Source organism: Oncorhynchus masou, chromosome 3 (genome assembly GCF_036934945.1).
Source record: "Oncorhynchus masou masou isolate Uvic2021 chromosome 3, UVic_Omas_1.1, whole genome shotgun sequence".
Classification (NCBI taxonomy): Eukaryota; Metazoa; Chordata; class Actinopteri; order Salmoniformes; family Salmonidae; genus Oncorhynchus; species Oncorhynchus masou.
The window spans coordinates 504,497-613,799 of NC_088214.1; the positions used below are offsets into that span (position 1 = coordinate 504,497).

Sequence of the window (109,303 nt, forward strand, 5' to 3'; positions counted from 1 at the left end):
TTCGATACTGTGAACCATCAGATCCTCCTCTCCACCCTCTCCGAGTTGGGCATCTCCGGTGCGGCCCACGCTTGGATTGTGTCCTACCTGACAGGTCGCTCCTACCAGGTGGCGTGGCGAGAATCTGTCTCCTCGCCACGCGCTCTCACCACTGGTGTCCCCCAGGGCTCTGTTCTAGGCCCTCTCCTATTCTCGCTATACACCAAGTCACTTGGCTCTGTCATAACCTCACATGGTCTCTCCTATCATTGCTATGCAGACGACACACAATTAATCTTCTCCTTTCCCCCTTCTGATGACCAGGTGGCGAATCGCATCTCTGCATGTCTGGCAGACATATCAGTGTGGATGACGGATCACCACCTCAAGCTGAACCTCGGCAAGACGGAGCTGCTCTTCCTCCCGGGGAAGGACTGCCCGTTCCATGATCTCGCCATCACGGTTGACAACTCCATTGTGTCCTCCTCCCAGAGCGCTAAGAACCTTGGCGTGATCCTGGACAACACCCTGTCGTTCTCAACCAACATCATGGCGGTGGCCCGTTCCTGTAGGTTCATGCTCTACAACATCCGCAGAGTACGACCCTGCCTCACACAGGAAGCGGCGCAGGTCCTAATCCAGGCACTTGTCATCTCCCGTCTGGATTACTGCAACTCGCTGTTGGCTGGGCTCCCTGCCTGTGCCATTAAACCCCTACAACTCATCCAGAACGCCGCAGCCCGTCTGGTGTTCAACCTTCCCAAGTTCTCTCACGTCACCCCGCTCCTCCGCTCTCTCCACTGGCTTCCAGTTGAAGCTCGCATCCGCTACAAGACCATGGTGCTTGCCTACGGAGCTGTGAGGGGAACGGCACCGCAGTACCTCCAGGCTCTGATCAGGCCCTACACCCAAACAAGGGCACTGCGTTCATCCACCTCTGGCCTGCTCACCTCCCTACCACTGAGGAAGTACAGTTCCCGCTCAGCCCAGTCAAAACTGTTCGCTGCTCTGGCCCCCCAATGGTGGAACAAACTCCCTCACGACGCCAGGACAGCGGAGTCAATCACCACCTTCCGGAGACACCTGAAACCCCACCTCTTCAAGGAATACCTAGGATAAGATAAGTAATCCTTCTCACCACCCCCTTAATGATTTAGATGCACTATTGTAAAGTGGCTGTTCCACTGGATGTCAGAAGGTGAATTCACCAATTTGTAAGTCGCTCTGGATAAGAGCGTCTGCTAAATGACTTAAATGTAAATGTAAAATTAGGAGAAAGAACAGTAGTAGGGAGAACAGGATGGCATACTGACATACTGGGCCATACCCACCACCCTCTGTAGCGCCTCGGGTACCTTACAGTTGACGTGCCAATACAGCCAGTCAAGATGCTCTCAGTGGTGCAGCTGTAGAACCTTTAGAGAATCTGAGGGCCCATGTCAAGTCTCCTGAGGGAAAGAGGCGCTGACGTGCTCTCTTCATAAATGTGTGTGGACCTTGTTATTTCCTTAGTGATCTGGACAATGAGGACCTTGAAGCTCTCGACCCGCACCACTACAGCCATGTTCCATGTGAATGGGGTGTTTGCCCCTCTTGTAGTGCATGATTAGCTCCTTTGTCTTGCTGACAAAGGGAGAGGTTGTTGTCCTAGCACCACACTGCCATGTCTCTGAGCTCTTCCGGCCAGCTGCTTTTCCTCTCCCAGTCTGTAGTCCCCACCTGCTTCAAGGAGACCAACATCATCCCAGTGCCCAAGAAAAACAAGGTGACAAGCCTGTTTTTTTCTCATCTATCCAGCTTTGCACGTCATCATTTACTTTTTAGAATCATCGCAGCCCAAAGGGTTGTAGAGAGCTGCAGCACCCCATGATTAATTAAAATTTAAATACTGTACTTTTGCCAAAGTTATAGATTTACTGTTCAGAATAGCCTACTACACCGTGAGAAGGACCATCATTTAGCCACAGAGGATCAATAGTTTTTTTTAATAGCCTAGCTGTGGATTGTGTGGGGCGGCAGGGTAGCCTAGTGGTTAGAGCGTTGGACTAGTAACCGGAAGATTGCAAGTTCAAACCCCCGATCTGACAAGGTACAAATCTGTTGTTCTGCCCCTGGACAGGCAGTTAACCCACTGTTCCCAGGCCGTCATTGAAAATAAGAATTTGTTCTTAACTGACTTGCCTGGTTAAATAAAGGTAAAATAAAAAAAAGTGTGTTACCCCAAGGCATAGCCTACAGTTGGGAATGGCAAATCTGTCCTTTCACAATATTTCAGATATAGTCAGGGGAAAACACAGGCTGTTAGGACAGGGCTCCTGCCGAAAAGACTGTAGGCACTTTTAGATCAACTTCTAAATATTGTTTTACAAAGTGAAACAGGAGAGGTACTGTACAGGCTTTTGTCAAGATGCATCAGCCATCACCTGCCAGTGAGCTGCAATCACTGGGTGAGTCAGTGAAACTTGAAAGCATTTTTAGGACTATCATTTCCTTGTCATATTGTAGCCTACAATGTGTCTGTCTCCACACTCCGAGGCCAGGCTATTGATGGATTAAACACAAGGTGGTTTTTATTGAGCTCAGATCCTCCGTTTCTCAGTGAAAGTAGCCTGTGATTTTCATCATTTGTGTGATTTACAAAAATATTATGTCGAAGTCTCCAGTCATGTAAAATGATGCCTTATTAAATTGCATTAAATGCATTAATAAAAGGTCAACTTTTCCCCGGGATCCGAGGCAACAAAAAAATCTGCCCCATCTGTGCAACTTCTGTAAGTGCCTCTACTTTACTGATCTATGCCACTACTCCAATGATATGCTTTATTATAAAGGTCATATTTTACCTCATGATCCCTGTTTTCATTGATGGTTTATAACTGGGTTGGTCACCCCCGACCCTTAGCCCCAACCAGGCCAGACCCCCCCAGCCCCAACCAGGCCAGACCCCCCTGCCCCCTTAGCCCCAACCAGGCCAGGCCCCACCGCCCCCTTAGCCTCAACCAGGCCAGGCCCCCCAGCCCCCTTAGCCCCAACCAGGCCAGGCCCCCCTCCCCGCTCCCTTAGCCCCAACCAGGCCAGGCCACCCCCGCCCCCTTAGCCCCAACCAGGCCAGGCCCCCCGTCCCCTTAGCCCCAACCAGGCCAGACCCCCTGCCCCCTTTGCCTCAACCAGGCCAGGCCCCCCCGTCCCGTTAGCCCCAACCAGGCCAGGCCCCCCCGCCCCCTTAGCCCCAACCAGGCCAGGCCAGAGTAATAACAGACTAATTGAAATCTGCCCTGGAATTGAAGGTCTTCATGTGCAGCGCCAGTTGTCACCACACGAGGGCGACCTTTGCTCAAACTTCATTGGCCACCGTCATTACCAATAGCATCACTTTGTGTAGGTACCGCAGCTTCCGGGTGTGTTCAGCGGTGGTTTATATATATATATTGATGCATTGTGTTTTATGACAGGTTAAAAGGCTTCTGGGAGTTATATATTGTCAAAATGAATCGAATATTTGGTCGGGGAAAACCCAAAGCACCTCCTCCTAATCTATCGGACTGCATAGGAAATGTAAGTTTTGTCTAAAACATTAGCTAGCTATGATGACAACCAGTCAGCTACAATGAGCCAGCTAACGTTACCTAGCGATAGGTTGTTCATCTGTCAAAATCAGAACAACAGAACTCACCAAAATCTCATCATATTACGGTTCAACAGTAGAGCCATTTCCCTGGATGTGATCATTTCACTTCAGCAAGTTACGGTTATAGGGTCATTTTCATCTTGGGTCAAACAGCTAATAAACTGTCTTCTTTCCCAACGTGGGAATCCTGTTATTTGGTGTCTTGCTGCTTCAGGCTATTACAGTAATGTCAGTTACTGCTGTTGTCTGTCCAGGTCTCATGTCTCTCCTAGCTGTAGGCCTGTCTGGGAACTGTCCAAGGGGCTGCATTCTCCTTCAGTTTAGCCCAAACATGTCATTTAAAGGAAGGACTGTGGTATCTGTGCCTTTTTAGATAGTATTTATTGATACATCTGTGATTAACTGAGAGCTGTGTGATGTAGGTGGATGCCAGGGCGGAGTCTATGGATCAGAAGATCTCCCGTCTGGACTCTGAACTGATTAAGTATAAAGACCAAATGAAGAAGATGAGAGAAGGACCCTCTAAGGTTAGAGGGGAAATAGAGGGAAGGGATGTTTTGGGAGATTTAGTAGATGGCTCAGGTTAGAGGGGAAATAGAGGGAAGGGATGTGTTGGGAGATTTAGTAGATGGCTCAGGTTAGAGGGGAAATAGAGGGAAGGGATGTGTTGGGAGATTTAGTAGATTAAGAAATCCATTTGAATTCAATCACTTTTTGACAGCATCCCTTTTGATTTAAACACAACGTTCCGCCCATGGAAGAAGAGGTCAGGAAGTGACGTTTGGGACCTGAATGCCAAAACATTCAGGAGATAAAGGTCCTCAAAGTCGACCCGTTTTGCATACCCCACCATACCACGAGACATCACTGGAAAAAATACATGGATGATTTGTAATAAATATTATGACATTTAACATAAATTATCTAAAAACGTGTAAGCTCAGATTTTTTTCAGATTCACGTTGTAGCTTAGGCACTATTTCACATCATCTGAGGTTGTGTTGTGCCCTCCATCGGTTGAGACACAACATGCTCTTGAATACAGAATGGGTGTCATTTCAATCATAGAAACATAACTCATAGAATGGACCTATCCCTTCAGACCACTAAATCAAATGTATTTATATAGCCCTTCTTACATGGAGATTATAACACAACATGGCCAAGATGTTCAAATGTTCATAAATGACCAGCAGGGTCAAATAATAATAATCACAATAGTTGTCGAGGGTGCAACAAGTCAGCACCTCAGGAGTAAATGTCAGTTGGCTTTTCATAGCCGATCATTGAGAGTATCTCTACCGCTCCTGCTGTTGCTAAAGAGTTGAAAACAGCAGGTCTGGGACAGGTAGCACGTCCGGTGAACTGGCCAGGGTTCCATAGCCGCAGGCAGAACAGTTGAAATTGGAGCAGCAGCACGGCCAGGTGGACTGGGGACAGCAAGGAGTCATCATGCCAGTTAGTCCTGAGGCATGGTCCTAGGGCTCAGGTCCTCAAAGAGAGAGAGAGAAAGAAAGAGAATTAGAGAGAGCATACTTAAATTCACACAGGACACCGGATAAGACAGGAGAAATACTCCAGATATAACAGACTGCCCCTAACCCCCTGACACAAACTACTGCAACATAAATACTGGAGGCTGAGACAGGAGGGGTCAGGAGACACTGTGGCCCCATCCGAGGACACACCCAGACAGGGCCAAACAGGAAGGATATAACCCCACCCACTTTGCCACAGCACAGCACTGCATTTAGATGCTACACCATTGACTTTTTATTGGCATTTTTACTTCTACTACAAAAAAATGTCTGCCGTCGCATGTCAACTTAAATGGCCTATTTGGTCTATTTTATTAGCTACACTTACAGTGGTGCAAAAAGTATTTAGTCAGCCACCAATTGAGCAAGTTCTCCAACTTAAAAAGATGAGAGAGGCCTGTAATTTTCATCATAGGTACACTTCAACTATGACAGACAAAATTAGAAAAAAATCCAGAAAATCACATTGTAGGATTGTTAATGAATTTATTTGCAAATTATGGTGGAAAATAAAATTGATCAATAACAATAGTTTATCTCAATACTTTGTTATATACCCTTTGTTGGCAATGACAGAGGTCAAATGCTTTCTGTAAGTCTTCACAAGGTTTTCACACACTGTTGCTGGTATTTTGGCCCATTCCTCCATGCAGATCTCTAGAGCAGTGATGTTTTGGGGCTGTTGCTGGGCAACACGGACTTTCAACTCCCTCCAAAGATTTTCTATGGGGTTGAGATCTAGAGACTGGCTAGGCCACTCCAGGACTGTGAAATGCTTCTTATGAAGCCACTCCTTTGTTGCCCGGGCGGTGTGTTTGGGATCATTGTCATGCTGAAAGACCCAGCCACGTTTCATCTTCAATGCCCTTGCTGATGGAAGGAGATTTTCACTCAAAAACTCACGATACATGGCCCCATTCATTCTTTCCTTTACACTGATCAGTCATCCTGTTCCCTTTGCAGAAAAACAGCCCCAAAGCATGATGTTTCCACCCCTATGCTTCACAGTAGGTATGGTGTTCTTTGGATGCAACTCAGCATTCTTTGTCCTCCAAACACGACGAGTTGAGTTTTTACCAAAAAGTTATATTTTGGTGTCATATGGTCAGATGAAATTCTCCCAATCTTCTTCTGGATCATCCGAATGCTCTCTAGCAAACTTCAGACGGGCCTGGACATGTACTGGCTTAAGCAGGGGGACACGTCTGGCACTGCAGGATTTGAGTCCCTGGCGGCGTAGTGTGTTTCTGATGGTAGGTTTTGTTACTTTGGTCCCAGCTCTCTGCAGGTCTTTCACTAGGTCCCCCCGTGTGGTTCTGGGATTTTTGCTCACCGTTCTTGTGATCATTTTGACCCCACGGGGTGAGATCTTGCGTGGAGCCCCAGATCGAGGGAGATTATCAGTGGTCTTGTATGTCTTCCATTTCCTAATAATTGCTCCCACAGTTGATTTCTTCAAACCAAGCTGCTTACCTATTGCAGATTCAGTCTTCCCAGCCTGGTGCAGGTCTACAATTTTGTTTCTGATTTCCTTTGACAGCTCTTTGGTCTTGGCCATAGTGGAGTTTGGAGTGTGACTGTTTGAGGTTGTGGACAGGTGTCTTTTATACTGATAACAAGTTCAAACAGGAGCCATTAATACAGGTAACGAGTGGAGGACAGAGGAGCCTCTTAAAGAAGAAGTTACAGGTCTGTGAGTGTCAGAAATCAATCTTGTTTGTAGGTGACCAAATACTTATTTTCCACCATCATTTTCAAATAAATTCATTAAAAATCCTACAATGTGATTTTCTGGATTTTTTTTCTTCTCATTTTGTCCACCATAGTTGAAGTGTACCTATGATAACAATTACAGGCCTCTGTCATCTTTTTAAGTGGGAGAACTTGCACAATTGGTGGCTGACTAAATACTTTTTTGCCCCACTGTATCTTAACGCAACATGCAACAATTTCAAACATTTTGCTGAGTTACAGTTCATATTATGAAATCAGTCAAGTGAAAAAAATTAACTAGGCCCTAGTCTGTTAATTTCACGACTAGGAATACAGATATGCATCTGTTGGTCACAGATAGGGCTGACCTCATTTAGTTGACTCGTTGATTGTTTGGTCAATAGGATGTTGGTCGACCCAATACTTTTTTTTAGTCAAGCGAATATATATAAAAAAAATAATAATTAAAAAGTTGTTTGCCCAACTTGTGAGAGTTTTAGGGGGGTTTATTTCATTTCATTTAAGAGTTGTCAATTTATTAATTGTCTTTTGTTTGGAGCGCTCCTGTCAATCTTAAGGACCTGATTACGCTTAGAATAGGCCTGTAGGCTACCTGGCCTGCTCACAAATGTAGGGCATAGAAATGTGCCTATTTGAGGATCCGATAGTATTTCTGATTGGCTTAACACACAACCACTAATGAGCTGTGGAACTTCTCAAAGTAAAGTCTTCTTCACCTTTGAATAACAGACTGGAAGCTTCAAAAGGAGGATGGTGCTTGGAATCATTGCTCTTCCTCTGTCAATCATGCTTACCTGCAAGGAAACACGTGCCGTCATCGTTGCTTTGCACAAAAAGGGCTTCACAGGCAAGGAGATTGCACCTAAATCAACCATTTTTCGGATCATCAAGAACTTCAAGGAGAGCAGTTCAATTGTTGTGAAGAAGGCTTCAGGGCGCCCAAGAGTCCTGTGTCATGCCAACAGTAAAGCATCCCGAGACCATTCATGTGTGGGGTTGCTTCTCAGCCAAGGGAGTGGGCTCACTCACAATTTCGCCTAAGAACACAGCCATGAATAAAGAATGGTACCAACACATCCTCCGAGAGCATCTTCTCCCAACCATCACTCTTGCCATAGGGCAAAAGTGATAAATAAGTGGCTCGTGGAACAAAACATCGATATTTTGGGTCCATGGCGAGGAAACTCCCCAGACCTTAATCCCATTGAGAACTTGTGGTCAATCCTCAAGAGGCGGGTGGACAAACAAAAACCCACAAATTCTGACAAACTCCAAGCATTGATTATGCAAGAATGGGCTGCCATCAGTCAGGTGGCCCAGAAGTTAATTGACAGCATGCCAGGGCGAATTGCAATGTCTTGAAAAAGAGGGGTCAACACTGCAAATATTGACTCTTTGCATCAACTTCATGTAATTGTCAATAAAAGCCTTTGACACTTATGAAATTCTTGTAATTATACTTCAGTATTCCATAGTAACATCGGACACAAATATCTAAAGACACTGAATCAGCAAACTTTGTGGAAGTTCATTTTTGTGTCATTCTCAAAACTTTTGGCCACAACTGCAGCCTATATTTTACATATTGCCAACAGTAGTTACTTTTAGATTTGTATTATTTTCATTTAGATATGATTTTGATTAACCACATGACATTATGAATTAAATAAAACTATTCCATGAAAATGTGCACATGAAAATCAAAACTGGCTTGCAGATCAGTGGAAATGGTAACTGATAACTTGGCACTTCAAATGGAGAAGGTTGTAGACCGCTGGTGTAGCCTGTTATTGGCAACGTCAGGAACATCATGGCAGAATCTGCCAAGGCCAGCAACAGCAGCTATATTGATCTCTGGCTCCCTCTTGAGTCATTTGTCTTCATTTTTTATTAAAGCATCAGACAAGCTCAGTAGCCTACATATAGTTGATTTCATGTGTCTATATATGGAATAATACACGTTTTAAAATGTAGACTAATAGATTGGTCAAAACAACAAAACTCTCAGTCGACCAAAAAAAAAGGTATGGGCGTAGATCGGAAAACCAGTCAGTATCTGGTGAGACCACCATTTGCCTCATGCAGCGTGGCACATCTCCTTCGTTGTCAAAACGTTTTTTAATTCAAACGGTTTCACCCTAGAGCAGCGTTTCCCAAACTCGGTCCCCAGGACCCCAAGGGGTGCACGTTTTTATTTTTTCCCCAACACTACACAGCTGATTCAGATGATCAACTAATCATCATCATTAAAATCTAAACGTGCACCCCTTGGGGTCCTGAAGACCGAGTTTGGGAAACGCTGCCTTTGACTGACCGCTTACACTAACCTCTGATGCCTGCAAGTCTATGTGTCAGTATGTCTGCCTGTCAGTCTGTCTGTCTTGCCTGCCTGCCTGTCTGTCTTGCCTGCCTGCCTGCCTGTCAGTCTGTCTGTCTTTCTTGCCTGCCTGCCTGCCTGTCAGTCTGTCCTGCCTGTCTGTCTGCCTTTCTGTCTGTCAGTCTGCCTGTCTGTCTGTCTTGCCTGTCTGTCATGCCTGTCTGTCTGCCTTTCTGTCTGTCAGTCTGCCTGCCTGTCTGTCTTGCTGGTCTGTCTTGCCTGTCAGTCTGCCTGTCTTTCGTGCTTGTCTGTTTGCCGGTCTGTCTTGCCGGTCTGTCGTGCCGGTCTGTCTGCCGGTCTGTCTTGCCTGTCTGTCTGTCAGTCTGTCTGCCTGTCTGTCTGTCGTGCCTGTCTGTCTGCCTGTCTGTCTGCCTGTCTGTCTGTCAGTCTGTCTGCCTGTCTGTCTGTCGTGCCTGTCTGTCGTGCCGGTCTGTCTGCCGGTCTGTCTTGCCTGTCTGTCAGTCTGCCTGTCTGTCGTGCCTGTCTGTCTGTCTGCTGCCTGTCTGTCAGTCTGTCCTCGGTCAGTCTGCCTGTCTGTCTGCCGGTCTGTCTGTCTGTCTGCCTGTCTGTCTGCTGGTCTGTCTGTCTGTCAGTCTGCCTGTCTGTCTGTTGCCTATCTGTCTGTCAATCTGTCTGTCTGTCTTGCCAGTCTGTCATGCCTGTCTGTCTGCCTGTCTGTCTGTCGTCTGTCTGTCGTGCCGGTCTGTCTGCCGGTCTGTCTGCTGTCTGGTCTGTCTGCCTGTCTGTCTGTCATCTGTCAGTCTGCCTTTCTGTCTGTCAGTCTGCCTGTCTGTCAGTCTGCCTGTCTGTCGTGCCTGTCTGTCTGCCGGTCTGTCGTGCCTGTCTGTCATGCCTGTCTGTCTTGCCTGTCTGTCGTGCCTGTCTGTCTGCCGGTCTGTCAGTCTGCCTGTCTGTCTGCCGGTCTGCCTGTCTGTCTGCCGGTCTGTCGGTCAGTCTGCCTGTCTGTCTGCCGGTCTGTCTGTCTGTCAGTCTGCCTGTCTGTCTGCCGGTCTGTCTGTCTGTCAGTCTGCCTGTCTGTCTGTCGTGCCTATCTGTCTGTCAATCTGTCTGTTTGTCGGTGTTCTTGGGAGGGGAAAGCTGTGGACTAATAAAGTCTTCTTGTCTTCTCCTTATCTCCTCTTCCTCTCCAGAACATGGTGAAGCAGAAAGCTATGAGGGTTCTGAAGCAGAAGAGACAGTAAGATGTTGTTAATTTCAGTACTACTGTATAAACAAGATACCACTGTTGTTTAGAAACTAACACTCAGAAAATGAGTCATTGTCGATTCAGCTTGGAATAAATGACCATTTTGTATTCCAGGTATGAATAATTATATTTTATATTGAAGATATGTGATATATTGTATTCTACACTGAGTGAACAAAACATTAGCCACAGACTGACCAGGTGAATCCAGGTGAAAGATATGATCCCTAATTGATTGATGTCACTTGTTAAATCCACTTCAGTCAGTGTAGATCAGGGGTCCCAATTTCAAGTTGTTGAATATGCAATTTAAAAGAGAGGCCATCATCAATTAAAATTTCAAGATATTTATATGAGGTTACAACCTCAGTCTCCTTGCCCTGACAGGTAGTAATAGATGAAAGGTTCAGAGGTCTATTTCTTGCATTAAGAAAACACCATTAGTTTAGTTTTTCAGTATTGAGGATAAGCTTCAATTGACACAAGGTATGTTGAACAGTATAAAAAGCAGTTTGCAAGTTCTGGAAAGCGACGAGACACAACAGTAAATAACAGTATCATCAGCATAAAAATTAAGTTGCGCATTTTGGACATTTTTGTCTAAATCATTTATAAAAAAGTGAATAAGAAGGAAGTTAGAAGGAAGAGAAGGAAGTTAAGCCACCTAAATAATGCAAAAATTCAAAATTCTAATTTTTAATTTCATTCGTGAGGAGAGAGAATGCAGGAGACAGTCAACTAATAAAGCAGAGGACCATTCTGTGGTGCTGAGACGCAAAGCTGCAACCGCAGCAGTCAATAGGTGAACAGCGCCTGGTGCTGAAAATATAGCTCACTTGTTATGCAAGTGTTGCCCAGCAACAGATGGAGAAAAACTACACCAGTTGAGTATTTCATTTCAACACTAATATTCATCTTAATTTGACTTTACAAACAACAAGAGGGCTTAATTGGAGTCTAATTCTACCCAGCCGAGGCCTTTATAAAATATTTGACCTGCCAGAGGTAGGCTATAAGGTGTAACAGTATCTTTCACTAGCCCTGCCAGAGGTAGGCTATAAGGTGTAACAGTATCTTTCACTAGCCCTGCCAGAGGTAGGCTATAAGGTGTAACAGTATCTTTCACTAGCCCAGCCAGAGGTAGGTTATAAGGCATATCTTTCACTAGCCCAGCCAGAGGTAGGCTATAAGGTGTAACAGTATCTTTCACTAGCCCAGCCAGAGGTAGGCTATAAGGTGTAACAGTATCTTTCACTAGCCCAGCCAGAGGTAGGCTATAAGGCATATCTTTCACTAGCCCAGCCAGAGGTAGGCTATAAGGCATATCTTTCACTAGCCCAGCCAGAGGTAGTTTATAAGGTGTAACAGTATCTTTCACTAGCCTAGCCAGAGGTAGGCTATAAGGCTGTCACGTAGAGTAGGCCAGAAGGCTAAACTGGATAACCTAACCTCTATCAAAATAAAAAAGATCATACCAGATGGACAGAAATATGGGAGAGATTGAGGGTAGAGGAAGGACATCAGTAATAGATGGGAGAGGTTGAGGGTAGAGGAAGGACATCAGTAATAGATGGGAGAGGTTGAGGGTAGAGGAAGGACATCAGTAATAGATGGGAGAGGTTGAGGGTAGAGGAAGGACATCAGTAATAGATGGGAGAGGTTGAGGGTAGAGGAAGGACATCAGTAATAGATGGGAGAGGTTGAGGGTAGAGGAAGGACATCAATAATAGATGGTTGAGGGTAGAGGAAGGACATCAATAATAGATGGTTGAGGGTAGAGGAAGGACATCAGTAATAGATGGTTGAGGGTAGAGGAAGTACATCAGTAATAGATGGTTGAGGGTAGAGGAAGGACATCAGTAATAGATGGTTGAGGGTAGAGGAAGGACATCAGTAATAGATGAGAGAGGTTGAGGGTAGAGGAAGGACATCAGTAATAGATGGTTGAGGGTAGAGGAAGGACATCAGTAATAGATGGTTGAGGGTAGAGGAATGACATCAGTAATAGATGGTTGAGGGTAGAGGAAGGACATCAGTAATAGATGGTTGAGGGTAGAGGAAGGACATCAGTAATAGATGGTTGAGGGTAGAGGAAGGACATCAGTAATAGATGGGAGAGGTTGAGGGTAGAGGAAGGACATCAGTAATAGATGGGAGAGAAGGACATTTGAGGGTAGAGGAAGGACATCAGTAATAGATGGTTGAGGGTAGAGGAAGGACATCAGTAATAGATGGTTGAGGGTAGAGGAATGACATCAGTAATAGATGGTTGAGGGTAGAGGAAGGACATCAGTAATAGATGGTTGAGGGTAGAGGAATGACATCAGTAATAGATGGTTGAGGGTAGAGGAAGGACATCAGTAATAGATGGTTGAGGGTAGAGGAAGGACATCAGTAATAGATGGTTGAGGGTAGAGGAAGGACATCAGTAATAGATGGGAGAGGTTGAGGGTAGAGGAAGGACATCAGTAATAGATGGGAGAGGTTGAGGGTAGAGGAAGGACACCAGTAATAGATGGTTGAGGGTAGAGGAAGGATGGTTGAGGGTAGAGGAAGGACATCTGTAATAGATGGTTGAGGGTAGAGGAAGGACATCAGTAATAGATGGTTGAGGGTAGAGGAAGGACATCAGTAATAGATGGTTGAGGGTAGAGGAAGGACATCAGTAATAGATGGTTGAGGGTAGAGGAAGGACATCAGTAATAGATGGTTGAGGGTAGAGGAAGGACATCAGTAATAGATGGTTGAGGGTAGAGGAAGGACATCAGTAATAGATGGTTGAGGGTAGAGGAAGGACATCAGTAATAGATGGTTGAGGTAGAGGAAGGACATCAGTAATAGATGGTTGAGGGTAGAGGAAGGACATCAGTAATAGATGGTTGAGGGTAGAGGAAGGACATCAGTAATAGATGGGAGAGGTTGAGGGTAGAGGAAGGACATCAGTAATAGATGGTTGAGGGTAGAGGAAGGACATCAGTAATAGATGGTTGAGGGTAGAGGAAGGACATCAGTAATAGATGGTTGAGATGGTAGAGGAAGGACATCAGTAATAGATGGTTGAGGGTAGAGGAAGGACATCAGTAATAGATGTTTGAGGGTAGAGGAAGGACATCAGTAATAGATGGTTGAGGGTAGAGGAAGGACATCAGTAATAGATGGTTGAGGGTAGAGGAAGGACATCAGTAATAGATGGTTGAGGGTAGAGGAAGGACATCAGTAATAGATGGTTGAGGGTAGAGGAAGGACATCAGTAATAGATGAGAGAGGTAGAGGAAGGACATCAGTAATAGATGGGAGAGGTTGAGGGTAGAGGAAGGACATCAGTAATAGATGGTTGAGGGTAGAGGAAGGACATCAGTAATAGATGGTTGAGGGTAGAGGAAGGACATCAGTAATAGATGGTTGAGGGTAGAGGAAGGGCATCAGTAATAGATGGTTGAGGGTAGAGGAAGGACATCAGTAATAGATGGTTGAGGGTAGAGGAAGGACATCAGTAATAGATGAGAGAGGTAGAGGAAGGACATCAGTAATAGATGGTTCAGGGTAGAGGAAGGACATCAGTAATAGATGAGAGAGGTAGAGGAAGGACATCAGTAATAGATGGGAGAGGTTGAGGGTAGAGGAAGGACATCAGTAATAGATGGTTGAGGGTAGAGGAAGGACATCAGTAATAGAAGGTTGAGGTTAGAGGAAGGACATCAGTAATAGATGGTTGAGGTTAGAGGAAGGACATCAGTAATAGATGGTTGAGGGTAGAGGAAGGACATCAGTAATAGATGGTTGAGGATAGAGGAAGGACATCAGTAATAGATTGTTGAGGGTAGAGGAAGGACATCAGTAATAGATGGTTGAGGGTAGAGGAGGGACATCAGTAATAGATGGTTGAGGGTAGAGGAAGGACCTCATTAATAGATGGTTGAGGGTAGAGGAAGGACATCAGTAATAAATGGTTGAGGGTAGAGGAAGGACATCAGTAATAGATGGTTGAGGGTAGAGGAAGGACATCAGCAATAGATGGGAGAGGTTGAGGGTAGAGGAAGGACATCAGTAATAGATGGTTGAGGGTAGAGGAAGGACATCAGTAATAGAAGGTTGAGGTTAGAGGAAGGACATCAGTAATAGATGGTTGAGGGTAGAGGAAGGACATCAGTAATAGATGGTTGAGGGTAGAGGAAGGACATCAGTAATAGATGGTTGAGGGTAGAGGAAGGACATCAGTAATAGATGGTTGAGGGTAGAGGAAGGACATCAGTAATAGATGGTTGAGGGTAGAGGAAGGACAGGAGTTAATAACAAACAAAATACATGTATTGTAAAATAGACTGTGTCCATGAAATGCATAAAGTATGTATAAGTTGAAAATACAGAGCGTTGTTGTCCACTAGTTTACCCCAGTTGGGTGAGGGGTGGAGGGTTGGAGGGTTATAAAGGAAATGTATAAAAAATACATATGTGTATTCAAAAAATATATGGTATAAATAATGATGTATTGTATTCTGGGTATGAATAATGGGCATGTTATATTCCAGGTATGAATAATGACCATGTTATATTCTAGGTATGAATAATGACCATGTTATATTCCAGGTATGAATAACGACCATGTTATGTTCTAGGTATGAATAATGATGTATTGTATTGCAGATATGAATAACGACCATGTTATATTCCAGGTATGAATAATGATGTATTGTATTGCAGATATGAATAACGACCATGTTATATTCCAGGTATGAATAATGACCATGTTATATTCCAGGTATGAATAATGGACATGTTATATTCTAGGTATGAATAATGATGTATTGTATTCCAGGTATGAATAATGATGTATTGTATTCCAGGTATGAATAATGATGTATTGTATTCCAGGTATGAATAATGATGTATTGTATTGCAGATATGAATAACGACCATGTTATATTCCAGGTATGAATAATGACCATGTTATAATCCAGGTATGAATAATGGACATGTTATATTCTAGGTATGAATAATGATGTATTGTATTCCAGGTATGAATAATGATGTATTGTATTCCAGGTATGAATAACGACCATGTTATATTCCAGATATGAATAATGACCATGTTATATTCCAGGTATGAATAATGACCATGTTATATTCCAGGTATGAATAATGATGTATTGTATTCCAGGTATGAATAATGACCATGTTATATTCTAGGTAAGAATAATGATGTATTGTATTCCAGGTATGAATAATGACCATGTTATATTCTAGATATGAATAACGACCATGTTATATTCCAGGTATGAATAACGACCGTGTTATATTCCAGGTATGAATAACGACCATGTTATATTCTAGGTAAGAATAATGATGTATTGTATTCCAGGTATGAATAATGACCATGTTATATTCTAGGTATGAATAATGATGTATTGTATTCCAGGTATGAATAACGACCATGTTATATTCCAGGTATGAATAACGACCATGTTATATTCCAGGTATGAATAACGACCATGTTATATTCTAGGTAAGAATAATGATGTATTGTATTCCAGGTATGAATAACGACCATTTTATATTCTAGGTATGAATAACGACCATGTTATATTCCAGGTATGAATAATGACCATGTTATATTCCAGGTATGAATAATGATGTATTGTATTCCAGATATGAATAACGACCATTTTATATTCTAGGTATGAATAACGACCATGTTATATTCTAGGTATGAATAACGACCATGTTATATTCCAGGTATGAATAACGACCATGTTATATTCCAGATATGAATAATGATGTATTGTATTCCAGATATGAATAATGACCATGTTTTATTCCAGGTATGAATAATGACCATGTTATATTCCAGGTATGAATAATGATGTATTGTATTCCAGATATGAATAACGACCATGTTATATTCTAGGTATGAATAAAGACCATGTTATATTCCAGATATGAATAATGATGTATTGTCTTCCAGGTATAAATAAGGACCATGTTATATTCTAGGTATGAATAACGACCATGTTATATTCCAGGTATGAATAACGACCATGTTATATTCCAGGTATGAATAATGACCATGTTATATTCCAGGTATGAATAATGATGTATTGTATTCCAGATATGAATAATGACCATTTTATATTCTAGGTATGAATAATGATGTATTGTATTCCAGATATGAATAATGACCATGTTTTATTCCAGGTATGAATAATGACCATGTTATATTCCGGCTATGAATAATGATGTATTGTATTCCAGATATGAATAATGACCATGTTTTATTCCAGGTATGAATAATGACCATGTTATATTCCAGGTATGAATAATGACCATATTATATTCCAGATATGAATAATGATGTTATATTCTAGGTATAAATAATGACCATGTTATATTCCAGGTATGAATAACGACCATGTTATATTCCAGATATGAATAATGATGTATTGTATTCCAGGTATAAATAATGACCATGTTATATTCTAGGTATGAATAACAACCATGTTATATTGCAGGTATGAATAATGACCATGTTATATTCCAGGTATGAATAATGACCATGTTATATTCTAGGTATGAATAATGATGTATTGTATTCCAGATATGAATAACGACCATTATATTCTAGGTATGAATAACGACCATGTTATATTCCAGGTATGAATAACGACCATGTTATATTCCAGATATGAATAACGACCATGTTATATTCCAGGTATGAATAATGACCATGTTATATTCTAGGTATGAATAACGACCATGTTATATTCCAGGTATGAATAACGACCATGTTATATTCCAGGTATGAATAACGACCATGTTATATTCCAGGTATGAATAACGACCATGTTATATTCCAGGTATGAATAATGACCATGTTATATTCCAGGTATGAATAACGACCATGTTATATTCCAGGTATGAATAATGACCATGTTATATTCCAGGTATGAATAATGACCATGTTATATTCCAGTTATGAATAATGACCATGTTATATTCTAGGTATGAATAATGATGTATTGTATTCCAGGTATGAATAATGATGTATTGTATTCCAGGTATGAATAATGATGTATTGTATTCCAGGTATGAATAATGATGTATTGTATTCCAAGTATGAATAACGACCACGTTATATTCCAGGTATGAATAACGACCGTGTTATATTCCAGGTATGAATAACGACCACGTTATATTCCAGGTATGAATAACGACCGTGTTATATTCCAGGTATGAATAACGACCATTATATTTTAGGTATGAGGGCCAGAGAGACCAGCTGGCTCAGCAGTCCTTCAACATGGAGCAGGCCAACTATACTATACAGTCCCTCAAGGATACCAAAACTACAGTAAGAACTGTCATTAACTACACTGTATCTGCAGTATAGCCCAGCTACACCATCCATTCACTAAAGGACACCAAATGACACTAAAACTACAGTAAGACACTAAAACTACATTAAGACACTAAAACTACACTAAGAACTGTCACAAACTACACTGGTAACTATGACCAAACTACACTGTAACTACACCACACTATAACTACACCATAACCAAACTACACTATAACCACACCATAACTACACTACGCTGTAACTACACTACAATATAACCACACCATAACTACACTGCACTGTAACTACACTACACTATAACCACACCATAACTACACTGCCCTGTAACTACACTACACTATAACCACACTGCACTGTAACTACACTACAATATAACCACACCATAACTACATGACCCTGTAACTATCCTGAAACTACACTACCCTGTAACTACACTGTTACTCCGTTGTAACTACACTGTAACAACACCATGCAAAGCGCATACAGTGGGTGATGTCATCAGCGCTCTGCCTTCAAGTCTCCCCGGAAAGCGTGTGTTTTGCGAGCGAGAGGCACCTTTCAATATAACGTTGGAGGAAATACTTTCTGAGCATGTGAGGAACGTGCTTGCTGGCCTCGTAAATGTTAACCAGCTAACTAAGAAAATATTTTTTGGCTACAGTTACGCTAACCCATTTGCAATCCTTTTAGCTGTGCTTGCTAGCTTGCCGGCTAGCTACAGAGGTTAGCTGGCTAGTTAGCTACAGTAGTTGGCTACTGCCATGAAGTTGTTGTTGTGTTATCATATTTAGCCTGTTCCATCGTTTGCAGAATGCATACATTAGAATATAGCGCGGGAGAAGGGAATATAACTGCACTGTAACTACACTACACTATAACTACCTGCTGTTAGACAGTGGACACGGTGGACACATTTAAATGTAGATGCATGACAGGTTTGGAATCCCATGATTAGAACTCTATGATCAGAATACAACAACTGCTTTAACTGTCATGTCTAGACACAGCCTCAGACTACAATAAGGATTACACAATCTGTCTCTGTTCAGTTCTCTTCTGTCCCACGGACATAAAGGATCAGTCCTTGACGACTTGTCCTTTAGACATAAAGGATCAGTCCTTGACGACTTGTCCTTTAGACATAAAGGATCAGTCCTTGACGACTTGTCCTTTAGACATAAAGGATCAGTCCTTGACTACTTGTCCTTTAGACATAAAGGATCAGTCCTTGACGACTTGTCCTTTAGACATAAAGGATCAGTCCTTGACGACTTGTCCTTTAGACATAAAGGATCAGTCCTTGACGACTTGTCCTTTGTATTGTTGGTTCCCAGGTGGAGGCTATGAAGATTGGAGCTAAAGAGATGAAGAGAGCTTACAAGGATGTGAAGACTGATCAGATAGAAGTAACTAATTTAATGTGTTTATATCAGTTCTCTCACATTATACGCTGTGGAGCTTCTTCATCGTGTGTGATGTGGTGTAGGACCTACAGGATCAGCTGGAGTCCTTTGATAAAGGATGTCCTTGACTAGGTTCCTTTGTATTGTTGGTTCTCAGGTGGAGGCTACGGAACTCCTGACATAGATGAGGATGACCTGGAAGCAGGTAGGGGTGTGGATCTAACAGCAGGTAATGTGGTTTATATCAGTTCTCTCACAGGTAGAGGTGTGGAGCTTCTAACAGCAGGTGTGGGGTGTGGATCTAACAGCAGCTGGAGGTGATGGAGGATCTAACAGCAGGTAGGGGTGTGGATCTAACAGCAGGTAGGGGTGTGGATCTAACAGCAGGTAGAGGTGTGGATCTAACAGCAGGTAGGGGTGTGGATCTAACAGCAGGTAGGGATGTGGATCTAACAGCAGGTAGGGTGTGGATCTAACAGCAGGTAGGGTGTGGATCTAACAGCAGGTAGGGATGTGGATCTAACAGCAGGTAGGGGTGTGGATCTAACAGCAGGTAGGGATATGGATCTAACAGCAGGTAGGGATGTGGATCTAACAGCAGGTAGGGGTGTGGATCTAACAGCAGGTAGGGATGTGGATGACCTGGAAGCATGTAGGGGTGTGGATCTAACAGCAGGTAGGGGTGTGGATCTAACAGCAGGTAGGGGTGTGGATCTAACAGCAGGTAGGGATGTGGATGACCTGGATCTAACAGCAGGTAGGGATGTGGATCTAACAGCAGGTAGGGGTGTGGATCTAACAGCAGGTAGGGATGTGGATCTAACAGCAGGTAGGGGTGTGGATCTAACAGCAGGTAGGGATGTGGATCTAACAGCAGGTAGGGGTGTGGATCTAACAGCAGGTAGGGATGTGGATCTAACAGCAGGTAGGGATGTGGATCTAACAGCAGGTAGGGGTGTGGATCTAACAGCAGGTAGGGGTGTGGATCTAACAGCAGGTAGGGATGTGGATCTAACAGCAGGTAGGGGTGTGGATCTAACAGCAGGTAGGGGTGTGGATCTAACAGCAGGTAGGGATGTGGATCTAACAGCAGGTAGGGGTGTGGATCTAACAGCAGGTAGGGATGTGGATCTAACAGCAGGTAGGGGTGTGGATCTAACAGCAGGTAGGGATGTGGATCTAACAGCAGGTAGGGATGTGGATCTAACAGCAGGTAGGGATGTGGATCTAACAGCAGGTAGGGGTGTGGATCTAACAGCAGGTAGGGATGTGGATCTAACAGCAGGTAGGGGTGTGGATCTAACAGCAGGTAGGGATGTGGATCTAACAGCAGGTAGGGATGTGGATCTAACAGCAGGTAGGGGTGTGGATCTAACAGCAGGTAGGGGTGTGGATCTAACAGCAGGTAGGGATGTGGATCTAACAGCAGGTAGGGGTGTGGATCTAACAGCAGGTAGGGATGTGGATCTAACAGCAGGTAGGGATGTGGATCTAACAGCAGGTAGGGGTGTGGATCTAACAGCAGGTAGGGATGTGGATCTAACAGCAGGTAGGGGTGTGGATCTAACAGCAGGTAGGGGTGTGGATCTAACAGCAGGTAGGGATGTGGATCTAACAGCAGGTAGGGATGTGGATCTAACAGCAGGTAGGGGTGTGGATCTAACAGCAGGTAGGGATGTGGATCTAACAGCAGGTAGGGATGTGGATCTAACAGCAGGTAGGGGTGTGGATCTAACAGCAGGTAGGGGTGTGGATCTAACAGCAGGTAGGGGTGTGGATCTAACAGCAGGTAGGGGTGTGGATCTAACAGCAGGTAGGGATGTGGATCTAACAGCAGGTAGGGGTGTGGATCTAACAGCAGGTAGGGATGTGGATGACCTGGAAGCATGTAGGGGTGTGGATCTAACAGCAGGTAGGGGTGTGGATCTAACAGCAGGTAGGGATGTGGATCTAACAGCAGGTAGGGATGTGGATCTAACAGCAGGTAGGGGTGTGGATCTAACAGCAGGTAGGGGTGTGGATCTAACAGCAGGTAGTGGTGTGGATCTAACAGCAGGTAGGGATGTGGATCTAACAGCAGGTAGGGGTGTGGATCTAACAGCAGGTAGGGATGTGGATATAACAGCAGGTAGGGGTGTGGATATAACAGCAGGTAGGGGTGTGGATCTAACAGCAGGTAGGGATGTGGATCTAACAGCAGGTAGGGATGTGGATGACCTGGAAGCATGTAGGGGTGTGGATCTAACAGCAGGTAGGGGTGTGGATCTAACAGCAGGTAGGGGTGTGGATCTAACAGCAGGTAGGGATGTGGATCTAACAGCACGTAGGGGTGTGGATCTAACAGCAGGTAGGGATGTGGATCTAACAGCAGGTAGGGGTGTGGATCTAACAGCAGGTAGGGATGTGGATCTAACAGCAGGTATGTGGGGATGTGGATCTAACAGCAGGTAGGGATGTGGATCTAACAGCAGGTAGGGGTGTGGATCTAACAGCAGGTAGGGGTGTGGATCTAACAGCAGGTAGGGGTGTGGATCTAACAGCAGGTAGGGATGTGGATCTAACAGCAGGTAGGGATGTGGATCTAACAGCAGGTAGGGATGTGGATCTAACAGCAGGTAGGGATGTGGATCTAACAGCAGGTAGGGATGTGGATCTAACAGCAGGATGATGTGGATCTAACAGCAGGTAGGGATGTGGATCTAACAGCAGGTTGGGGTGTGTTGTCAGAGCAGGATGCCCTAGGGATGTGGATCTAACAGCAGGTAGGGATGTGGATCTAACAGCAGGTAGGGTGTGTGGATCTAACAGCAGGTGAGTGTGGATCTGCTGGATGATGGATCTAACAGCAGGTAGGGATGTGGATCATAACAGAGGGTAGGGGTGTAGATCTAACAGCAGGTAGGGATGTGGATCTAACAGCAGGTAGGGGTGTAGATCTAACAGCAGGTAGGGATGTGGATCTAACAGCAGGTAGGGGTGTGGGTCTAACAGCAGGTAGGGATGTGGATCTACAGCTGGTTGATGTTGTATGTTGTCAGAGCTGGATGCCCTAGAGGATGATGATGTTGTGTGTTGTCAGAGCTGGATGCCCTAGAGGATGATGTTGTTGTGTGTTGTCAGAGCTGGATGCCCTAGGGGATGAGTTGTTGCTGGATGATGACAGCTCCTACCTGGATGAGGCTTCCTCTGCCCCCTCCATCCCAGAGGGCATACCCAACGACAGTAAAACCAACAAGGTAAGACACAGCCCTGGCCTGCACAGAGCCCTGACCTCAAACCATTGAACACCTTTGTAATGAAATGGAACACCAACTGCAAGCCAGGCCTAATCGCCCAACATCAGTGTCCGACCTCACTAATGCTCTTGTGGCTGAATAGAAGCAAGTCCCCGCAGCAATGTTCCTACATCTAGTGGAAAGCCTTCCCAGAAGAGTGGAGGCTGTTATAGCAGCAATGTTCCAACATCTAGTGGAAAGCCTTCCCAGAAGAGTGGAGGCTGTTATAGCAGCAATGTTCCAACATCTAGTGGAAAGCCTTCCCCAGGAGAGTGGAGGCTGTTATAGCAGCAATGTTCCAACATCTAGTGGAAAGCCTTCCCAGAAGAGTGGAGGCTGTTATAGCAGCAAACTGGGACCAACTCCATATTAATGACCATGATTTTGGAATGAGATGTTCAATCAGCAGGTGTCCACATACCTTTGGTCATGTAGTGAACTTATTCAGTGCATTTCGAAAGTATTCAGACCCCTTGACTTTTTCCACATTTTGTTACGTTACAGCCTTGTTCTAAAATGGAATCAATAAAAAAAAAATCTAATCAATCTACACACATTATTCCGCAATGACAAAGCAAAAATAGGTTTTTAGACATTTTAGCAAATGTATTAAAAATAACACCATTTACTCAGTACTTTTTTGAAGCACCTTTGGCAGTGACTACAGCCTCAAGTAGTCTTAGGTATGATGCTACAAGCTTGGCACACCTATATTTGAGGAGTTTCTCCCATTCTTCTCTGCAGATCCTTTCGAGCTCTGTCAGGTTTGATGGGGAGCGTCGCTGCACAGATATTCTCAGGTCTCTCCAGAGATGTTTGATCTGGTTACCCATCGCTCCAGTCTGAGGTCCTGGGCGCTCTGGAGCAGGTTTTCATCAACGATCTCTCTGTACTTTGCTCCCTTCACCTATCCCTCGTTCCTAACTAGTCTCCCAGTCCCTGCCGCTGAAAAACATCCCCACAGTATGATGCTGCCACCACCATGCTTCACTGTAGGGATGGTGCCAGGTTTCCTCCAGACGTGACACTTGGCATTCAGGCCAAAGAGTTCAATCTTGGTTTCATCAGACCAGAGAAACTTGTTTCTCATGGTCTGAGAGTCCTTTAGGTGCCTTTTGGCAAACTTTTTACTGAGGAGTGGCTTCCGTCTGGCCACTCTACCATAAAGGCCTGATTGAGGGGAACTCTGGAGCTCTGTCAGAATGACCATCGGGTTCTTGGTCACCTCCCTGTCCAAGGCCCTTCTCCCCACGATTGCTTAGTTTGGCCGGGCGACCAGCTCTAGGAAGTCTTGTTGATTCTACACTTTTTCCATTTAAGAATGATGGAGGCCACTGTGTTCTTGGGGACCTTCAATGCTGCAGACATGTGTTGGTACCCTTCCCCAGATCTGTGCCTCGACACAATCCTGTCTCGGAGCTCTACGTACAATTCCTTCCACCTCATGGTTTGGTTTTTGCTCTGACATGCACTGTCAACTGTGGGTCCTTATATAGACAAGTGTGTGCCTTTCCAAATCATGTCCAATCAATTGAATTTTCCACAGGTGGACTCCAATCAAGTTGTAGAAACATCTCAAGGATCATCAATGGAAACAGGATGCACCTGAGCTCAATTTCAAGTCTCATAGCAAAGAGTCTGAATACTTATGTAAATAAGTCATTTCTGTTGTTAAAAACCTGCATTCGCTTTGTCTTTACGAGTTATTGTGTGTAGATTGAGGAACATTTTTTATTTAATCAATTTTAAAATAAGGCTGTAACATAACAAAATGTGGAAAAGGTGAAGGGGTCTGAATACTTTCCGAATGCGCTGTACTTCAGTTTTAACTTTAATTTTCAACTTTTAACTGGTTACCCCAGCTACCTTCATACTAGTCAGCTACCTTCATACTAGTCATCTACCTTCATACTAGTCAGCTACCTTCATACTAGTCAGCTACCTCCATACTAGTCAGCTACCTTCATACGAGTCAGCTACCTTCATACTAGTCATCTACCTTCATACTAGTCAGCTACCTTCATACTAGTCAGCTACCTTCATACTAGTCAGCTACCTCCATACTAGTCAGCTACCTTCATACTAGTCAGCTACCTTCATACTAGTCAGCTACCTCCATACTAGTCAGCTACCTTCATACTAGTCAGCTACCTTCATACTAGTCAGCTACCTCCATACTAGTCAGCTACCTTCATACTAGTCAGCTACCTTCATACTAGTCAGCTACCTCCATTCTAGTCAGCTACCTTCATACTAGTCAGCTACCTTCATACTAGTCAGCTACCTGCATACTAGTCAGCTACATCCATACTAGTCAGCTACCTTCATACTAGTCAGCTACCTTCATACTAGTCAGCTACCTTCATACTAGTCAGCTACCTCCATACTAGTCAGCTACCTTCATACTAGTCAGCTACCTTCATACTAGTCAGCTACCTTCATACTAGTCAGCTACCTCCATACTAGTCAGCTACCTACATACTAGTCAGCTACCTTCATACTAGTCAGCTACCTACATACTAGTCAGCTACCTACATACTAGTCAGCTACCTCCATACTAGTCAGCTACCTCCATACTAGTCAGCCACCTCCATACTAGTCAGCCACCTTCATACTAGTCAGCTACTTTCATACTAGTCAGCTACCTTCATACTAGTCAGCTACCTTCATACTAGTCAGCTACCTTCATACTAGTCAGCTACCTCCATACTAGTCAGCTACCTCCATACTAGTCAGCTACCTCCATACTAGTCAGCTACCTACATACTAGTCAGCTACCTCCATACTAGTCAGCTACCTTCATACTAGTCAGCTACCTTCATACTAGTCAGCTACCTTCATACTAGTCAGCTACCTCCATACTAGTCAGCTACCTTCATACTAGTCAGCTACCTCCATACTAGTCAGCTACCTCCATACTAGTCAGCAACCTTCATACTAGTCAGCTACCTTCATACTAGTCAGCTACCTTCATACTAGTCAGCTACCTCCATACTAGTCAGCTACCTTCATACTAGTCAGCTACCTCCATACTAGTCAGCTACCTCCATACTAGTCAGCTACCTCCATACTAGTCAGCTACCTCCATACTAGTCAGCTACCTTCATACTAGTCAGCTACCTCCATACTAGTCAGCTACCTCCATACTAGTCAGCTACCTTCATACTAGTCAGCTACCTTCATACTAGTCAGCTACCTTCATACTAGTCAGCTACCTTCATACTAGTCAGCTACCTTCATACTAGACTTGTGGGGCTTGTGGGTGTCCTAGAGCAAAACAGCCAATATGTTCGGGCGAGTCCCACCTTTCCATAGAGGTGCTACTAGTATGTAGCCCAAATCGTTCGTACGCTGCAGACGAATTTGTGAGAAGAGTAGTTTTTGGAACGTCTCATGGTCTGACAAACACCTCTCTAGCTCTGTCTCCTTTCACCACAGATGCTGAATGCCGACATCGGTTGATGCGGTGGGTTGAGACGGAGCCCAGGCTAAAAAAAACATATCTCTAGCTTGAACTGACTGATATGTCATTGTTATTTTGTATTAAGCTAATTATTTCAGCAGGGGTGCGGACATTGACTCGAGGGTTTTTTTAACACGTATTTTCTTGTTTTTTCAGGATGGCGTTCTGGTGGATGAGTTTGGTCTGCCACAGATCCCTGCTACATAAAACTACAGATCCCTGCTACATAAAACTACAGATCCCTGCTACATAAAACTACAGATCCCTGCTACATAAAACTACAGATCCCTGCTACACTTTTATATGTAGAGTAACATTTCTACATTACAATGATCTGACCTGAGAACAGGTTACATAACTTACTACCACTGTATTACTAAGGTATTGATGCTGTTTTGGAGATGAGTTTATATTGTTACCGATAGGGTTTACATTTATCTAAAGCCATCCCTTTAAACTTGGTGTACCTTTAATTAGAATGTTCTCAACAGACTCAGTGGAATATACGGAGAGAAGGTTCAGAGTATTAGGGATCAATGACATGAAGCCATGGAAATACATACATTTCTTTCTTTTTCCAATCGGTAGATTTTAAAATGCTCTGATCTTGTATATTATTCAGGGTTAGGAAAGTAAAATCAGGTTTGGAGTGCCTTTACGCACTAAATATATTGGTGAATCAAAACTACAGTGGTTTGATTCATCCTAAAAGTTGTCATATTCCGTTGTTCAATCCATGAAGTTTTGGTAGGGGAGAAAAGTGTACAGTAGGGGTTGGCCAGTAGTCCTTTCAAACTATCCTAATCATAATCTCTAATTGTGGAACTGTGATGACAGTCGTCTTGAACCGTGCACCAGGCTCCAGGTATCAATGTGTGGTCCGCGTTCCATAATGATTCACATCATAGGCGAAATGACCACGGGGTAGGGGACATGTCCCCCCAACATTCAGAACAGGTCAATTCGTGTCACCCCCCCCCAACCCCCAATCATTTCTTTAAATAAAAAATAAATGATTCCAGGCAATGTTTTTAAAAATGTTTTTTTTAAATCGCCCTTGATTCAAATAGGCTACAGGTCTCAAATTATTGCACAACTTGTAAACCATTAGCTTAATATGGTCCACTATTGCTAGCGTCCCTCAGGAACAACCACACCAACATGACAGAGGGAGAAAGGTCCACTAACAATGGAATGGAATGATGCAACATGTCAGGAAACTAACACTAAAGAGACAGTTATACATGTACACTACCGTTCAAAAGTTTGGGGTTGTTTTTTAAAGAAAAGCACACTTTTGGTCCATTAAAATAACATAAAATCGATCAGAAATACAGTGTAGACATTGTTAATGTTGTAAATGACAATTGTAGCTGGAAACGGCAGATTTTTTAATGGAATATCTACAGTGTATATAGTCTAGACCAGGACTATTCAACTATACTGAACAAAAATGCATATTTCAGTTGACTAGTTTTTGGTGGAGAAGTCTCTCCTTCCTATCAGTAGAGAATGGGCCCCTATAATAAACTGCACCACCTCTGTGGGGACTTAAACTCATCAAATCTCGTTGCAAAGTTAGCTTTCAGTTTATCTAAAACTCCAATATCAAGGGATCTGTACTGATGACTGAATGTGGACTGAATGTGGTGCAGTGTAGGGAAATGGAGTGTTGAATAGCCCTGGACTACACTTCCTTCTGAACTTCTAACATAAGTGAGGTGGGTGTGGCTTCGTGACTGCTCACCAACACGGTTGCTACGCCACCAAAACATGTGGGTGTCTGCTATCGGCGTTAACGCTTCATCTGATTGAATCTAGGCCTGTATTTTTAATGCTTGATCTGATTGAATCTAGGCCTGTATTTTTAACGCTTGATTTGATTGAATCTAGGCCTGTATTTTTAAAACTTCATCTGATTGAATCTAGGCCCGTGTTTTTAACGCTTGATTTGATTGAATCTAGGCCTGTGTTTTCAACAACTCCATTGTTTCCATTGTCAAGCCAACCATTTGGCGTGCCAGGGAGTTAGCATGATAGCACAGACTGGCACTCAGGCTACCCACCCCCTCCTCAGTAAGTATTGTCCTGTTCAGTATTAATTAGCCTGTACTAATTTAACAGTGATGACTGAAACCATTGGTCCAGATATTAGGAACATTCCTTCCTGTCTGTAAGATGTGTGTTGGTTTTTGGAAACCAATGTAATAAAGGAACGGAGTTCCGGTTTTCTAAATGTTGATCAACATGATATTGTGCTGCTTTATCTTCTCCTTTTAAACAGGTTGATATCTTCTTCTTGGTGGATGGTTTAGCTGTGTGGCTGGCTGGTGTGTTTATCTGTTGTTTACTGGAGTCTGAGCTCTAGCTGAAGTTCAATCTGTTGAAGTTCAGCTTTACAGTGTGAATGAAATGTTTCAGAGGAAGACTGCATTCACGGTAAACGCTGCACGTGTCCGAGCAATAAGAAATGACCTTTAATCTGACCCCGACAACTGTTCTGTATGAAACAACAAACTCAGTCAAAAAAAAAATTCTCCAAAAATGGTTTATTGGTGTGGATCCTCGTCCTCCTCTTGTTCTGGTAAACTTACAGTAGGTTATCTATAGTATATGGACTGGACTCTGGGTTAACTAACCAGTTCTACATGATGGACTGGACTATGTGGGTTAACTAACCAGTTCTATATGATGGACTGGACTCTGTGGGTTAACTAACCAGTTATATATGATGGACTAGACTCTCTGGGTTAACTAACCAGTTCTACATGATGGACTGAACTATGTGGGTTAACTAACCAGTTCTATATGATGGACTGGACTCTGTGGGTTAACTAACCAGTTCTATATGATGGACTGGACTCTGTGGGTTAACTAACCAGTTCTACATGATGGACTGGACTCTGTGGGTTAACTAACCAGTTCTATATGATGGACTGGACTCTGTGGGTTAACTAACCAGTTCTATATGATGGACTGGACTCTGTGGGTTAACTAACCAGTTCTATATGATGGACTGGACTCTGTGGGTTAACTAACCAGTTCTATATGATGGACTGGACTCTGTGGGTTAACTAACCAGTTCTATATGATGGACTGGACTCTGTGGGTTAACTAACCAGTTCTATATGATGGACTGGACTCTGTGGGTTAACTAACCAGTTCTACATGATGGACTGGACTCTGTGGGTTAACTAACCAGTTCTATATGATGGACTGGACTCTATGGGTTAACTAACCAGTTATATATGATGGACTGGACTCTGTGGGTTAACTAACCAGTTCTACATGATGGACTGGACTCTGTGGGTTAACTAACCAGTTCTATATGATGGACTGGACTCTGTGGGTTAACTCACCAGTTCTACATGATGGACTGGATAGCTCAATAAAGTATCCTCAGATAGTCAACACAGTACTGTGTCCCACACCACCGACACATGAATGTCTATAATATAAATATATAATAATAATATTATATTAATCAACACAGTACTGTGTCCCAGACATACGAACGCATGATTGTCTATAATATAAATATATAATAATCATACTCTATAAACAGTTGAAGTCGGAAGTTTACATACACTTTAGCCAAATACATTTCAACTCCATTTCACAATTCCTGACATTTAATCCTAGTACAAATTCCCTGTCTTAGGTCAGTTAGGATCATCACTTTATTTTAAGAATGTGAAATGTCAGAATAATAGTAGAGAGAATGATTACCTTGACTTTGTTGTCCTTAAGCCATTTTGCCACAACTTTGGAAGTATGCTTGGTATCATTGTCCATTTGGAAGACCCATTTGCTACCAAGCTTTAACTTCCTGACTGATGTCTTGAGATGTTGCTTCAATATATCCACATAATTTTCCTCCCTCATGATGCCATCTATTTTGTGAAGTGCACCAGTCCCTTCTGCAGCAAAGCACCCCCATAACATGATGCTGCCACCCCCGTGCTTCACGGTTGGGATGGTGTTCTTCGGCTTGCAAGCCTCTCCCTTTTTCCTCCAAACATAACGATGGTCATTAATAGTTATATTTTTGTTTCCTCAGACCAGAGGACATTTCTCCAAAAAGTACGATCTTTGTCCCCATGTGCAGTTGCAAACCGTAGTCTGTCTTTTTTATGGCGGTTTTGGAGCAGTGGCTTCTTCCTTGCTGAGCGGCCTTTCAGGGTTATGTCGATATTGGACTCGTTTTACTGTGGATATTGATACTTTTGTACCTGTTTCCTCCAGCATCTTCACAAGGTCCTTTGCTGTTGTTCTGGGATTGATTTGCACCTTTCGCACCAACGTACGTTCATCTCTAGGAGACAGAACGCGTCTCCTTCCTGAGCGGTATGACGGCTGCGTGGTCCCATGGTGTTTATACTTGCGTACTATTATTTGTACAGATGAACGTGGTACCTTCAGGTGTTTGGAAATTGCTCTCAAGGATGAACCAGACTTGTGGAGGTCTACAATTTCTTTCTGAGGTCTTGGCTGATTTCTTTTGATTTTCCCATGATGTCAAGCAAAGAGACACTGCGTTTGAAGGTAAGCCTTGAAATACATCCACAGGTACACATCATATTGACTCAAATTATGTCAATTAGCCTATCAGAAGCTTCTAAAGACATATCATTTTCTGGAATTTTCCAAGCTGTTTAAAGGCACAGTCAACTTAGTGTATGTAAACTTCTGACCCACTGGAAATGTGATACAGTGAATTATAAGTTAAATAATCTGTAAACAATTGTTGGAAAAATTACTTGTGTCTTGGACAAAGTAGATGTCCTAACAGCCTTGCCAAAACTAGTTTGTTATCAATAAATTTGTGGAGTGGTTGAAAAACGAGTTGTAATTTATTTTATTTAAGCAGGTAGGCTAGTTGAGAACAAGTTCTCATTTACAACTGAGACTTGGCCAAGATAAAGCAAAGCAGTGTGACACAGACAACAACACAGAGTTACACATGGAGTAAACAATAAACAAGCCAATAACACAAACAAGTCAATGACACAGTAGAGAAAAGAAAGTCTATATACAACTTTGGTACTGGTGTGTGCAAAAGGCATGAGGAGGTAAGGCAATAAATAGGCCATAGGAGCGAATAATTACAATTTAGCAGATTAACACTGGAGTGATAAATGAGCAGATGATGATGTGCAAGTAGAGATACTGGTGTGCAAAAGAGCAGAAAAGTAAATGAAATAAAAACAGTATGGGGATGAGGTAGGTAGATTTGGATGGGCTATATACCGATGGACTGTGTACAGCTGCAGTGATCGGTTAGCTGCTCAGATAGCAGATGTTTAAAGTTGGTGAGGGAAATAAAAGTCTCCAACTTCAGCGATTCTTGCAATTCGTTCCAGTCACTGGCAGTGGGAAGGAAAGGTGGCCAACTGAGGTGTTGGCTTTGAGGATGATCAGTGAGATATACCTGCTGGAAAGTGTGCTACGGGTGTGTGTTGTTATCGTGACCAATGAACTGAGATAAGGCGGAGCTTTACCTAGCATAGACTTATAGATGACCTGAAGCCAGTGGGTCTGGCGACGAATATGTCGTGAGGGCCAGCCGACTAGAGCATACAGGTCGCAGTGGTGGGTGGTATAAGGTGATTTGGTAACAAAACGGATGGCACTGTGATAGACTGCATTTGCTGAGTAGAGTGTTGGAAGCTATTTTGTTGATGACATCACCAAAGTTGGGGATTGGTGATCTAATTGATAAATGTGTCCTGTTTCAGGACACTAGGCGTATGGCGTATGTCACAACTTCACAGGAGAGCCATTTGAACGTTTTGTTTTTATCAAAATGTGTTTTCTGACTTCTGGAACATGTGAACTTTCATCCTTAATAACACACTTGGATGCCATCTGTAAATATGTATAAAATTGTTAAATTACAAGCCTTGTTGGTTAAGCCAAAGAAAAAGGGAGAAACATTCTCACTAGCCATGATTGGCAGAGATAATGAGTGGGCTGGACATGCCGAGAGAGGAGTTCGGATTGGTCTGCCATATAGAGGTCTTCTGTCTATTTGAGCTCTTCAGTCTGTGTTGGTAATCCTGTAGAACGCAGCTTTTTTAAGTATTGTGTAGTGGAGCTGCATACGTGTTGCTCTCCCCTTTCTGGAGGACTCTGTTTTGAAATCAGTGGAATTAGAGTATGATAGCTAAAGAGATGGAGAAAACACCTGTCTCCGGATTACATCTTCAAACTAAGTATAACGACATTGGGCAAGACCTAGATGCAGATGCAGGAGGCGGATGGTTAGAGTCTCTGATGTTTATTAAAATACAAGGGGCAGGCAATAGACAGGTCGAGGACAGGCAGAAGTTCATTAACCAGGTCATAGTCTGGGCGGCAGGCACGCTTGAGGTCAGGGCAGGCAGAACAGGTCGGAACCGGGAGGGATAGAAAACAAGAGACTAGGAAAACAGGACCACAGAAAAACAAGCTTAACAAGACAAGACGAACTGGCAACAAACAAACAGAGAACACAGGTATAAATACCCAGGGGATAATGAGTAAGATGGGCGACACATGGAGGGGGTTTCGAATTGCACTCTCTTGACATTCTCTCAACCAGCTTCATGTGGTAGTCACCTGGAATGCATTTCAATTAACAGGTGTGCCTTGTTAAGAGTTCATTTGTGGAATGTATTTCCTTCTTAATGCGTTCGAGCAGATCAGTGACAAGGTAGGGTTGGTATACAGAAGACAGCCCTATTTGGTGAAATACCAAGTCGATGTTATGGCAAGAACATCTCAAATAAGCAAAGTGAAACGACAGTCCATCATTACTTTAAGACATGAAGGTCAGTCAATCTGGAAAATTTCAAGAACTTTGAAAGTTTCTTCAAGTGCAGTTGCAAAATCCATCAAGTGCTATGATGAAACTGGCTCTCATGAGGACCGCCACAGGAAAGGAAGATCCCGAGGTACCTCTGCTGCAGAGAATAAGAGTTACCAACCTCAGACATTTCAGCCCAAATAAATGCTTCAGAGTTCAAGTAACAGACACATCTAAATATCAACTGTTCAAAGGGGACTGCGTGAATCAGGCCTTCATGGTCGAATTGCTGCAAAGAAACCACTACTAAAGGACACCAATAAGAAGAAGAGACTTGCTTGAGACAAGAAACACGAGCAAAGGACGTTAGACCAGTGGAAATCTGTCCTTTGGTCTGTTGAGTTCAAATTTTAGATTTTTGGTTCCAACCCCCATGTCTTTGTGAGACGCAGAGTAGGTCAACAGATACTTTCCACATGCGTGGTTCCCACAGTGAAGCATGGAGGAGGAGGTGTGATGGTGTGGGGGTGCTTTGCTGGTGACACTGTCAGTGATTTCTTTAGAATTCTTTGCACACTTAACCATGACTACCACAGCATTCTGCAGTGATATGCCATCCCATCTGGCTTGCACTTAGTGGGACTGTCATTTATTTTTCAACAGGACAATGACCCAACACACCTCCAGGTTGTGTAAGGGCTATTTGACAAAGAAGGAGACTGATGGAGTGCTGCCTCAGATGACCTGTCCTCCACTATCACCCGACCCCAATTGAGATGGTTTGGGATGAATTGGACCGCAGAGTGAAGAAAAAGCAGCTAACAAGTGCTCAGCGTATGTTGTAACTCCTTCAAGACTGTTGGAAAAGCATTCCAGGTGAAGCTGTTTGAGAGAATACCAAGAGTATGCAAAGCTGTCATCAAGGCAAAGGGTGGCTACTTTGAAGAATCTAAAATATATTTTGATTTGGTTAACACTTTTTTGGTTACTACATGATTCCATATGTGTTATTTCATAGTTTTGATGTCTTCAATATTATTCTACAATGTAGAAAATAGTAAAAAAATAACGAAAAACCCTTGAATGAATATGTGTCCAAACTTTTGATTGGTAATGTACATGGTGTGATCTTTAATAATAAACTAAACAGACACTTCAACTAACACGTGACGCGTAGCACATGCCGACGTTTTTAAGGCGTTCATGGTAAGATCTCCAATAATAAACTTACAAGCAAACTGACACTTGATGTGTCACGTTACATGACTTGAACACTACGTCTAAATGACGTGTATGTGTCTCCATTGACAGTCCATGGTAATTCATGGAGGTATTTTATGGCGCTAGGAAGACGTTAGGTGACTTGGTGAGAGGTGTCAGTAGCTTCACGAGGCTTAATTCTGGAACTTATCACCACCCATATGCTCTACCTTCAATTCCTCCTATAACACCATGTGTATCACACACTTCAGGTCATGTTGGAAACTTGTGCCGTGTTCAAGACACTCGGGAACTGAGAAATACGAGTTCAAATCATGACGACTTGATGATTTTCAGGTCGGAAAGTCTGAGCTCTAGAAAGAGGCCTGAAGAAGAAGAGTTAGAAGTTAGAATTCCAAGTTGGATGACCGTTCAAATAGATTTTTCCCAGTTGGAGCTCGTTTTTCTCCGAGTACCCAGTTGTTTAGAAAGCACTGAAGTCTGAGATTTCCGAGTTCCGAAATCCCCGTTTTGAATGCGGCAATAGTGGTGTGAAAGTAAGGGGCCAGGGTGAGAGTAGGGGCCTATGTAGGAGGTTACAGAGCAACATTATTCTCATGTTTCCCCAGAGGGACCGAGGAGCGACGTTGGAGAAGGAAGGCAGAAAGAACGCTTGTTTGAAATTGAAAAGCGCCATGGTAGATTTTGATAAAGAATAACATTGAGACGAGACGAAGCAGCTGCATTATAATTGGGATGTACTGTTGAGCGCTACATCCCGAGGGGGACGTGCTGATTGTACAGAGATTGTGACAGCTGGTTAAATGGTGTCCCTTGAGAAAGCAAGAATAAGATGTATGTCATGAGAAGTGTACTTGGAATACGGACGAGGAATGGGGGGAAAAAGAGAGGCAGAGGAGGTCTGAGGGAGGGAGGGAGGGAGGGAGGGAGGGAGGGGGAGGGAGGGAGGGAGGGAGGGAGGGAGGGAGGGAGGGAGGGGAAAAGGGAGAGGCAGAGGAGGTCTGAGGGGGAGGGAGGGAGGGAGGGAGGGAGGGAGGGAGGGAGGGAGGGATGTTTGGAGGGAGGGAGGGGAAAAGGAGGAGGCAGAGGAGGTCTGAGGGAGGGGAGGGAGGGAGGGAGGGAGGAGGGAGGGAGGGAGGGAGGGATTTGGGAGGGTGGGGGATTGAGTGCTGGGAGGGAGGGAGTGGTCTTGTGATAATTGGGTTTCTGCTGGAGGGAGGGAGGGGGGGGAGGGAGGGCTCTCAAGAAAAAAGGAGTGAGGCAGAGGAGGTCTGAGGGAGGGAGGGAGGGAGGGAGGGAGGGAGGGGGAGGGAGGGAGGAGGGAGGGAGGGAGGGGTGGGTAGATCTGTAAAACAGAGGGAGGCAGGGGAGGTCTGAGAACAGAGGGAGGGATGGGGGAGGGAGGGAGGGGGAAAGAGAGGTGGAGGGAGATCTGGAGAGGAGGTCTGAGGGAGGGAGGGAGGGAGAGGAGGTCTGAGGGAGGGAGGAGAGGGAGGGAGGGAGGGAGTAGGAGAAAGAGGTCTCAGAGGAGGGAGGGAGGGAGGGAGGGAGGGAGAGGGAGGGAGGGAGGGAGGGTACCAGAAAGAGAGGCAGAGGAGGTCTGAGGGAGGGGAGGGAGGGAGGGAGGAGGGAGGGAGGGAGGGAGGGAGGGAGGGAGGGGAGGAGGGAGAGGAGGTCTGAGGGAGGGAGGATCTGGGAGGGAGGGGGAGGAGGTCTGAGGGAGGGGGAGGGGGGAGATCTGGAGAGGAGGTCTGAGAGGAGGGGTGGGAGGGAGAGGGAGGGAGGGAGGGGAGGGAGGGAGGGGGAGGGAGGGAGGGAGGGAGGGAGGGAGGGAGGGAGGGAGGCTTGAGTCGTTTAAAAATGGTGGGAAAAAGGGAGATGTTTGTTAAAGAAGAATGATAGAAAGTGTAAACAGAGTGAGCTGAAGACAGGAGGAGACATGTGTAGGTGAATGAGGGTGAAGTATCGGAGGTGGTAGGTGTGGTGAGGTTCTTGTAGCCCGAGGCTTGCACCGAGGGTCAGGAGAAAGATGCGTCTGTGACAGAAAAAGTGGACCCTTTTGGCTGATCCATTTGTGGTTTCAGGGTGGGTGAAAACAGCATTGAGTGCTGTGGAATCGGTGAGGGTAACCACAAGTGGTCTTGTGATAATTGTTTGTGTTTCTGCTGGTCAGAGGGAGATGGCGCTCAGAGTTAAAAGATTGGGGGCAGGAAAGGTGAATTGTTTCGCTCTCAAGAAACGGGTGCCATTGAAAGGAGTGATTACTGGGGTAGCAGTAAATGTTAAAGTTGACCAACTGAAGGGGAAGGTTCCTGGTGTGATGCTCGATCCGTTTGGTACGACGCAGACAGGGTGGCGAGAGTGGTGAAACAGAAGAGTCATTATCTGCTCTTTTGAGTTTTGATGTTGAGTCTTTGCCCGTCAAAGTGATGTTAGGATATATAAGTTATCCTGTACAAGCTTCTGTACCAAATACATTACGTTATTAGAGGTGTCAAGCTGATGGGCATGTGGCAGCAGTGTGTAGGAGGAGGTTCCTATGTGGCAGCGGTGTGATCTGTACCAGAACAGAGGGAGGGTTCCTATGTGGAGAGGACAGGTGTAGTAGATCTGTACCAGAACAGAACAGGGTGATCCTGAGAGGAGGGGTGTGACTAGTAGGAGGGAGGGATTGAGAGGAGGTGTGACTAGTAGATCTGTACCAGAACAGAGGGAGGATCCAGGGTGTAGTAGATCTGTACAGAACAGAACAGGGAGGGTCAGAGGGAGGGAAGGTGTGACTAGTAGATCTGTACCAGAACAGGGAGGGAGAGGAGGAATGTGTAGATTACCAGAACAGAGGGAGTAGTGGTATGTAGATCTGTACCAGAACAGAGGGGGGATCATGGGGCTGGGGATGACTAGTAGATCTGTACCAGAACAGAGGGAGGGAGTGAGAGGAGGGTGTAGTAGATCTGTACCAGAACAGAGGGAGGGGTAGTAGATCTGTACCAGAACAGAGGGAGGTTCCCTGAGAGGAGGGGTGTAGTAGAGGATCTGTACCAGAACAGAGTAGTGCAGAAGGGACCTATGCTGTAGATCTGTACCAGAACAGAGGGAGGGATCAAGGGGGAGGAGTGAGAGGAGGGGTGTAGTAGATCTGTACCAGAACAGAGGGAGGGACCCTGAGAGGAGGGGTGTAGTAGATCTGTACCAGAACAGAGGGAGGGATCTGAGAGGGAGGAGTAGATCTGTGAACAGAGGTAGTAGATCTGACTAGTAGATACCAGAACAGAGGGAGGGATCCTGAGAGGAGGGGTGTAGTAGATCTGTACCAGAACAGAGGGAGGGATCCTGAGAGGAGGGGTGTAGTAGATCTGTACCAGAACAGAGGGAGGGACCCTGAGAGGAGAGGGGGTCCTAGTAGATCTGTACCAGAACAGAGGGAGGGATCCTGAGAGGAGGGGGTGTAGTAGATCTGTACTAGAACAGAGGGAGGGATCCTGAGAGGAGGGGTGTGACTAGTAGATCTGTACCAGAACAGAGGGAGGGATCCTGAGAGGAGGGGTGTGACTAGTAGATCTGTACCAGAACAGAGGGAGGGATCCAGAGAGGAGGGGTGTGACTAGTAGATCTGTACCAGAACAGAGGGAGGGATCCTGAGAGGAGGGGTGTGACTAGTAGATCTGTACCAGAACAGAGGGAGGGATCCTGAGAGGAGGGGTGTAGTAGATCTGTACCAGAACAGAGGGAGGGATCCTGAGAGGAGGGGTGTGACTAGTAGATCTGTACCAGAACAGAGGGAGGGATCCTGAGAGGAGGGGTGTGACTAGTAGATCTGTACCAGAACAGAGGGAGGGATCCTGAGAGGACTAGTAGATCTGTACCAGAACAGAGGGAGGGATCCTAAGAGGAGGGGGTGTGTAGATCTGTACCAGAACAGAGGGGTAGATCTGTACCAGAACAGAGGGAGGGATCCTGAGAGGAGGGGTGTAGTAGATCTGTACCAGAACAGAGGGAGGGATCCTGAGAGGAGGGTGTGACTAGTAGATCTGTACCAGAACAGAGGGAGGGATCCTGAGAGGAGGGGTGTGACTAGTAGAGTAGATCTGTAGATCTGTACCAGAACAGAGGGAGGGATCCTGAGAGGAGGGGGGTAGTAGATCTGTACCAGAACAGAGGGAGGGATAGATCTGTACCAGAACAGAGGGAGGGATAGAACAGAGGGAGGGACCCTGAGAGGAGGGGTGTGGCTAGTAGATCTGTACCAGAACAGAGGGAGGGATCCTGAGAGGAGGGGTGTAGTAGATCTGTACCAGAACAGAGGGAGGGATCCTGAGAGGAGGGGTGTAGTAGATCTGTACCAGAACAGAGGGAGGGATCCTGAGAGGAGGGGTGTAGTAGATCTGTACCAGAACAGAGGGAGGGATCCTGAGAGGAGGGGTGTGACTAGTAGATCTGTACCAGAACAGAGGGAGGGATCCTGAGAGGAGTGGGTGTGTAGTAGATCTGTACCAGAACAGAGGGAGGGAGAGAGGAGGGATCAGAACAGAGGGAGGGGAGGGGTGTAGTAGATCTGTACCAGAACAGAGGGAGGGATCATGAGAGGAGGGGTGTGGCTAGTAGATCTGTACCAGAACAGGGAGGGATCAGAGGGAGGGATCAGAACAGAGGGAGGGATCTGAGAGGAGGGTGTGACTAGTAGATCTGTACCAGAACAGAGGGAGGGATCCTGAGAGGAGGGGTGTGACTAGTAGATCTGTACCAGAACAGAGGGAGGGATCCTGAGAGGAGGGGTGGGGTGTGACTAGTAGATCTGTACCAGAACAGAGGGAGGGATCCTGAGAGGAGGGTGTGACTAGTAGATCTGTACCAGAACAGAGGGAGGGATCATGAGGAGGGATCCTCAGAGGAGGGGTGTGACTAGTAGATCTGTACCAGAACAGAGGGAGGGATCCTACCAGAACAGAGGAGGGGTGTGACTAGTAGATCTGACCCAGAACAGAGGGAGGGATCCTCAGAGGAGGGGTGTGACTAGTAGATCTGTACCAGAACAGAGGGAGGGATCCTGAGAGGAGGGGTGTGGCTAGTAGATCTGTACCAGAACAGAGGGAGGGGTGTAGTAGGTACCAGAACAGAGGGAGGGATCCTGAGAGGAGGGGTGTAGTAGATCTGTACCAGAACAGAGGGAGGGATCCTGAGAGGAGGGGTGTAGTAGATCTGTACCAGAACAGAGGGAGGGATCCTGAGAGGAGGGGTGTAGTAGATCTGTACCAGAACAGAGGGAGGGATCCTGAGAGGAGGGGTGTAGTAGATCTGTACCAGAACAGAGGGAGGGATCCTGAGATGAGTAGGGTGTGACTAGTAGATCTGTACCAGAACAGAGGGAGGGATCCTGAGAGGAGGGGTGTGACTAGTAGATCTGTACCAGAACAGAGGGAGGGACCCTGAGAGGAGGGGGTGTAGTAGATCTGTACCAGAACAGAGGGAGGGGTCCTCAGAGGAGGGGTGTGGCTAGTAGATCTGTACCAGAACAGAGGGAGGGATCCTCAGAGGAGGGGTGTGACTAGTAGATCTGTACCAGAACAGAGGGAGGGATCCTGAGAGGAGGGGTGTGGCTAGTAGATCTGTACCAGAACAGATCATGAGGGAGGGATCCTACCAGAACAGAGGGAGAGGAGGGGGTGTGGCTAGTAGATCTGTACCAGAACAGAGGGAGGGATCCTGAGAGGGGGTGGGGTGACTAGTAGATCTGTACCAGAACAGAGGGAGGGATCCTCAGAGGACTAGTAGATCTGTACCAGAACAGAGGGAGGGATCCTGAGAGGAGGGGTGTGACTAGTAGATCTGTACCAGAACAGAGGGAGGGATCCTGAGAGGAGGGGTGTGACTAGTAGATCTGTACCAGAACAGAGGGAGGGATCCTGAGAGGAGGGGTGTGACTAGTAGATCTGTACCAGAACAGAGGGAGGGACCCTGAGAGGAGGGGGTGTGATCTGTAGTAGATCTAGTAGATCTGTACCAGAACAGAGGGAGGGATCCTGAGAGGAGGGGTGTGACTAGTAGATCTGTACCAGAACAGAGAGGAGGGTGTGACTAGGATCTGTGAGAACAGAGGAGGGATCCTGAGGGGTGTGACTAGTAGATCTGTACCAGAACAGAGGGAGGGATCCTGAGAGGAGGGGTGTGACTAGTAGATCTGTACCAGAACAGAGGGAGGGACCCTGAGAGGAGGGGTGTGACTAGTAGATCTGTACCAGAACAGAGGGAGGGACCCTGAGAGGAGGGGGGTGTGACTAGTAGATCTGTACCAGAACAGAGGGAGGGATCCTGAGAGGAGGGGTGTAGTAGATCTGTACTAGAACAGAGGGAGGGATCCTGAGAGGAGGGGTGTAGTAGATCTGTACCAGAACAGAGGGAGGGACCCTGAGAGGAGGGGTGTGACTAGTAGATCTGTACCAGAACAGAGGGAGGGATCATGAGAGGAGGGGTGTGACTAGTAGATCTGTACCAGAACAGAGGGAGGGATCCTGAGAGGAGGGGTGTAGTAGATCTGTACCAGAACAGAGGGAGGGATCCTGAGAGGAGGGGGTGTAGTAGATCTGTACCAGAACAGAGGGAGGGATCCTGAGAGGAGGGGTGTGACTAGTAGATCTGTACCAGAACAGAGGGAGGGATCCTGAGAGGAGGGGTGTAGTAGATCTGTACCAGAACAGAGGGAGGGATCCTCAGAGGAGGGGTGTAGTAGATCTGTACCAGAACAGAGGGAGGGATCATGAGAGGAGGGGTGTGACTAGTAGATCTGTACCAGAACAGAGGGAGGGATCCTGAGAGGAGGGGTGTGGCTAGTAGATCTGTACCAGAACAGAGGGAGGGATCCTGAGAGGAGGGGTGTGCTAGTAGATCTGTACCAGAACAGAGGGAGGGATCCTGAGAGGAGGGGGTGTGACTAGTAGATCTGTACCAGAACAGAGGGAGGGATCCTGAGAGGAGGGGTGTGACTAGTAGATCTGTACCAGAACAGAGGGAGGGGAGAGGATCCTACCAGAACAGAGGGAGGAGAGGGGTGTGACTAGTAGATCTGTACCAGAACAGAGGGAGGGATCCTGAGAGGAGGGGTGTGGACTAGTAGATCTGTACCAGAACAGAGGGAGGGGCCAACAAGTGATAAATGCTACAGTAAGATTGGAGTTTTAGTATTTATAGCAATGGTTATCAACTGTACTACAGGGATGGAACATAGGTCTCAGAAAATGTAGGTTGTGGTGGCAGCTGCAGAGAGGTATTTGGGTGTGCGAGACATCAGAAGAGTTACAGGGTGTGTTAAGTGGTGGTGTCCCATCCTTTCAGGTTGTTAGCCTGAAGTAGGACTAAATACTGTAGATTTAAATAGTGGAGAACGAGGGTGTTAGTTTTTATTGTATTTCTTTTTCAAGCAAAGTATAAGGGAGTTGTACTCCAGTCTAGTAGGTGGCAGTAATGCAACATGTTGGATGCCAACTGCCATTAGACCTCATCGAAGAAGAAGAAGGGTGAGAGTAGGGGTAGTGGGTAGGGTGGAGGGAAAGACTAATGTCACCAAATGTTTTTACAACGCATTGTTCTATCTGTGATGTCACCTTTCTGTCCAGGAAATTGGAGTGCATCTGCATGTCCTCCTAACCTACCAGACACTTATTGTCAAACACTGGCTTAGCATCCCTCACCACTGACACATGCCCCCAAACATGTAAACAGACCGCATCCCTAGCCGCGTCCTCAGAGCATGTGCAGACCAGCTGGCTGGTGTGTTTATGGACTTATTCAATCACTCCTTATCCCCGTCTGTTGTCCCCACATGCTTCAAGACGGACACCATTGTTCCTGTATCCAATAAGGCAAAGATAACTGAACTAAATTACTTTTGTCATCATGATGGGCTTTGAGAGACTAGTCAAGGATCATATCACCTCCATTCCTACCTGACATCCTAGACCCACTTCAGTTTGCTTACCGCCCCAATAGCTCCACAGACGGTGCCATCACCATCACTCTGCACACTAACCCATCTGGACAAGAGGAATACCTATGTAAGAGTGGTGTTCATTGCCTACAGCTCATCATTTAACACCATAGTACCCTCCAAACTCGTCATCAAGCTTGAGGCCCTGGGTCTGAACCCCCCCTGTGCAACTGGGTCCTGGACGTCCCGACTGGCCACCGCCAGGTGGTGAAGGTAGGAAACAACATCTCCACTTTCTGACCCTCATCACTGGGGCACCACAAGGGTGCATGCTCAGCCCCCTCCTGTACTCCCTGTTCACCCACGACTTCGTGGCCATGCACGCCTCCAACTCAATCATCAAGTTTGCAGACGACACTACAGTGAGATGCTTGATTACCAACAACGACGAGGCGGCCTACAGGGAGGAGGTGAGGGTACTCGGAGTGTGGTGTCAGGAAAACAACCTCTCACTCAACGTCAACAAAACAAAGGAGATGATCGTGGACTTCAGGAAATAGCGGAGGGTGCACCCCCCTATCCACATCGACAGGACAGTAGTGGAGAGGGTAGTTAGTTTTAAGTTCCTCGGCGTACACATCACTGACAAACTGAAATGATCCACTAACACAGACAGTGTGGTGAAGAAGGCGTAACAGCGCCTCTTCAACCTCAGGAGGCTGAAGAAATTTGGCTTTTCACCTAAAACCCTGACAAACTTTTAGAGATGCACAATATCCTGTTGGGCTGTATCACCGCTTGGTGCAACAACTGAACTGCCCTCAACTGCAAGGATCTCCAGAGGGTGGTGCGGTCTGCACAACGCATCATGGGGGGCAAACTACCTGCCCTCCAGGACACCTACACCACCCGATGTTACAGGAAGGCCATAAAGATCATCCCTAACTCTGTTGTGCTAGCACAGACTGGAATATGTTCATGTATTTATCCAATGGCATTGAGGAGCTTTTATGATTCGTACATTCTTTGCTAACCCTAAAATGTTTTATATTTTGAAACCGTTCTCTCAATGTTCTAGTCTGTTGACAAAATTATAATTGAAGGTATAGCTTAAGATACATGTACTGAAAACCCTATTGAGAATAGTCGTGGACAGGCAAAAAGGTCAAAACCAGCTCAGAGTCCAGGAGGTACAAAGTGGCAGACAGGGTTGTGGTCAAGGCAGGCAGACAAAGTCCAGAAACATTCAAAACTGGGAGGACTAGAAAAAGGAGAATGAAAATGTAAAAAGCAGGAAACCGGGAAAACCGCTGCTTGGACATAAAAGACATAAAACCACCTCAGTCATCAGCTTCATCAATAAGTGCATTGACGACGTCGTCCCCACAGTTACCGTCACTGGGCCAGATAGATTACCAGGACGTGTACTCAAACCATGCACGGACCAACTGGCAAGTGTCTTCACTGACATTTTCAACCTCTCCCTGATCGAGTCTGTAATACCTACGTGTTTCAAGCAGACCACCATAGTCCCTGTGCCCAAGGAAGCGAAGGTAACCTGCCTAAATGATTACTGCAAAGTAGCACTCAACGTCGGTAGCCATGAAGTGCTTTGAAAGGCTGGTCATGGCTCACATCAACAGCATCCTCCCGGATACCCTAGACCCACTCCAATTCACATACCGCCCCAACAGATCCACAGGTGATGCAGTCTCTATTACACTCCACACTGCCCTTTCCCACCTGGACAAAAGGATCACCTATGTGAGAATACTGTTCATTGACTACAGCTCAGCGTTCAACACCATAGTGCCCACGAAGTTCATCACTAAGCTGAGGACTCTGGGACAACACCTCCCTCTGCAACTGGATCCTGGACTTCCTGACAGGCCTCCCCCAGGTGGTGTGTACTTACAACAACATGTCTGCCACATGTCTGCACCGATCCTCAACACTGGTGCCCCTCAGTGGTGTGTACTTAGTGCCCTTCTGTACTCCCTGTTCACCTATGACTGTGGCCAAACACGACTTCAACACCATCCATGATTGTGGACTACAGGAAAAGGTGGGCACGAACAGGCCCCCATTAATATCGACGGGGCTGTAGTGGACCGGGTCGAGAGTTTCAAGTTCCTTGGTGTCCACATCACCAAAGATCTATCATGGTCCAAACACACCAAGACAGTCGTGAAGATGACTACACATTTACCCCCTCAGGAGACTGAAAAGATTTGGCATGGGTCCCCAGATCCTCAACAAGTTCTACAGCTGCACCATCGTGAGCAACCTGACCGGTTGCATCACCGCCTGTTATGGCAACTGCTCAGTATCTGACCGTAAGACGCTACAGAGGGTAGAGTGTACGGCCCAGTACATCACTGGGGCCAAGCCTCCTGACATCCAGGACCTATATACTTGGCCGTGTCAGAGAAAGGCCCATAAAATTGTCAGACTCCAGTCACCCAAGTCATAGACTGTTCTCTCTACTACCGCACGGCAAGCGGTACCGGAGCACCAAGTCTAGGACCAAAAGGCCCCTTAACAGCTTCTACCCCCCAAGCCATAAGACTGCAGAGCAACTAATCAAATGGCCACCAGACTATTTACATTGCCCCCCCCCCCCCCATTTGTACACTGTTACTACTTGCTGTTTATTATCCATGCATAGTCACTTCACCCCCACCTACATGTACAAATTACCTCAACTAACCCGTACCCCAGAACACTTTCTCTGTACCGGTACCCCTGTATATAGTCTCGTTATTGAGTTACTTTTTATTATTTTTTTCCTTTAGTTTATTTGTTAAATATTTTCTTAACTCTTCTTGAACTGCACTACAGGGCTTGTAAGTAAGCATTTCACGGTAAGATCTACACTTGTTGTATTCAGCATTTCACGGTAAGATCTACACTTGTTGTATTCAGCATTTCACGGTAAGATCTACACTTGTTGTATTCAGCATTTCACGGTAAGATCTACACTTGTTGTATTCAGCATTTCACGGTAAGATCTACACTTGTTGTATTCAGCATTTCACAGTAAGATCTACACTTGTTGTATTCAGCATTTCACGGTAAGATTTACACTGGTTTTATTCAGCACATGTGACAAATAAAGTTTTATTTGTTTTTAAACTATCTGCCCTCCAGGACACCTACAGCACCCGATGTCACAGGAAGGCCAAAAAGATATTAAGGACAACAACCACCCGAGCCACTGCCTGTTCACCCCGCTATCATCCAGAAGGCAAGGTCAGTACAGGTGCATCAAAGCTGGGATTGAGAGACTGAAAAACAGCTTCTATCTCAAGGCCATCAGACTGTTAAACAGCCATCACTAACACAGAGGCTGCTGCCTACATACAGACTCAAATCATTAGCCACTTAAATAAATGGATCACTAGTCTCTTTAAATAATGTCACTTTAATAATGTTTACATATCTTACATTACTCATCTCACATGTATATACTGTATTTTATACCATCTACTGCATCTTGCCTGTGTCGTTCGGCCATCCATATATTTATATGTACATATTCTTATTCCATCCCTTAATATTTGTGTGTATTAGGTAGTTGTTGGGGAATTGTTAGCTTACTTGTTAGATATTACTGCACTGTCAGAACTAGAAGCAGAAGCATTTCGCTACACTCACATTAACATCTGCTAACCATGTGTATGTGACGAATAAAATTAGATTTGATTTAACCTGAGCCACGGTACATCCGGCTATGACCGGCCACCCCATTCAATACCAATCAGTCGATATAATCGAGAACTATGGCTGTTCAGTTGTTGTTGTTTTGTCTTTTTTCATGTTACTTTTTTCACTGTCTGATTCATGTCGCGTGATTTCTGATGATAGTTCTCGATTATATCGACTGATTGGTTGCGTATGGGGTGGGCCCGTAACCTGAACGTAACCCTTCTCAAACCGAACAGCGTCGGTGGAGCTGCAGTACCGCCAGTCCCCTCCGTGTACATGGGATGGCGTGCTTTCCAACCGGAACCCTGGCCTCTTTCGTTTTCACTCATGCTACACAGAAATGGCGGAGAATACAGTGACGGTCACTGTTGCTTACGGTAAAGTCAATCACTTTGCTTTGGATGTTGCAACTTGTTTAATGTATATTATCCCGTAAAAGGAAGACAAAGAGATGGTACTGGTAATCGGAAAGTCGGAGTCTACGGGCTGGCTGGCTACACGCAGCAGGAGATGTTAGTTAGCCAGGTAGTTGTCAGATACGTTGCTAGGTGCTTTTGAAATGCTGGTGTATTCATGTACACTAGTCTTGCTTTAAATTGTATTGGATTGCACCAAAACAGTCTTTGGGAAGCCAGATGTTAATGCGTCAGTTCACATGCTAGACGGAACTAGGAAACTCTGAATACACGTTTCCGAGATTCGTAGTTCCGACTGGCATCTGAACGCGGCACCAATACGATTTTAATTTGAATGTACTGTCTGTCGATGGGTAGGCAGGACGGTCGGTCATTAAAACTGGTGACTTTAAGACAGGTCGTGTTATGAAACACGTTCCGGTCTGTTGTAGACCCACCACCTCTCCGCGTAACGTTACCCATGCCAAAGCCCCCCGCAGGTTATTCCCTGTTCGTCCACACGAGCACGACTCTTCATTTGGACGTAAACAGAGAGGAAGTGGGTCTACAACAGACCTACGTTTGGAAGTCAGTTTAATAATTTGATATTTTGTCTCAACTGCCCCTGGTCATAATGACAACCGTCGTGGCCACTGGCACAGTACATTGAAATGGAATTGTATTTAACATCTGGCTTCCCATGGACTGTTTTTGTGCAAACCAATACAATTGAATGCAACACTAGTGTATGTTGCTAAAAGCACCGATCAGTTACTGAGAAGTGTAGCTGGCTAATAATGTCTCTGATGTAGCCGCTATATGAAAGTACTCTGCATCTAATTCACCCCCATGCAGGTTCTACGAAGCACAGCATCATGGTAACGGGGCTGGACGGGAACGAACCGATACTGAAGGACCTTTCTGATGCTCTGGTTCAGGTTACCGGGGTCCCGATGCCTGCACAGAAACTCATCTTTAAAGGTAGAGTAACAAATCAAAATGTTATGTCACATGCTTGGTAAACAACTGGTGTGGACTAACAGTGAAATGCTTGGTAAACAACAGGTGTGGACTAACAGTGAAATGCTTGGTAAACAACAGGTGTGGACTAACAGTGTAATGCTGACTGAAGGTCCTTGGTAAACAACTGGTGTGGACTAACAGTGAAATGCTTGGTAAACAACAGGTGTGGACTAACAGTGAAATGCTTGGTAAACAACAGGTGTGGACTAACAGTGAAATGCTTGGTAAACAACAGGTGTAGACTAACAGTGAAATGCTTGGTAAACAACAGGTGTAGACTAACAGTGAAATGCTTGGTAAACAACAGGTGTGGACTAACAGTGAAATGCTTGGTAAACAACAGGTGTGGACTAACAGTGAAATGACAGGGAAACAACAGGTGTGGACTAACAGTGAAATGCTTGGTAAACAACAGGTGTGGACTAACAGTGAAATGACAGGGAAACAACAGGTGTGGACTAACGGGTCCTCCCAAAAATACACAGAGAAAAAAAATGAAATAATGAGACGAGAAATAAATGCACGAGTAACAATAATTTGCCTTTACACACAGAGTACTAGTACTGAGTCAATGTGCAGAGATTGTTGTTCAGGCACCACACTGCCAGGTCTCTGACCTCTTCCCTATAGGCTGTTTTGTCGTCGGTGATCAGGCCTACCACTGTCGTGTCATCGGCTAACTTAATAATGGTTTTGGTAGTCGCGTGCGCGGCCACGCAGGCATGGGTGAACAGGGAGTACATGATGGGACTAAGGGGCCCCTGTGTTCAGGGTCAGCGTGGTGGAGGTGTTGTTGCCTACCCTCACCACCTGGCTGCGGCCCGTCAGGCAGTCCAGGATCCATTTACAGAGGGAGGTGTTTAGTCCCAGGGTCCTGAGCTTAGTGATGAGCTTGGCCTCATTAAAGGTGTAAAACATCAAGTCCATTGTTAGGCTTGACAGTTTCATAAGGAAAACAGACAGACTGGCAGCCAGACTGTTACTACAGCCTCTGCCAAGAGGTCTGGACTGTATGGCACAGGTTGTAGTATATTGCACTCACCTCTAACCACAGGGTAGCTGGTTCAAGCCCCAACATGATGCCTCTGCTGTCCTGTTGTTTCAGGGAAGTCACTGAAGGAGATGGAGGAGAGTCTGTCCAGCTTTGGAATCAAACAGGGATGTAAACTCATGATGATTGGAAAGAGGGTAAGACCTTCCTAGTTCTGCTGACTGGCACTCACACATTTGTTTTTAATCATTCGTTCCTAAAATGGTTTGAATACAGACATGTGTGTTGTCTCCTCTCAGAACAGCCCAGAGGAGGAGTCTGAGCTGAAGAAGTTGAAGGACATTGAGAAGTCAGTAGAACAGACGGCTAAGAAACTGGAGAAGGTGGATGGAGAGCTGACAGGCCTGAAGAATGTATGTTCTGATACTTTATATCTACATATTATATACATTGCCTTCACCTTTTCCACATTTTTGTTGTTACAGACCCAAGTTAAAATGTATTTACTTAAGATTTTGTGACACTGATCTACACACAATACCCCATGGCAAAGTGACATTTAGTTTGTAGAATATTTTTTTAATTGATAAAAATGTTTATAGCTGAAATGTCTTGAGTCAATAATAAGCGTAAATAAGTTCAGGAGTTTTGAATGACTACCCCACCTCTGTACCCCACACATCTGTAGGCCGTCATTGTAAATAAGAATTTGTTCTTAACTGACTTGCCTAAATAAATAAAAGTTCCCTCAATCGAGGAGTGAATTTCAAGCAAAAATTCAACCACAGTGACCAGGGAGGTTTTTCAGTGCCTTGCAAAGAAGGGCACCTATTGGTAGATGTGTAAAAAATAAAATAAAAAGCAGTTATTGAATATCCCTTTGAACATGGTGAAGTTATTAACTACACATTGGATGGTGTATCAATACACCCAGTCACCACTGTTAGGTTCTAATTCACAGTAAATAACTCAAAAGGACACTGAAAGCTTAACCAAGTTTAATTCTTCCCAGAGGATCAATGCAGCTGCATTAGACAGAACATGTTTCCACCAGCACAAGTATATATATTATCCAATTTAGGCCCTCCTCCTTCTCTCCGATCTGTACATCTATTATGGTTCGACAGGAAGACGAAGTGATGGGGTAACAAACCATTGTTTCTCCCTTAAGGGGATCTGACCTCAGCCCCCTTGATGCCTAATCCAAAGATCTCCACCCGTAACCGATAACCGTTAACTTCTGATTTCAAAACCAGTCTCCATCACTCCTCAGATACTATACTTCTGAGTATACTGTGTTCCAAGTTTAACCCAGAATCTAACACTACAAAGATACAGGCGTCCTTCCTAACTCAGTTGCTAGAGATGAAGGAAACCGATCAGGGATTTCACCTTGAGGCCAATGACACAGTTACAGAGTTTAATGGCTGTGACAGGAGAAAACTAAGGATGGATCAACAACATTAGTTACTCCACAATATTAAGAGCCTGATTGACAGAGTGAAAAGAAGGATATTCCACACATGCATCCTGTTTGCAACAAGACACTAAAGTAATAGGCCATGGTTGACCTTCACCTTTCAGCAGGACAACAACCTAAAGTAATAGGCCATGGTTGACATTCACCTTTCAGCAGGACAAGACACTAAAGTAATAGGCCATGGTTGACCTTCACCTTTCAGCAGGACAACAACCTAAAGTAATAGGCCATGGTTGACCTTCACCTTTCAGCAGGACAACAACCTAAAGTAATAGGCCATGGTTGACATTCACCTTTCAGCAGGACAACAACCTAAAGTAATAGGCCATGGTTGACCTTCACCTTTCAGCAGGACAACAACCTAAAGTAATAGGCCATGGTTGACCTTCACCTTTCAGCAGGACAAGACACTAAAGTAATAGGCCATGGTTGACCTTCACCTTTCAGCAGGACAACAACCTAAAGTAATAGGCCATGGTTGACCTTCACCTTTCAGCAGGACAACAACCTAAAGTAATAGGCCATGGTTGACCTTCACCTTTCAGCAGGACAACAACCTAAAGTAATAGGCCATGGTTGACCTTCACCTTTCAGCAGGACAACAACCTAAAGTAATAGGCCATGGTTGACCTTCACCTTTCAGCAGGACAACAACCTAAAGTAATAGGCCATGGTTGACATTCACCTTTCAGCAGGACAACAACCTAAAGTAATAGGCCATGGTTGACCTTCACCTTTCAGCAGGACAAGACACTAAAGTAATAGGCCATGGTTGACATTCACCTTTCAGCAGGACAACAACCTAAAGTAATAGGCCATGGTTGACCTTCACCTTTCAGCAGGACAACAACCTAAAGTAATAGGCCATGGTTGACCTTCACCTTTCAGCAGGACAAGACACTAAAGTAATAGGCCATGGTTGACATTCACCTTTCAGCAGGACAACAACCTAAAGTAATAGGCCATGGTTGACCTTCACCTTTCAGCAGGACAAGACACTAAAGTAATAGGCCATGGTTGACCTTCACCTTTCAGCAGGACAACAACCTAAAGTAATAGGCCATGGTTGACCTTCACCTTTCAGCAGGACAAGACACTAAAGTAATAGGCCATGGTTGACATTCACCTTTCAGCAGGACAAGACACTAAAGTAATAGGCCATGGTTGACATTCACCTTTCAGCAGGACAACAACCTAAAGTAATAGGCCATGGTTGACCTTCACCTTTCAGCAGGACAAGACACTAAAGTAATAGGCCATGGTTGACCTTCACCTTTCAGCAGGACAACAACCTAAAGTAATAGGCCATGGTTGACATTCACCTTTCAGCAGGACAAGACACTAAAGTAATAGGCCATGGTTGACATTCACCTTTCAGCAGGACAAGACACTAAAGTAATAGGCCATGGTTGACATTCACCTTTCAGCAGGACAACAACCTAAAGTAATAGGCCATGGTTGACATTCACCTTTCAGCAGGACAAGACACTAAAGTAATAGGCCATGGTTGACATTCACCTTTCAGCAGGACAAGACACTAAAGTAATAGGCCATGGTTGACATTCACCTTTCAGCAGGACAAGACACTAAAGTAATAGGCCATGGTTGACATTCACCTTTCAGCAGGACAAGACACTAAAGTAATAGGCCATGGTTGACCTTCACCTTTCAGCAGGACAACAACCTAAAGTAATAGGCCATGGTTGACCTTCACCTTTCAGCAGGACAAGACACTAAAGTAATAGGCCATGGTTGACATTCACCTTTCAGCAGGACAAGACACTAAAGTAATAGGCCATGGTTGACATTCACCTTTCAGCAGGACAAGACACTAAAGTAATAGGCCATGGTTGACCTTCACCTTTCAGCAGGACAAGACACTAAAGTAATAGGCCATGGTTGACCTTCACCTTTCAGCAGGACAACAACCTAAAGTAATAGGCCATGGTTGACCTTCACCTTTCAGCAGGACAAGACACTAAAGTAATAGGCCATGGTTGACCTTCACCTTTCAGCAGGACAACAACCTAAAGTAATAGGCCATGGTTGACCTTCACCTTTCAGCAGGACAACAACCTAAAGTAATAGGCCATGGTTGACCTTCACCTTTCAGCAGGACAACAACCTAAAGTAATAGGCCATGGTTGACCTTCACCTTTCAGCAGGACAACAACCTAAAGTAATAGGCCATGGTTGACATTCACCTTTCAGCAGGACAACAACCTAAAGTAATAGGCCATGGTTGACATTCACCTTTCAGCAGGACAACAACCTAAAGTAATAGGCCATGGTTGACCTTCACCTTTCAGCAGGACAACAACCTAAAGTAATAGGCCATGGTTGACCTTCACCTTTCAGCAGGACAAGACACTAAAGTAATAGGCCATGGTTGACATTCACCTTTCAGCAGGACAACAACCTAAAGTAATAGGCCATGGTTGACCTTCACCTTTCAGCAGGACAAGACACTAAAGTAATAGGCCATGGTTGACATTCACCTTTCAGCAGGACAACAACCTAAAGTAATAGGCCATGGTTGACATTCACCTTTCAGCAGGACAACAACCTAAAGTAATAGGCCATGGTTGACCTTCACCTTTCAGCAGGACAAGACACTAAAGTAATAGGCCATGGTTGACATTCACCTTTCAGCAGGACAACAACCTAAAGTAATAGGCCATGGTTGACATTCACCTTTCAGCAGGACAACAACCTAAAGTAATAGGCCATGGTTGACATTCACCTTTCAGCAGGACAACAACCTAAAGTAATAGGCCATGGTTGACATTCACCTTTCAGCAGGACAACAACCTAAAGTAATAGGCCATGGTTGACATTCACCTTTCAGCAGGACAACAACCTAAAGTAATAGGCCATGGTTGACATTCACCTTTCAGCAGGACAACAACCTAAAGTAATAGGCCATGGTTGACATTCACCTTTCAGCAGGACAACAACCTAAAGTAATAGGCCATGGTTGACATTCACCTTTCAGCAGGACAACAACCTAAAGTAATAGGCCATGGTTGACATTCACCTTTCAGCAGGACAACAACCTAAAGTAATAGGCCATGGTTGACATTCACCTTTCAGCAGGACAACAACCTAAAGTAATAGGCCATGGTTGACATTCACCTTTCAGCAGGACAACAACCTAAAGTAATAGGCCATGGTTGACATTCACCTTTCAGCAGGACAACAACCTAAAGTAATAGGCCATGGTTGACATTCACCTTTCAGCAGGACAACAACCTAAAGTAATAGGCCATGGTTGACATTCACCTTTCAGCAGGACAACAACCTAAAGTAATAGGCCATGGTTGACATTCACCTTTCAGCAGGACAACAACCTAAAGTAATAGGCCATGGTTGACATTCACCTTTCAGCAGGACAACAACCTAAAGTAATAGGCCATGGTTGACATTCACCTTTCAGCAGGACAACAACCTAAAGTAATAGGCCATGGTTGACATTCACCTTTCAGCAGGACAACAACCTAAAGTAATAGGCCATGGTTGACATTCACCTTTCAGCAGGACAACAACCTAAAGTAATAGGCCATGGTTGACATTCACCTTTCAGCAGGACAACAACCTAAAGTAATAGGCCATGGTTGACATTCACCTTTCAGCAGGACAACAACCTAAAGTAATAGGCCATGGTTGACATTCACCTTTCAGCAGGACAACAACCTAAAGTAATAGGCCATGGTTGACCTTCACCTTTCAGCAGGACAACAACCTAAAGTAATAGGCCATGGTTGACCTTCACCTTTCAGCAGGACAACAACCTAAAGTAATAGGCCATGGTTGACATTCACCTTTCAGCAGGACAACAACCTAAAGTAATAGGCCATGGTTGACCTTCACCTTTCAGCAGGACAACAACCTAAAGTAATAGGCCATGGTTGACATTCACCTTTCAGCAGGACAACAACCTAAAGTAATAGGCCATGGTTGACCTTCACCTTTCAGCAGGACAACAACCTAAAGTAATAGGCCATGGTTGACCTTCACCTTTCAGCAGGACAACAACCTAAAGTAATAGTCCATGGTTGACCTTCACCTTTCAGCAGGACAACAACCTAAAGTAATAGGCCATGGTTGACCTTCACCTTTCAGCAGGACAACAACCTAAAGTAATAGGCCATGGTTGACATTCACCTTTCAGCAGGACAACAACCTAAAGTAATAGGCCATGGTTGACCTTCACCTTTCAGCAGGACAACAACCTAAAGTAATAGGCCATGGTTGACATTCACCTTTCAGCAGGACAACAACCTAAAGTAATAGGCCATGGTTGACCTTCACCTTTCAGCAGGACAACAACCTAAAGTAATAGGCCAAGGTTGACATTCACCTTTCAGCAGGACAACAACCTAAAGTAATAGGCCATGGTTGACATTCACCTTTCAGCAGGACAAGACACTAAAGTAATAGGCCATGGTTGACCTTCACCTTTCAGCAGGACAACAACCTAAAGTAATAGGCCATGGTTGACCTTCACCTTTCAGCAGGACAACAACCTAAAGTAATAGGCCATGGTTGACATTCACCTTTCAGCAGGACAAGACACTAAAGTAATAGGCCATGGTTGACCTTCACCTTTCAGCAGGACAAGACACTAAAGTAATAGGCCATGGTTGACCTTCACCTTTCAGCAGGACAACAACCTAAAGTAATAGGCCATGGTTGACCTTCACCTTTCAGCAGGACAACAACCTAAAGTAATAGGCCATATGGTTGACATTCACCTTTCAGCAGGACAAGACACTAAAGTAATAGGCCATGGTTGACCTTCACCTTTCAGCAGGACAAGACACTAAAGTAATAGGCCATGGTTGACCTTCACCTTTCAGCAGGACAACAACCTAAAGTAATAGGCCATGGTTGACCTTCACCTTTCAGCAGGACAACAACCTAAAGTAATAGGCCATGGTTGACCTTCACCTTTCAGCAGGACAACAACCTAAAGTAATAGGCCATGGTTGACATTCACCTTTCAGCAGGACAACAACCTAAAGTAATAGGCCATGGTTGACATTCACCTTTCAGCAGGACAAGACACTAAAGTAATAGGCCATGGTTGACCTTCACCTTTCAGCAGGACAACAACCTAAAGTAATAGGCCATGGTTGACATTCACCTTTCAGCAGGACAACAACCTAAAGTAATAGGCCATGGTTGACATTCACCTTTCAGCAGGACAACAACCTAAAGTAATAGGCCATGGTTGACATTCACCTTTCAGCAGGACAACAACCTAAAGTAATAGGCCATGGTTGACCTTCACCTTTCAGCAGGACAACAACCTAAAGTAATAGGCCATGGTTGACATTCACCTTTCAGCAGGACAACAACCTAAAGTAATAGGCCATGGTTGACCTTCACCTTTCAGCAGGACAAGACACTAAAGTAATAGGCCATGGTTGACATTCACCTTTCAGCAGGACAAGACACTAAAGTAATAGGCCATGGTTGACATTCACCTTTCAGCAGGACAAGACACTAAAGTAATAGGCCATGGTTGACCTTCACCTTTCAGCAGGACAAGACACTAAAGTAATAGGCCATGGTTGACATTCACCTTTCAGCAGGACAAGACACTAAAGTAATAGGCCATGGTTGACATTCACCTTTCAGCAGGACAAGACGCTAAAGTAATAGGCCATGGTTGACCTTCACCTTTCAGCAGGACAAGACACTAAAGTAATAGGCCATGGTTGACCTTCACCTTTCAGCAGGACAAGACACTAAAGTAATAGGCCATGGTTGACATTCACCTTTCAGCAGGACAAGACACTAAAGTAATAGGCCATGGTTGACCTTCACCTTTCAGCAGGACAACAACCTAAAGTAATAGGCCATGGTTGACCTTCACCTTTCAGCAGGACAAGACACTAAAGTAATAGGCCATGGTTGACCTTCACCTTTCAGCAGGACAAGACACTAAAGTAATAGGCCATGGTTGACCTTCACCTTTCAGCAGGACAACAACCTAAAGTAATAGGCCATGGTTGACCTTCACCTTTCAGCAGGACAACAACCTAAAGTAATAGGCCATGGTTGACATTCACCTTTCAGCAGGACAACAACCTAAAGTAATAGGCCATGGTTGACATTCACCTTTCAGCAGGACAACAACCTAAAGTAATAGGCCATGGTTGACATTCACCTTTCAGCAGGACAAGACACTAAAGTAATAGGCCATGGTTGACCTTCACCTTTCAGCAGGACAACAACCTAAAGTAATAGGCCATGGTTGACATTCACCTTTCAGCAGGACAACAACCTAAAGTAACAGGCCATGGTTGACATTCACCTTTCAGCAGGACAACAACCTAAAGTAATAGGCCATGGTTGACATTCACCTTTCAGCAGGACAACAACCTAAAGTAATAGGCCATGGTTGACCTTCACCTTTCAGCAGGACAACAACCTAAAGTAATAGGCCATGGTTGACATTCACCTTTCAGCAGGACAACAACCTAAAGTAATAGGCCATGGTTGACCTTCACCTTTCAGCAGGACAAGACACTAAAGTAATAGGCCATGGTTGACATTCACCTTTCAGCAGGACAAGACACTAAAGTAATAGGCCATGGTTGACATTCACCTTTCAGCAGGACAAGACACTAAAGTAATAGGCCATGGTTGACCTTCACCTTTCAGCAGGACAAGACACTAAAGTAATAGGCCATGGTTGACATTCACCTTTCAGCAGGACAAGACACTAAAGTAATAGGCCATGGTTGACATTCACCTTTCAGCAGGACAAGACACTAAAGTAATAGGCCATGGTTGACCTTCACCTTTCAGCAGGACAAGACACTAAAGTAATAGGCCATGGTTGACCTTCACCTTTCAGCAGGACAAGACACTAAAGTAATAGGCCATGGTTGACATTCACCTTTCAGCAGGACAAGACACTAAAGTAATAGGCCATGGTTGACCTTCACCTTTCAGCAGGACAACAACCTAAAGTAATAGGCCATGGTTGACCTTCACCTTTCAGCAGGACAAGACACTAAAGTAATAGGCCATGGTTGACCTTCACCTTTCAGCAGGACAACAACCTAAAGTAATAGGCCATGGTTGACCTTCACCTTTCAGCAGGACAAGACACTAAAGTAATAGGCCATGGTTGACCTTCACCTTTCAGCAGGACAAGACACTAAAGTAATAGGCCATGGTTGACCTTCACCTTTCAGCAGGACAACAACCTAAAGTAATAGGCCATGGTTGACCTTCACCTTTCAGCAGGACAACAACCTAAAGTAATAGGCCATGGTTGACATTCACCTTTCAGCAGGACAACAACCTAAAGTAATAGGCCATGGTTGACATTCACCTTTCAGCAGGACAACAACCTAAAGTAATAGGCCATGGTTGACATTCACCTTTCAGCAGGACAAGACACTAAAGTAATAGGCCATGGTTGACCTTCACCTTTCAGCAGGACAACAACCTAAAGTAATAGGCCATGGTTGACATTCACCTTTCAGCAGGACAACAACCTAAAGTAATAGGCCATGGTTGACATTCACCTTTCAGCAGGACAACAACCTAAAGTAATAGGCCATGGTTGACATTCACCTTTCAGCAGGACAACAACCTAAAGTAATAGGCCATGGTTGACCTTCACCTTTCAGCAGGACAACAACCTAAAGTAATAGGCCATGGTTGACATTCACCTTTCAGCAGGACAACAACCTAAAGTAATAGGCCATGGTTGACCTTCACCTTTCAGCAGGACAAGACACTAAAGTAATAGGCCATGGTTGACATTCACCTTTCAGCAGGACAAGACACTAAAGTAATAGGCCATGGTTGACATTCACCTTTCAGCAGGACAAGACACTAAAGTAATAGGCCATGGTTGACATTCACCTTTCAGCAGGACAAGACACTAAAGTAATAGGCCATGGTTGACATTCACCTTTCAGCAGGACAAGACACTAAAGTAATAGGCCATGGTTGACATTCACCTTTCAGCAGGACAAGACACTAAAGTAATAGGCCATGGTTGACCTTCACCTTTCAGCAGGACAAGACACTAAAGTAATAGGCCATGGTTGACCTTCACCTTTCAGCAGGACAAGACACTAAAGTAAAGGCCATGGTTGACATTCACCTTTAGGACAAGACACTAAAGTAATAGGCCATGGTTGACCTTCACCTTTCAGCAGGACAACAACCTAAAGTAATAGGCCATGGTTGACCTTCACCTTTCAGCAGGACAAGACACTAAAGTAATAGGCCATGGTTGACCTTCACCTTTCAGCAGGACAACAACCTAAAGTAATAGGCCATGGTTGACCTTCACCTTTCAGCAGGACAACAACCTAAAGTAATAGGCCATGGTTGACATTCACCTTTCAGCAGGACAAGACACTAAAGTAATAGGCCATGGTTGACCTTCACCTTTCAGCAGGACAAGACACTAAAGTAATAGGCCATGGTTGACCTTCACCTTTCAGCAGGACAACAACCTAAAGTAATAGGCCATGGTTGACCTTCACCTTTCAGCAGGACAACAACCTAAAGTAATAGGCCATGGTTGACATTCACCTTTCAGCAGGACAACAACCTAAAGTAATAGGCCATGGTTGACATTCACCTTTCAGCAGGACAACAACCTAAAGTAATAGGCCATGGTTGACATTCACCTTTCAGCAGGACAAGACACTAAAGTAATAGGCCATGGTTGACCTTCACCTTTCAGCAGGACAACAACCTAAAGTAATAGGCCATGGTTGACATTCACCTTTCAGCAGGACAACAACCTAAAGTAATAGGCCATGGTTGACATTCACCTTTCAGCAGGACAACAACCTAAAGTAATAGGCCATGGTTGACATTCACCTTTCAGCAGGACAACAACCTAAAGTAATAGGCCATGGTTGACCTTCACCTTTCAGCAGGACAACAACCTAAAGTAATAGGCCATGGTTGACATTCACCTTTCAGCAGGACAACAACCTAAAGTAATAGGCCATGGTTGACCTTCACCTTTCAGCAGGACAAGACACTAAAGTAATAGGCCATGGTTGACATTCACCTTTCAGCAGGACAAGACACTAAAGTAATAGGCCATGGTTGACATTCACCTTTCAGCAGGACAAGACACTAAAGTAATAGGCCATGGTTGACCTTCACCTTTCAGCAGGACAAGACACTAAAGTAATAGGCCATGGTTGACATTCACCTTTCAGCAGGACAAGACACTAAAGTAATAGGCCATGGTTGACATTCACCTTTCAGCAGGACAAGACACTAAAGTAATAGGCCATGGTTGACCTTCACCTTTCAGCAGGACAAGACACTAAAGTAATAGGCCATGGTTGACCTTCACCTTTCAGCAGGACAAGACACTAAAGTAATAGGCCATGGTTGACATTCACCTTTCAGCAGGACAAGACACTAAAGTAATAGGCCATGGTTGACCTTCACCTTTCAGCAGGACAAGACACTAAAGTAATAGGCCATGGTTGACCTTCACCTTTCAGCAGGACAAGACACTAAAGTAATAGGCCATGGTTGACATTCACCTTTCAGCAGGACAAGACACTAAAGTAATAGGCCATGGTTGACATTCACCTTTCAGCAGGACAAGACACTAAAGTAATAGGCCATGGTTGACCTTCACCTTTCAGCAGGACAAGACACTAAAGTAATAGGCCATGGTTGACCTTCACCTTTCAGCAGGACAAGACACTAAAGTAATAGGCCATGGTTGACATTCACCTTTCAGCAGGACAACAACCTAAAGTAATAGGCCATGGTTGACATTCACCTTTCAGCAGGACAACAACCTAAAGTAATAGGCCATGGTTGACATTCACCTTTCAGCAGGACAAGACACTAAAGTAATAGGCCATGGTTGACATTCACCTTTCAGCAGGACAACAACCTAAAGTAATAGGCCATGGTTGACATTCACCTTTCAGCAGGACAAGACACTAAAGTAATAGGCCATGGTTGACATTCACCTTTCAGCAGGACAACAACCTAAAGTAATAGGCCATGGTTGACATTCACCTTTCAGCAGGACAACAACCTAAAGTAATAGGCCATGGTTGACATTCACCTTTCAGCAGGACAAGACACTAAAGTAATAGGCCATGGTTGACATTCACCTTTCAGCAGGACAACAACCTAAAGTAATAGGCCATGGTTGACATTCACCTTTCAGCAGGACAACAACCTAAAGTAATAGGCCATGGTTGACATTCACCTTTCAGCAGGACAACAACCTAAAGTAATAGGCCATGGTTGACATTCACCTTTCAGCAGGACAAGACACTAAAGTAATAGGCCATGGTTGACATTCACCTTTCAGCAGGACAACAACCTAAAGTAATAGGCCATGGTTGACCTTCACCTTTCAGCAGGACAAGACACTAAAGTAATAGGCCATGGTTGACATTCACCTTTCAGCAGGACAAGACACTAAAGTAATAGGCCATGGTTGACATTCACCTTTCAGCAGGACAACAACCTAAAGTAATAGGCCATGGTTGACCTTCACCTTTCAGCAGGACAAGACACTAAAGTAATAGGCCATGGTTGACATTCACCTTTCAGCAGGACAACAACCTAAAGTAATAGGCCATGGTTGACATTCACCTTTCAGCAGGACAACAACCTAAAGTAATAGGCCATGGTTGACCTTCACCTTTCAGCAGGACAAGACACTAAAGTAATAGGCCATGGTTGACCTTCACCTTTCAGCAGGACAACAACCTAAAGTAATAGGCCATGGTTGACATTCACCTTTCAGCAGGACAACAACCTAAAGTAATAGGCCAAGGTTGACCTTCACCTTTCAGCAGGACAAGACACTAAAGTAATAGGCCATGGTTGACCTTCACCTTTCAGCAGGTCAAGACACTAAAGTAATAGGCCATGGTTGACATTCACCTTTCAGCAGGACAAGACACTAAAGTAATAGGCCATGGTTGACATTCACCTTTCAGCAGGACAAGACACTAAAGTAATAGGCCATGGTTGACATTCACCTTTCAGCAGGACAACAACCTAAAGTAATAGGCCATGGTTGACCTTCACCTTTCAGCAGGACAACAACCTAAAGTAATAGGCCATGGTTGACATTCACCTTTCAGCAGGACAACAACCTAAAGTAATAGGCCATGGTTGACCTTCACCTTTCAGCAGGACAAGACACTAAAGTAATAGGCCATGGTTGACATTCACCTTTCAGCAGGACAAGACACTAAAGTAATAGGCCATGGTTGACATTCACCTTTCAGCAGGACAAGACACTAAAGTAATAGGCCATGGTTGACCTTCACCTTTCAGCAGGACAAGACACTAAAGTAATAGGCCATGGTTGACATTCACCTTTCAGCAGGACAAGACACTAAAGTAATAGGCCATGGTTGACATTCACCTTTCAGCAGGACAAGACACTAAAGTAATAGGCCATGGTTGACATTCACCTTTCAGCAGGACAAGACACTAAAGTAATAGGCCATGGTTGACCTTCACCTTTCAGCAGGACAAGACACTAAAGTAATAGGCCATGGTTGACATTCACCTTTCAGCAGGACAAGACACTAAAGTAATAGGCCATGGTTGACCTTCACCTTTCAGCAGGACAACAACCTAAAGTAATAGGCCATGGTTGACCTTCACCTTTCAGCAGGACAAGACACTAAAGTAATAGGCCATGGTTGACCTTCACCTTTCAGCAGGACAACAACCTAAAGTAATAGGCCATGGTTGACCTTCACCTTTCAGCAGGACAACAACCTAAAGTAATAGGCCATGGTTGACATTCACCTTTCAGCAGGACAAGACACTAAAGTAATAGGCCATGGTTGACCTTCACCTTTCAGCAGGACAAGACACTAAAGTAATAGGCCATGGTTGACCTTCATCTTTCAGCAGGACAACAACCTAAAGTAATAGGCCATGGTTGACCTTCACCTTTCAGCAGGACAACAACCTAAAGTAATAGGCCATGGTTGACATTCACCTTTCAGCAGGACAACAACCTAAAGTAATAGGCCATGGTTGACATTCACCTTTCAGCAGGACAACAACCTAAAGTAATAGGCCATGGTTGACATTCACCTTTCAGCAGGACAAGACACTAAAGTAATAGGCCATGGTTGACATTCACCTTTCAGCAGGACAACAACCTAAAGTAATAGGCCATGGTTGACATTCACCTTTCAGCAGGACAACAACCTAAAGTAATAGGCCATGGTTGACATTCACCTTTCAGCAGGACAACAACCTAAAGTAATAGGCCATGGTTGACATTCACCTTTCAGCAGGACAACAACCTAAAGTAATAGGCCATGGTTGACCTTCACCTTTCAGCAGGACAACAACCTAAAGTAATAGGCCATGGTTGACATTCACCTTTCAGCAGGACAACAACCTAAAGTAATAGGCCATGGTTGACCTTCACCTTTCAGCAGGACAAGACACTAAAGTAATAGGCCATGGTTGACATTCACCTTTCAGCAGGACAAGACACTAAAGTAATAGGCCATGGTTGACATTCACCTTTCAGCAGGACAAGACACTAAAGTAATAGGCCATGGTTGACCTTCACCTTTCAGCAGGACAAGACACTAAAGTAATAGGCCATGGTTGACATTCACCTTTCAGCAGGACAAGACACTAAAGTAATAGGCCATGGTTGACATTCACCTTTCAGCAGGACAAGACACTAAAGTAATAGGCCATGGTTGACCTTCACCTTTCAGCAGGACAAGACACTAAAGTAATAGGCCATGGTTGACCTTCACCTTTCAGCAGGACAAGACACTAAAGTAATAGGCCATGGTTGACATTCACCTTTCAGCAGGACAAGACACTAAAGTAATAGGCCATGGTTGACATTCACCTTTCAGCAGGACAAGACACTAAAGTAATAGGCCATGGTTGACCTTCACCTTTCAGCAGGACAAGACACTAAAGTAATAGGCCATGGTTGACATTCACCTTTCAGCAGGACAAGACACTAAAGTAATAGGCCATGGTTGACATTCACCTTTCAGCAGGACAAGACACTAAAGTAATAGGCCATGGTTGACCTTCACCTTTCAGCAGGACAAGACACTAAAGTAATAGGCCATGGTTGACCTTCACCTTTCAGCAGGACAAGACACTAAAGTAATAGGCCATGGTTGACATTCACCTTTCAGCAGGACAAGACACTAAAGTAATAGGCCATGGTTGACCTTCACCTTTCAGCAGGACAACAACCTAAAGTAATAGGCCATGGTTGACCTTCACCTTTCAGCAGGACAAGACACTAAAGTAATAGGCCATGGTTGACATTCACCTTTCAGCAGGACAACAACCTAAAGTAATAGGCCATGGTTGACCTTCACCTTTCAGCAGGACAACAACCTAAAGTAATAGGCCATGGTTGACATTCACCTTTCAGCAGGACAAGACACTAAAGTAATAGGCCATGGTTGACCTTCACCTTTCAGCAGGACAAGACACTAAAGTAATAGGCCATGGTTGACCTTCACCTTTCAGCAGGACAACAACCTAAAGTAATAGGCCATGGTTGACCTTCACCTTTCAGCAGGACAACAACCTAAAGTAATAGGCCATGGTTGACATTCACCTTTCAGCAGGACAACAACCTAAAGTAATAGGCCATGGTTGACATTCACCTTTCAGCAGGACAACAACCTAAAGTAATAGGCCATGGTTGACATTCACCTTTCAGCAGGACAAGACACTAAAGTAATAGGCCATGGTTGACATTCACCTTTCAGCAGGACAACAACCTAAAGTAATAGGCCATGGTTGACATTCACCTTTCAGCAGGACAACAACCTAAAGTAATAGGCCATGGTTGACATTCACCTTTCAGCAGGACAACAACCTAAAGTAATAGGCCATGGTTGACATTCACCTTTCAGCAGGACAACAACCTAAAGTAATAGGCCATGGTTGACCTTCACCTTTCAGCAGGACAACAACCTAAAGTAATAGGCCATGGTTGACATTCACCTTTCAGCAGGACAACAACCTAAAGTAATAGGCCATGGTTGACCTTCACCTTTCAGCAGGACAAGACACTAAAGTAATAGGCCATGGTTGACATTCACCTTTCAGCAGGACAAGACACTAAAGTAATAGGCCATGGTTGACATTCACCTTTCAGCAGGACAAGACACTAAAGTAATAGGCCATGGTTGACCTTCACCTTTCAGCAGGACAAGACACTAAAGTAATAGGCCATGGTTGACATTCACCTTTCAGCAGGACAAGACACTAAAGTAATAGGCCATGGTTGACATTCACCTTTCAGCAGGACAAGACACTAAAGTAATAGGCCATGGTTGACCTTCACCTTTCAGCAGGACAAGACACTAAAGTAATAGGCCATGGTTGACCTTCACCTTTCAGCAGGACAAGACACTAAAGTAATAGGCCATGGTTGACATTCACCTTTCAGCAGGACAAGACACTAAAGTAATAGGCCATGGTTGACCTTCACCTTTCAGCAGGACAAGACACTAAAGTAATAGGCCATGGTTGACCTTCACCTTTCAGCAGGACAAGACACTAAAGTAATAGGCCATGGTTGACATTCACCTTTCAGCAGGACAAGACACTAAAGTAATAGGCCATGGTTGACATTCACCTTTCAGCAGGACAACAACACTAAAGTAATAGGCCATGGTTGACCTTCACCTTTCAGCAGGACAAGACACTAAAGTAATAGGCCATGGTTGACCTTCACCTTTCAGCAGGACAAGACACTAAAGTAATAGGCCATGGTTGACATTCACCTTTCAGCAGGACAACAACCTAAAGTAATAGGCCATGGTTGACATTCACCTTTCAGCAGGACAACAACCTAAAGTAATAGGCCATGGTTGACATTCACCTTTCAGCAGGACAAGACCTAAAGTAATAGGCCATGGTTGACATTCACCTTTCAGCAGGACAACAACACTAAAGTAATAGGCCATGGTTGACATTCACCTTTCAGCAGGACAACAACCTAAAGTAATAGGCCATGGTTGACATTCACCTTTCAGCAGGACAACAACCTAAAGTAATAGGCCATGGTTGACATTCACCTTTCAGCAGGACAAGACACTAAAGTAATAGGCCATGGTTGACATTCACCTTTCAGCAGGACAAGACACTAAAGTAATAGGCCATGGTTGACATTCACCTTTCAGCAGGACAACAACCTAAAGTAATAGGCCATGGTTGACATTCACCTTTCAGCAGGACAAGACACTAAAGTAATAGGCCATGGTTGACCTTCACCTTTCAGCAGGACAACAACCTAAAGTAATAGGCCATGGTTGACATTCACCTTTCAGCAGGACAACAACCTAAAGTAATAGGCCATGGTTGACATTCACCTTTCAGCAGGACAACAACCTAAAGTAATAGGCCATGGTTGACATTCACCTTTCAGCAGGACAACAACCTAAAGTAATAGGCCATGGTTGACATTCACCTTTCAGCAGGACAACAACCTAAAGTAATAGGCCATGGTTGACATTCACCTTTCAGCAGGACAACAACCTAAAGTAATAGGCCATGGTTGACCTTCACCTTTCAGCAGGACAAGACACTAAAGTAATAGGCCATGGTTGACATTCACCTTTCAGCAGGACAAGACACTAAAGTAATAGGCCATGGTTGACATTCACCTTTCAGCAGGACAAGACACTAAAGTAATAGGCCATGGTTGACCTTCACCTTTCAGCAGGACAAGACACTAAAGTAATAGGCCATGGTTGACATTCACCTTTCAGCAGGACAAGACACTAAAGTAATAGGCCATGGTTGACATTCACCTTTCAGCAGGACAAGACACTAAAGTAATAGGCCATGGTTGACCTTCACCTTTCAGCAGGACAAGACACTAAAGTAATAGGCCATGGTTGACATTCACCTTTCAGCAGGACAAGACACTAAAGTAATAGGCCATGGTTGACATTCACCTTTCAGCAGGACAAGACACTAAAGTAATAGGCCATGGTTGACCTTCACCTTTCAGCAGGACAAGACACTAAAGTAATAGGCCATGGTTGACCTTCACCTTTCAGCAGGACAAGACACTAAAGTAATAGGCCATGGTTGACATTCACCTTTCAGCAGGACAAGACACTAAAGTAATAGGCCATGGTTGACATTCACCTTTCAGCAGGACAAGACACTAAAGTAATAGGCCATGGTTGACCTTCACCTTTCAGCAGGACAAGACACTAAAGTAATAGGCCATGGTTGACCTTCACCTTTCAGCAGGACAAGACACTAAAGTAATAGGCCATGGTTGACATTCACCTTTCAGCAGGACAACAACCTAAAGTAATAGGCCATGGTTGACATTCACCTTTCAGCAGGACAACAACCTAAAGTAATAGGCCATGGTTGACATTCACCTTTCAGCAGGACAAGACACTAAAGTAATAGGCCATGGTTGACATTCACCTTTCAGCAGGACAACAACCTAAAGTAATAGGCCATGGTTGACATTCACCTTTCAGCAGGACAAGACACTAAAGTAATAGGCCATGGTTGACATTCACCTTTCAGCAGGACAACAACCTAAAGTAATAGGCCATGGTTGACATTCACCTTTCAGCAGGACAACAACCTAAAGTAATAGGCCATGGTTGACATTCACCTTTCAGCAGGACAACAACCTAAAGTAATAGGCCATGGTTGACATTCACCTTTCAGCAGGACAACAACCTAAAGTAATAGGCCATGGTTGACATTCACCTTTCAGCAGGACAACAACCTAAAGTAATAGGCCATGGTTGACATTCACCTTTCAGCAGGACAAGACACTAAAGTAATAGGCCATGGTTGACATTCACCTTTCAGCAGGACAACAACCTAAAGTAATAGGCCATGGTTGACCTTCACCTTTCAGCAGGACAAGACACTAAAGTAATAGGCCATGGTTGACATTCACCTTTCAGCAGGACAAGACACTAAAGTAATAGGCCATGGTTGACATTCACCTTTCAGCAGGACAACAACTAAAGTAATAGGCCATGGTTGACCTTCACCTTTCAGCAGGACAAGACACTAAAGTAATAGGCCATGGTTGACATTCACCTTTCAGCAGGACAACAACCTAAAGTAATAGGCCATGGTTGACATTCACCTTTCAGCAGGACAAGACACTAAAGTAATAGGCCATGGTTGACCTTCACCTTTCAGCAGGACAACAACCTAAAGTAATAGGCCATGGTTGACATTCACCTTTCAGCAGGACAACAACCTAAAGTAATAGGCCAAGGTTGACCTTCACCTTTCAGCAGGACAAGACACTAAAGTAATAGGCCATGGTTGACCTTCACCTTTCAGCAGGACAAGACACTAAAGTAATAGGCCATGGTTGACATTCACCTTTCAGCAGGACAAGACACTAAAGTAATAGGCCATGGTTGACATTCACCTTTCAGCAGGACAAGACACTAAAGTAATAGGCCATGGTTGACATTCACCTTTCAGCAGGACAACAACCTAAAGTAATAGGCCATGGTTGACATTCACCTTTCAGCAGGACAAGACACTAAAGTAATAGGCCATGGTTGACATTCACCTTTCAGCAGGACAAGACACTAAAGTAATAGGCCATGGTTGACATTCACCTTTCAGCAGGACAAGACACTAAAGTAATAGGCCATGGTTGACATTCACCTTTCAGCAGGACAACAACCTAAAGTAATAGGCCATGGTTGACATTCACCTTTCAGCAGGACAAGACACTAAAGTAATAGGCCATGGTTGACATTCACCTTTCAGCAGGACAAGACACTAAAGTAATAGGCCATGGTTGACATTCACCTTTCAGCAGGACAACAACCTAAAGTAATAGGCCATGGTTGACATTCACCTTTCAGCAGGACAACAACCTAAAGTAATAGGCCATGGTTGACATTCACCTTTCAGCAGGACAAGACACTAAAGTAATAGGCCATGGTTGACATTCACCTTTCAGCAGGACAACAACCTAAAGTAATAGGCCATGGTTGACATTCACCTTTCAGCAGGACAAGACACTAAAGTAATTGGCCATGGTTGACATTCACCTTTCAGCAGGACAAGACACTAAAGTAATAGGCCATGGTTGACATTCACCTTTCAGCAGGACAAGACACTAAAGTAATAGGCCATGGTTGACATTCACCTTTCAGCAGGACAAGACACTAAAGTAATAGGCCATGGTTGACATTCACCTTTCAGCAGGACAACAACCTAAAGTAATAGGCCATGGTTGACATTCACCTTTCAGCAGGACAAGACACTAAAGTAATAGGCCATGGTTGACATTCACCTTTCAGCAGGACAAGACACTAAAGTAATAGGCCATGGTTGACATTCACCTTTCAGCAGGACAACAACCTAAAGTAATAGGCCATGGTTGACATTCACCTTTCAGCAGGACAACAACCTAAAGTAATAGGCCATGGTTGACATTCACCTTTCAGCAGGACAAGACACTAAAGTAATAGGCCATGGTTGACATTCACCTTTCAGCAGGACAACAACCTAAAGTAATAGGCCATGGTTGACATTCACCTTTCAGCAGGACAAGACACTAAAGTAATAGGCCATGGTTGACATTCACCTTTCAGCAGGACAAGACACTAAAGTAATAGGCCATGGTTGACATTCACCTTTCAGCAGGACAAGACACTAAAGTAATAGGCCATGGTTGACATTCACCTTTCAGCAGGACAAGACACTAAAGTAATAGGCCATGGTTGACATTCACCTTTCAGCAGGACAACAACCTAAAGTAATAGGCCATGGTTGACATTCACCTTTCAGCAGGACAACAACCTAAAGTAATAGGCCATGGTTGACATTCACCTTTCAGCAGGACAAGACACTAAAGTAATAGGCCATGGTTGACATTCACCTTTCAGCAGGACAACAACCTAAAGTAATAGGCCATGGTTGACATTCACCTTTCAGCAGGACAAGACACTAAAGTAATAGGCCATGGTTGACATTCACCTTTCAGCAGGACAACAACCTAAAGTAATAGGCCATGGTTGACATTCACCTTTCAGCAGGACAAGACACTAAAGTAATAGGCCATGGTTGACATTCACCTTTCAGCAGGACAACAACCTAAAGTAATAGGCCATGGTTGACATTCACCTTTCAGCAGGACAAGACACTAAAGTAATAGGCCATGGTTGACATTCACCTTTCAGCAGGACAACAACCTAAAGTAATAGGCCATGACATTCACCTTTGACCTTTCAGCAGGACAAGACACTAAAGTAATTGGCCATGGTTGACATTCACCTTTCAGCAGGACAAGACACTAAAGTAATAGGCCATGGTTGACATTCACCTTTCAGCAGGACAAGACACTAAAGTAATAGGCCATGGTTGACATTCACCTTTCAGCAGGACAAGACACTAAAGTAATAGGCCATGGTTGACATTCACCTTTCAGCAGGACAACAACCTAAAGTAATAGGCCATGGTTGACATTCACCTTTCAGCAGGACAACAACCTAAAGTAATAGGCCATGGTTGACATTCACCTTTCAGCAGGACAAGACACTAAAGTAATAGGCCATGGTTGACATTCACCTTTCAGCAGGACAACAACCTAAAGTAATAGGCCATGGTTGACATTCACCTTTCAGCAGGACAAGACACTAAAGTAATAGGCCATGGTTGACATTCACCTTTCAGCAGGACAAGACACTAAAGTAATAGGCCATGGTTGACATTCACCTTTCAGCAGGACAAGACACTAAAGTAATAGGCCATGGTTGACATTCACCTTTCAGCAGGACAAGACACTAAAGTAATAGGCCATGGTTGACATTCACCTTTCAGCAGGACAAGACACTAAAGTAATAGGCCATGGTTGACATTCACCTTTCAGCAGGACAACAACCTAAAGTAATAGGCCATGGTTGACATTCACCTTTCAGCAGGACAACATGGTTGAATTCACCTAAAGTAATAGGCCATGGTTGACATTCACCTTTCAGCAGGACAAGACACTAAAGTAATAGGCCATGGTTGACATTCACCTTTCAGCAGGACAACAACCTAAAGTAATAGGCCATGGTTGACATTCACCTTTCAGCAGGACAAGACACTAAAGTAATAGGCCATGGTTGACATTCACCTTTCAGCAGGACAACAACCTAAAGTAATAGGCCATGGTTGACATTCACCTTTCAGCAGGACAAGACACTAAAGTAATAGGCCATGGTTGACATTCACCTTTCAGCAGGACAACAACCTAAAGTAATAGGCCATGGTTGACATTCACCTTTCAGCAGGACAAGACACTAAAGTAATAGGCCATGGTTGACATTCACCTTTCAGCAGGACAACAACCTAAAAGACAAATCTACACTGGAGTTGCTTATCAAATCAAATGTACTTGTCACATACACATGGTTAGCAGATGTTAATATGAGTGTAGTGAAATGCTTGTGCTTCTAGTTCCGACAATGCAGTAATAACCAACGAGTTATCTAACTAACAATTCCTAAACTACTGTCTTATACACAGTGTAAGGGGATAAAGAATATGTACATAAGGATATATGAATGAATGATGGTACAGAGCAGCATAGGCAAGATACAGTAGATGGTATCGAGTACAGTATATACATATGAGATGAGTATGTAAACAAAGTGGCATAGTTAAAGTGGCTAGTGATACATGTATTACATAAAGATGCAGTAGATGATATAGAGTACAGTATATACATATGAGATGAGTAATGTAGGGTATGTAAACATTATATTAAGCAGCATTGTTTAAAGTTGCTAGTGATATATTTTTGCATACATTTCCATTATTAAAGTGGCTGGAGTTGAGTCAGTGTGTTGGCAGCAGCTACTCTATGTTAGTGGTGGCTGTTTAACAGTCTGATGGCCTTGAGATAGAAACTTTTTCAGTCTCTCGGTCCCAGCTTTGATGCACCTGTACTGACCTCGCCTTCTGGATGATAGCGGGGTGAACAGGCAGTGGCTCGGGTGGTTGTTGTCCTTGATGATCTTTATGGCTTTCCTGTAACATCGGGTGGTGTAGGTGTCCTGGAGGGCAGGTAGTTTGCCCCCGGTGATGCGTTGTGCAGACCTCATGGAATGTTCCTGAGTGGCCTAGTTATAGTTTTGACATAAATCAGCTATAAAAACATATGGCAAGACTTGAATGATCAGCAATCAACTTGTCAGAGTTTGAAGAATTTAAATATGAATGGGCAAATATTGTAAAATCCAGGTGTGCAAAGTTCTTAGAGACTCACCCAGAAAGACTCACAGCTGTAATCACTCTTAGAGACTTACCCAGAAAGACTCACAGCTGTAATCACTCTTAGAGACTTACCCAGAAAGACTCACAGCTGTAATCACTGCAAAAAGGTGATTCTACAAAGTAAATGAAATATTTCTGTATTTAATTTTGAATACATTTCTAAAAACACGTTTTCACTTTGTCATTATAGGGTATTATGTGTAGAAAAAAAGATTGAATCCATTCAGGCTGAAACACAATGTGGAATAAGTCTAGTGAGTAAGAATACTTTCCGAAGGCCCATGTGAATGTATACTAGGACTGTGATGATATACTAGGACTGTGATGATATACTAGGACTGTGATGATATACTAGGACTGTGATGATATACTAGGACTGTGATGATATACTAGGACTGTGATGATATACTAGGACTGTGATGATATACTAGGACTGTGATGATATACTAGGACTGTGATGATATACTAGGACTGTGATGATATACTAGGACTGTGATGATATACTAGGACTGTGATGATATACTAGGACTGTGATGATATACTAGGACTGTGATGATATACTAGGACTGTGATGATATACTAGGACTGTGATGATATACTAGGACTGTGATGATATACTAGGACTGTGATGATATACTAGGACTGTGATGATATACTAGGACTGTGATGATATACTAGGACTGTGATGATATACTAGGACTGTGATGATATACTAGGACTGTGATGATATACTAGGACTGTGATGATATACTAGGACTGTGATGATATACTAGGACTGTGATGATATACTAGGACTGTGATGATATACTAGGACTGTGATGATATACTAGGACTGTGATGATATACTAGGACTGTGATGATATACTAGGACTGTGATGATATACTAGGACTGTGATGATATACTAGGACTGTGATGATATACTAGGACTGTGATGATATACTAGGACTGTGATGATATACTAGGACTGTGATGATATACTAGGACTGTGATGATATACTAGGACTGTGATGATATACTAGGACTGTGATGATATACTAGGACTGTGATGATATACTAGGACTGTGATGATATACTAGGACTGTGATGATATACTAGGACTGTGATGATATACTAGGACTGTGATGATATACTAGGACTGTGATGATATACTAGGACTGTGATGATATACTAGGACTGTGATGATATACTAGGACTGTGATGATATACTAGGACTGTGATGATATACTAGGACTGTGATGATATACTAGGACTGTGATGATATACTAGGACTGTGATGATATACTAGGACTGTGATGATATACTAGGACTGTGATGATATACTAGGACTGTGATGATATACTAGGACTGTGATGATATACTAGGACTGTGATGATATACTAGGACTGTGATGATATACTAGGACTGTGATGATATACTAGGACTGTGATGATATACTAGGACTGTGATGATATACTAGGACTGTGATGATATACTAGGACTGTGATGATATACTAGGACTGTGATGATATACTAGGACTGTGATGATATACTAGGACTGTGATGATATACTAGGACTGTGATGATATACTAGGACTGTGATGATATACTAGGACTGTGATGATATACTAGGACTGTGATGATATACTAGGACTGTGATGATATACTAGGACTGTGATGATATACTAGGACTGTGATGATATACTAGGACTGTGATGATATACTAGGACTGTGATGATATACTAGGACTGTGATGATATACTAGGACTGTGATGATATACTAGGACTGTGATGATATACTAGGACTGTGATGATATACTAGGACTGTGATGATATACTAGGACTGTGATGATATACTAGGACTGTGATGATATACTAGGACTGTGATGATATACTAGGACTGTGATGATATACTAGGACTGTGATGATATACTAGGACTGTGATGATATACTAGGACTGTGATGATATACTAGGACTGTGATGATATACTAGGACTGTGATGATATACTAGGACTGTGATGATATACTAGGACTGTGATGATATACTAGGACTGTGATGATATACTAGGACTGTGATGATATACTAGGACTGTGATGATATACTAGGACTGTGATGATATACTAGGACTGTGATGATATACTAGGACTGTGATGATATACTAGGACTGTGATGATATACTAGGACTGTGATGATATACTAGGACTGTGATGATATACTAGGACTGTGATGATATACTAGGACTGTGATGATATACTAGGACTGTGATGATATACTAGGACTGTGATGATATACTAGGACTGTGATGATATACTAGGACTGTGATGATATACTAGGACTGTGATGATATACTAGGACTGTGATGATATACTAGGACTGCGATGATATACTAGGACTGCGATGATATACTAGGACTGTGATGATATACTAGGACTGTGATGATATACTAGGACTGTGATGATATACTAGGACTGTGATGATATACTAGGACTGTGATGATATACTAGGACTGTGATGATATACTAGGACTGTGATGATATACTAGGACTGTGATGATATACTAGGACTGTGATGATATACTAGGACTGTGATGATATACTAGGACTGTGATGATATACTAGGACTGTGATGATATACTAGGACTGTGATGATATACTAGGACTGTGATGATATACTAGGACTGTGATGATATACTAGGACTGTGATGATATACTAGGACTGTGATGATATACTAGGACTGTGATGATATACTAGGACTGTGATGATATACTAGGACTGTGATGATATACTAGGACTGTGATGATATACTAGGACTGTGATGATATACTAGGACTGTGATGATATACTAGGACTGTGATGATATACTAGGACTGTGATGATATACTAGGACTGTGATGATATACTAGGACTGTGATGATATACTAGGACTGTGATGATATACTAGGACTGTGATGATATACTAGGACTGTGATGATATACTAGGACTGTGATGATATACTAGGACTGTGATGATATACTAGGACTGTGATGATATACTAGGACTGTGATGATATACTAGGACTGTGATGATATACTAGGACTGTGATGATATACTAGGACTGTGATGATATACTAGGACTGTGATGATATACTAGGACTGTGATGATATACTAGGACTGTGATGATATACTAGGACTGTGATGATATACTAGGACTGTGATGATATACTAGGACTGTGATGATATACTAGGACTGTGATGATATACTAGGACTGTGATGATATACTAGGACTGTGATGATATACTAGGACTGTGATGATATACTAGGACTGTGATGATATACTAGGACTGTGATGATATACTAGGACTGTGATGATATACTAGGACTGTGATGATATACTAGGACTGTGATGATATACTAGGACTGTGATGATATACTAGGACTGTGATGATATACTAGGACTGTGATGATATACTAGGACTGTGATGATATACTAGGACTGTGATGATATACTAGGACTGTGATGATATACTAGGACTGTGATGATATACTAGGACTGTGATGATATACTAGGACTGTGATGATATACTAGGACTGTGATGATATACTAGGACTGTGATGATATACTAGGACTGTGATGATATACTAGGACTGTGATGATATACTAGGACTGTGATGATATACTAGGACTGTGATGATATACTAGGACTGTGATGATATACTAGGACTGTGATGATATACTAGGACTGTGATGATATACTAGGACTGTGATGATATACTAGGACTGTGATGATATACTAGGACTGTGATGATATACTAGGACTGTGATGATATACTAGGACTGTGATGATATACTAGGACTGTGATGATATACTAGGACTGTGATGATATACTAGGACTGTGATGATATACTAGGACTGTGATGATATACTAGGACTGTGATGATATACTAGGACTGTGATGATATACTAGGACTGTGATGATATACTAGGACTGTGATGATATACTAGGACTGTGATGATATACTAGGACTGTGATGATATACTAGGACTGTGATGATATACTAGGACTGTGATGATATACTAGGACTGTGATGATATACTAGGACTGTGATGATATACTAGGACTGTGATGATATACTAGGACTGTGATGATATACTAGGACTGTGATGATATACTAGGACTGTGATGATATACTAGGACTGTGATGATATACTAGGACTGTGATGATATACTAGGACTGTGATGATATACTAGGACTGTGATGATATACTAGGACTGTGATGATATACTAGGACTGTGATGATATACTAGGACTGTGATGATATACTAGGACTGTGATGATATACTAGGACTGTGATGATATACTAGGACTGTGATGATATACTAGGACTGTGATGATATACTAGGACTGTGATGATATACTAGGACTGTGATGATATACTAGGACTGTGATGATATACTAGGACTGACTGTGATGATATACTAGGACTGTGATGATATACTAGGACTGTGATGATATACTAGGACTGTGATGATATACTAGGACTGTGATGATATACTAGGACTGTGATGATATACTAGGACTGTGATGATATACTAGGACTGTGATGATATACTAGGACTGTGATGATATACTAGGACTGTGATGATATACTAGGACTGTGATGATATACTAGGACTGTGATGATATACTAGGACTGTGATGATATACTAGGACTGTGATGATATACTAGGACTGTGATGATATACTAGGACTGTGATGATATACTAGGACTGTGATGATATACTAGGACTGTGATGATATACTAGGACTGTGATGATATACTAGGACTGTGATGATATACTAGGACTGTGATGATATACTAGGACTGTGATGATATACTAGGACTGTGATGATATACTAGGACTGTGATGATATACTAGGACTGTGATGATATACTAGGACTGTGATGATATACTAGGACTGTGATGATATACTAGGACTGTGATGATATACTAGGACTGTGATGATATACTAGGACTGTGATGATATACTAGGACTGTGATGATATACTAGGACTGTGATGATATACTAGGACTGTGATGATATACTAGGACTGTGATGATATACTAGGACTGTGATGATATACTAGGACTGTGATGATATACTAGGACTGTGATGATATACTAGGACTGTGATGATATACTAGGACTGTGATGATATACTAGGACTGTGATGATATACTAGGACTGTGATGATATACTAGGACTGTGATGATATACTAGGACTGTGATGATATACTAGGACTGTGATGATATACTAGGACTGTGATGATATACTAGGACTGCGATGATATACTAGGACTGCGATGATACTAAAGCAGGAAGCACACAACTCTTTATATGTCAAATATTGTGTGCTATAGCCTAGAAAATAAATACATGTGACTCTAGGATGTTTGTTTCCTAAACAAGTTAAATCCGCATCGTGTTATGTGTCCTTGCCACAATACTAAGGAGTATTGCGTTACAGGGACTGAGACCCAGCAGAAGTGTTATAACAGATAATGCCCGGAGAGAGTGAAGCAAGAGGCTGCACTTGTCAGCATCCACACAGTATCTACACATGTACACAGGAGTTAGCTTTTCTTTGCACTTTCCTGTTACTGTTGTTCTATAGGGGTTCCTAGCTAAAGACCTGCAGGCTGAGGCACTGGGGAGACTGGACCAACGAGTGAAGGTGGCATCTGAACAGTTCATGAAGATTCTAGAGCAGGTGGACTCTATGGTAACACAGCCCTAACCCTCCTACACCTAGTGCTGGTCCCCTTAACCCTCCTACACCTAGTGCTGGTCCCCTTAACCCTCCTACACTTAACCCTCCTACACCTAGTGCTGGTCCCCTTAACCCTCCTACACTTAACCCTCCTAGGACTGAGTGCTGGTATACTTAACCCTCCTACACCTAGTGCTGGTCCCCTTAACCCTCCTACACCTAGTGCTGGTCCTGTGATAACCCTCCTACACTTAACCCTGATACACTAGTGCTGGTCCCCTTAACCCTCCTACACCTAGTGCTGGTCCCCTTAACCCTCCTACACTGTGACTGGTCCCCTTAACCCTCCTACACTTAGTACTGGTATACTTAACCCTCCTGACAGATAGTACTGGTCCCCTTAACCCTCCTACACTTAGTACTGGTCCCCTTAACCCTCCTACACTAGTACTGGTCCCCTTAACCCTCCTACACTTAGTACTGGTCCCCTTAACCCTCCTACACTTAACCCTCCTACACCTAGTGCTGGTCCCCTTAACCCTCCTACACTTAACCCTCCTACACCTAGTGCTGGTCCCCTTAACCCTCCTACACTTAACCCTCCTACACCTAGTGCTGGTGATTAACCCTCCTACACTTAACCCTCCTACACTTAGTACTGGTCCCCTTAACCCTCCTACACTTAACCCTCCTACACCTAGTGCTGGTCCCCTTAACCCTCCTACACTTAACCCTCCTACACCTAGTACTGGTCCCCTTAACCCTCCTACACTTAACCCTCCTACACTTAGTACTGGTCCCCTTAACCCTCCTACACCTAGTGCTGGTCCCCTTAACCCTCCTACACTTAACCCTCCTACACCTAGTGCTGGTCCCCTTAACCCTGATATACTAGTGCTGGTCCCCTTAACCCTCCTACACCTAGTGCTGGTCCCCTTAACCCTCCTACACTTAACCCTCCTACACCTAGTGCTGGTCCCCTTAATCCTACACCTAGTGCTGGTCCCCTTAACCCTCCTACATATACTGGTCCCCTTAACCCTCCTACACTTAGTACTGGTCCCCTTAACCCTCCTACAGTTAGTACTGGTCCCCTTAACCCTCCTACACTTAGTACTGGTCCCCTTAACCCTCCTACACTTAGTACTGGTCCCCTTAACCCTCCTACACTTAGTACTGGTCCCCTTAACCCTCCTACACTTAACCCTCCTACACCTAGTGCTGGTCCCCTTAACCCTCCTACACTTAACCCTCCTACACCTAGTGCTGGTGATTAATCCTACACTTAACCCTCCTACACCTAGTGCTGGTCCCCTTAACCCTCCTACACTTGATCCTACACTTAGTACTGGTCCCCTTAACCCTCCTACACTTAACCCTCCTACACCTAGTGCTGGTCCCCTTAACCCTCCTACACTTGATGATACACTTAGTACTGGTCCCCTTAACCCTCCTACACTTAACCCTGATACACCTAGTGCTGGTGATTAACCCTCCTACACTTAACCCTCCTACACTTAACCCTCCTACACCTTGTGCTGGTCCCCTTAACCCTCCTACACTTAGTACTGGTCCCCATAACCCTCCTACATTTAGTTCTGGTCCCCTTAATGATACACTTAGTACTGGTCCCCATAACCCTCCTACATTTAGTACTGGTCCCCTTAACCCTCCTACACTTAGTTCTGGTCCCTTAACCCTCCTACACTTAGTACTGGTCCCCTTAACCCTCCTACACTTAGTACTGGTCCCCTTAACCCTCCTACACTTAGTTCTGGTCCCATTAACCCTCCTACACTTAGTTCTGGTCCCCCTAACCCTCCTACACTTAGTTCTGGTGCCCCTAACCCTCCTACACTTAGTTCTGGTCCCCCTAACCCTACTACACTTAGTTCCGGTCCCCCTAGCCCTCCTACACGTTGTATTGGTCCCCCTAACCCTCCTACACTAGGACTGGTTCCCCTAACCCTCCTACACTTAGTTCTGGTCCCCCTAACCCTCCTACACTTAGTACTGGTGATTAACCCTCCTACACTTAGTACTGGTCCCCTTAACCCTCCTACACTTAGTTCTGGTGATAATCCTACACTTAGTACTGGTCCCCTTAATCCTACACTTAGTACTGGTTCCCCTAACCCTCCTACACTTAGTTCTGGTCCCCCTAACCCTCCTACACTTAGTACTGGTCCCCTTAACCCTCCTACACTTAGTACTGGTCCCATTAACCCTCCTACACTTAGTTCTGGTCCCCTTAACCCTCCTACACTTAGTTCTGGTGATTAACCCTCCTACACTTAGTTCTGTCCCATTAACCCTCCTACACTTAGTACTGGTCCCCTTAACCCTCCTACACTTAGTACTGGTCCCCTTAACCCTCCTACACTTAGTACTGGTCCCCTTAACCCTCCTACACTTAGTACTGGTCCCCTTAACCCTCCTACACTTAGTTCTGGTCCGTTTAACCTCCTACACTAGTACTGGTCCCATTAACCCTCCTACACTTAGTTCTGGTCCCATTAACCCTCCTACACTTAGTACTGGTCCCCTTAACCCTCCTACACTTAGTACTGGTCCCATTAACCCTCCTACACTTAGTACTGGTCCCATTAACCCTCCTACACTTAGTACTGGTCCCATTAACCCTCCTACACTTAGTACTGGTCCCCTTAACCCTCCTACACTTAGTACTGGTCCCCTTAACCCTCCTACACTTAGTACTGGTCCCATTAACCCTCCTACACTTAGTACTGGTCCCCTTAACCCTCCTACACTTAGTTCTGGTCCCCTTAACCCTCCTTTAGTACTGTCCAATTAACCCTCCTACACTTAGTACTGGTCCCCTTAACCCTCCTACACCTAGTGCTGGTCCCCTTAACCCTCCTAAACACTTAACCCTCCTACACTTAGTACTGGTCCCCTTAACCCTCCTACACTTAACCCTCCTACACCTAGTGCTGGTCCCCTTAACCCTCCTACACTTAACCCTCCTACACCTAGTACTGGTCCCCTTAACCCTCCTACACCTAGTGCTGGTCCCCTTAACCCTCCTACACCTAGTGCTGGTCCCCTTAACCCTCCTACACTTAACCCTCCTACACCTAGTGCTGGTCCCCTTAACCCTCCTACACTTAGTACTGGTCCCCTTAACCCTCCTACACCTAGTGCTGGTCCCCTTAACCCTCCTACACCTAGTGCTGGTCCCCTTAACCCTCCTACACTTAACCCTCCTACACCTAGTACTGGTCCCCTTAACCCTCCTACACTTAGTTCCGGTCCCCCTAACCCTCCTACACTTAGTACTGGTCCCCTTAACCCTCCTACACTTAACCCTCCTACACTAGTACTGGTCCCCTTAACCCTCCTACACTTAACCCTCCTACACCTAGTGCTGGTCCCCTTAACCCTCCTACACTTAGTTCTGGTCCCCTTAACCCTCCTACACTTAGTACTGGTCCCCTTAACCCTCCTACACTTAGTACTGGTCCCCTTAACCCTCCTACACTAGTACTGGTCCCCTTAACCCTCCTACACTTAGTACTGGTCCCCTTAACCCTCCTACACTTAGTACTGGTCCCCTTAACCCTCCTACACTTAGTTCTGGTCCCCTTAACCCTCCTACACCTGTTCCCCTTAACCCTCCTACACTTAGTACTGGTCCCCTTAACCCTCCTACACCTCGTACTGGTCCCCCTAACCCTCCTACACTTAGTACTGGTCCCCTTAACCCTCCTACACTTAACTGGTCCCCTTAACCCTCCTACACTTAGTTCCGGTCCCCCTAACCCTCCTACACTTAGTACTGGTCCCCTTAACCATCCTACACTTAGTTCTGGTCCCCTTAACCCTCCTACACTTAGTACTGGTCCCCTTAACCCTCCTACACTTAGTACTGGTCCCCCTAACCCTCCTACACTTAGTACTGGTCCCCCTAACCCTCCTACACTTAGTTCTGTTCCCCTTAACCCTCCTACAGTAATTTAGGCCTGCTCCTAAAGCAGGTGGACTCTATGGTAACACAACCTTATTAACAAGCACATGTAGTTCTGGTCAGGTGGACTGGTCATACAGCTTGGTTGAGTAGAGAATCCCTAGCGCTGGTCTTATCACAGCTTGGTTGAGTAGAGAATCCCTAGCTGCTGGTCTTATCACAGCTTGGTTGAGTAGAGAATCCCTAGCTGCTGCTCTTATCACAGCTTGGTTGAGTAGAGAATCCCTAGCTGCTGCTCTTATCACAGCTTGGTTGAGTAGAGAATCCCTAGCTGCTGGTCTAATCACAGCTTGGTTGAGTAGAGAATCCCTAGCTGCTGCTCTTATCACAGCTTGGTTGAGTAGAGAATCCCTAGCTGCTGCTCTTATCACAGCTTGGTTGAGTAGAGAATCCCTAGCTGCTGCTCTTATCACAGCTTGGTTGAGTAGAGAATCCCTAGCTGCTGGTCTTATCACAGCTTGGTTGAGTAGAGAATCCCTAGCTGCTGGTCTTATCACAGCTTGGTTGAGTAGAGAATCCCTAGCTGCTGCTCTTATCACAGCTTGGTTGAGTAGAGAATCCCTAGCTGCTGGTCTTATCACAGCTTGGTTAAGTAGAGAATCCCTAGCTGCTGCTCTTATCACAGCTTGGTTGAGTAGAGAATCCCTAGCTGCTGCTCTTATCACAGCTTGGTTGAGTAGAGAATCCCTAGCTGCTGGTCTTATCACAGCTTGGTTGAGTAGAGAATCCCTAGCTGCTGGTCTAATCACAGCTTGGTTGAGTAGAGAATCCCTAGCGCTGGTCTTATCACAGCTTGGTTGAGTAGAGAATCCCTAGCTGCTGGTCTTATCACAGCTTGGTTGAGTAGAGAATCCCTAGCTGCTGGTCTTATCACAGCTTGTTTAAGTAGAGAATCCCTAGCTGCTGGTCTTATCACAGCTTGGTTAAGTAGAGAATCCCTAGCTGCTGGTCTTATCACAGCTTGGTTGAGTAGAGAATCCCTAGCTGCTGGTCTAATCACAGCTTGGTTGAGTAGAGAATCCCTAGCTGCTGGTCTTATCACAGCTTGGTTGAGTAGAGAATCCCTAGCTGCTGGTCTTATCACAGCTTGGTTGAGTAGAGAATCCCTAGCTGCTGGTCTTATCACAGCTTGGTTGAGTAGAGAATCCCTAGCTGCTGGTCTTATCACAGCTTGGTTGAGTAGAGAATCCCTAGCTGCTGGTCTTATCACAGCTTGGTTGAGTAGAGAATCCCTAGCTGCTGGTCTTATCACAGCTTGGTTGAGTAGTGAATCCCTAGCTGCTGGTCTTATCACAGCTTGGTTAAGTAGAGAATCCCTAGCTGCTGGTCTTATCACAGCGTTCTCTGTAACCACTCAAACAACTGTGTCTTGTTAACAGACTTTACCAGAGAACTTTGGTGACTGTCGGATGAAGAAAAAGGGTCTAGTAAAAACAGTTCAGGTGAGTCTGTTCATTTCTGATGAACTCTGAGTGATCAAGTAGGTCCTTTTCCACTTGAGTAATATAAAACCATGCTGTTAATAAGTTGTTACTAGTTTTTATAGGGTTACTACGATGATCTAAGAATATCCGCCATCTCCTCTTCCTCCTCCTCCAGGGATTCCTGGCTCAGTGTGACAAGATTGAAGCAGGGATTTTAGACCACTTGGCTAAGATCCAGTCTAAGAACCTGGCCCTGGCAGATTCTTAGATCTACTACTTCACAGAGATCTACTGGGTCACCATCTGGGATCTGCCGTCATGTCCATCTCTACGCTGCTCCACATCTCTGTCCCTGCCCTGGTCTCCACGCTGCTCCACATCTCTGTCCCTGCCCTGGTCTCCATGCTGCTCCATATCTCTGTCCCTGCCCTGGTCTCCACGCTGCTCCACATCTCTGTCCCTGCCCTGGTCTCCACGCTGCTCCACATCTCCGTCCCTGCCCTGGTCTCCACGCTGCTCCACATCTCTGTCCCTGCCCTGGTCTCCACGCTGCTCCACATCTCCGTCCCTGCCCTGGTCTCCACGCTGCTCCACATCTCTGTCCCTGCCCTGGTCTCCACTGAGTCACCATCTGGGATCTGGGGAAATCCATGTGATTTCGATGACCTCGATGATAGGATCCCTTATGATTTGAACAATGCCTTCCATACGTAGTCACCCATTGTAGAAGTGGTCAGAAAGTGACTTTCGGGACCTGAATGCCAAAACATCGAAGACATTAAGGTGCTCAAAGTTGACCTATTAGAATGTATGACCCATTCTGTGTCTCAACCGATGGACAACACAACCTCAGATGATGTGAAATAGGGTCTAAGCTACAACATGTAGATATGAAAAAGAGTTTACACTTAGATTATTTAATGCTTTAACATAAATTAACAATGTCCACATTTTTATTAAAACATATTTTTTTCAAGAAATTATTAAATCGGATGATAACCCTGTTTGTTAGCTCTTAAATGATATCAATCTCAACCATACATTTTTTCCAGTGATGTCTCGTGGTATGGTGGGGTATGCAAAACGGGTCGACTTTGAGGACCTTTATCTCCTGAATGTTTTGGCATTCAGGTCCCAAACGTCACTTCCTGACCTCTTCTTCCATGGGCGGAACGTTGTGTTTAAATCAAAAGGATGCTGTCAAAAAGTGATTGGCCTGGAGCAGCTCGAGGAAACCTCTAGTGGAGTCATCTCTCTCCAGGCCTGGAGCAGCTCGAGGACACCTCTAGTGGAGTCATCTCTCTCCAGGCCTGGAGCAGCTCGAGGACACCTCTAGTGGAGTCATCTCTCTCCAGGCCTGGAGCAGCTCGAGGACACCTCTAGTGGAGTCATCTCTCTCCAGGCCTGGAGCAGCTCGAGGACACCTCTAGTGGAGTCATCTCTCTCCAGGCCTGGAGCACCTGGAGGACACCTCTAGTGGAGTCATCTCTCTCCAGGCCTGGAGCACCTGGAGGACACCTCTAGTGGAGTCATCTCTCTCCAGGCCTGGAGCACCTGGAGGACACCTCTAGTGGAGTCATCTCTCTCCAGGCCTGGAGCACCTCGAGGACACCTCTAGTGGAGTCATCTCTCTCCAGGCCTGGAGCACCTGGAGGACACCTCTAGTGGAGTCATCTCTCTCCAGGCCTGGAGCACCTGGAGGACACCTCTAGTGGAGTCATCTCTCCAGGCCTGGAGCAGCTCGAGGACACCTCTAGTGGAGTCATCTCTCTCCAGGCCTGGAGCACTCTGGAGGACACCTCTAGTGGAGTCATCTCTCTCCAGGCCTGGAGCAGCTCGAGGACACCTCTAGTGGAGTCATCTCTCTCCAGGCCTGGAGCAGCTCGAGGACACCTCTAGTGGAGTCATCTCTCTCCAGGCCTGGAGCACCTCGAGGACACCTCTAGTGGAGTCATCTCTCTCCAGGCCTGGAGCAGCTCGAGGACACCTAGTGGAACCCTATTCCAACGTAGTGCTTTAGTTTGGGACAGAGACCTATGTGGGAGCCCTATCAGGCCAAAGCAAGGACACTAAATAAGGAGTGACATTTATGAGCTGTTGTAATGTATTTATTTAGCATGGCAACATGCAGCAGAGTACCCTTATACTGAGCCCTCCGTGTGTGTGCTGGGGTAGAGAAGACAACACTGACTGTTGTAGCCTTTGGTCCTCAGGGACTTGAGAAAGGGTGCTGTGTATGTAGGATATTTTAACAAAGTAAAAGAACCAAAATGAAATAATCCTTCAGACTTTGAAAATGTGTGGTGTTTGCTGATATGTGTTGCTATTACAAAGAGACTGCTGGTGACTGATTCTGTACTGCTTTCTAGTGACAGGATGTGATGTCACTAATGGTCAGTCTGACCAGTGACAGGATGTGATGTCACTAAGGGTCAGTCTGACCAGTAACAGGATGTGATGTCACTAATGATCAGTCTGACCAGTGACAGGAGGTGATGTCACTAATGGTCAGTCTGACCAGTGACAGGAGGTGATGTCACTAATGGTCAGTCTGACCAGTGACAGGATGTGATGTCACTAATGGTCAGTCTGACCAGTGACAGGATGTAATGCTGACTGCCTAGTGGAACCATGTTATAGTGTGTCATTTCAGATAAAAAGCTGTTGTGATTGTGTGATTTAAACTGTGTAGTCTGTCTGAACTAGTATCCTGTGATAATATAGTGCACTAGCCCCCAGCACCCTGTCAAAGTAGGGCACTAGCCCCCAGCACCCTGTCAAAGTAGGGCACTAGCCCCCAGCACCCTGTCAAAGTAGGGCACTAGCCCCCAGCACCCTGTCAAAGAAGGGCACTAGCCCCCAGCACCCTGTCAAAGTAGGGCACTAGCCCCCAGCACCCTGTCAAAGTAGGGCACTAGCCCCCAGCACCCTGTCAAAGTAGGGCACTAGCCCCCAGCACCCTGTCAAAGTAGGGCACTAGCCCCCAGCACCCTGTCAAAGTAGGGCACTAGCCCCCAGCACCCTGTCAAAGTAGGGCACTAGCCCCCAGCACCCTGTCAAAGTAGGGCACTAGCCCCCAGCACCCTGTCAAAGTAGGGCACTAGCCCCCAGCACCCTGTCAAAGTAGGGCACTAGCCCCCAGCACCCTGTCAAAGTAGGGCACTAGCCCCCAGCACCCTGTCAAAGTAGGGCACTAGCCCCCAGCACCCTGTCAAAGTAGGGCACTAGCCCCCAGCACCCTGTCAAAGTAGGGCACTAGCCCCCAGCACCCTGTCAAAGTAGGGCACTAGGGCAGCCCCCAGCACCCTGTCAAAGTAGGGCACTAGCCCCCAGCACCCTGTCAAAGTAGGGCACTAGCCCCCAGCACCCTGTCAAAGTAGGGCACTAGCCCCCAGCACCCTGTCAAAGTAGGGCACTAGCCCCCAGCACCCTGTCAAAGTAGGGCACTAGCCCCCAGCACCCTGTCAAAGTAGGGCACTAGCCCCCAGCACCCCTAGGGTAGCCCCCAGCAAAGTAGGGCACTAGCCCCCAGCACCCTGTCAAAGTAGGGCACTAGCCCCCAGCACCCTGTCAAAGTAGGGCACTAGCCCCCAGCACCCTGTCAAAGTAGGGCACTAGCCCCCAGCACCCTGTCAAAGTAGGGCACTAGCCCCCAGCACCCTGTCAAAGTAGGGCACTAGCCCCCAGCACCCTGTCAAAGTAGGGCACTAGCCCCCAGCACCCTGTCAAAGTAGGGCACTAGCCCCCAGCACCCTGTCAAAGTAGGGCACTAGCCCCCAGCACCCTGTCAAAGTAGGGCACTAGCCCCAGCACCCTGTCAAAGTAGGGCACTAGCCCCCAGCACCCTGTCAAAGTAGGGCACTAGCCCCCAGCACCCTGTCAAAGTAGGGCACTAGCCCCCAGCACCCTGTCAAAGTAGGGCACTAGCCCCCAGCACCCTGTCAAAGTAGGGCACTAGCCCCCAGCACCCTGTCAAAGTAGTGCACTAGCCCCCAGCACCCTGGTCAAAAGTAGGGCACTAGCCCCCAGCACTTTTTAGCTGCATTTACACAGCTGAATTCTGATCTTTTCCCCAATTTTTGACAAAATAGCTAATCTAGTTGATCAAAAGACGCATTTAGTGGGAAGAATATTAGAATTGTGTTGGCTGTGTAAACGCAGCCATATTGAATATGGTGTTTCAGATGCAGTCCAGTGTAGTCTATCCATTCTGTCAGCAGGTTAACAAATCCAACATCTGTCTTCACTTTCACTCCTTATACAGAGATTCAGGGAGTATTCAGGCCCCTTCCCCCTTTTCCACATGTTGTTACGTTACAGACTTATTCTAAAATAATTAAATCATTTCATCAATCTACACACACTACCCCATAATGACAACGCGAAAACAGGTTTTTAGAAATGTTTGCTAATTTATAAATAAAATAAAATAAGAGACAGAAATACCATATTTACATAAGTATTCAGACCCTTTGCTATGGGACCCCAAATTGAGCTCAGGTGCATCCTGTTTCCATTGATCATCCTTGAGATGTTTCTACAACTTGATTGGACATGATTTGGAAACCAAGCCATGAGGTCGAAGGAATTGTCCGTAGAACTCCGAGACAGGATAGTATTGAGGCATAGATCTGGGAATAGGTACCAAAATAATTATTCAGCATTGAACACAGTGGCCTACTTTATTCTAAATGGAGTTTGGAGCCACCAAGACTTCCTAGAGCTGTCTGCCCAGCCATCGGGGGAGAAGGGGGTGACCAAGAACCGGATGGTCATTCTGTGGAGATGGGAGAACCTTCCAGAAGGACAACTATCTCTGCAGCACTCCACCAATCAGGCCTTTATGGTAGAGTGGCCAGATGGAAGCAACTCCTCAGTAAAAGGCACATGACAGCCCACTTGGAGTTAAAGGACTAAAGGACGCTCAGACCAGGAGAAGCAAGCTCTCTGGTCTGATGAAACCAAGATTGAACTCTTTGGCCTGAGTGCCAAGCGTCACGTCTGGAAGAAACCTGGCACCATCCCTACGGTAAAGCATGGTGGTGGCAGCATCATGCTGTGGGGATGTTTTTCAGCTTCCAGGGACTGGGAGACTAGTCAGGATTGAGGGAAAGATGAACGGAGCAAAATACAGAGAGATCCTTAATGACAATCTGCTCCAGAGCACTCAGGACCTCAGACTGGGGCAAATGTTCACCTTCCAACAGGACCACGACCCTAAGCACACAACCACGACAACGCAGGAGTGGCTTCAGGACAAGTCTCTGAATGTCCTTGACTGGCCCAGCCAGAGCCCAGACTTGAACCCGATCGAACATCTCTGGAGAGACCTGAAAATATCTGTGCAGCGACGCTCCCCATCCAACCTGACAGAGCTTGAGAGGATCTGCAGAGAAGAATTGGAGAAACTCCCCAAATACATGTGTGCCAAGCTTGTAGCGTCATACCCAAGAAGACTTGAGGCTGTAATCGCTGCCAAAGATGCTTCAACAAAGTACTGAGTAAAGTGTCTGAACTACTTATGTAAATGTGATTTTTCAGTTTTGTATTTTTAATAAATGTACAAACATTTCTAAAAAACTGTTTTTGCTTTGTCCTTATGGGGTATTGTGATGTCATTATGGGGTATTGTGTGTAGATTGATGAGGGGTGACAATTAAATCCATTTTAGTATAAGGTAACGTAACATTTATGGGAAAAAGTCATGGGGTCTGAATACTTTATGCATCACATTAAATGTGAGTCATTTAGCAGACTCTCTCTCTTATCCAGAGCCACTACAGTAGTGAGTCATTTAGCAGACTCTCTTATCCAGACACTACATTAGTGAGTCATTTAGCAGACTCTCTCTCTTATCCAGAGACACTACAGTAGTGAGTCATTTAGCAGACTCTCTCTTATCCAGAGCCACTACAGTAGTGAGTATCCTGATCCAGAGCCACTACAGTAGTGAGTCATTTAACAGACTCTCTGATCCAGAGACACTACAGTAGTGAGTCATTTAGCAGACTCTCTTATCCAGACACTACATTAGTGAGTCATTTAGCAGACTCTCTTATCCAGAGACACTATAGTAGTGAGTCATTTAAAAGACTCTCTTATCCAGAGCCCAGTAGTGAGTCATTTACACTACAGTAGTAGTGAGTCATTTAGCAGGCTCTCTGATCCAGAGACACTATAGTAGTGAGTCATTTAGCAGACTCTCTCTCTTATCCAGACACTACAGTAGTGAGTCATTTAGCAGACTCTCTTATCCAGAGCAACTACAGTAGTGAGTCATTTAGCAGACTCTCTGATTCAGAGCCACAACAGTAGTGAGTCATTTAGCAGACTCACTGATCCAGAGCCACTACAGTAGTGAGTCATTTAGACTCTCTTATCCAGAGCCACAGCATTTAGCAGATTCTGAGCAGACTCTCTTATCCAGTAGTGACACTTATCCAGAGTAGTAGGGTCATTTAGCAGACTATCTTATCCAGAGACACTATAGTAGTGACTCATTTAGCAGACTCTGATCCAGACACTACAGTAGTGAGTCATTTAGCAGACTCTTGATCCAGAGACACTACAGTAGTGAGTCATTTCCAGAGCCACAGACTCTCTTATCCAGAGCCAACTCTCTGATACAGTAGTGAGTCATTTAGCAGACTCTCTTATCCAGACACTACAGTAGTGAGTCATTTAGCAGACTCTCTTATCCAGAGACACTATAGTAGTGAGTCATTTAGCAGACTCTCTCTTATCCAGAGCAACTACAGTAGTGAGTCATTTAGCAGTCTCTCTTATCCAGAGCCACTACAGTAGTGAGTCATTTAGCAGACTCTCTTATCCAGAGCCACTATAGTAGTGAGTCATTTAGCAGACTCTGATCCAGAGCCACTACAGTAGGGAGTCATTTAGCAGACTCTCTGATCCAGAGCCACTACAGTAGTGAGTCATTTAGCAGACTCTCTGATCCAGAGCCACTACAGTAGTGAGTCATTTAGCAGACTCTGATCCAGAGACACTACAGTAGTGAGTCATACTGGTCCTCCATGGGAATCAAATCCACAACCCTGGTGTTGCAAGTGCCATGCTCTGCCAACTGAGCCACACGGGACACAAATTCTATGTAATAGAATATTCACAGGCTGATTTAAAGGAATGTTCACCAACTCATTGAAAATGGCTATCAAACAACAATGGAATATCTCATCTTTAAAACTGTAGTATTTAGTTCATTTTTGCCATCAGATCAAATAATTTACCTCAACTGACTCGATGCTCTGCCATTTGTTTAGGTCAAACACAAATTATCTTTAAAAAGTAATCATTGGTGATTAAGTTATTCTGTCCCTGACCATCATGATCTTAAAGTGACGTTCTCTAACCTTAAGTTATTTAATTCAATATGTCACCTCATCATTTTGTAGCCATTACTTTAATGGCTGTCTGACAAATGTATTGGTGATTAGGAAACCAGTCTTTTTTGAAATTGGTCCGTTGCTGATGCCGTCAAGCAGACGCCAACCATATTTCAGTCGGCCCTATACTATAATAGAAATGTCTCCATAAATAGTGGAACTAGACACCATCTATAAAGGCTGGGAACCTATAAGGCTTTAATAGTTCATCTATGTACGTTGACGCTCCCATCATCGTGGGGGATGACAGGATGCAAGACAGATTTTATATATAACAATATGGCATAACTTTATGTCATAATAACTACAAATCAGTGATCGATTCCTTAAGGGATATTATAGATGAGATTAAGGAAACGAATACAGAGCAAACCCAATGAATAGTGTTTATGGCACAATTTGGGAATCATTTTCCTAGTATTTTCCAAACATTGTATATTTTTGTAAACCTGGTTAAATTGTTTGTGTTATCTGGACAACAAATAGTTTTTGAGTTATCATTGAGTTGTACCGCAAACCCCTGAGGTGCAAATTGTTGAAAATGCCAGTGAAGACACATACCTGCTGGTCCCGCGGCCTTGTGAATGTTAACCTATTTAAAGGTCTTACTCAGATCAGCTACGGAGAATGTGTTGCTTGCCTCAAAGCACATTTAGCTTGTCTGGTAGGATCGTGTCACTGGGCAGTTCACCTCTGTTTCCCTTTGTAATCCGTGATAGTTTGTTGTGCAGGTCCTCTTTGTCGATGAATTTGTCATTGTTCTGGTTGGTCATATTAACGGCTTCTTTCAAATTCTGGATCTGTGATTTTCAAAGGTTTCTGGATCTGTGATTGGAGGGGGTTCGAACATAAGGGGGTTCTGAACAGGTTGCCCTCTGGAGGGGGTTCTGAACATGTTGGAGGTTGTCATGTTGGAGGTTGCCCTCTGGAGGGGTTCTGAACATGTTGGAGGTTGCCCTCTGGATGGGGGTTCTGAACATGTTGGAGGTTGCCCTCTGGAGGGGGTTCTGAACATGTTGGAGGTTGCAATCTGGTCTGGGTTCTGAATATGTTGGAGGTTGCCCTCTGGAGGGGGTTCTGAACATGTTGGAGGTTGCCCTCTGGAGGGGTTCTGAACATGTCATGATGTTGGAGGTTGCCCTCTGGAGAGAAACCACAGGGTTCTGAACATGTTGGAGGTTGCCCTCTGGATGTTGGCAGGGTGGGGGTTCTGGGTCAGAGAAACCACAGGGTGGTCATGATGTTGGGAGGCTGTACCTTGAAACCACCTCTGGTCTGGGAGGATGTTCTGAACATGTTGGAGGTTGAAACCCCATGATGTTCTGGTCTGGGTTCTGAACATGTTGGAGGTTGCCCTCTGGAGAAACCACAGGGTTCTGAACATGTTGGATGATGTTGCCCTCTGGAGGGTGGGGGTTCTGAAACCAAGGGTGGTCATGATGTTGGAGGCTGTACCTTGAAACCCAGGGTGGTCTCTGGAGGGTGGGGGTTCTCAGAGAAACCAACATGTTGGAGATGTTGGGTCAGAGAAACCACAGGGTGGTCTGGAGGGTGGGAGGCTGTTCTGAAGGGTGGTCATGATGTTTGGAGGTTGCCACAGGGTGGTCATGATGTCTGGGAGGTTCTGAACATGTTGGTGGTTGCCCTCATGATGTTGGAGGGTGGGGGTTCTGAACATGATGTTGGAGGGTTGTCAGAGAAACCCTCTGGAGGGTGGGGGTTCTCAGAGAAACCAAGGGTGGTCATGATGTTGGAGGTTGCCCTCTGGAGGGGTTCTGATGTTGGCATGGGTACCTGGAGGTTGCCCTCTGGAGGGGTTCTGGGTCAGAGAACATGTTGAACATGTTGGATGATGTTGGCAGGGTGCCCTCTGGAGAAACCACAGGGTTCATGATGTTGGAACATCAGAGAAACCACAGGGTGATTGGAGGGTGGGAGGCTGTACCTGGGTCAGAGAAACCACAGGGTGGTCATGATGTTGTACCTGGGTCAGAGAAACCCAGGGTGGTCTGGAGGGTGGGGTGTCTGGGTCAGAGAAACCACAGGGTGGTCATGATGTTTGGAGGCTGTTGCCCTCTGGTCTGGGGTTCTCAGAGAACATGATGTTGGCAGGGTGGAGCTGTTGCCCTCTGATGTTGGGGTTCTGAAACCAACATGATGTTGGCAGGGTGGGAGGCTGTTGCCCAGGGTGGTCATGATGTTCAGGGTGGGAGGTTCTGAACATGTTGGAGGCTGTTGAAACCCAGGGTGGTCATGATGTTGGAGGGTGGGAGGGTTCTGGGTCAGAGAAAACATGTCATGATGTTGGCAGGGTGGGAGGGTACCTTGTCAGAGAAACCACAGGGTGGTCATGATGTTGGCAGGGTGGGAGGAACCTGGGTCAGAGAAACCACAGGGTGGTCTGGAGGGTGGGACATGTTGAACATGTTGGAGGCTGTACCTGCCCACAGGGTGGTCATGATGTTGGAGGGTGGGAGGGTTCTGAACATGTTTGGAGGCTGTACCTGGGTCAGAGAAACCCAGGGTGGTCATGATGTTGGCAGGGTGGGAGGTTCTGGGTCAGAGAAACCAACATGTTGGAGGCTGTACCTTCAGAGAAACCACCTCTGATGTTCTGGGAGGTTCTGAACATGATGTGGCAGGGTGGGAGCTGTTGAAACCACAGGGTGGTCATGATGTTGGAGGGTGGGAGGTTCTCAGAGAAACCAACATGATTGGCAGGGTTGTACCTGGGTCCTCTGGATGTTGGGGGTTCTGGGTCAGAGAAACCAAGGGTGGTCATGATTGGAGGGTTGCCCTCTGGTCATGATGTTCTGGGAGGTTCTGAACATGTTGGAGGTTGCCCAGGGTGGTCTGGAGGGTGGGGGTTCTGAAACCAAGGGTGGTCATGATGTTTGGAGGGTTGGGTCAGAGAAACCCTCTGGAGGGTGGGGGTTCTGAACATGATGTTGGAGGTTGCAGAGAAACCCAGGGTGGTCATGATGTTGGAGGGTGGGGGGTTCTGAAACCAACATGATGTTGGCAGGGTGGGAGGCTGTTGCCACCTCAGGGTGGTCATGATGATGACCTGGGTCAGAAACCACAGGGTGGTCATGATGTTGGCAGGGTGGGAGGCTGTACCTGGGTCAGAGAAACCACAGGGTGGTCATGATGTTGGCAGGGTGGGAGGCTGTACCTGGGTCAGAGAAACCACAGGGTGGTCATGATGTTGGCAGGGTGGGAGGCTGTACCTGGGTCAGAGAAACCACAGGGTGGTCATGATGTTGGCAGGGTGGGAGGCTGTACCTGGGTCAGAGAAACCACAGGGTGGTCATGATGTTGGCAGGGTGGGAGGCTGTACCTGGGTCAGAGAAACCACAGGGTGGTCATGATGTTGGCAGGGTGGGAGGCTGTACCTGGGTCAGAGAAACCACAGGGTGGTCATGATGTTGGCAGGGTGGGAGGTCATGATGTTGGCAGGGTGGGAGGCTGTACCTGGGTCAGAGAAACCACAGGGTGGTCATGATGTTGGCAGGGTGGGGGAGGGTCAGAGAAACCACAGGGTGGTCATGATGTTGGCAGGGTGGGAGGCTGTACCTGGGTCAGAGAAACCACAGGGTGGGATGTTGGCAGGGTGGGAGGCTGTACCTGGGTCAGAGAAACCACAGGGTGGTCATGATGTTGGCAGGGTGGGAGGGTGGGAGGAAACCACAGGGTGGTCATGATGTTGGCTGGGAGGCTGTACCTGGGTCAGAGAAACCACTGGGTGGTCATGATGTTGGCACAGGGTGGGGTGGCAGGGGGAGGCTGTACCTGGGTCAGAGAAACCACAGGGTGGTGGTCATGATGTTGGCAGGGTGGGAGCTGTACCTGTACCTGAGTCAGAGAAACCACAGGGTGGTCATGATGTTGGCAGGGTGGGAGGCTGTACCTGAGTCAGAGAAACCACAGGGTGGTCATGATGTTGGCAGGGTGGGAGGCTGTACCTGGGTCAGAGAAACCACAGGGTGGTCATGATGTTGGCAGGGTGGGAGGCTGTACCTGAAACCAGTCAGAGAAACCACAGGGTGGTCATGATGTTGGCAGGGTGGGAGGCTGTACCTGGGTCAGAGAAACCACAGGGTGGTCATGATGTTGGCAGGGTGGGAGGCTGTACCTGGGTCAGAGAAACCACAGGGTTATCAGGGTGGGATTCCGTGCATGAAGATGATTTAGAGAAACCACCTAGTAGGCTACCTGGGCAGAGAAACACAAGTCTTCTAATAAAGACAGAGACGATCAATCAGTCAAGTAGATCTGAAATCAGAAAACAAATCAAGCAAAACACTTCAAAATAAAAGTCTTCCATTTACTTATTTGATTTATTTGACCTTTTATTTAAGCAGGGAGTCACCATTGAGAACGAGATCTCTTTCACAAGGGAGTCTTGTATTGAACACTTGAACATAACAAATTGGAGTGTATTTTGGCTGTTTCAAGATGGAGTATATTTTGGCTATTTCTACTGGTTATTTGTAAATAGGTTTTCTTCCAAGGTAGGTCAATTAAATAAATGCAATCAGTACATGTTCAAAAACATAATTATTTTAAGGGGACATCGAAATGTGTATTAAACAATAATGTTAAATATAAATGAGTTGAAAGGGAATTCATGATTTGAATTTGAAAGATTCTGCATTAAATTATATCTGGAGTAACAGTTTCATTTCGGTTCCACTAGATGTCACTGTCCCCCATGCTGCGCCCAGTCAGGGGTCTGAGGGTTCAGAAACAAAAGGTTTTACGCTCTTGAAACGCATCTGTGCATTGGTAGCTGTGCTGTGCATTGTTATAAACAGTTATTACACTGGCATAGACTTTTCACTGCTATTGACCGTTATAAACACGTATTCAATTATACATTGCAGCCCTGAAAGGGATCCTGAGTGGTGCAGAGGCGTCACTACAGACCCGGGTTCAATCCCGGGCTGTATCACAACCGGCCGTGATCGGGAGTCCCATAGTGCGGCGCACATTTGGCCCAGCGTCGTCTGGGTTTGGCCGGTGTAGGCCGTCATTGTAAAATAAGAATTTGTTCTTAACTGACTTGCCTAGTTAACTAAAGGTTCAATCAGTCAACTATTATAGACTGTGGATCTTACACCATCAGGGTTGTGGGTTTGATTCACGGGGCCGCCCATACGGAAAATGGATGCACGAATGACTAAATCGCTTTGGATAAAAGCTTCTGCTAAATGGCATTTATTATTATTATTATTACATTGTTAAAACAACAGACAATGTGAAGGTATTTTGCGTTTTCAAATGAAGATTTTTGTCAATTAGGAAATCTGCACGTTTCTGTTCCATTATTACCTGATTCAAAGGCTGTGGATAGAAATAAATAAGGAAAGGGTTCAGTGGCTGCAGTTTAAAATGAGGGAGGACGCCGTTTAAAATGAGGGTGGACACAGTTGAAAATGTGGGAGGCCACAGTTTAAAATGAGGGAGGCCACAGTTTAAAATGAAGGAGGACACAGTTGAAAATGAGGGAGGCCACAGTTTAAAATGAGGGAGGACCACAGTTTAAAATGAGGGAGGCCACAGTTTAAAATGAGAGAGGCCACAGTTTAAAATGAGGGAGGCCACAGTTTAAAATGAAGTTGGACACAGTTTAAAATGAGGGAGGCCACAGTTTAAAATGAGGGAGGGCGCAGTTTAAAATGAAGTTGGACACAGTTTAAAATGAGAGAGGCCACAGTTTAAAATGAGGGAGGCCACAGTTTAAAATGAAGTTGGACACAGTTTAAAATGAGAGGCCACAGTTTAAAATGAAGTTGGACACAGGAGAGAGGACACAGTTTAAAATGAGGAGGACACAGTTTAAAATGAGGAGGCCACAGTTTAAAACGCAGTTTAAAATGAGGGGGTTTGGAGGCCACAGTTTAAAATAAAATGAAGTTGGACACAGGAGGAGGCCACAGTTTAAAATGAGGGAGGGGCGCAGTTTAAAATGAGTTTGGAGGGAGGACGCAGTTTAAAATGAGGGTGGACGCAGTTTAAAATGAGGGAGGACGCAGTTTTGATGGAGCACGCTGTTTAAAATGAGGGAGGACGCAGTTTAAAATGAGGGTGGACACAGTTTTAAAATGAGGGTGGACACAGTTTAAAATGAGGGAGGACGCAGTTTAAAATGAGGGTGGACACAGTTTTGAGGGAGGACGCAGTTTAAAATGAGGGTGGACACAGTTTAAAATGAGGGAGACCAAGTTTAAAATGAGGGTGGACACAGTTTAAAATGAGGGTGGACACAGTTTAAAATGAGGGAGGACGCAGTTTAAAATGAGGGTGGACACAGTTTAAAATGAGGGAGACCACAGTTTAAAATGAGGGTGGTCACAGTTTAAAATGAGGGAGGACAGTTTTTTTGATGAGCATAGCCTTATTTCTATTACAGCATGTTGGTGACTGCCTTATTTCATTACAGCATGTTGGTGAATCCATTCAGCATGTTGGTGACTGTCAGTTCATGTTGGTGACTGTCATTCATAATCCATTCACCCAGTTCAATGTAACATCGATAGGTTTAGGCTACTACATGACACTCACATTTTCCCTGTACCTATCATGAGGTTTTAGTAATCAAGGTGACAGACAGTGACACATTCAATACCGCCTTTCACACTCTTGCCTGCATCTACCTGATCTAGGGTGTAATCATTAGTCCAACAGTTGAAAATGAGAGTTTCTATTGGACAGATTCAGGTAAGTTTATCCCCATTTTGTTCCATTTGCTTCCGTTTATGAAACATTTTTCAGCAGAATCGGTGGAATTAATACTTTTGTATTTGTATATATTATGGCTCTTCCTGGGGTCCAGCAAAATTAAGGCAGTTTATACAATTTTAAAACATTACAATACATTCACAGCGGTCACAACACACTGTGTGCCCTCAGGCCCCCCCTACTCCACCACTACCACATATCTAAAGTACTATCTACAGTGTATCTACAGTTTCAATGAAACATGGTGAAGCCCCAAAATTGCCCTTGCTAGAAGCATGTGTTTCAGACATAAGGAAGTGGATGGCTGCAAACTTTCTACTTTTAATCTCGGACAAAACAGAGATGCTTGTTCTAGGTCCCAAGAAACAAAGAGATCTTCTGTTGAATCTGACAATTAATCTTAATGGTTGTACAGTCGTCTCAAATAAAACTGTGAAGGACCTCGGCGTTACTCTGGACCCTGATCTCTCTTTTGAAGAACATATCAAGACCATTTCAAGGACAGCTTTTGTCCATCTACGTAACATTGCTCTACTTTCCGGCTACCCGGATAAGGCACTAAATAAACTTCAGTTAGTGCTAAACACGGCTGCTACAATCCTGACTTGAATCAAAAAATTTGATCATATTACTCCAGTGCTAGCCTCTCTACACTGGCTTCAAAGCAAGGGTTGATTTCAAGGTTTTACTGCTAACCTACAAAGCATTACATGGGCTTGCTCCTACCTATTTCTCTGATTTGGTCCTGCCGTACATACCTACACATACGCTACGGTCACAAGACGCAGGCCTCCTTACTGTCCCTAGAATTTCTAAGCAAACAGCTGGAGGCAGGGCTTTCTCCTATAGAGCTCCATTTTTATGGAACGGTCTGCCTACCCATGTCAGAGACGCAAACTCGGTCTCAACCTTTAAGTCTTTACTGAAGACTCATCTCTTCAGTGGGTCATATGATTGAGTGTAGTCTGGCCCAGGAGTGGGAAGGTGAACGGAGGCTGAGTCACTGGCTTTCCACTGGGGCTCTCATGCCGTCCCTGGAAGGGGTGCGTCACCTGAGTGGGTTGATTCACTGTTGTGGTCATCCTGTCTGGGTTGGCGCCCCCCCTTGGGTTGTGCCATGGTCGAGATCTTTGTGGGCTATACTCAGCCTTGTCTCAGGATGGTAAGTTGGTGGTTGAAGATATCCCTCTCGTGGTGTGGGGGCTGTGCTTTGGCAAAGTGGGTGGGGTTATATCCTTCCTGTTTGGCCCTTTCCGAAGGTGTCCTCGGATGGGGCCACAGTGTCTCCTGACCCCTCCTGTCTCAGCCTCCAGTATTTATGCTGCAGTAGTTTGTGTGTCGGGGGGCTAGGATCAGTTTGTTATATCTGGAGTACTTCTCCTGTCCTATTCGGTGTCCTGTGTGAATCTCTCCTTCTCTCTCTCGGAGGACCTGAGCCCTAGGACCATGCCCCAGAACTACCTGACATGATGACTCCTTGCTGTCCCCAGTCCACCTGGCCATGCTGCTGCTCCAGTTTCAACTGACCTGAGCCCTAGGACCATGCCCCAGGACTACCTGACATGATGACTCCTTGCTGTCCCCAGTCCACCTGGCCGTGCTGCTGCTCCAGTTTCAACTGTTCTGCCTTATTATTATTCGACCATGCTGGTCATTTATGAACATTTGAACATCTTGGCCATATTCTGTTATAATCTCCACCCGGCACAGCCAGAAGAGGACTGGCCACCCCACATAGCCTGGTTCCTCTCTAGGTTTCTTCCAAGGTTTTGGCCTTTCTAGGGAGTTTTTCCTAGCCACCGTGCTTCTACACCTGCATTGCTTGCTGTTTGGGGTTTTAGGCTGGGTTTCTGTACAGCACTTTGAGATATCAGCTGATGTACGAAGGGCTATATAAATGAATTTGATTTGATTTGAGTACTAAATCTGTGTGTGTGTGTGTGTGTGTGTGTGTGTGTGTGTGTGTGTGTGTGTGTGTGTGTGTGTGTGTGTGTGTGTGTGTGTGTGTGTGTGTGTGTGTCTTACATCTCATCCACAAACGCAGCAAAAAAGAGATGTCTTCTCACTGTCAACTGTTTATTTTCAGCAAACTTAACATGTAGAAAAAATTGTATGAACATAAGATTCATCAACTGAGACATAAACTGAACAAGTTCCACAGACATGTGACTAACAGAATTGGAATAATGTGTCGCTGAACAAAGGGGGGGGTCAAAATCAAAAGTGACAGTCAAAATCTGGTGTGGCCACCAGCTGCATTAAGTCCTCCAGTGCATTACATTTACATTTACATTTAAGTCATTTAGCAGACGCTCTTATCCAGAGCGACTTACAAATTGGTGAATTCACCTTCTGACATCCAGTGGAACAGCCACTTTACAATAGTGCATCTAAATCATTAAGGGGGGGGTGGTGAGAAAGATTACTTATCCTATCCTAGGTATTCCTTGAAGAGGTGGGGTTTCAGGTGTCTCCGGAAGGTGGTGATTGACTCCGCTGTCCTGGCCGTGAGGGAGTTTGTTCCACCATTGGGGGCCAGAGCAGCGAACAGTTTTGACTCCTCATGGACTGCACCAGATTTGCCAGTTCTTGCTGTGAGATGTTACCCCACTCTTCCACCAAGGCACCTGCAAGTTTCCGGACATTTCTGGGGGGACTTTCCCTAGCCCTCACCCTCCGATCCAACAGGTCCCAAACGTGCCCAATGGGATTGAGATCCGGTCTCTTCGCTGGCCATGGCAGAACACTGACATTCCTGTCTTGCAGGAAATCACGCACAGAAGGAGCAGTATGGCTGGTGGCATTATCATGCTGGAGGGTCATGTCAGGATGAGCCTGCAGGAAGGGTACCACATGAGGGAGGAGGATATCTTCCCTGTAACACACAGCGTTGAGATTGCCTGCAATGACAACAAGCTCAGTCCGATGATGCTGTGAGACACCACCCCAGACCATGACCGACCCTCCAGCACAAAACAATCCCGCTCTAGAGTACAGGCCTCGGTGTAACGCTCATTCCTTTGACGATAAACGCGAATCCGACCAGCACCCGTGGTCAGACAAAACCGCGACTCATCAGTGAAGAGCACTTTTTGCCAGTCCTATTTGGACCAGCAACGGTGGGTTTGTACCCATTAAGACAGCGCTACAGGGAGACAGGAAGGACAGCTGACGTTTTTGCCGGTGATGTCTGGTGAGGACCTGCCTTACAGCAAGTCTACAAGCCCTCAGTCCAGCCTCTCAGCCTATTGCAGAAATTCTGAGCACTGGTGGAGGGATTGTGCGTTCCTGGTGTAACTCAGGCAGTTGTTGATGCCGTCCTATACCTGTCCCGCAGGTGTGATGTATGGATGTACCAATCCTGTGCAGGTGTTGTTACACGTGGTCTGTCACTGCGAGGACGATCAGCTGTCCTTCCTGTCTCCCTGTAGCGCTGTCTTAATGGGGAAAACCGGTTGAAAGTTTCTCTCGGCTAAGTGAGCGACACTGTTTGAGCATTCCTGTAGCTTTTCCTTCCAGAATATAAAATTGTATAAAGAAGGGATTTATACTACTATCTGTACTTACTGGTGGCATAGACTCTGTTTCATCCTTCTACACTGAAATTATCCTTGCCTAACGCTTGCATCTGAAGCTGGGCTTGCAGCACAGCTATCCTCGCCGTAAGGCGATCGTTCTCATGTACAGTGCCTTGCGAAAGTATTCGGCCCCCTTGAACTTTGCGACCTTTTGCCACATTTCAGGCTTCAAACATAAAGATATAAAACTGTATTTTTTTGTGAAGAATCAACAACAAGTGAGACACAATCATGAAGTGGAACGACATTTATTGGATATTTCAAACTTTTTTAACAAATCAAAAACTGAAAAATTGGGCGTGCAAAATTATTCAGCCCCCTTAAGTTAATACTTTGTAGCGCCACCTTTTGCTGCGATTACAGCTGTAAGTCGCTTGGGGTATGTCTCTATCAGTTTTGCACATCGAGAGACTGACATTTTTTCCCATTCCTCCTTGCAAAACAGCTCGAGCTCAGTGAGGTTGGATGGAGAGCATTTGTGAACAGCAGTTTTCAGTTCTTTCCAGAGATTCTCGATTGGATTCAGGTCTGGACTTTGACTTGGCCATTCTAACACCTGGATATGTTTATTTTTGAACCATTCCATTGTAGATTTTGCTTTATGTTTTGGATCATTGTCTTGTTGGAAGACAAATCTCCGTCCCAGTCTCAGGTCTTTTGCAGACTCAGTTTTCTTCCAGAATGGTCCTGTATTTGGCTCCATCCATCTTCCCATCAATTTTAACCATCTTCCTTGTCCCTGCTGAAGAAAAGCAGGCGCAAACCATGATGCTGCCACCACCATGTTTGACAGTGGGGATGGTGTGTTCAAGGTGATGAGCTGTGTTGCTTTTACGCAAAACATAACGTTTTGCATTGTTGCCAAAAAGTTCAATTTTGGTTTCATCTGACCAGAGCACCTTCTTCCACATGTTTGGTGTGTCTCCCAGGTGGCTTGTGGCAAACTTTAAACGACACTTTTTATGGATATCTTTAAGAAATGGCTTTCTTCTTGCCACTCTTCCATAAAGGCCAGATTTGTGCAATATACGACTGATTGTTGTCCTATGGACAGAGTCTCCCACCTCAGCTGTAGATCTCTGCAGTTCATCCAGAGTGATCATGGGCCTCTTGGCTGCATCTCTGATCAGTCTTCTCCTTGTATGAGCTGAAAGTTTAGAGGGATGGCCAGGTCTTGGTAGATTTGCAGTGGTCTGATACTCCTTCCATTTCAATATTATCGCTTGCACAGTGCTCCTGGGATGTTTAAAGCTTGGGAAATCTTTTTGTATCCAAATCCGGCTTTAAACTTCTTCACAACAGTATCTCGGACCTGCCTGGTGTGTTCCTTGTTCTTCATGATGCTCTCTGCGCTTTTAACGGACCTCTGAGACTATCACAGTGCAGGTGCATTTATACGGAGACTTGATTACACACAGGTGGATTGTATTTATCATCATTAGTCATTTAGGTCAACATTGGATCATTCAGAGATCCTCACTGAACTTCTGGAGAGAGTTTGCTGCACTGAAAGTAAAGGGGCTGAATAATTTTGCACGCCCAATTTTTCAGTTTTTGAGTTGTTAAAAAAGTTTGAAATATCCAATAAATGTCGTTCCACTTCATGATTGTGTCCCACTTGTTGTTGATTCTTCACAAAAAAGCACAGTTTTATATCTTTATGTTTGAAGCCTGAAATGTGGCAAAAGGTCGCAAAGTTCAAGGGGGCTGAATACTTTCGCAAGGCACTGTATATGAGTACAGCGACTGCAATTAGAGGGCACAACTTTAACATTACTCATCATGCTAATGTTTCTACTTATCTTCGGCTGGTGGAGGTCCTGTAGAACCACGTCCAGATAAAGCATCATGTTAATGTTACTACTGGTTGGCTGGTGGAGGTCCTGACGAACCATGTCCAGATAAAGCATCATGTTAATGTTACTACTGGTTGACTGGTGGAGATCCTGTAGAACCACGTCCAGATAAAGCATCATGTTAATGTTACTACTGGTTGGCTGGTGGAGATCCTGTAGAACCATGTCCAGATAAAGCATCATGTTAATGTTACTACTGGTTGGCTGGTGGAGATCCTGTAGAACCATGTCCAGATAAAGTATCATGTTAATGTTACTACTGGTTGAGATCCTGTCCAGATGGAGATCCTGTAGAACCATGTCCAGATAAAGCATCATGTTAATGTTACTACTGGTTGGCTGGTGGAGATCCTGTAGAACCATGTCCAGATAAAGCATCATGTTAATGTTACTTGCTAACAATACTTTACATCCTGACAACTTTACATTTTTAATAACCGTTTTATATTATATTTTTTTCCTTGCTCTACTTTTTTCATTCAACTCTTTCACCCTAGATGCTTTATCTGGACATGGTTCTACAGGATCTCCACCAGCCAACAAGTAGACAACCCGCACAGCAGCATGTAAACAATTGACTGGTCTGCTGGTGCCATCATGGGCTGGCGCCCGTTCTGCCATGCTCGTTGCCTGAAGTCAGCGCCGGGACGTCTTCAGAAGTTGCCCTGGACCTCTCCGCCATTCCTGCGGTGTACCAGGACCTCCGGAAGGTGTTCAGTAAGGCTCGGGCCACTTCGCTTCCACCACACCGACCCTATGACTGCGGGATTGACATTCTCCCAGGCACCACTCTGCCCCGGGGATGACTGTACTCTTTGTCGGGTCCGGAGACCAAGGCTGTGGAGACCTACATTGAGGACTCCCTAGCCACAGTGTTCATCCATCTTTCTACCTCTCCCGCCGGGGCAGGATTCTTCTTTGTGGAGAAGAAAGACAAAACCCTGCACCCGTGCATCGACTACCGGGGACTCAACAACATCAAGGTGAAGAACCGCTACCCGCTGCCCCTCATCTCCTCAGCCTTCGAGACGCTCCAGGCGGCCACCGTGTTCTCCAAGCTGAACCTACGGAATGCCTATCACCTGGTGGGGATACGGGAAGGGAACGAGTGGAAGACTGCCTTCAACACGGCCAGCGGTCACTACGAGTATCTGGTCATGCCATTTGGCCTTACCAACGTCCCAGCTATGTTCCAGGCTCTGGTTAATGATGTTCTCGGCAACATGTTGAACTGCCTCTTCTACCTCAACGACATCCTCGTCTTCTCCCGCTCCGCCAAAGAACATGTGCTCCACGTCTGACAGGTTCTCCAACGCCTCGTGCAGAACCAGCTTTTCCTGAAAGCAGAGAAGTGCAAATTTCATATCTCCACCATTCCCTTCCTGGGTAACATCATTGCTGCAGGGAGTGAACAGATGGTGGATTGACCCCAGCCTACGTCCACGGTGCAGCTCCAGCATTTCCTGGGATTCGCCAACTTTTATCACCGATTTATCCGGGGTTACAGCACCATGGCTTCCCCCCTGTCTGCACTCACCTCTCCCAAGGTTCAGTTCACATGGTCCTCAGCTCCTAACAGGGCGTTCCGGGATCTCAAACACCGTTTCGCCACTGCTCCCATCTTGGTTCATTCTGACCCGTCCCATCAGTTCGTGGTGGAGGCCGACGCTTCGGATGTCAGAGAGGAGGCTGTCCTGTCCCAGCACTCTGCCCTGGACCTCAAGTTACACCCCTGCGCCTTCTTCTCCCATTGCCTCAACATCACGGAGAGGAATTACGATGTGGGTAATCGTGAGTTTCTCATGATGAAGATGGAGTTGGAGTGGAGGCACTGGCTGGAGGGGGCAGAACATCCGACCACAAGTACCTGAAATATCTCCGCACCACCTGGCGTCTCAATTCCAGGACAGCTGCTGCTTTTCACCCGGATCCACTTCTCCATCATAATGATCCAAGAATGTCAAGCTGGATGCGCTGTCACGCCGCTATAGCCCCCCGGCTACACCCCAGAGTCCGAGACCTGATGGCGGCACTCAGCTGGGGAATAGGGAAGCATGTTTGTGAGGCGCAGCATGCCCATGCCCAGATAACCGAATGTTTGTTCCTGACACGGTCCGCTCCTCGGTCCTGGAGTGGGCCCACTCCTCCAGGCTTGCCTGCCACCCAGGCTCCCGTTGGCCCCTAGCCTTTGTGCAACAAAGCTTTTGGTGGCCTACCACAGTTCCTGATGTCTCCTCATTCGTCGCCGCATGCATGATCTGTGCGCAGAACAAGACTCCTCGGCAAGCTCCGGCTGGTCTCCTGCAGCATCTGCCTGTCCCTCACCGTGCCTGGTCTCACATATCCCTCGACTTCGCCACAGTTCTCTCCCCCGTCTGATGGCAACACCGCCATCCTGACAGTAGTGGACCGTTTTTCCAAAACCACCCACTTCATTCCTCTCCCCAAGCTACCCTCTGCAAAAGAGACTGCCCATAACTGCAGTAGGATGGGACAGGTTGGTGATGGTGCAGTGGGGGATATTATGTTAGGAAGGTGTAGGAATATAACTGCAGTTATAACATGTTAGAACATAAATGTTTAATTAGTCTGTTTCCAAAATGGGCTAAGCACACAGACACACACTCCAGAAGACAAAGCAAGCAACACAGTGATTTCACAGGGTGAGACAGATGGTCTGTCACTTGTCATCGTATCTCCAAACACCAGAAATAGTTTCTCGTAAAATACGGCAGTTACAGAAACGTCATGTTCTTTTCTTCTCTTTCAGATCTCTGTTCCAGATAACATATCCTTTTACTTTTCTCTCCTATACTTCCTGATGTTAATCTTTATCCATTTCTGTTAACACTCATTTTACTTTACACACAAGCCCTTCTAACTTGGTATAAAAACCCAACCCTGTCTCCATGCTGCTACTGTTTATTATCTACCCTGACTGCCTAGTCACTTTACCCCTACCTACATGTACATATTACCTCAACTACCAACACTGCTGTTAATCTGTTTAATCCATTTAGACCAGGTTAGACCAGTGTACCCTCCATTTAGACCAGGTTAGACCAGTTTACCCTCAATTTAGACCAGGTTAGACCTGTTTAAACCAGGTTAGACCTGTTCACCCTCCATTTAGACCAGGTTAGACCTGTTTACCCTCCATTTAGACCAGGTTAGACCTGTTTACCTTCCATTTAGACCAGGTTAGACCTGTTAACCCTCTGTTGAGACCAGGTCAGTCCTGTTTAACCTCTGTTGAGACCAGGTTATACCTGTTTACCCTCTGTTGAGACCAGGTTATACCAGTTTACCCTCCATTTAAACCAGGTTAGACCTGATTAAACCAGGTTAGACCAGGTTACCCTCCATTTAGACCAGGTTAGACCTGTTTACCCTCCATTTAAACCAGGTTAGACCTGATTAAACCAGGTTAGACCAGGTTACCCTCCATTTAGACCAGGTTAGACCTGTTTACCCTCCATTTAGACCAGGTTAGACCTGTTTACCCTCCTTTTAAACCAGGTTAGACCTGTTTAGACCAGGTTAGACCTGTTCACCCTCCATTTAGACCAGGTTAGACCTATTTAGACCAGGTTAGACCAGTGTACCCTCCATTTAGACCAGGTTAGACCAGTGTACCCTCCATTTAGACCAGTGTCCCCTCCATTTAGACCAGGTTAGACCAGGTTACCCTCCATTTAGACCAGGTTAGACCTGTTTACCCTCCATTTAAACCAGGTTAGACCTGATTAAACCAGGTTAGACCAGGTTACCCTCCATTTAGACCAGGTTAGACCTGTTTACCCTCCATTTAGACCAGGTTAGACCTGTTTACCCTCCTTTTAAACCAGATTAGACCTGTTTAGACCAGGTTAGACCTGTTCACCCTCCATTTAGACCAGGTTAGACCTGTTTAGACCAGGTTAGACCAGTGTACCCTCCATTTAGACCAGGTTAGACCAGTGTATCCTCCATTTAGACCAGGTTAGACCAGTGTCCCCTCCATTTAGACCAGGTTAGACCAGTGTACCCTCCATTTAGACCAGGTTAGACCTGTTCACCCTCCATTTAGACCAGGTTAGACCTGTTTAGACCAGGTTAGACCAGGTTACCCTCCATTTAGACCTGGTTATACCTGTTTCCCTCAATTTAGACCAGGTTAGACCTGTTTACCCTCCATTTAGACCAGGTTAGACCTGTTTACCCTCCGTTTAGACCAGGTTAGACCTGTTTACCCTCCATTTAGATCCATTTAGACCAGGTTAGACCTGTTTACCCTCCATTTAGACCAGGTTAGACCAGTGTTACCCTCCATTTAGACCAGGTTAGACCAGTGTATCCTCCATTTAGACCAGGTTAGACCAGTGTCCCCTCCATTTAGACCAGGTTAGACCTGTTTACCCTCCATTTAGACCAGGTTAGACCAGTGTCCCCTCGATTTAGACCAGGTTAGACCTGTTTACCCTCAATTTAGACCAGGTTAGACCTGTTTAAACCAGGTTAGACCTGTTCACCCTCCATTTAGACCAGGTTAGACCTGTTCACCCTCCATTTAGACCAGGTTAGACCTGTTTACCCTCCATTTAGACCAGGTTAGACCTGTTTACCCTCCATTTAGACCAGGTTAGACCTGTTAACCCTCTGTTGAGACCAGGTCAGTCCTGTTTAACCTCTGTTGAGACCAGGTTATACCTGTTTACCCTCTGTTGAGACCAGGTTATAGACCAGTTTACCCTCCATTTAAACCAGGTTAGACCTGATTAAACCAGGTTAGACCAGGTTACCCTCCATTTAGACCAGGTTAGACCTGTTTACCCTCCATTTAAACCAGGTTAGACCTGATTAAACCAGGTTAGACCTGTTTACCCTCCATTTAGATCAGGTTAGACCTGTTTACCCTCCATTTAGACCAGGTTAGACCAGTGTACCCTCCATTTAGACCAGGTTAGACCAGTGTATCCTCCATTTAGACCAGGTTAGACCAGTGTCCCCTCCATTTAGACCAGGTTAGACCTGTTTACCCTCCATTTAGACCAGGTTAGACCAGTGTCCCCTCGATTTAGACCAGGTTAGACCAGTTTACCCTCAATTTAGACCAGGTTAGACCTGTTTAAACCAGGTTAGACCTGTTCACCCTCCATTTAGACCAGGTTAGACCTGTTTACCTGTTTACCCTCCATTTAGACCTCCATTTAGACCAGGTTAGACCTGTTTACCCTCCATTTAGACCAGGTTAGACCTGTTAACCCTCTGTTGAGACCAGGTCAGTCCTGTTTAACCTCTGTTGAGACCAGGTTATACCTGTTTACCCTCTGTTGAGACCAGGTTATACCAGTTTACCCTCCATTTAAACCAGGTTAGACCTGATTAAACCAGGTTAGACCAGGTTACCCTCCATTTAGACCAGGTTAGACCTGTTTACCCTCCATTTAAACCAGGTTAGACCTGATTAAACCAGGTTAGACCAGGTTACCCTCCATTTAGACCAGGTTAGACCTGTTTACCCTCCATTTAGACCAGGTTAGACCTGTTTACCCTCCTTTTAAACCAGGTTTAGACCAGGTTAGACCTGTTCACCCTCCATTTAGACCAGGTTAGACCTGTTTAGACCAGGTTAGACCAGTGTACCCTCCATTTAGACCAGGTTAGACCAGTGTACCCTCCATTTAGACCAGTGTCCTCCACCAGACCTGTTAGACCTCCAATTTAGACAGTTACCCTCCATTTAGACCAGGTTAGACCAGGTTACCCTCCATTTAGACCAGGTTAGACCTGTTTACCCTCCATTTAAACCAGGTTAGACCAGGTTACCCTCCATTTAGACCAGGTTAGACCTGTTTACCCTCCATTTAGACCAGGTTAGACCTGTTTACCCTCCTTTTAAACCAGGTTAGACCTGTTTAGACCAGGTTAGACCTGTTCACCCTCCATTTAGACCAGGTTAGACCTGTTTAGACCAGGTTAGACCAGTGTACCCTCCATTTAGACCAGGTTAGACCAGTGTATCCTCCATTTAGACCAGGTTAGACCAGTGTCCCCTCCATTTAGACCAGGTTAGACCAGTGTACCCTCCATTTAGACCAGGTTAGACCTGTTCACCCTCCATTTAGACCAGGTTAGACCTGTTTAGACCAGGTTAGACCAGTGTACCCTCCATTTAGACCAGGTTAGACCAGTGTACCCTCCATTTAGACCAGTTTACCCTCAATTTAGACCAGGTTAGACCTGTTTAAACCAGGTTAGACCTGTTCACCCTCCATTTAGACCATGTTAGACCTGTTTACCCTCCATTTAGACCAGGTTAGACCTGTTCACCCTCCATTTAGACCAGGTTAGACCTGTTTAGACCAGGTTAGACCAGTGTACCCTCCATTTAGACCAGGTTAGACCAGGTTACCCTCCATTTAGACCAGGTTAGACCTGTTTACCCTCCATTTAAACCAGGTTAGACCTGATTAAACCAGGTTAGACCAGGTTACCCTCCATTTAGACCAGGTTAGACCTGTTTACCCTCCATTTAGACCAGGTTAGACCTGTTTACCCTCCTTTTAAACCAGATTAGACCTGTTTAGACCAGGTTAGACCTGTTCACCCTCCATTTAGACCAGGTTAGACCTGTTTAGACCAGGTTAGACCAGTGTACCCTCCATTTAGACCAGGTTAGACCAGTGTATCCTCCATTTAGACCAGGTTAGACCAGTGTCCCCTCCATTTAGACCAGGTTAGACCAGTGTACCCTCCATTTAGACCAGGTTAGACCTGTTCACCCTCCATTTAGACCAGGTTAGACCTGTTTAGACCAGGTTAGACCAGGTTACCCTCCATTTAGACCTGGTTATACCTGTTTCCCTCAATTTAGACCAGGTTAGACCTGTTTACCCTCCATTTAGACCAGGTTAGACCTGTTTACCCTCCGTTTAGACCAGGTTAGACCTGTTTACCCTCCATTTAGATCAGGTTAGACCTGTTTACCCTCCATTTAGACCAGGTTAGACCTGTTTACCCTCCATTTAGACCAGGTTAGACCTGTTTACCCTCCGTTTAGACCAGGTTAGACCTGTTTACCCTCCATTTAGACCAGGTTAGACCTGTTTACCCTCTGTTGAGACCAGGTTAGACCTGATTACCCTCCATTTAGACCAGGTTAGACCTGTTTACCCTCCGTTTAGACCAGGTTAGACCTGTTTGCCCTCCGTTTAGACCAGGTTAGACCAGTATGCACTACCCTCGAAGCATTCATCAGTATTTATCTAATTTGACTAAACACTACAATGAAAACCCCACCAACACACACAGCCCCACACACCCTCCCCCTCTCCTCTAACCTCACAGAGTCCTTGCCAAGTTCACAAATTGAAAGCTCCCCTTGAGGGGTAGTGAAGGAGTGTACACTTCAGGGAGAAGTTGGGTGGTTCTGTGCCAAGTTCATTAACTTCCTCTTGACTGGGCGAGTTGCCAGGGCGACTGATACAATAGCCTAATATGTAAATGAGTTATTGGCCCCTGGCCTGTGATAGGTTGGGTTAGGATCAGCTGGTCTGTGGTTGGTTGGGTCAGGATCAGGTGACCTGGGCCTCATCGAGAGGGGCTCAGTTCCCTAAATCTGTATAATTAATAAACGTAATAGCTCAGCTGCTCCCTCTGCTCTGAACCCGTTCTCTTTCTCTCTCTCTCTCAATTCAATTTCAATTTAAGGGCTTTATTGGCATGGGAAACAGGTTTACATTGCCAAAGCAAGTGAAATAGATATTAAACAAAAGTGAAATAAACAGTAAAAAATGAACAGTAAACACAAAAAATGAACAGTATGCACAAAAGATTAAAG

The 109,303-nt window shown here is 45.1% G+C and overlaps 2 protein-coding genes across 4 annotated transcripts; both read left to right on the forward strand.

Annotated features, from left to right (window-relative positions):
- The first annotated feature begins 3,356 nt into the window (after positions 1-3,356).
- On the forward strand, positions 3,357-28,206 carry LOC135508481 (charged multivesicular body protein 5-like). Its single transcript, XM_064928708.1, has 9 exons — positions 3,357-3,534; positions 4,030-4,134; positions 10,408-10,454; positions 17,715-17,808; positions 19,152-19,223; positions 19,304-19,340; positions 19,378-19,425; positions 22,341-22,456; positions 26,115-28,206. The coding sequence occupies exons 1-9, from the start codon at positions 3,466-3,468 to the stop codon at positions 26,163-26,165; spliced, it is 639 nt and encodes a 212-aa protein (XP_064784780.1). The 5' UTR covers positions 3,357-3,465; the 3' UTR covers positions 26,166-28,206.
- Positions 28,207-45,863: 17,657 nt separating this feature from the next.
- On the forward strand, positions 45,864-82,615 carry bag1 (BCL2 associated athanogene 1). Of its 3 annotated transcripts, none has more exons than XM_064928722.1 (7): positions 45,864-45,972; positions 46,846-46,971; positions 48,119-48,201; positions 48,304-48,417; positions 76,393-76,500; positions 81,856-81,918; positions 82,076-82,615. In XM_064928722.1, the coding sequence occupies exons 1-7, from the start codon at positions 45,936-45,938 to the stop codon at positions 82,166-82,168; spliced, it is 624 nt and encodes a 207-aa protein (XP_064784794.1). In that variant the 5' UTR covers positions 45,864-45,935; the 3' UTR covers positions 82,169-82,615. The 3 variants fall into 3 exon arrangements, with proteins under 3 accessions (XP_064784794.1, XP_064784813.1, XP_064784803.1); XM_064928731.1 differs by lacking the exon at positions 45,864-45,972 and adding an exon at positions 45,999-46,120 and having other exon boundaries at positions 82,076-82,208; XM_064928741.1 differs by lacking the exon at positions 76,393-76,500 and having other exon boundaries at positions 82,076-82,208.
- Positions 82,616-109,303: the final 26,688 nt, after the last annotated feature.

Excerpts from the sequence above, each read along its gene's own strand:
- bag1 (XM_064928722.1), top strand. The coding sequence starts at position 45,936 with ATGGCGGAGAATACAGTGACGGTCACTGTTGCTTACG. Across the intron at positions 46,972-48,118 it reads ACAGAAACTCATCTTTAAAG|GGAAGTCACTGAAGGAGATG; the intron begins GTAGAGTAACAA and ends CTGTTGTTTCAG. Across the intron at positions 48,418-76,392 it reads AGCTGACAGGCCTGAAGAAT|GGGTTCCTAGCTAAAGACCT; the intron begins GTATGTTCTGAT and ends GTTGTTCTATAG.
- LOC135508481 (XM_064928708.1), top strand. The coding sequence starts at position 3,466 with ATGAATCGAATATTTGGTCGGGGAAAACCCAAAGCACCTCCTCCTAAT. Across the intron at positions 4,135-10,407 it reads TGAGAGAAGGACCCTCTAAG|AACATGGTGAAGCAGAAAGC; the intron begins GTTAGAGGGGAA and ends CTTCCTCTCCAG. Across the intron at positions 19,224-19,303 it reads TGAAGACTGATCAGATAGAA|GACCTACAGGATCAGCTGGA; the intron begins GTAACTAATTTA and ends GATGTGGTGTAG.